The sequence below is a fragment of the Chelonia mydas genome, chromosome 4 (assembly GCF_015237465.2).
Source record: "Chelonia mydas isolate rCheMyd1 chromosome 4, rCheMyd1.pri.v2, whole genome shotgun sequence".
NCBI lineage: Eukaryota > Metazoa > Chordata > Testudines > Cheloniidae > Chelonia > Chelonia mydas.
Genome location: NC_057852.1, coordinates 93,502,479 through 93,646,657, shown reverse-complemented (window position 1 = coordinate 93,646,657; position 144,179 = coordinate 93,502,479). Strand labels below are relative to the sequence as shown.

The 144,179-nt window shown below is 41.6% G+C and overlaps 1 protein-coding gene across 3 annotated transcripts; it reads right to left on the bottom strand.

The window, feature by feature from the left end:
- Positions 1–68,107: 68,107 nt before the first annotated feature.
- Positions 68,108–143,383, bottom strand: GABRG1 (gamma-aminobutyric acid type A receptor subunit gamma1). 3 transcript variants are annotated; one of them, XM_043544409.1, is made up of 9 exons: positions 142,699–143,383; positions 118,474–118,622; positions 110,348–110,415; positions 95,133–95,353; positions 92,175–92,257; positions 85,345–85,482; positions 84,877–85,029; positions 81,727–81,839; positions 68,108–73,103 (listed from the first exon to the last, which is right to left on the bottom strand). In XM_043544409.1, the coding sequence occupies exons 1-9, from the start codon at positions 142,797–142,799 to the stop codon at positions 72,825–72,827; spliced, it is 1,305 nt and encodes a 434-aa protein (XP_043400344.1). In that variant the 5' UTR covers positions 142,800–143,383; the 3' UTR covers positions 68,108–72,824. The 3 variants fall into 3 exon arrangements, with proteins under 3 accessions (XP_043400344.1, XP_007069405.1, XP_043400343.1); XM_007069343.3 differs by having other exon boundaries at positions 68,115–73,103; positions 81,727–81,938; XM_043544408.1 differs by lacking the exon at positions 84,877–85,029 and having other exon boundaries at positions 68,115–73,103; positions 81,727–81,938.
- Between the last annotated feature and the right edge of the window lie 796 nt (positions 143,384–144,179).

The following is a 144,179-nucleotide window of genomic DNA, read 5'->3' as shown; positions in this document are numbered from 1 at the left end:
GACATCCCATAAAAAGCCGCTTAGACATTATTAATGTGCCACAAAGGAATCGACTCTTTAACTGGAGGGTGGGGACAAGCAAAGCAGGTATGCTACCTGGTATGCTGCCGGTGTGGAATCAGTCAGTGCTGGTGCCAATGTAATTGGTACTACACCTAACGGACACCCCATGTCTGGAACCAGAGTCAATGATACAGGCTCTCACTGATCTTGGCATGGTACCAGGGAGCATTTGGATGGACCTGTTCCATTCCATGTGCTGGAGGGAGTATAGTACCAGTCAGCACTCCTCTTAGAAGATGAGAAAGAGTTGCCTTGAACCCTGGAATGGCCCCAATTCATTTTATGGGACCTCTTCCTAACTGTACCAGAGGAGGATGAATAACCCCTCTTCCTCCTGGGGGAAACTCCAGACCCCAAACATGGAGTGGATTCCCTTGCTGGATCTAAAGGCAACCACCATCAACAGGCTTCATGGCCTGCTCTAAGTAGGTGCTGTTTCAGCTACATGTCTCTTGCCACCTGAGTCCTCTTTGTGAACGACTTGCAGATGGAGCACTGCTCTTTAATGAGTCCTTCACTGAGACTCAGTAACCACCTTGTGTGGGGATCACTCTTGGGAATGCCTATCCCACACGACAGACAATGCTTGAACCCTGGTGAGGACATTACACAGGGTGGCCAACTACGAGAACAAGTTCTCAGCAACAGAGAATGAAAATGTGAGGTGAAAACACCAAACGGAGCTCTGGCTGTAGCCAGGGCGGGGAAGATGGGTGGGGAAGAAGGAACTGAGGGTGTTGGGAGCTGCTGCTCTTACATTGCCAGGGAAGGGGCTAAAATTATGGATACTGCTAGGCAAAGTTCTCTGGCTCCAGTGCACTGGACATGCACACACCTAAGTTGAATATACAGCTGAATCTACTCAAAGAAGAACTTTCCATCTGGTCAATAAAACTGATACTTTTCCTCTCTTCTGGTCACCTCCCTCCACATACAAATGTTGAATGTTATATGCAGCATTTTCACCATCAATTCCAACAAAACATTGATATGTATGTGTGACGGTGCCCCCCATAAGGCTTTATGGAAATATACTTATTAATGTATATATGACATAACTAGAATGTGTTTTATGCTACATATGCTATGTAACATAGCTCTGTAAAGGTTGTGATCTACTGAATCGATTAATCATATTTGTATGCATGTATCATTTTTTTATTTGAAGTTATGAATATTGGCTGCATACTTGTTTGATTCTGAGTAGGTTTTAGTGAAGCAGTTGGTCAGCTTCCCGAGAAGAGACTATTCTCAGTAGGTGTCCAGTCAAGAAGCCCTTAAGCCAACAGTGAACTTGGAGATGCCAATCCACCTCTGCGCTTTCCCAGGAATGTGGCTTGGCTGGTAAGGAACTCAGTCATGTATGTCAGTCCAACACTCAATTTTGTAGCTGGCCTTTGCATAGGAGAGAGGAGGGGGTCTCCACCCCCAAGAGAAAGTCTATTTAACCCCCTGGGAGACCCCCTCCATTTTGTCTTCAGCTGGCTAAAGAGAGAGCCTCTCCACCCCCAAAGATACCTGGAAGAAACTGGAACAAAGGACAGTAACTACAGGGGGTGTGAGTGATTGTTGGACCCAGACTAGAAGGGGACTAGTCTGTAAAAGAAAGCTTACTGGGTGAGGATTTTATCTGTATTCAGTTTTATTACTGTACTAGACTTAGACTTGCATGTTTTATTTTATTTTGCTCGGTAATTCACTTTGTTCTGTCTGTTACTACTTGGAACCACTGAAATCCTACTTTCTGTATTTAATAAAATCACTTTTTACTTATTAATTAACCCAGAGTATGTATTAATACCTGGGACGAGGGGACGATGACAAACAGTTGTGCATATCTCTCTGTCAGTGTTATAGAGGGTGAACAATTTATGAGTTTACCCTGTATAAGCTTTATACAGGGTAAAATGAATTTATTTGGGGTTTGGACCCCATTGGGAGTTGGGCATCTGCGTGTCAAGGACAGGAACACTTCCTCAGTTGCTTTCAATTAAGCCTACAGCTATTAGGGGATGTGGTTCAGACCTGGGTCTGGGTTTTCAGCAGTCTAGCGGGACTGGCTCAAACCAGGCAGGGCACTGCAGTCCTAAGCTGACAGAACAGGAAAGCAGAAGTAGTCTTGGCACATCAGGTGGCAGTCCCAAGGAGGTTTCTGTGATCCAACCCATCACAGTATGTTTTTAGGTAAATCAGTAATAGACATTATCTACTACCTTTCATGCCAATAAAGCTTAGGTAATATTTTTTTTAAATGAACGTTATGTTTATTCAGTTTATAGTCCTAGGGTTACACTACACTACACAAGAAATTAATGCAAGCCTTACTTTGTCAGATTTGAGAGTTTTACATGGTTCGAGTAGCTGCAGCTGAATACTCATATCTGATTCAGGTTCCTGAAAGGCCCCAAAGTTGTAAATAAGTAAATAGCAAGATGGGGAAGTGTTCAACAGAGCATTTTTTAATCTTATGCCCTATCAAATATTAGATAAACATTTTAATAGGTTAAAGTATTTTACACTGGAGTAATAAACCAAAGGGTATCACAGCTAAAAACCTAAATGGCTACTTTGCACGCAAAGTTTGCAAAGTGAGCTAGATTCCCAGTTGTTGACTGCTGCGTGGATACACACTGCACATAGGTGGCTTTATGCTACCTTTCCAGTGGCTAGCTGTTTCCAAGAAGTCCCTGTGCTGCCCAGAATATCACTGTAGCGCACTGCACCCTGATTTTTCCCTGACATACCCCCAGCTCACCCTGGAACACCCCTATGCTGTGAGGGAGCAGATGTAGCCCTTTATAAAAAGAATCCTCAGCTATTGCCTTAAGACAACTTTAAATCCCCTCGTGCCGCTGTAGTGCTGCAAAGGGGACTTAAGAAAGGCCAAGCACCTGCCCATTGACTTTAAAAATATGAAAATAAAAAAGGAGAGGCAGCTTCCATTCCTGCCAGAAATAGCTATCCCATTCTGAAGCGCCCTGTAACTAACCTATAATGGATAGCTTTCTACTACTGCAGAAGTCTTCAGAGCATGTACAGTACCAATCCAGACTTCTGAAGGATCAATCTTTCTGCTATAAACAAGGAAAAGGAAGTGCTGATCTGCAGTAAATCTTTTTGATTTGTCACTAGCTTTAAAAACTATCAAAAAGTCTCAGTCTGAAATTCATAAATTGGGATAGTACCCATGGATAATTATTGTGTTGCTTATTATAAGACAACCAGATGTCAAACTGAAAAGGGTCACAACATCAGGCATATGGCATCTACAAATGCAAGACACCAGCAGGGAGGAGTGGTGAACTGTAGCGGCAAGGGTGCAACTCATCATTAAGCAGCAAGGTGCTGCCTAATTGAAATTTTTGAGGCATAAAATGAGTCATGCTTCATGTCTTGGAATTCTGTGAAATCTTCAAAGGAAGAATCCTCTTTCAGAATGGGCATGCGAGCTAGCAGGCCATCTCTGAGTCAGAGAGCATTCAGTATGCAATGACCTCAATATGTGAAGGATGTCAAGAAGCAGAGTTCTCTCTTAAGCTCCCCACAGCTGCAACTGGAAAAAAGGCAACACGAGTTTGACTGAAACAAGGGACTTAGTTTATTTTTGCACCATCTAGACAGCTCATCTTTTTTAAACACTATTAAGTGTTATGACTATACCCAGCCTATGCAAGGGTATTCCAATGTGCTGACAGAGCAACCAAACTCCTCCTAATTTGTCCGTAGAACTTTCTCATGAGGATACTACTTCTCAACCTACACTGCTGTGTGGCATTGGTGCATGCTGGCAGGTAGATGGTGATTTCCACCCAAGTGGTTAATGGCTACACTTCAGTGACAAGTCATGTTTTTCTGAATATAAAGGCCCTGATCTGACAAACACTTATGTTTAAATTTATTCACTTGGCTATAATATAACTACTTACATTGGAGTAAAATTACACAAGTGGGCATATGAATAATTGTAGGAACAGAGGTCCAGTTCATTTGTAGAGGGCTTTGGGATTCTTACAGGTGTAAGGGACTTTAAAACAATTTTATTTCTATACTAGCAATAAAATAGACAGTTTTGTCATCCAGTTTCTTTCTAATGTTGTTCCTAAACATACACAGTGTGGAGGACAGTATTGTACTTTGAGGAATGACAAAACCTTGCCTTAAACATTTGGCTGTAACATCAGGATCCTGGACACATGGGAGGATGTAGTTTAATCAGTTTGCAACATTATTACTTAACTCATCTGGGAATTATCTGGCAATAACTCCTACAATCCATGTCACAATTCCTTTCTCATTCATTTCCATCTATTTGGGAGAACTGCTGCTAGCCCGCCACCCCTCCAAACCTCATCCCAGCCCATTGCTGGAACCTCACCACGCTCCCCACATCTAAGGGCTAAAGGGCTGGGGGGAAAGGGGCAGGGGGTGTCTCTTTATTGTACCAGATGTTAGGAGCTTCAATCCCATTCCCCAGCTTCTTTAGGGGATGCCTTCCCATAAGTCCGCTTCCAACTCTGTTTTATCAGGCAATCAGATTCCCTATGTAATGAGTATCTACAATGGACAACTGTCAACAGGAGATGCCAGCATTTACCTGGGCAGCCTCCCCCTCCCCCCCCATCCAGGTTCCCAGATAATTAACAATGGTTTACATTAGCCCCTCGGGCCAGCCCCAGCTCAGGTGATGGCACCTCTCTCAACATGAAGGAGGGAAGGACCCCTTAAAGGAGCCACAACCCCTTTATTCCTGCTTGATCAAAATCCTTCCCACCCCCTGACTTTGAGGTCATGAGTTTTGCAGAACCACCACCAGCAGAGGGCAGATTGCCAGAAATGACATGAAACTGGAGATCAGAGGCCAATCCTCCAATTTATATGGAGAAGCAAATATTTTAGTACTAGCTCCCCATTCGTAAGAAGAAGTTTAAAACAGCTGCTATATTAGCTATTATAACTGGAAGATGTAGTCTTGTATATCCTCATTGTGCAATAACTGAAAACAAGTACAAACTTCTCTATCAGTAGCCAATGAAATGTAAAATGGCTAATATCCTTCCTCACATTCTTTTTTTATTATTTTAATGTATATCGAGTGCAGTTCCCTTAGGTCCCAGTTATTCAGAATGCTTTCTACTCCTCTGCTTTCCAAAGAGTTCTTCAATCTCATGATGTTTCCCTCTCCCCTCCCCCCAAAACACAGCAGTTATTACTGAGATGTTTTAAGCTTGCAGACCTTTCCCTTGATGGTGAACTATGAAATCTGTGAAATCTGTTTCAGCATACGAAATCTGTTTCCATATTGCAGAGACACTACTAGAATAAACCCCCCTCTTGCCTGGCCAACATAAAATTGTGTTGACTTTGTTTCTTCAGAAGGTGTGTACAAGCTTTGTGGTGGATAGTTGTCACTTCTGCAGAGGGATCATCTTCCCCATGGGTCTATAAAATACCATGGGGCAACTATGTCATGGCACTGAAATCAATGGCAGCATACCACAGATAAAGCTGGCCCCTTTAGCTACTAACTTGAAACAAGACAAAAAGCAAAACAAACTAAAACAAGTTGTATTTAAAAAGGCACCTGCCTATTTCTTCAGAGAAAACTGAAACTTCTGGTCAGAAACTGAAAGCTTCGGGGTTATTTCAGCCTTATTTCATTTTTTACAGAGTCCATGGCCTCTGATTATCAGCTGTTTTTTTCTGCTTAATTTAATGTGTTCTTATCACCTAGCCAGTCATGTTGGCCTAAAAATTTTAAGTTCTGAAATTACATGGTCCTAAGAGTTAACTATTCACTTACCATAATTACAATTCACTGTATTAAAATTTAAAAAGTGACAATATTTAGATTTTTTACATTCCTGCCTGAAATATTAAACCACCAGTAGCCAAGCTCAAGTACTGTCCCATTAACCCACATTGCCTCACCATCATTCCTAACAGTATTCCCTGTACATGACAGTGAAAGAATTGCTGAGGCTGGTGACATCACCAAAGGGGGGGTGGAGCCTCTGTCGGGCAGGTCAATAAAGGAGACAGTTGGAGAATGGATCTTGAGAGACGGAGCTCGGGGAATGGTGGCAGGGTAGTCACAGGGAACAGCGAGCTGGAGGAGCAGACAGAAAGTCTGGCTAGATTTGCTTGGAGACGAGGGCTAACTGAAGGAGAGTTAGTGGAGCTCCGAGGAGGGGACCTGAAGAGAACTTAACATGGTGTGCCGAGCCCCAGAAGCTTCTCACAAGGGTTGATCCTGGTGAGCTTTGGAGGCGAGAGATTCCTCAGAGAAAGTGAGGGCCTCTCAAAGCCATCCCAGTCACCCAGCAGCAAGGATTAGTGCTAAGAAGTGACATGGAACACAGACAGGTCACAGCACACTAGGTGTGTATATTTGCACATAATTAAGAAGTTCAAGATTGACTGACATGGACAGGGTAAGAAGAGGGTTTTCTGTGTATAAAACTATTTCTTTACTGCTTCTGGTTCCTTGTTAGATTATACTTGTTCTTGATATAAGAAGATTGTTTTCAGTAACCTAAAACCAAGTAAGCCTGATATGTGCACTGTTATTTAGACACCTCACTGCTGCATCTCAAAGTGATGCTACATTATAATTACCACAAAAGTATATCTCTGGGTTTTCCAGTTCCTGGTGAGAAAGGATTTTAACCCTTTAAGGCTAAAAGAGACAAGGAGTGAATACTGGGTGAAGGCAGCAATGGTACCATACACAGAGTCACCCAGCAAAAGAGAGAGAGAGTACACATATATGTGTCAGCTGTTCATCAGAAGGGGAGCAGGTCATCTCAATGACTCATCAAGTTCCCCACATCAACCATCAGGCAACTGACATGTATAGATTGTATGCTCTGGCAGGGACTGCCATTTTGTTTGTACAGCACTGTGCACAATGGGATCCTGGTCCATGACTGGGGTTCCTAGGCAGTACACTAAAACAAGTAATGCAGAAGTGGAGCCTAAGGCCACCACCATAAATGAAGCTCCACAATTATTTGAGCAAGCTAGCCACTTGGATTAAGTTGCAGCATTCTGGGGCCTGTAGACTCACGGTCTACTTTTCTGTATTAAGCAGGGGATGGCTCTAACATGTTCAATTTATTGCAAATTAAGTCTCCTTAAAAGGACACAGCATAGCCCTTACATGGGCAAGTTTAGCATCTTTTTGTTGCTTTTAATGGGGTTATATTTTGAAAAGTGACTCTCTTAAAATAGTATTGTAGGGCTCCAGATTTATTGTTTCATAATGACTTCTGGATCACATTTTCTCAATAGGAACACATTTTCCCCCTTACTGGCAACCATATAAATTCACCCTAAAGAAATAGGTCACTGCATCACAGGGGACATGGGAAGGTCCCCAGGGGGACATCAAGAAGATGCTGGAGTGGATAGATTGCTGGTATGGTAATTCTTGTGTTCCCATTTCCCCATCATCTGGATGAGGAAACTGAGACAGAAATAAAGTGAATTACAGACCAACACTACACTGGAAGTTGTGGACAGTCACAGCAACAGCACTCAGATCTCCTGTCGCACAGTCTTGTTCCATTAGACACAAAATCATCATTCCGCCCTTGTGACAAAGTCACCTCATGTGCTATGCATGTGTGGCTCCAATTTCCTTTTTAACAATGTTTAGAAATACTCAGCTGAAAATAATTGTAGGCTTATTATCGATAATTAACCTGCAAAGACAGTTTTTCTATGAAAGAAGGTGTCAAATATAAAGGGAAGGGTAACTACCTTTCTGTATACAGTGCCATAAAATCCCTCCTGGCCAGAGGTAAAATCCTTTTAAAATCCTGCTGTGCTTCTGGTTCAAAATGATCTCAGAATGATCCCACCGCTCTGCCACCATGTCAAGGTTCCTTCCCCACTCTGAACTCTAGGGTACAGATGTGGGGACCTGCATGAAAGACCCCCTAAGTTTATTCTTATCAGCTTAGGTTAAAAACTTCCCCAAGGTACAAACTTGTCCTTGAACCGTATGCTGCCACCACCAAGCGTTTTAAACAAAGAACAGGGAAAGAGCCCACTTGGAGACATCTTCCCCCAAAATATGCCCCCCAAGCCCTACACCCCCTTTCCTGGGGAAGGCTTGATAATAATCCACACCAATTAGTACAGGTGAACACAAACCCAAACCCTTGGATATTAAGAACAATGAAAAAGCGATCAGGTTCTTAAAAGAAGAATTTTAATTAAAGAAAAGGTAAAAAGAATCACCTCTGTAAAATCAGCATGGTAAATACCTTACAGGGTAATCAGATTCAAAACATATAAAATCCCTCAAGGCAAAACCTTAAATTACAAAAAGACACAAAAACAGGAATATACATTCCATCCAGCACAGCTTATTTTACCAGCCATTAAACAAAACAAAATCCAATGCATTTTCTAGCTAGATTACTTACTAACTTTACCGGAGTTGTAAGGCTGCATTCCTGATCTGTTCCTGGCAAAAGCATCACACAGACAGACAGAACCCTTTGTTCCCCTCCCCCTCCAGATCTGAAAGAATCGTGTCCCCTCATTGGCCATTTTGGGTCAGGTGCCATCGTGGTTACCTTAGCTTCTTAACCCTTTACAGGTGAAAGGATTTTGCCTCTGGCCAGGAGGGATTTTATAGCACTGTATACAGAAAAGTGGTTACCCTTCCCTTTATATTTATGACAGAAGGGTTGTTCCATTGTCTTACAAGTACTCTGAAAATTTTCTCAAATAAGAAACAATGCCTGGATACTGTGGTGATGGGTACATGAAAAATGTGATAGCTCAGAAGTCATGTCAAGATTAATTTAATTTATTATGAACATTAAATGTTTATTCTGTTTGAGCAACGACTCACATGATATCATATGTAGAACCAGAATATGGGTAAGGAAGACATTTTGAATACAATTAATGCCTGCTGGTCTTTTGGAAATGCCTCTTTAGAAAACCCCAGTCCATACAATGGTGACTTAATACATAAATGATGTATTTCAGCCTAAGATTTTGGTTGAGGTCAGAGACAATTAGAATCCCACAGAATAAAAGAGATAAGTAATACTGTAACTCATGGCAATAAGTTTCCATTAGACTAAATAAATGGAAGACTCATCTCGACAAAGTGCTCACTCTTATGCCATTAGCACTCAAATACAGTATAAAACCATGCAGCATAATGGTTGCAGAGCAGTCTCTGGCTACACATCACTACATGGCAGGAACTGGTTAAACTTTTTAATTAAAAAAATTTTTAGATAAGAAAATGGTGATTTTTTTAAAATCAAGGCTAAAAAAATTGTCGTGGAAAATATCTGTTTTTTACAATTTTTTAAACAACCTACAGCTTTCGATTTTTGGCTGGAAAACTAGAAAAATGCTGTGAAAAGCTGAATAAAATGTTTTGTTCCTTTTGAAATTTTAGGAACACACCATTTTCTCCATTGTATTCTCCTTCGTTTTAATCTATGCAAACCACTTGTTGATAGCTCAAGCCATAGTATGAAAAGTCAAATACAGTTTATGGTTCTGGATCCTTGCTTGCAGAATTTCTGAACAATTTTGGATAACTTTGGCCCAGATCCACAAGAGAACTTGGATTAGGATGACCAGATGTCCCAATTTTATAGGATCAGTCCCAATATTTTGGGCTTTTTCTTATATAGGAGCCTATTAGCTCAGACCACCATCCTGATTTTTCACACTTGCTATCTGGACACCCTAACTGAGATCCTCAAAACCCCACGCAGCTGTGACTTAACTCTGGAGGTGCCTAAAATCCCTCAGCGCCTAAATTTGTTGTAAAGGTCCCCTAGATGCCCAAGTTTCTGCCTTTAGACACGTGCAGTGCTGTATCCGGCCAGCAGCTACTGGACACATATTTCAACCTAAGCCTCAGTCTGATCGACAAGCCAGGTGAAGATTGGGCAGGGGTTGGGGAGGGAAAGTCTTTCTTGCAAGGCCCACTCCAGCAGCCTCCCTTACAGTCCATAGTCCAGTGGTTAAGGTACTCACCCATTCTCACTTAGTTTCTGACCCAATAAACATTTAATTTTTTTATACAAAGTAGAACTGTTTCAAGCAGAGAGAATGAAAGAGACCCAAACCAGAGTATCTCGTAGCCCAGTAGTTACCTCAGAATTAGTTTATTTAGTGGTTGGGTAGGAGTTCACTCAGCTCTATTGCTGTCCTCTGAAGCACTCTCTCTCCAGCCAAAGAGCTACCTCTGCATCATTTCCCATTGCAAACTCCTCCCAGTAATGAAAGATCCTCTGTGGAAGGGAACCAGTAGAAGACAAGATGCTTGCACAGGCTCCTTACCCCTGGGGGCACACTTCTTGCCAAAAGGTACAAGCTCTTTTCCCCTTCTCTCAAAACTCAGTTCCATTACCCACCATAACTAGACTAAAACTTAGAAGTGGTTGGCTCCCAATATAAAACTGGAAAAATTCTGGGTAAATCGCTTATGCAGATGAAGCAGCTCTGTGGTCATTCTTCCCTCTGTTCACCAACAATGAGCTCTTTATTTTCTAGAGCTTCAGCCCGCTGCTTATGTTGTATAAACTTTTAGGACAGCAGTCTAGTGTATTTATAGCATTAAATGAGATTTAGGATCACACTTAGTGGAAGTGAAAGAGGTTGTGGAGGTGACAGCAATTCAAGAGGTTCAGGTTCTTCCTGGTTGCTGAGTGCAAACAGTGTGCAGCATACAATATTCCTAAATGTGAACTTGGAAACTAAGCAGCTCTTTCAGTGCTTTGAAATTCGCTTTGTATGATAAGGATAACCAATCTACAGTATGCATGAACTTGTCTGTATTTCCAACAGGATGAGAAAGAGCAGCAGATCCCATAAGAGGAATGGGCCTATCAAATGGCCCTGAAACAAATTAGTAAAGGAGGAAAGTTGACTGACTCTAGAAGAAGCAGAGAGGGAATAGAAGCTCAGCTGCCAGCCCTTGAAGGTGAAGGAGGGAGGTTGTTGGGCTCCACTCATCTCCTCTTCAGTCTTCCACTCAACTCAGGAAAAGGTGCAAAGAGGGAAATACCTGGGTCTGTTGGGGAGTGAGTCACAACCCACAGGGCCTGTTGAGAGGAGGGTGAAAGTCAAGGATGATGAAAGGCAAATAATTTTCTTCTGGCATTATATATCCCCTGGATTCATATATCAGAGATTGCATCATGTGTCTTATATAGGACTTTCAACTCAGTTGACAAACAATGAACCTTCAAATTGAATGGTATGTCCACCAAAGAGTAAAATGTGACATTTTATGTTCTGTGCTAAAAGACACGTGCATTTTGCAAAAAGGGCGCGAAGTGACCCTCCTAAAATGTCTGAGATGTCGAGAGAGACTATCCAGTTTCTCCAAGGTTGAATTAATTCTGAGTGGTCCTGCAGTTCAAACAAACAGCAAAGATGTACTGTAGCAGAGGTTAATCTGACTAATGTGCTTCTTTCCTGGACATTGCTCAGCCTTGGGGAGAAATGATAAGGTCAAAGTACATGTTTTAAAATACTTTCCCCCCTTCCCCCCGGCCAAGAAGCCAGAATAGTTCATCTTAATTAAGGATAATAAAAAAAGTCACTTCCCCCCCCCGCAATTGTTAACATGCTTTGGGAATATGTGATAAAATATTAATTACAGAAAGATAACGAGAAAAGCCTTATGCAACAGTATCAGATGCATCCCTCTTAGGTAAGCAAAAGTCAAGAACTTTAACAGTTCTAATAAATAGTGGCTTTGCCCAGCTGCAGATTGTCAATAAGGCTGGCAATAATTATACTCTCCCCCTTAGAAATACACTACTGCTGCCTTGCCAGAAACCTGTAAATTAATGAAGCCCAGGGCTTGGAACATCCACCAAAGTTAATGACAGTGATAGTTGTCCTGTGATACCCTCAAAAGAATTAGGCCTGCACCCTGCAAACAGTCCCCCAAAAGTAGAGCTTTGCACCTCGGTGGAACCCTGTTGACTTCAATGGGACTTTGTGAGAGTGAAAACAGTTGCAGGAGTGTAGCCATAAATTGGAAAAGCCCCCTGTGAGAAGGTGGTAGATAAGTTATCTGCCCTCACAATCCTGATCTGTTATGAGTTACAGCTGATTATTTAATGCTCGTGAATTGATATAGTTGCAAGAGCATCTAGAGTTTAATTAACTGGTTCTCTGTTTAAAGAAAGCATCAATTGTCTTTTGTTTGTGCATTTGAATTAATCTCTCAATAAGAACCATTTTTCTAATTTGCCTCAGCTTTTTTAGCTTTCCCCCCAAATACAACAAAAAGTGACCTTCAATACATTCTTTTTAAAAAATCATTAATTCTCTTGTCAGATTTCTTGGAAAATAGTTTCATGAAATCACAAATTATGGGCCCTATCCTGTATGCATTGTGTGCAAATTCCCAGCATTGAATGAGCAAAGAGGAAAGCAAAACTGTGCCCAAACTAATTAAGGAACGCAACATGACCGAAATACACTAGAAAACAAACTAGATTTTATGGCTTGCCCTGTGAAGGGGAGTAGCCCGTTTTACCCAGAAAAGAAAAACCATTAAGAGTAATCTATTTCCCAGGGTCAATACCTGACATTACTCCTGGATTTTTTTAAACACATAAAGAGGTCCCATAAACTCACAACAATAAGCACCAAGTCTTATTATCTACGTAAGAAAGAGCATAAAACACACACACACACATCAGTGCAGTGCTTTATTTCAATTCAATATTCAGCACTTCAATTTGTTGGTTCAGCAAATCTTGCTTGTATAGTCTCAGAAACAATATTTATATGTAGTGAACCCTTAGCCTACAGACCACTTTTCAATTCCAATATCATGGGACTGTGTAAATCACACCTCTCTGTATCAGCAATGGCCATTAGATTCCAGGAAGAGGATTTCCCCTCTCAGTCTTTGGAGAAGACAGACAGCATTTGTACTGACACCTTACTCCATGGATTCCCCCAAGGGAAGGTGTTACAATAGAAGAAGTATCAGAGAAGGCTGAACTGGGAATAGTGAGAGGTTGGGGAGCTGTTTTGTTTTTACCGTCATTATTGATATTTCTTTTGGAGATCATAGCAGACAGAAATCTTAGAGGATTTGAATGATGGATCGTGGCATGCCAGATGAACATTGGGAGGGAATTCAAGTCTAAGAAGTTGATATGGGATAAATGGAGGGAAAAGGATACAAATGGGACACGAAAGCTTGTATCACTGCTGATGCAGAGAGGAGAGATGGGGGAGGTGACCCTCAGATATTTGTTCACATTATTAGTTCCATTGACTTAAATTAGACTGCTCACAACAGTAATGGCTGAAGGATCAGATCCTTCATCTAATTTCACTTCAACCAGGGGGACAAGAGGGTGCACGGGGTGGAAAAATTACGAATGTTCATCCTTAATAGTTCTTCTATTCTAAGTATATATATTTGAGGCATGCATGCAAACTCTTCTGTTCTGCTGTATTCCAAAACTTTAATTTGATCATATATGAACCTTACCAAAATTTGAAGGTGTTTTAGAACTACATATCTAATTGAATTGATTTTGGTGGTGGTGGTGGGGAGTGGCATTTATTCTGCGCTACTTTCTATTGGTCAAGACTAAAATAATCCAGTGTCTAAAAATATATCTTAACTATCCACCTTCAAGTAGTACAGAAACCAACAAACAATTTGGGAATAAACTCTTTTCCTCTTGGCTGAAAACGCCTATTGTCAGTAAAATGAGATTTTGTTCTACTGATGCTCCCTTTTCTTTCCACAAGAGTTGAAATTTGACAAACCTTTTGTAAAATTATTTTGGAAGAGTAAAAAGCTAATTACATTGAAATGCCCAGAAATAGATTTATTGCTAGATTTAACACCACCAGGATTTAGGTGTGCAAAATAATATTTTTGATAAAACACCCTGTAAAGTTACAGTATGAAATGAACCAAGGTCAAGCAATGTGACACTTAATATTGAGACGGCACCCTTCATACCACTGTTAGAACCCTAGGTGGCACAAAAGATTTAATACTGCTGCAGTAGGAATTGGCAGATACACAGATAAAATCTGATGTACATCTTAAATGAATACTTCATTCATTTAAGGACAATATATTCTCCCAGCGAAAAAGTAAGTTTGTTCATAGAGAAGGTAGATCTGGCAGTACCAAAGAAGAGGGGCGGGGGAAGACCCCTACAACAGAGGATCTGATGCAGAAACATATAGGTATGCTTTTTAGAAGTATCATTTCATTTTCTGAGCATGCAATGCAATTGATGCAAAAGTACTGTACATAGTACAGTAACATGTTGACCATAAAGGGATTTGAATGTACAGATAAGTAAACAGACACCATCTCAGGTTCCATCAGATATTTGAGATTCCACTGACAAGATTATAAACTCTATTGCATCATATGCATGCAAAGAATATGCAACCCTTGACCAGTCATATGGAATCTCCCATGTAGACTTTGTTCAGAAACAAATCAGCCTTACACAAAAGTATTTTCAGAGGATGTATGTATAACAATTTCCTCAGACTGGATTGTTCAAAAGGCACTTAACATTAAACTCAGGAAAAAAGACAAGCATTGATTGTGCCTCATAACGTCAAGTAAATTCATTATTCTGAATTGCAAGGGAATAGGTTTCCTTCTTACAATCAGTGTTTGAGTTAATGGTATGAATGCTGTATTATGAAAAGTAGCTTTAAAGTCACACAAATAGCTAAGTGTCATTTTATACACCATAAACTACTATTCCAAAAACTGCCAAGATACTCACCAGAGTACTACTAAATTGGCTAGATGGTGAAACTACTACCATTCAACAGGCACACCATACTGTACCTCACAGGGGAGCTCTCGCCTATTTTTAGGATTCAGAGAAAGAATTGTGTTTTTTGTGCATGGAGGTCTTACTTTGCCTCAGGCAAAGAAGTGTATAGAAAGCAAAATTTCTGAACTAAATTAAGTGTGCACATATCTGAAGGCAGCTTCCATTGACTTCACATACACCTGAAGGCAGAAGTTAAGCATACTAACATTAGTGAGGTAAGTGTTTGGTTGTATGTCCCTCACTGCAAATTATAGGACTGTATTACTATTTCATTTGAGTTATGCAGATTTTTATAAATTTTAAATAAAAGTTCCAAGTTTTAAACATGGTTGTCTAAAGCTAGCACCTAAGTCTACATTTTAGGTAATTAAATGCAGGTTTTTAAATTTAAAATTGGCATATGGATGTGTTAATATGGATTTAGGGGACTGACTTTAGACACTCAAGTTTGGAGATTAGATTTACAGGGTTTCTTAAATTAATTGACTTTTCACTTCAGGTGTATAAACACATTGTGCCAGATCTTTATCTAGTGCAAACAGCCCCAGCTCCCCTGAGGTTAATGGAGCCAGGCCATTCAGACCAGCTACAGGTCTGGCCTGTTACAGTATTCTTGAAGTGAACCATACAAGGAACTGATTGAGTGACATTCACTTCTGTGCTAAAACCTCAGTTTGTATAGGTGGCAAGGATGGAATTCGCTGCCAGATCATCTGCTGGCTGGGGGTGGGGCTCAAGGGATGACACAACTCAGCCCTTCCCTCCACATCCACTGCTACAGAATATGGGCTAACATAGCCTCTGCTGTCCCTCTGCATCTTTTCCATAGAGGAGGCTAATGCTGATTATGCAAAAATAAAGTTTGCACTCAGACAGACATAGAAGCTAGTACGTCAAATATTAACAGGTTTATGTGTACTGTCTTCATTGTTGTCCATAACAGGGAGGATTAAAAATAGTTGTTGATTTAATGCCTGAGATAATTATACTCTGATAGGGTTTTTTCTCCCCCGTTACTGGTGACTAAGGGGAAGGCTGGTCATGATGAAACTTCTAACTGTTTTCACAAATTTCTTCAAATATTGAATTTCAATGAAAGAAAGGGGAAACAAAAAACCCTATAAAAATTATTCAATTCCTTTCCCCCATTTTTCTGCCAGCAGGACTTAAATCACTAGACAGTAAAATATAATTTATTGCACTAAGCAGTGAATGAGGAAATGGCAGATGCTATTAGTGTGGCTGTTACACATATAACTTAAAGAACTATAAAGAAACTATACGTACAACTTAAAGAACCAGAACAAAAAAACAAGGACGTGTTAGGAGTACAGCATGCTCTGATTTTTTCCACAGATCAGTGAGTAACAGATGAGCAAGTTATGTCTGTTTTGTTCCTCAAAAGCAACAATCCGTGGAGAGTGGGTTCTTGAACGTTGTAATCTTGTAAATGGTGTCAGTCTTCCAGATGTGAAGAGGATAGGCTCACTCTTCACTGCTCTGATGGATTTCTGCCTCCTTACTCTTGCTAATCTCACTGGTGTCAGTGGATTCCACAGCTGATGGCATTTGAAGAGTGTCATAAAACACCTGCAAGATGGCCCTCACAACATCACTCAGCTCTAGGCTCTGGATTGTGGGTTCATTTTGGATGTTGTAAGTTGTTACAGTGCAGCTGTCATTCAGCTGTTTACAGTTGAAAATTAAGCTTTCCTCTTCTAAATTGATGTCTTCTTGGGCATCAGACTTCACTTGGATATTGGCCTTGGCATTCCAAGTGTTGTCATTGGGATCCACTTTCACCAAGATGCCAGTCCAAGTCTTGTTTTTCACAGAGATCTGCATGTTCTTTGTTAAAAAAAAAAAAAGCACTTGAGTTAAGAACCATGGCTCCAAATGCCAGAATATTGATTGCAGTGGTCTGGGAGAAGACCATGTACACTAGTTGTTGAAAAGTCAGTATTTACTTACACTTTGCAGGAGTATCAGATACTACAGCTCTTTTCTATTCTAAGCAAAAAGTAAAAAGTATTGATTCTATGAATCCCAGATTCTATTGTGTAGTAACTATGGGTAATGATAGTTATAGCAACTATTCTTCAATGCAATTAATCCCATAAAAAAGTATCAGAATAGTCAACATCTTATTTTTCTTCTGTTTATTATTACCAGGCACCCCATTCAGGATCAGGACTCCCTTGTACTAGGTATGGTGCAAACAAATAAATGCCAGAAAGGGTTGCATAGACAGTCTAACCTAAGACAAAACATGCTAAACAAACTTTGTAGACTTGTGCCTACTTCTCTGTGCTACATGATGTCATCTTCTTTCCATTCTACCCTAGGGGTCTACATTTAGTGACTGGTTTTAGATGGTTTTAGTCCTGTTAGCCTATAAAATATAAATCACCTACCAATTCAGAACTATTCCTTGTTTTCCTAATGTATTGTGTAGTTTTAAATGTCTCAGGAACAAGGGCTTCCACTACTTCCTTAGGAGACATATTTCACAGGTTAATAGTTCTCATTATGAAGATTTTTTCTCTCTGATATTTATCCCAATTGCTCCCTTCTAAAATAAATTATATGAATTGTTGATACATGTAAGAAATACCAATTGAGCCCAACATATTATAAGGCTTTGGGATATAGTACATGTTTTTGTTGTGTGTGTTCATTATATATAGATATAGATCTTAGCACAAAGGGGCCCTGATTCCCAAATGTGGGGTCTAGAAGGGACCACAATACAAATAAGAAACAATAATAAATACAGCTAAATTATAAAACACAACTACAATTAAATTACATGCCACAGAGGAAGGTGAAACCCTCCCTAAAATCAGTATCAATTGGACCTCAAGGAAAATTCCTTCTTAACCCAACATATGGTAGTTAGACCCTGAGCATGTGAGCAAGAATCACCCAACCAATCACTGAGACAAAATGCTCAGTGACACCTCTGAACCCTGGCTCACCCTGCACATCTCCTGCCCTGGCCATCTCTGTTGCTTTAGAGGAAGGAGATAAAAACAAACAATGAAAAGACACCACACAATACACTGAGGGGGCACAAATCCCTTCCTCACACCTGTGGGTGGCCAGCTGAAACAGCGATGCATGAGCTCTGAGGAACATAAAACAAACTTGAAGTGAGCCCAGGGCTACTGACCTCTCTCCCGCAATCACAAGCAACCCAATCATACAATCACTCAGAGTTTGTCCAGGTCGCTCTTAAAACTAATTAAGTTGTTTGCCCTCCACAACTTCTTTTGGGGGGTTGTTACAAAACCTTATCCCTTTGATAGTTAGAAACAGTCTTCTACTTTCCAGCCTGAATTTGTACATGGCCAGTTTATATCCATTTGTTCTTGTGCCAGCATTGTCCTTTCACTTAAACAGCTTTTCATCCTCCCTGATATTTAGCCTTTGGTGTATTTATAGAGAGCAACCATATAAGCCAAGCTCTTCCCATCTCCTCTTGCACGATTGGCCCTCCATTCCCCTGATCATCCTGCTCCAATTTGAATTTGTCTTTCTTGAACATGGGTGACAAAAATTGTCTTCCAAGTGAGGTCTTACCAATGCCTTGTACAACGGCACTAATACTTTTCTCTCCCTCTACTGAAATGCCCATTTGCCTTGTTCACAGTCACATCACATTGCTGGCTCAGTCATCCTGAGATTGACCCACACATCCAGGTAGAACTATTAATGAACTATTTCCTCACGGGACCAAGACAGCATGGAAGACACCATTTTGTAGAGCAAAATTGACATCAGTGGAGCTATGCCAGCCACTTTACACAACTTGTGCAATCACTGGGTCTATTTGTTTATTAAAAACTTAGAAAAATATAGAGGACCAGAGTCTCAGCTTATTATTTAATGTAAATATTAAGATAGAGGATCACTAGTACAAAAGGAAAGAGAATATGGTCAAGATGTGTAAATAAAATTAACTATTTAAAAGTAGGTAAATACAGGAGGTCAGACTAGATGATCACAATGGTCCCTTCTGGCCTTGAATTCTATGAATGAATGAGGCTGAAATAAAGCCATTACAAAGAATACATGACATGGGATTAGTATATAGCAAGTTGACTAGCAAACAAAAAACTCAAAAAGGCCCACAACAATATCATTTTAAGTATGTGAACTAGCTCCACAGGGTCAGAGCCTCCTCCTTATTCAGAGACATCGTAATACCAAAGTGAACTGAATCACCTTCCAGCTGAGGCACCCAATTCTATGAGGTTGCCTCTTACAAGGTCTGGGCACCCTCATCTTCCACTGACTACAAAAGGAGTGGGTGAGGCTCAGTAGCACCTCAGTGTCAGACCACAGACGAAGCAGCATCAGCCTGTTTTCATTTCTTCTTTCAGAAATGTCACCTTGAAAAGATGTATTAACATAGGAATTCGGCCTTCAGTGTGTTTAGCCAATTCGCAGTTCTACTCTTATGAAATAGCTCTGCATAATACAGAGGATCTCCTATTTCTTTGTGATTAGAGGTAGTGGATTAGAGTCTCATTTACACTAAAGATGCTTTACACCACTCTGGCAGTGCAAAAAGGCCGTAAGGTGGAGTAATTTGTATCGTCATTCCATTTATTCCTACTTTAACCCCCTTTGCCCTGTCTGAGTGGCATGAAGTGGCCTTAGTATAGTAGTGTAGCAGGCCTACTACTGCTCTATTGAGGTACATTAACTGTTTGAATTCTCTGCCTTCTTTACAGATTTGTTCACTGTTTGTTACTTGATCGATACATAAAATTCTAAACTACTCCATCTTCTTCCAGAGCTTAGTTCATAATCACTAAAGGCTAGACTCTGCCACCGTCTCTGACATTAAGTAACATCTTACTTCTCAAAAAGTCCCATTGATTTCAATAGAGCTTCTCACGAAATATGGTATTGTGGAACATGAGTAAGAGTGGCAGAATCTTGCCCTGTAGTAATAGCATCCTCTATGTTAATACAAGTAATAGATTCTTTCAGCATTATTCTTTTCTCTAATAAAACTGAAGGGAACTCTAAAGCATCAGTTAAATTGTTCCTACCCACCACCTCCTTAACACACTCCAAACAGAGATGGCTGTAATATTAACTAAGTTCTCCTAAAATGACTTTAGCCTCAAATTGCCTTGATCTCTGCATTCATAAAGTTAGGAATAACCCCTTTTCCCACCCTCATAGCTGGTAAGGTTTAAGGTGATTCTTACTGCAGTCCAGTCCATCAATGGTATATTTTAAACAAGCAGTAGCAGAAGAGAAAATGGAGCCTGGAGTCATAAAGTAGTAGTATTTCTAAACTAACACGGTCACCCATTCACACATTAACTCATTCTGCCAGACAGAACAGACAAACTGAGAAGTCTCACACTCTAAGTTGTGCCTGGAATAAGAAAATGCCAATACCCACCACACTGTAGTTGGGAGCGATCTCCTTGGCTAGTTTGGCAAGTAGCTCAGCTTTGTCAAATTCGATTACTAGGTGGGTTGCTTCTGGTTTGCTGACTGGACTAGGTTTGACAAATTCAGTCACCACTGCTGCTTTTTCAAATATGGTGACCATCTTAGTTTCACCAAATGTAACAGTTAGCCTTGTGCTGAAAAGCAGGATGCAAAACATTACAATCAAGCCAAAAACTAGGATCAGCCCAGCCAAAATGCCAAACAGCAGAGACAGGAGAGTATTTATGATGTTCATGATTGTCGAGTGTTCTGATGTAGTGAAAATAGCTGTATGCCCTTCAAAGAACACTGGAATCGAATGCCATCATTGCAGTGACCTCTCTAAGTTGTAGCCAGATCCATCTGTGCTCAGACTAGGCCTGGTCTAGTATCAGCGAAATTCTGCTACATCACAATGGATAACATGTGAGCAGCTGCAATACACAAAGGGTCCTTCAGCAGCATTGCCACCTCCCTGAAGAGTCTTTGCATTTGAAACTGCATTTTTAGGTCCTTCCTCTTTTTAACGTAAAGGAGCCATTAAAGCCTTCTCACAAATCCCTCTTAAGGCTGCAAAATATTGAATAACTCCATCATAGAATCATAGAATAACAGATTTGGAAGGGACCTCTGGAGGCCATCTAGTCCAACCCCCTGCCCAGAGCAGGACCAATCCCAACTAAATCATCCCAGCCAGGGCTTTGTCAAGCCTGACCTTAAAAACTTCTAAGGAAGGGGATTCCACCGCCTCCCTAGGTAACGCATTCCAGTGTTTCACCACCCTCCTAGTGAAAAAGTTTTTCCTAATATCCAACCTATACCTCCCCCCACTGCAACTTGAGACCATTACTCCTTGTCCTGTCATCTGCTATCACTGAAAATAGTCTAGATCCATCCTCTTTGGATCCACCTTTTAGGTAGTTGAAAGCAGCTATCAAACCCCCCCTCATTCTTCTCTTCCGCAGACTAAACAATCCCAGTTTCCTCAGCCTCTCCTCATAACTCATGTGTTCCAGTCCCCTAATAATTTTTGTTGCCCTTCGCTGGACTCTCTCCAATTTTTCCACATCCTTCTTGTAGTGTGGGGCCCAAAACTGGACACACTACTCCAGATGAGGCCTCACCAATGTCGAATAGAGGGGAACGATCACATCCCTCGATCTGCTGGCAATGCCCCTACTTATAACCCCAAAATGCCATTGGCCTTCTTGGCAACAAGGGCACACTGTTGACTCATATCCAGCTTCTCGTCCACTGTCACCCCTAGGTCCTTCTCTGCAGAACTGCTGCCTAGCCATTCGGTCCCTAGTCTGTAGCGGTGCATTAGATTCTTCCGTCCTAAGTGCAGGACTCTGCACTTGCCCTTGTTGAACCTCATCAGATTTCTTTTGGCCCAATCCTCCAATTTGTCTAGGTCCCTCTGTATCCTAGCCCTACCCTCCAGCGTATCTACCACTCCTCCCAGTTTAGTGTCATCCGCAAACTTGCTGAGGGTGCAATCCACACCATCCTCCAGATAATTAATGAAGATATTGAACAAAACCGGCCCCAGGACCGACCCTTGGGGCACTCCGCTAGATACCGGCTGCCAACTAGACATGGAGCCATTGATCACTACCTGTTGAGCCCGACAATCTAGCCAACTTTCTACCCACCTTGTAGTGCATCCATCCAGCCCATACTTCTTTAACTTGCTGACAAGAATACTGTGGGAGACCGTGTCAAAAACTTCGCTAAAGTTGAGGAATAACACGTCCACTGCTTTCCCCTTCATCCACAGAACCAGTTACCTCATCATAGAAGGCAATTAGATTAGTCAGGCATGACTTTCCCTTGGTGAATCCATGCTGACTGTTCCTGATCACTTTCCTCTCGTCTAAGTGCTTCAGAATTGATTCCTTGAGGACATGCTCCATGATTTTTCTGGGGACTGAGGTGAGGCTGACCAGCCTGTAGTTCCCAGGATCATCCTTCTTCCCTTTTTTAAAGATGGGCACTACATTAGCCTTTTTCCAATCTTCTGGGACTTCCCCCGATTGCCATGAGTTTTCAAAGATAATGGCCAATGGCTCTGCAATCACATCCGCCAATTCCTTTAGCACTCTCGGATGCAACGCATCCGGCCCCATGGACTTGTGTACGTCCACTTTTTCTAAATAGTCCTGAACCACTTCTTCCTTCACAGAGGGCTGGCCACCTCCTCCCCATGCTGTGCTGCCCAGTGCAGTAGTCTGGGAGCTGACCTTGTTCGTGAAGACAGAGGCAAAAAAAGCATTGAGTACATTAGCTTTTTCCACATCCTCTGTCACTAGGTTGCCTCTCTCATTTAGTAAGGGGCCCACACTTTCCTTGGCTTTCTTCTTATTGCCAACATACCTGAAGAAACCCTTCTTGTTACTCTTAACATCCCTCACTAGCTGCAACTCCAGGTGTGATTTAGCCTTCCTGATTCCATTCCTACATGCCCGAGCAATATTTATATACTTATCCCTGGTCATTTGTCCAATCTTCCATTTCTTGTAAGCCTCTTTTTTGTGTTTAAGATCAGCAAGGATTTCACTGTTAAGCCAAGCTGGTCGCCTGCCATATTTACTATTCTTTCTACACATCGGGATGGTTTGTCCCTGTAACCTCAATAAGGATTCTTTAAAATACAGCCAGCTCTCCTGGACTCCTTTCCCCCTCATGCTAGCTGACTTCCTGATAACAGAGTTCTTCACTGTAGACACCTATTAAACAGCTAGTTCAGTTGGCCAAAACATTAGAGGCAAAAATAGGCATGCACCCTTCTTTTGCTTCTTGACAATGCTTTTTAAAAAAAACCAAATAGTTTTAAAAACTGGTTAAAGTTACTCAGGTACGTACCTATCCCATCATATACAAAGCCAGGCATTTAAAAATCAGGGAAACGAAAAGATAAGGACACCATATATCTTACACTTCCCAAATAATAAACAAACACAGTGAGCCAAATGTAAATCAGAGTAGCGCCACTGCCGATTTGCACCAGCTAAGGATCTGGCCTGTTATTCTTATAAGGAAATACCTATTTCATTAACAACAACTTCTAAGTCTTCAGCTTTTACTGTTATTGTTGTCTTGATTTCGGTAACCAATTTTCTTTTAAGGGGCACCCTTAAATGGGATATATTTTTAAATATTCTTATCATTTGTATTACAGTACTGTCTAGAGATCCCAATCAAGATCAAAGCAAGTTGCTGATAGAATGTGTTAGTACTTATTTGCTGTTTCTTGAGAATAATGTTGTATTTATAGTCTAACATCATTGCTTTATGATAAAATTATGTACATCTGTGGACTTGCCTTCAAAGCTGATTAATACAGGTAATCAATGTGAACTTCAGAGAGTATTGGTAGCTGGTAGAGAGTTAGATTAAAGTTAACTTCCCATTGTTCTTATGAAGAGAGAGTTTGAGTTTATATGGCACTTTTCATATCCAGGTACCACAATGTGCCATATATTGTATTTTTTCATTTCATTTAGAATTGTGGATTGACTTTTGCAGGTATAAAAGAGCTGTGCCTTCAAAGGCACCAAAGTAAATGAGACGGGTGTTAGCTCAAACAAAATTGAGTCCCAGGACTATTTGAAGTTTATGTACCAAGGCAAGTTTTTTGAGAGATGCCCTTCCAAAAGAGAGATCTCTCAAAGTGAAAAATGGCTCCCTTGTTCCAAGTCCCATATCTTAAAACCAACTTGTCTTATTCGCCTTAGACTTTCCCAAAAAAAAACCAGAAAAACACTTTTCATTTGTCTGGAGACTAGACACGAAAAATTCAAGCAGAAAGGAAGTTTTTGAGGGTTGAATCAAAATCTGGTTTTAAAAGGAAGCGAGTCACAACTTTAACTCTACAATATCTACCATGACTCTATAGTACTTTGTGAGTCTGAAGCATAGGCATATATTTGAAAACAACATTTTTCCTAAATTCCTAGGGAAGGAAAAGGTCATATTCACGGAGGGAGATTTCAGTGACAGGCTAGATCACATCACCTATATTTGCAAATAGAGGGGACTCTGGGCATGGATCTCCCACTTTTGTATAGACAGGAACTTGGCCACTTCCACAGCCCGATCTGCCCTTGCCCCCAACTCCAGGCCATGCACAGACCTCTGGAGTCTAGTGAAGTATTCTGCTAATGAGGGCACCGTGGCCAACACCAGGGGCATTTCTTGCAGCTGCAGCCACAACCTCCTGGGTGGTGATTCGGGGGGGGCAGGAAGCAGAGGCTCCTCCCTCGGGGCCACCAGCAAAGGTTGGTCATTGCCCCCTTCTGGAGCCACAAACACTGTAGGAGCCAGTGACCAGTGTGAGTCCCCCACCTTCCCAGGGTGGTGGGGCTTGGACTTTAGGCTTCAGCCCTGGGGCGGTGGGCATCAGGCTCTGGCCATGAGATGGTGGGCTTCATCCCCCAGCCACAGGGCTTCAGGCTCTGGCCCCAGGCTCATTCCCCTCAAGTCACCTCTGCCCCTGCTGCCTCCTTCAGTCCCCAGTCTTGCAGCAGGACCCCAGGATGTAACCCTGGACTCCCCCACCTCCCCATCGCCCTGACCTCCCACTACCTCTTCCTGCCCCCCATCCAGTCCCCCATCACCCAAGGCCCTCCTTACCCACCTCCCCATCCAGGGTTTAGTTTGTCCCCCCAGCTTGCCGGGGATGAGTAAGTCTGCTGTGAAAAGTGATATTAACAAATATACAAATATCACTTTTCACAGTAGCAGACTTACAAGCTAGCAAATTTAAAAAAAAAAAATCAACCAAAAAGAGCAAAACACACAAAGCACCTTATTTGTATTTCTATTCTGTTTAAGCCCAGTAAAGATTAGAGACAACTGTACATTATTTATTATTGAGTCTGCAAAAAACCCTACATAAATAAATTACAATATTTGGACATGTATGTGTGCATACTTATTTGTTTTTCTTAAAGTATTTTAGGAAAAATTGTCAGAGCGGCCACCAGCAAGAGTTGGTGCCGTAGTCTGAGGCCACCAAAAAATGTATTGTGAGAACCCCCATGTGGGAGGGAAACTAGGCAGGTCATGGGAGGAAGAATGCATTTCCCCTGCCCTCTAGTTCCACAGAAATTCGATGCAGAAACCTAACATTTCACCAGGGAGCCAGGGTTGCTACAGAGGCATAAAGACTTAGAGTGGATGACTCTGGTCTCCCACTGATTCCTGGGACCTGCTAGGTTTGGGAATGGGCCATATGGTCATTTCGACGAGGAGAAAATAGCCCACCCCTCCAAAAGAATGGTGTGCATGGAGGTGGAGAGGGAACTCTGGAGATTCCCACCCAGAGCCCACTCCCATAGGAATTTCCCCACAACAAGAGACAATATGGCTATATGTGTTTAGCCCCAAAAGTCCTAGTTCTCTCTTCCTCCTAAAATAAACAATTGGAAAGAAATAGTTCTCAGCTGTCTGGACTGGAGGCATTTAAATACAAAAGTGAAGCTTGCCTTATCACCTACCAAAATCCAGGCATATAACTAGAGTGAGTGGAATAGTAAAAAAAAAATCCTGATTTATGGATGTGTGAATTAAAACACCAGTTTGGTTCACTATGGTACATGAGCTCATAATACTTGTTATTCATGGCTATTTATGCAGTCACTAGGCATTTTATGAAAAAAAGTGTTCACCAAGCCAGAAAATGCCATGTATTTTAGAACAATGTGCATTTGTCTCAGAATTCACACTGGAAGTGCCCTGCATTTTATGGTGTTCTCCTGTTTAAAATGTTTCATTGACGTCAGTGGGTTTTGGATCAGGCCCCATGTCCTGAGCTATGGATTTTTGGAGGGGAAGGCCTCTCCACTTACTGCTGGTCTGTACTTAGCTGTTCCCACTATCTAGTAGGCGTATTAAACATGTTTGCTGAGCAAAGACTGACCTGAACCACAATACTGCTGGCTTATTTATATGAATGCACAGATGTATTTGTAATAAGTAGAGCTGGTCAGAAAATGACATTTCCCACCCCCACCAAAACTTTTGATTTTTTCATTGAAAAGCTGAAGCCCCCAAATGAAAATATACTGATGTGGAACTACCACTAGTGCCTCATAGGAGTTGTGCTTTGCATGCCTCATGCTCCTTTTCTCTGCTATAGGCCAGGCCTTCTAGTTGGAGTGTGCCTCTCATAAAACACCATGTCTCTTTTTGGAAAGAGGAGACCATGCACCAAAGGAGTCTCTGGCTGTAGTGCATCATAAGAATGGGAAAATGAACAACTGAACTACAATCCACAAGGCATTGTAACAGCATCCAAATCCAAATATTTTAGTTTTTCAGTCACATGTTCAGTTTCAGTTTCTCCATGAAAAATTGAAGTTGTGTGTGGAATGCAGACACTTTCTGAGAAATTACATTCTGTCAAAAAACCCAATTTTCCTTTGAAGAAAACTGTTTACATGGAAAATTTTTAGTCATCCCTAGCAAGGAACGATAACTTCAATAAAATAATTTTTAAAAATCCTTGTGGAGGCATTACAATCAAACAGGTCACATGCAAGGGCTGAATCTACAAGATTTGCCATGTTCTTCCAGCAAGTTACTTTTCACTTTGCAAAAACTTCTCCAAAACAAATCATTTAAAAGGGAAACTATGTCATTGAAGCTTTTAGATTTAGGAGGTTTGATGCATGGAAAGCAGTGAGGAGGGGCTATTAGAATCGGTGAATAACCAATTTTTGGTTCATTGGCAATTCTAAGTTATTTCTGGTCAGATAAAAATGAAAAAAGAAAACAAAAAAAACTTGGGTGAATTGAAACAAAGTTAAAAAAATCAGGTTGATCAAATTGCTGGTTTGTTTTTTACCATTTTAAAATATTTAGGGCTTTAAAAATAAAATTAAGGGAACTTAGAAGTAAAAAAAGGCACCTCAAGCCAAAAATTGAAACATTTGACATTTAAAAAAAATAAGATTTCAGTTTCAGAATTATTTTTTCCAATTGAACAATTTTTCCACAATTATGAATTCTCAACTATGTCAGCATCACTAAATCTACTTTTTTTTTTAACCAAAAAAAGCTTGGGTGAAAAATTTCTCACCCAATTCTAGTGGCTACTACCTAGGATTTCCTCCCTCCCACCACCCACCAGTAAATGTAATAATTCTATTGGGGGGCAGGGGGAACCATCCTCACAAAAGTCTTTGTTAATTCAGAAATCTGATGGAAAAGGCCACATTTAATCTGTAGAATTTTTTTTGTTGGGGGGGGGGGAAGAAGAGCATGAAAAAAAAAAGAGAAAATTTCAAACTTTCAATTTAAAAAAAAACCTAAAAATCGCATTTTAAATTTTCATCCAAGTTTCAAATATGAAAAAAAAAAAATGACCATCTCTGCTAATTTAGTTAGATCTTCCAGGACTGGAAATATATTTTGTCTGTTCTAGATTTATAGGGTGAAATCCTGGTTCCATTCAAGTCAATTGCACAACTCCCTGTGTCTTTAGTAGGGCCAGGATTTCACCCAGAAATCCTGCGCAAATCAGAGAGTTTTGCATGTTGTTGTGCACCTTACTACTATAACAGTCGCCATGATCCGGTGGTAATCAGATCCATACAAATCAACCCTTGGTGCTTTGCATGGATACTCTGGTCTGCACATGTGGATCTGATTGCAGGATTGGACCCGAAACAACTCAGCCTCAATAACTTCAATATGCATCTTGATTTTTGTAAATTTAGTTTTGATCTTGAGCTATGTCTGCACTACCACGGTAAGTTGACCTACGCTATGCAACTCCAGCTACATGAATAACATATCTGGAGTCGATGTACCTTAGGTCGAGTTACCGCGGGGTCTCCACTATGGGGGCAGGGGGGTCGATGGGAGAAAATCTCCCGTCAGCTTACCTTACTCTTCTCCCTCAGGGGTAGAGTACAGGGGTCGACGAGAGCGATCTGCTGTCGATTTTGTGGGTCTTTACTAGACCTGCTAAATCGCTCTCTGGTGGCTCGATCTCAGAATGTCAATCCTGGCTGTAGTGTAGGCCTGCCTTGAGAATCATTCCTTTTGAAACAGTTCATTTCCTTAGCTCATTTTACATATTTGTCTGCCACTTACCAGCATCACCTCTGTTGCTGTTGCTTTTCAGACTATCAGGTATATTGCACCCTCTCTCATATTTTGTTGGATTTTCTTTGTCTTTTCTATATAGTTCTCAGTAGCTCATAAAGGATTATTTGCTTCTTTCGTTCACTTTTAGCTCCCCTGCCCCCTGTCTTTCAGGGCATCAATAAGCTGATCTGGCCAGTCAATTTTGCAGAGCTGAACAAGTTATGACATACAGTAAATGAATCTCCTCTGTATATACTCTTTCAGCTTAGGTAGAGATCTTTTATTCTTGTCTTTCAGTTGGACCTTGGCAAGCTCTGCTTGATATTCAGACCTAATGCAGATACTAAGGGACTTGTCAAATTCTAGTAATGTTGTGCTTAATTTTAACTCCTGCAGATAAGAACCTTAGTAACTGGCTGCCAAAGGCTGTGTTGCTCCATAGATCAGTTATTCATTTGATGGATAATTGCAAACTGAAGTTGTAGAAAGCAGTAGGTAAGGTTTTGGTTTTGCTTTTTGTTTGGAAAAATTCCTACACTGTAGTCCTTATTGTAGTAAAGGCACCACTCATTTGCTGTTTAAATTTAAAGAAAAAATACCACCACATACAGTGGCAGTGAACAAGTGGATTTGGATGAAGTTAACTCACAGAACCTTCACCTGGAACACAAGCCAAGCATGAATCAAACCTTTTCTGAGATTAAAAGATTAATATTTGTAAACATTATTTTCATTTCTGCTTCTGACTGAAAAATGGAAGTTCCAGGTTTCCACATGGTTCAGAGAAGTATCTGACCTTTTAGAGGTTTAGTGAAACAGATGGGAAGATTACCTTTCACTAAATCAGTTGTGATTGTCATTAATTGCACAGAGTGGTATAGTGCCAGTTTTTGTATCATTCTGCACAGTATATAAAATGCACAAGAGCTTTTCAGAGATTCAAGTCACTGGACCCACAATCCCAATGCCAGCTACTGGATTGATGGAACTGATTATAGGGTACCACCATGGGTTCTGTGCCAATCTTCACTGGCTGTCCAGAGTTCCTTGGAAAAAGGCTAAAGTTTAAGTTGCATACTTGTGAACTTGAGGTGGTCTTATTAATTAACACAAGCACTGGCTTCTGCTATGGCAGCTCTTAGGATAACTATATAGATGCTCACATGTACTGTACTGAGCTGATGTGACCATCACTAACACAGTTCTCAGTTATTGGTTGGCAAAACTAACAGGTTAAAAAAATGAAATTGTTTTCTTCCCAGTATAGCTGGCCTTCCGCCTGTGTGAGAGGTATAATTTAATTGGGCAATCCTTCTCTTCACCCCTTATGTCATTTTGAATTCTCAGCCCAATTAATTACACCTGCTGGGAGTACAGTGTAAAGAAGCTGTAAAGTTAACGACAGACAAATTGAAGTAACTCCTACTCAGAATGTGCTACCAGAAGTGCAAGGGACGTACACAGCAGACTCTGTCACTGACAGAAGGCTTTGAGGTGACAGAGAATGGGACCTGCTACAGGTGTGAGTAGCTGACTGATCAAGCACAGGAATCACTGGTAGCCAATCAAACGTATTACAGCGGGTACTAACATAAAGCCACAAAAATGGTCTTTGCACAACACAAGCCGTGCAGAAAACAAGTACAAAGTATGGGGAAGATGTGATATGTTGTAACTGGTTATACAGTAGGGATAGCAACTCATCTTGCTGCCTCTTTCTTTTATGAAATAGCAGGTGCATTACCAATCTACCCCATAACAGCCTAATGGTTTCATTTCAAGTCAGGGTGTCTATCAACTGGCGTTGTTTGTAGCTGTTCTCACATATTCATGGAAGATGGCCATTAAAATGGCCTAGCTGATGTGTGTTGTGCTCTTGATATTAGACTTGAACACATTTTCCAACCCACCCCACCATCCACTGGGATAGTACTGATGGCAGAATAGTGTGCCAGGAGCTTTGATGCTCCCACTTTGCCCCTTTACAGAAATGTGTATTTAGAATCACACTGGGGAGAAAACACACCTAGGTCTGGCAGGGCTGTATTGAATGAGGTCAGGATTTCACCCCAAGTGAAAGTGTAAAACAAGCCACAAATGCAGATATCCAAGAGAGCACTACTATTCTCTCCCACAGAGTACAGAGACTGTGGAAGTCTACTTCTGTGTCATTTTTAAAATGTTAAATTCCTTTAGCTTTGTTTGTACCAGATTCTTTTACTCCTGGGGGAATTCTGCACCACTGTGCAGAATTCATGTCCCTCACAGATTTATTTGCTTCCCTGCAGAAAAATGACTTTCTGACAGGCAAGCAAAGGGAAGCTGCAAGAGCAGTCATGCACCACTCCCTAGTAGTGCAGGTACATCATTTCAGGCACCCAGAGCAGCTGTTGGAGAGGTAAATCACCACAGGACTGGAGACACCCGAGCCAGTGGCTCCTACCTTGAGCCAGGGTCAGCTGCTAGTCCTGGTTGGGCTGGAGGCAGAAGAGGAGGGGACTTCCTCGTCCCCTGAAAGGAGAGGGTGGGGCTGTGTCAGACCCACCACCAGAAACTTCCCCCCCACTGCAGGAAGCTCAGCATCCTCCCCTGCTTCCTCCCACCATTGCTCTTCAGTTATGGGCGGAGGAGTCACTGTACAGGGACCTGCTCCCCCATCCACCCAATCCCTGCATCTGGTCCTCCCATACCCAGACACCCCTGCCAAGCCTCACCTGGTACATCCAGAACCCCCTTAGTTCTCCATACCCAAACCCCACACCACTGAACCTCAACCCCTGCCTCCAGACCCTCACCCCTGCACCCAGATCACCCCCCACTGAGTTCCCTGCACTCAAACCCCCACCATGATGCCCTACCCCCTGCACCAACTTGAGCCCCCACATCCAGATCCCCACACCACTGACCTCCAACTAGCTGCACCTATACCCCACTCTCCCAGCACCCAGACCCCTCCACTGTGCCCCAACCATCTTCACCTGGAAGTCCCTGCAGAGTTCCATTTCCCCTGCACCTGGAACCCCACCCACAATGAGCCTCTGTGTATCCAGAACCCCCCCTCATCTAGACCTCCCAGTGAGCTGCCTGCACCCAGATTGTCCCACATAGAATCCTCTCACCCCACACCTGGATCTCTCCACACTGAGCCCCTCCATACTTGGATCCTGCCTGGTTGAGCCTGCCTGCCCCACACCTGGTGCACCTGACACAGAGAGGGGAGGCCCAGGTCTTGTGCTGTGTCAGGGTCGGGTACAGCCTCCCCACTGAATCTGTGTTCTGGGGGTGGAGGGGCTTCAGGGTGATCTCCCACCTTCCTGCAGCAGTGGCCTAAGCTCCCCACTGCCACGCTGGAGCCTCTGCATTTATTTATTGACAAATAAAACTTGCAGAATTTTAAAATACCGTGTGCATAATTTTTAATTTTTTGGTGCAGAATGCCCTCAGGAGTATTCTTTTCCCTCTCTCATTGTAAATTCCTTCTGAAAATAGTCACAGAACTATCAAGTGTTTTTACATACATTGAGTAGTTCCTTTTTTTTTTTTTGTAAAATATTTCAGTTTCCTTCACTTCTGGACTTTCAGTTTCAAAACCAGGTAAAGACTGACGAGCTTGGAGGCCTAATCATCTCCGGTCCAGACATGCAACTGTCTGGAGAGGACAACTGTAGTCTGCTTCATGCCATGCTTTCTGTTCATCTTATCCAGCATACTATCTTACCACCCTCCAGCATAGACTACAGAACAAGGAGTTGAAATGTCATCTCTAGGTCTGCTGAGGGCTGTGAAGTTATTTGTGAAATATAGTGAAAGTTTTAGGAAACCCCATACTACTGGCTGCCACCAGATTAGTCTTTTTAATTCCTTGTTAGAGAATAATTGCCACCACCCACAAGTATGCCTAGGAGTAAGGAGATGCTGCCTGGATCTATTGATTATGTATTCATTATATTTATTACTTACAAATTCCCACTTAACACTGAGGTTTGGTAGGTTCTTGTTCCAAGATCAGGCTCAATACTATTAGAATTCCTGTTTAACTGGGAACCTCTTCATGCATGGTTCCAACACTCACACTTAGGAAAAACGTTCTGTATTGGTGATAGTTTTATTAACACAGTTAGCAAAGTTACAAACACTCCAACCCAGCAAGGTAGGTAGAGATCATACAGAATGAGCTGAGCAGCCATATACTCTCCCCATGTCTTGCAGAACAACTTGAAGTGTTAGTTATCCTCTTCCTCATCTTCCCTTTCACTATCACTGGTCATCATCCTGGCATCTCCTAAGGCACACAGGCTGGGACACAGCTTGTGTGTGTGTTATACTGATGCCACCATGCCTAATGCATATTCAGTATGGGTTTCAGCCCCTTTGCCTTAGTTGTAGCTCCTCACCCTACTAATGTTGGGGTGTCCTTCTCTCCTAGGTCATTAATCCTAAAGAGTGCACAGGGGGTCTGCAAAATATTACAGGGAAAAAACCAAACAAAAACCCCACACCTCACCACATCCACATTGCCTAACAATTAAAACCAACAAATCTACTATTTCTGTTTACACAACGTTCCATGGTGCATGAACACCATAATACTCACATTGCACAAGCATCAATGTGTAAAAAAAAAATCTCACTGCTGATTTGCTGTTGCAAAGAAGTGACATCCATTTTTTTGATGACTGAGAGGTCTTTGGCGGGTGGAAGTGAAATATATTTTTGCAGTGAGAGAGCAAATTAGATTGAAAATGGATAAGTTTTTAAAAATGTCCTCATACTAGTACTGCAAGCTGTGCTGAAGCCATAGGCAATGCAAGTAGTAAGAAACTAATGAAGAACAGAGTTTGACAAAAATTAGATTGATTTTGGTTTTATGGAATTTAGTGATGGATGACTGCAATGCATTGTATGCTTATAAATCCTATCAAACAAAGCAATTAAACTTGCCAAGTTGAAACAACACCTCACAACAAGGTACCTGGAGCAGAAGAGATAAATCCAGAGACTTTTTTAAAAGAAAGAAAAAAGAATACAGTTGACAGAAAACTCAAATGACAAACATATAAGTTCCAGAAAAGGCTCCAAAAGCATCTTTAACAGCACTTCAGACTGCAAAGAGCAGAAAATCCCATACCATTGGAGAAGAACAGATTCTTCCACCTGCTATAGGTTAGTGATGATACAGTGAAGAAACTTAAGTCCATACCACTTTCTAATGCCACAGTTAGTAGGAGAATTGAAGAGCTTCCAAATGATGTAAAATGCCAACTAACTGAAAGGCTACATACATGTAAACAGTTTGCAATTCAGCTTGATCCCATAAATTCAGATGACACAAAAATTGATGGAGTGGTAAACAAAGGGGACAAGTCACTGAACAAATTGGTAAGCTGGCCACAAGCAAACAATATGCATTTTAATATGGTTAAATGTAAACATACATCTAGGAACAAAGAATGTAGGCCGTACTTACAGCACGGGAGGACGCTATACTAAGAAGCAATGTCACAAAGATTTGCGGGGTCATGGTAGATCCTTAGCTGAACATGAGTTCCCAGGGGAACATTCTGGCTAAAAAACCTATTCCGAACCTTGGATGCATAAACAGCGGAATCTTGACAAATAGACAGGTTATTTACCCCTGTATCTGGCACTGGTCCAACTTCTGCTGGAATACTGTGTCCAGTTCTGGTGTCCACAATTCAAGAGGATGTTGATAAAGTACAGAGAAGAGCTATGAGAACAATTAAAGGCATAGAAGGCATGCCTTATAGTGTACACTCAAGGAGCTTACTCTATTTAGCTTAACAAAGAGAAAGTTAAGGGGCGACTTAACTGCACTGTATAAGTACCTACAAGGAGAACAAATATTTAATAATGGGCTGTTCAATCTAGCGGAGAAAGTATAACATGATCCAATGGCTGGAAGCTGAAGCTAGACAAAGTCAGAGTGGAAAGAAGGCATACATTTTTAACAGAGGGAGGAATTCACCATTGTGACAAAGCTCTGTCCTTGCCTCCGTGGGCGCCGCCTTTCCTGGTGGATTTCGCTAGCCTCAGAGGCTCACTGTGACCCTCCACGTAACCCTTCTCTCTCTAGAGACAAGGGTCACGGTCTACTGAGCCATTTTCATCATAAGCCAGCGAGGGAGGTGAGGAGAAGTTATCCTTCCTTGCACAGTCTCTGTTGTCTCCCAGTCTCAGTGATTAATCAGGGGGCAAAGGTGGGGGGGAGCCCGGGCCCACCCTCTACTCCGGGTTCCAGCCAAGGGACCCTAATAGTATCAGCTATGGTAGCTGACCTTTTAGAAACATGACATTTACAATTCCCTGGGCCACTTTCCCCACAGCAGCCCTCATTCCTCAAGCTCCACTTCACCCTTACCTCAGGGCCTCCTTCCTTGTGCCTGATATGGTGTGTACTACTCAGTCTCTCCAACAGCGCAACTTCCTCCCACAGCTCCTGACATACACACCCACCTGACTAACTGGGAGGCTTTTAACTAGTTTCAGCCAGCGCCTGATTGACTTCAGGTGTCCCAATCAACCTAGCGTTCTCCCTGCCTTCTGGAAAGTTCTTAATTGGCCCCAGGTGTCTTAATTGACATGGAGCCCCTTCCATTTCACTTATCCTGGTACCAGGGATCTGTTTAGCCTGGAGCGAATATATCTATCTCCCACTACTTTTCTATAGCCATCTGGCCTTGCCCAGTCACACCATGGAACAATTTACTGAGGGTCATGGCAGAGTTTCCATTACTGGCAATTTTTAAATCACGATTGAATGTTTTTCCCTCAAAGATCTGCTCTAGGAATTTAGGGGATGTTCTATGGATTATGTATAGACAGGAAGTAAGACTAGATGATCACAATGGTCCCTTCTGGCCTGGTAATCTATGAATCTGCCCCTCCTGCTATGTGATTGCACACATCAGATTTTAGGGGTACTCAGAGCATGCCTATGGGATCGGGCCCCACTGGAAAGATAGGCATCCCCCCCACCTACTTTGAGAATCCAGCTTTGGTTTATGCTGGGGCTCAGAGTAGCTCTTTAGCAGTAGGGAGGCATCAACATTTAGATGGGTTTGTGGACGTTGCCTGGTGGACAGTCTTATAGTGCCTAAGTTAAGTGCTTACAGGATTAGAAAGCAGCACAGTGGTTGTTTAGAAAATGCCAGTAGTTTCCTGAATGGTAGACTTAGGCATCCAAGTACATTTAAAGATCTGGTCCAGAAAGATAAAGTGATTTACCAAGGCCACACATGAAGTGGCAGATCAGGGAAGTGAAACCAGGTCTTCATGTCGCAGGCTAATGCCCTAACCACTGGACATCCTTTCCCTGTAAAACACTCTGACATACAGAATAAGATGGCTTTCAAATAAATTAACCTTTATTGTAATAAAGTGCCAGCAGCTTTTATATAAGGCAGGATATTATAACGGAGGTTCTGAGCAAGTATACAATTGAATGTATAAGCTATAGAAATAAAGGAGTGTAAATCAAATACACAGAGCAAGAGAAACATTAAAAATACAGGGGTTTCAACAAATGTTTTAAATTCATACTAAATCCTATATTTTAAGTATTCCAGACTTCGGTTTCTTCCTCTCTGAATTCCTGATGGGCTGGTTTAATACAAACTGAATCAGAGGTGAATGTTTCAGTTTCCCATGGCCTTTATCTAGAAGCTGGCACACCTCTAGGGTGAGCTGTAAGGAAGCAGAAGTCTGGCTAACATTTCTAAATAAAACTAATTTGACATTTCATGCTGTCAAGGTTCCTTCCCCACTCTGAACTCTAGGGTACAGATGTGGGGACCTGCACGAAAGACCCCCTAAGCTTTTTCTTACCAGCTTAGGTTAAAACTTCCCCAAGGCACAGATTTCTTTCTTGCCTTGGGAACCAGCTTAGGTAAAAAACCTGGTATGTTGCCACCACCAAGCGATTTAATAAAGAATCTGGGAAGAGCCCACTTGGAGACGTCTTCCCCCAAAATATCCCCCTCAAACCCTTACACCCCCTTTCCTGGGGAGGCTTGAGAATAAACAAGATGAGCACAAACCAGCTTGGGTTTCTTAGGACCCTAAAAATCCAATCGGATTCTTAAAAATCAGAACTTTATTAGAAGAACAAAAAAAAAAAGATAAGAGAACAACTCTGTAAGATCAGAATGGAAGATAATCTCACAGGCAGGCAGGCAGATCCAAAACAGAGAATCCCTCTAGGAAAAACCTTAAGTTACAGAAAGACACAAAAACAGGAATACACATTTCCTCCAGCACAGCAAATTTACAAGCCAAAACAAAGAAAACCTAAAGCATTTTCTAGCTAGATTACTTACTAACTTTACAGGAGTTGAAGGGCTTGCATCCTTGATCTGTTTCCGGCAAAGGTATCACACACACAGACAGACAAAAGCCTTTTTCCCCCCTCCCGCTTTGAAAGTATCTTGTCCCCTCATTGGTCATTCTGGGTCAGGTGCCAGCAAGGTTACCTTAGCTTCTTAACCCTTTACAGGTGAAAGGATTTTGCCTCTGGCCAGGAGGGATTTTATAGCACTGTATACAGAAAGGTGGTTACCCTTCCTTTTATATTTTGACACATGCAATGGAGAGCATGCAACTGGCATGAATATATCTCTCACTAAGGAGCCTCTTCCCTGTTTAATGATACATAAGCAGTGCCGTATTGCTGAGGGTTCTAATGGTTTCAAGGTTTGACTGAACAGATTATGGAGACACTGTTCCCTTAATTAGCTGGAGCTGTCAAGACAGTGGTGGAAGGGCTTGCATAGCAGAATTATAATCCTACCATTTTAGGTTAATCTGTCTGTGCCCATTAACTAAGAGGTAATATTACGCAGCTGATTTTTAACAATGCATTCACAAATTATGCAAACAATATGCACACATCTAATTGGCATTTCACAATTACCCAGTTTTCTGTCAAATCACAGCTGTGCCTGTACATACCAATCAGATCTCCACCACTGTCATGAAGAAAAGCGGTGTTCATTTCAGCTTTCCAACTGGCTATATATTCATGTTATCACCTGAGAGTCAACCAATTAGGTACCAAGTGCTTTTCCTCAGTCTGTGGGGGGAGGAGATGTTTTTCACACTGTATAATTATGAAGAGCAGGGTAGAGTTGTAATCGGCTGATTTGATAAAGAGGACTAAATGTACAGCTTTGCCTTTGGCAAGTTGACATTTTATTTTTCCACAAAGTACATTGCTATAGACTACAGCATGACTGAAATGTGCAAGGGCTTCTGAATAACGGGGTACCCATTCTAGTGGTAAAAGGTAACAGTCAAATGCATCTCTAAGATTTAAAGACTCTTTGGGACTGTGACTAATAAATACCCTCTGACCAGGAGAGAGGGTCATTCTGGGTGCAATTCAATATAAGAAGAATGAAAAGTTCTCTCAAAGGTTGTATGAGGTTTACTTGGGAAAATGAGATGAAACAAGAAGAGGCCATGAGTTATTGAGCTACGTGAGTTTTAAAGAGAGAGACAGACTAATAAAATGGGACTGCAGCTGCACACAGCTTGTGCTAGATTCATTTGCAATGATTCCTGGAGGGGAAAAAAATGAATATGTGCCCTTTCTACTTGTGTAGATCTGAGCCACCGTCGGTAAAACTGATCTGCCAGGCTAAGAATTTCTTCTATGATTTTATTTAAAAAATAGATTAGTATATTTAATACTATTTTAACTCTAGGTCCTGACAAGCCAATTTCAATCAGCTGGTTTTGGGCTAAGAAATCCCTTCTTCCTTCTACAAAGGTTCATTTTTATTTAAATCTCTTTTTGGGAAATACATTAATGGGAAAGATCATTTCATAGCAGAAATCTGGATCCTTAGAGCTGTACAATATATTCACAACAAAGAACCACAACCCATTGCCAGACAAGTTTCACTTGGGTTTTGTTTTGAACCCAAAACACAACCTGGGTTCTAAGCTCTGGGGTTTTGTACTCCCTCCAACCCCACAATTGCCCTTTCAGCTCACTGACCCTGGACTTAAAGGGCCAGTAACAGTGCATTCCTTTGCTCTTCTCTTCTGTTGCTCTGAGAAGAGTATCCAAATTTTTGAATTTGTTAGACATGCTCTAGTGTGGCGGCCTGGAACAAGTTACTGAATACCTGCTATCCCTTTCCATGTGTAAGGCTTTAGAGACCCTGCCCTGATGAATTAAGCTGGTTAGAGATGCATGGTCAAGTCCCAAGACTGCTGAAACAAACCACACCACTGGATGCAAGTAATCAGCATTGACCATGAGTTCAGCTGGTTTATTTTCAGGTGGGGTGAGTAAAAGTCAGTGTGGGGGGGGGGGAGAAGCATACATTCTCTCTCTCTGATATCACCTTGTGGTGAGGGGGCACCTTTTGTCTTGGACCTCCTTCTCTCAGTGATATGACTCATCTAAGTTCTAGACTTGGTTGTAGTCCTCCAGCTCTACTTCTTAGGGACTATGCCCCCGTTCTGGGGTGTGGGATTTAAAGTAGTCCAAAAGAAAATACAAAAACAACTCCACAGCCCATGAAAAGGGCCAGGCTTTTGCAGTCGCACACCAGGTAAAGGCCAATTGTTAGAGCCCCCCCCCTTTTTTTTTTTCAAAATAGCATGAAATAAAATGAATAAGAAAGCATAAGACAAGAGGGGGCAGGCAGGCCAAACTTTCATGAGTTGCACCTAGCACACGAGGTCACAACAACATCCCAAATTTGGCCTGCCTATTTCTACACTAGGACCAGGGTGAGAGAGAGGGTGGCCAAGCCAAACCTGAATGGTTCTGTGACCCCATGTGCCAGGTCACAATGCTCAGAGAGGGGAGCCAGGCCTAGCCCTGTGGGACAGGAGCTACCACTGCATGGGGAGTGCAGGGTGGGCTCAGTCCCCAGCCCTCCCACCAACCTCAGGCCATCCCTCCTCACGGGAAATTTTGTTTTATTTCCTACATATAGATACCCCAGGGACACCCCACCCCCTCCAGGGAAATAAAATCAAATTCCCCCACATAAAATATTATATAAAAATATAAAGATTTTACTGGGCTCTACCACTAGCCCTTGGGAGGAAGATCAGGGCTGCTTATCCCTTGGGTGTCCAAACCACCACGGCTGAGTCTCAGGGCTCTGAAAAGAAAAGCGAAGAAGAGCTGGTCCCTCTGTTTTCTCAAAGCACTCAGGCAGCTGATGCTCTGATGCAGTTTGCCAAGCCTCCATTCCCTGGAGCCCAGGAGCTCTGGGCACTACTTCTGTTTGCTCCTGAAGGCCATCCAGCATGAGATGGAGTCATCCCTTTGAAAGAGCTGCCATTCTCCAGGACTGACCAGAGGTACAGGTCAGCGGGATGGGGCTGATTGAACATAGGAGCTCGTTTACCCCTTCTTGACTGGGCCAGGGAGGTGCCCTGCCACAGGGGAAATTTGTGAAAAAACATAACCTCCAATTTTGTCAAAGTTTTGAAAAAATTCTACCACCTCTAATTATGAGTACGTTCACAGGCAAATGAGACATTGTACAGTGGCCACTAGCATTTTGGAAAGAGCAAAATATCATATCCCAAGGATCCATCCCACTTTACTTCTAAACTCTGACTAGGACCACTCTACTCAGCTGGCAAGCCCTCCCCATTGCTCACAGGCTCTTCAGGTGGCACTGGGCAGCCACAGCACCCCATTTGATTTGTATCTTTAGAGGACAGTGATTTTGTCATCACTTCTGATGAAGGTCTCCTCAGTTGGGAAGATGGCATCAGGCTGTTTGAGCCCCACAGAGCAGCAGCAGGGCAGGGAACCAAGTATTACGTTTGGAATAGTTTTGGGGATTTCAATGGATTTTCTGTGTAATAGATACAGATTTAAATGCATCCTAACCAGTAGCATTTCTGAGGAGAGTGGATTCCCTTTAGATTTCTCATTGTTACTCAACTATTCAATAGGTATTTATTGTTATTGAGGAGCCTAATAGTCTAGTGGAGTGCGTGAATCTCAAGTAAGAATATGTAGGAAAGTAGGAGTCTGGTTTTATTTCACATCATATGTCCCACAACATAATAGCTGGCACATACTGTGTGTATTTGATCATTTATTGTTGATACTGCTATATTTCTTCAGTAGCATATTCAAAAGCTTACCTAGCACTGTAAGCTTTACCAGATTTTCTTAGTGCAGGATGTTAAATCAATTGTGAATTATTAGCTCCCATTACTATGTTTTTCACATGCTCTTCGCAAATGTCAGAGAAAGAAATTAAGATACTGTACTTAGGTACACTTCCAGACAGATTCTACCATAGTAGAATGCAAAGTCCATCTCTGATCAGAGCATATACATATTATATGCAATATATTTTAAATAGAAGTGCGTTGAGTTTGTACACTACAGTAGCCAGGCAAAAACGATGAGCTTATCTGCCCTTATTTTTATTTCTTAAAGTCATTCTGCAAATAAAAATATAGGCACATAATTTCAGGAACATTTCTTTGCACTTGCATCTTTTAGATGCCTTACTACTTGGGGTGAAAGTACTCTGACAGACAGACTTCTAAAGAAATACTAGCGGAGGAGCATTTAAAAAAAAAATCTTACTCTAAACAGAAAATTCTATGCATTGCTGATGAAGATGCTCCAAATGTAACTGCCAATGTTCACCTTGAATAGTGATAAATCATGGCATTCACTGAGCCATGGACTCAATTGGCCAAATCCAGTTTAACTTACAATACAAACAGGCCCAACAGTATTGGAACACAATATTTACATCCCACATCAATAAAATTGGATATTCACCTCATCAGGAGTCAGTATTGACTTCTTGCCTGTTTCTTTAAGATTCCATAATGCTAGCCTGTATGGTACAAAAGTAAACTTTCTTCAGATGGCCAGTCCACTCAAAGAATGAATTTCTTTCTAGAAAATGGTAGTCGATTTCAAAATATTTAATTCATTATTTTCTTTACTCTGATTTTTTTCTACTTTTGCAGCCCAGGATTTAAAGTTCTCTGTTATTTCCAATGAACTGCCAGCAATATTTTTGTGAGATTATCTGTGTTCAAGATTTGATTGTGTGCCTCTGTCTCTCATCTTAATGATGATTAGCTTTCCTTCTGTCTTTTCATATACCAAAAGAAATTTGCTTTTTCTCTTAGAGTCCGATACTCATTTCTTTGAGCTGGCCAAGTCCAACAGAGATTATTTTGCTCATTTGCTGTTGCTGAATTTCCTTCCCTTCAATATTTCCAGAGTCCGATATTAATTTTGATACCAATCAGAACACTAGGAGTCTTATTTAGAAGTCTAACTGCCATTCCATCAGTTATCTGTATAATAAAGCCCTCTGAAAGAGAGAGAGAGTGCAGTTAGAAAGCCCATGATAGTGCTGGTGTTCCTACTGGGTACCTCTGCTGTCGCTTCACAGGCTGACACTCCCAATGGGTACCTCATTGATGCCAAAATGCATACTGGCCATCAGCATCAGGGCTGTGGAGGCCACAGCAGGGAATGAGCTGTGTGGACCTCATGGCAACAGGTTAGAGAACATGTCCTTATAGGAAGAAAATAAAACCCTGATAGAGAGGAAGGAATGTTTGGCATGAAGGACCCTTTACCACATTATTTTTCTGTTTGGGTTGTTTACTTACAGCTTTTAAGAGCAATTAGGTGAGGGCTATTTAGTCCAAATGTAAATTTGGTACAAAAATACCAAAATGTTTAAATGCAAAATTTGGATCCATCTTTGGTTCAGATTTCAAATAACCCCAACGTTTGAAGGGAAGGGGTTGATGTAGGATGCCTCAGATCTGATGCTGTGGTTCAGACCCAACTTCAGTACATGCACCAGCTGTGCTAATGTCATCATCAGTAATGCTGGTGAGCAAACAAGGCTTCTGCTAACTTTGTACTCCTTGGTTACTAGGGCGGGGATAATGGTTAATAAAAAAAGGACAAAATATGAGGGGAAGAAAAAGTGTTTTCAGCATCTACTAGGATATTAGAAATAATGGAAACCAAAACTTTAAGAAATCTTGGCAGTGTCCCTTTGACTTTACTCTTTAAAACTTCAGTTCATGTTACTGACTGGAAAGCAGGTAGTGAACCTTCAGAATGGTCCTGGTTATTTTAAGATGCTTTTTCACCATTCTAGCCACTGATTTTATTAAGTGACCATTTTGAATGCAGGCAAATCACTTTCAGGTGGATTTAATCAGCCTGAGCACCTCAGGAACATGCTTTGGGCCCTGACTGAGTTGAAGAGGCCACTGCTCTTTCTGAAGTAGCGTGTTTGAGCCTTTACAGTCTGAGTTTCCTTCATCCCTCCTGCAGCAGCTGTACTAGACCTCAAAAGTCCTTTTGCAAAGCACATCCCTGACTAGGAGCTCCTATTTTAAGTTGTCTACCCTTCTTATATACAACACACACACACACACACCTTTGTATTCCTCCAGGTCATATACAGCCTAATGTAATGCACGTCAAGTTGTATCACTGCTTTAAACAAGTGGCACTTTGCGGAGCAGCCTAGTAAGTAGAAATGGTAAACAAATATTCCGCAGTCAACATGTCGCTGCAATCAGGTTGATCTACAATCTGTCCTTTCCTTTCCAATGTTTTCTAAACTGCAGCAATTCTGCTCTTCATGTTTTAGTAATACTAACAAACCTGATCCAGGATGGCTGTGACTTTGAAATGGTAAATAATCAGTCTCATGAAAAAAGGCATCCTGGATTCAAAAGATGACAACTGAACAGGTTCTTGCAATGACAAGTGGAAACAATGCCATCTGAAAGAATACCAAAACAGCATAGATATTTTTTCCTTGCCAAGGGCAAATGGAAGTGGTAATTGGGTTGTATTACAACAATTAACTAACAATGGGTCTGCTTTCCTTAACATTGCTATATTGCTCCCAGCTCAGGGCGTTGTACACAGTAGTAGTATGAATCAGCAAAGTACGCTGCATCAGGAGTTGCCTCTAGAATCTGAGAGTTTGACTAGTAGTATCTACAATTTGTTGCTGATTGAGATATCAGATTGAGGCCCATGAAGATGAAATATACAGTAATCAAGGGGATTGTGGGCTCAAATGAGATAAGTCTGCAGAACAGAACCTTTGGACTGCGAGTCTTGCTCGTGAAGAAAGAACCTGGTTATTGTAGTACTTTTAAATTAGACATTTATTCTCTAAGGAGATTTGTATATATATTTTATTAAAAGGTTTTGTAAGATTGCCTTCAAAGTGAAAAGGGCCAATTGTAGTATACAAGTTCTCTCCTGACCAGTATGCTCTTAATGAACTAGTGCCCACCTGCCCCCACCACCCAAAGTTTGAATGTTCAAAGACGTTTAAAGTTTGAATATTTACCCAAAGCTTAATTGTAACCACATTGTTCTGCAAGCCTTATGTGAGCAGGATTTCTTGGGAGATTTCCCATACTCCTCGGTTACAGCTGCGGAGGAAGTATTATAGGAATAGTTTAGAAAAAAAACCCACCTTTGGTACTTCCACTTTTGTTCTTAACCCAGGAACTGCACATTCAGACAAAGGTTAGAAGAAAGATTTGGAACCCCCAAATGGATACTCATCAGTTCAACTTCTGGGCAAAGATTTGGAGCAGTTTATTGAATATGAACCAGGTTTTCCCAACCCCAGTACTACCTGGCTTTCACCCAAGTCAGTGGACTATCCTAATTTACACCAGTTGAGGATCTGGCACATATCCTGCCCAATGCGTCTATGCTAAGGCTAAATTGGTGCCTGTAGGCCCAGCCCTGAGCAGGGGTAGTTGCAGCACCACAGTGCCCCAGGGATTGCTCAGTAAGGTCTTTCATAAAAGCTAGAGACACACTGGTTATTAATACCATTGTGAAATGTATGTGCAAATACCATGGAAGTGTGAATCAAGGCATACATAAGAACCTAAGTATGGCCATACTGGGTTAGACCAAAGGTCAATTTAGCCCAGTATCCTATCTTCTGACAGTAGCCAATGCCAGGTGCCCCAGAGGGAATGAACAGACCAAGTAATCATCAATTCATCCATGCCCTGTCACCCATTCCCAGCTTCTAGCAAATAGAGGCTAGGGACACCATCCCTGCCCATCCTGGCTAATAGCCATTGATTGACCCATCCTCCATGAACTGTTATTGGGTTGATTAAAACAGATTTTCGCCAGATAAAGGATGTATAGTGAACTGAGGCAAGCAGGTAACATGTAATTTTATCATTGTAAGCCAACACAATGGAAGCCCCATGTATGTATGAAGTTAGCATACTGCAGTATAAGCTTTGGTGGGAAAGAGCGTGCATCCTGACTCTGGAGATGAACAATGAACTTTGTGGGATCCAAGGAAAAGGCAAAAAGCCACCCCTCATTCCTGCATCTGAGGAAATAGATAGCAGGTTTACATTCATGAAAGTGGGATCCCAACCAGGCTTGGTTGGAAGTGCTACAAAGGACATTTGGGTGAGATAAGACTGCTTCAGTCAGATTGTTAGCCTGTTAAAGTTAAGTTTAATTTCTACAATGCCTATTATAATTGTTTATATATGATATATTTCTGTTTTCCTTAATGATCACAAACTCTTGATCTGTGGTAATAGGCTTAGGATTGTTTTTGCTATACCACAACACTGAGTTATATTTATTGTACAAGGAGCTGAACCTAAGCTGAATCAGTCCAGCTGGTGCATATGCTGTTCCCTTGGGGACAGCAAACCTGGTATTTCTGTGAATAGCCAGTGACAGGGGCTGGAAATCACACGGGAATGCTTCAAAGGGACTCAGAAACTGAGGTTCACCTATTGTTAGCATACAAGGCAAAGAAAGACTATCTCCTTTGGGCTAACAGGCTGATGGCATCAGAGATGACAGCAAGTATCTCCGTCACTGGAGACAGGCAGTTTGCAAAGTGACTCAGCCTGGGTACCCAAAGAAAGTGTCACAGGAGTGATGCCAAAAACAGATCCCCAGGACAAAAATTAAATAAAATTTCCTGTGGCGATGCATTCATTGTGCGGCTAAACAAGTATGGCTGCTGCATTTTGTATCAGGGCTTTTTCCAGATGTGTGGCTTCATTCCTATGTAGAATGGCTTACAATAATAAGTTCTCCTGAAACACCTATGCTGCATTCCTCAATGTAGCCTAGAACCATAGAATATCAGGGTTGGAAGGGACCTCAGGAGGTCATCTAGTCCAACCCCCTGCTCAAAGCAAGACCAATCCCCAATTTTTGCCCCAGATCCCTAAATGGCCCCCTCAAGGATTGAACTCACAAACCTGGGTTTAGCAGGCCAATGCTCAAACCACTGAGCCTGTCTGGGTACCAACAGCTTCTTCAGAAAACATAGCATGGGGAAAATAGGGTTTACCCTCTGAAACTTCAGTTATTCAGGTAATTTCATACTAATCATTTCTCTTTCTGAACCAAGAATCATACCCCTCAGCCTGCCAACCCAACTCAGAAACAGGATGAGAGAGAAAGGCCCCAGGTGAGGGACACAAGTTATTTGTGCAGAAACAGCAAATGCTGTCTAATTTTTTTAGGGTAGGGCATTCAAAAGCACCTAAAGTAATTGGAAACCAAACTTTAGTGGGTGCTGGGAATGCAACTCCCTTAGCAGAGTTAGAAAATCCCACTTGTTCTGTAAGTAGCTATATCTGTTTATCTCCCAGCATAGACGTGTTGAACACATTCCAACAGATAACCGTTTCAGTACCAGAAACCCTTACAAGACTGCTCTAAAAAATAAAAGGGGCAGGAGCTCCCATGCTCCTTCGCCAATCACTAAACATGGAGGGAGCTGAGAGGGAGCAGACAGGATGAACATTTCTGTATTAACACCAGTTTCACAGCAGGTTGGAACACAATGTACAGTGAAACTGTTGAGCATGACTAATAACTACAACCATTCTTCTCGTGTCTCCAGGCCTTCAAGCAGAGAAACCCTCTGCTCTTGGACAGAGACATGACTCAAGCAAGTCTCCTCCTCCTCCCCGCTGCTTTCTTTTGGTTTTAAATCAACTGTTGTCATATACGACATTTGAGTTACACATTCATTCCATCAGACTTCATTGGGGCTATTTAAGTATTACAGAACTAGATCCTAGGTATTTTTTTCTGGAGACTGATGAATTCCAAATCTACTATTCATGCCAATAATATCTTTCAGAGTAACAGCTGTGTTAGTCTGTATTCGCAAAAAGAAAAGGAGGACTTGTGGCACCTTAGAGACTAACCAATTTATTTGAGCATGAGCTTTCGTGAGCTACAGCTCACTTCATCGGTTGCATCCGATGAAGTGAGCTGTAGCTCACGAAAGCTCATGCTCAAATAAATTGGTTAGTCTCTAATAATATCTTTGTGTGCTTTATCCTAAGCTATTAATCTAATATCCAAAAAACATGGAGTAAGTTCACATTTGGCCCTTTAAGTTAGCCTGTATGGGGCATACATTAAAGTTGTTTAGCTGTAGGCTTCTATGTTTTCCTTCTCTGCCCCACTCTCACCAGCATTATTTTGGGGCTAGATTGTGACTAGGAGGGCTATGTACCCGCCCCCCCTTACTCGCCTAATGCCCCTGCATAGGCTACCCAGAGAATGGGTCCAGGCATGATGGATAGCAAGCAGTTCCTGCACCCACTCACTGCCCATCTGCTCCAGTGGGAAAAGCAGAGTCTTGGCTTTGTCCCCTCTACTCATGAGGCCAAATTAGATGTCCAGGCATGAGGAAGTAAAATGCACCCTTTTAAAGGCTGCAGTAACTCACTTCCTCATGGAGCAAGAGAGGGTCAGGAGATGAATTTTACCTCAGAGGAGCATGTCCATGATACAATTCCTCCCGGGCCACTCCTGAGGTGGTGCAGTTTATACTGTGACTTTAGGCACAACCCAAAGTAATCGAGTCCTTAATTTGATTGCTCTTTTTTATTTTTAATTTGAGGTGTCATTTAACTATTCTGAAGAAAACATTTTAATCTAAAAGTGCCTTGCGGCTTTTATGGTGCACATCTACAAAATCCTTAAAATGAACATTTTAATTGATTAAAGTGTGCATGTTTTAGTAGAGAATAAGTTATCATATTTTAGAAAATGTAGTCAACTTTCTCAGGCAGTGTATCTGATTGGCATAACACTGTCGTGTTCATTCATATTCATGTGGAATATTTGTATTTCTTTAAATTCAGAATCAAAAGTGGCCACATGAAAGACTCACACTCACATTGCTTCCCTGATAAGGGCTCAATAGCAACATTACTCATCATACAACATAGCCAACTGTGAAACCACTGTTATGCAAGCCATTTTTTACAACAATTGGCAGAATGATCATCCCTTCCCCCACTTCTTCCACCATTGAAGTTATTACAGAACTACCTTTTGTTCTTGTATATAAAGTATTGAGTCATTTTCTCAGACCAAAGTGGTTTTCAGTTTAAAGATTCATAGTGAAGTTTATAGCAGTTTAGGTCTAAAATTTCAGAAATGGAACAAACAAGTGTGAAACCTGTTTTGAGAGCAGATGAAATGCCACGGTTTCATGAGAGACTCTTAAATATAGCTAATTTTCTTCAATATTAGAAAATTTAGTATTATAATGAGGCCCTTACCTCTCTGGCATGGAGATGCAACTATGCTTTTGTTTCCCTCTTTGGTGGGTAGTTAGCCCTCTTGGCCAAACCAAGAATTTAAAACGATTCTATCAGGTAGTCTTCATCCGCCTCTCTCCCTCTATGGGCCACACCCTCTTTGATGAAGGCTGTATCAACCTTCCCACTACTACCACCACCACACACAGGGTTATAAATCCAGTTTGAAAGACCTTCCTCTCATGCTGGAATGCAACAGGGGCTTCCACCTGCCCCCATCTAGTATTGGAGGACCACTACCTTCCCTCAAAGGTCTATCAAGGTTCTCCTTTCTTTCAGTGTCTGACAGCACCCCTTGGTATTTCCTTTGGGGCACAGGAGAGCTCATGCTTTTCCTCTTCTGTGAGCTCAACCCACGAGGCCCTGAATGAAGTAGAAGCCATCCATTCTTCTCCCATTTTACTTCCAATATGACTTCCTATGCTCTTCTCCCTCCTTGGGATAATCCTAGCCTCCTTTACACCCTTGGGTCTCTACTTCTCCTTTCCAGGCTCTCTTGTGATGTTTCCCCACTGCCCTGGCACAATCTAGGGTCTTTTAGTAGAGAAAGCAGGAACCAGTCTCTGTGCTCTGTTGAACGGGCTGCTTCCTATATTCCTGGCATTCCTTGCTGTGTCTTTAACAGTCATTACTGTGGGAATGTTAGCCAATATTATATATTTTTAGAAGACTTGTACTTTATACACTTATGCTAACCATGAACCAGGCTCCCAGTATGCTTTGTTACTCATGCCATGTAGGTGAACTGTACGTAACCCATCTGTGTATGCAGAACCTTTCAGAAGTAAGGCCAAATATAACCAACATGATTTGTTTATCATCTAGGGATAATTGGTGCAGGCACTAGAAATAATTGGGGTAGGTATCTCTGTACCCTGAAAAAACAGGAGGTACAAACTAGGTAAAAGAAGAAAGGTCTGTATTAACTGTGAACTTTCCATCTGCTGTAATCAAGTGTGATACAAAAGAAGGGTAGGATTAAGATCATACTTTGAAAACAAACTAACAGCTGCATGCTGTTTCCCAGATTGGTATAGTGTATGTATTTGCCTGACTAGTGCTGATTTATCTTAGTTCTCTTGGCATCTATTAGTCAAAGCTACCTGACATCTGATCAACTATCTAACTCAAACCGTAACAGGACCCACAAGTTCCAGAATGCCCCTGTGCTTGGATGAACTGGGAACAGGACCATGCCAGTCCTGTAGACTGTTTTAGAGGGCCATATGACCTGCCCCTTCCTGAACATACACACCCTATTCAACACTTGTGTTTCTGGGTCACTAGTACCACCCTTTTAATCCCTCTTTTCTTTTCGGGACACTTGCCTGTAAATATCAGGCAATCTTGGCTGCTTTTCTTAACTCCATTTTAAGGGCCCTGCAGAACTCTGCAAACCCCACTGATTGACTACACCTCCAATATCGGGGTTTGACAAAAACCACTGAAGTTTTCCTTAACCCAACAGCAGTGTTCAATAATCTTTCTACTTCTAGGGACAGCCTGTTTTGTTCAGGCTCACATACAAAGAAGTTAGATAAACATGAAATACACTTGCTGGAAGAAAAGGAGTACTTGTGGCACCTTAGAGACTAACCAATTTATTTGAGCATAAGCTTTCGTGAGCTACAGCTCACTTCATCGGATGCATCCACTGAGTGCATCTGATGAAGTGAGCTGAAGCTCACAAACGCTTATGCTCAAATAAATTGGTTAGTCTCTAAGGTGCCACAAGTACTCCTTTTCTTTTTGCAAATACAGACTAACTAACTAACTGAAACTTGCTGGAAGGCTGACATAACCCTACCTTATATCTTAAAATTCAGAATGATAACACACAAGAACAAACCAGAAACACACACAGCAGGCTTCTTCCTAAATAGAATGGCACAACTCATCCCAACTTTCTCTAGGCTGGCTCTGATCCCATACTTTCCTCCAGGGCCATCTAGCCTGTAAGCAACCTAAATTAAGTTTAAGTGTTAGCTTGTAATCTTAACACTGTTTTCAATACTCTAAATAGCCTAATCTAATAAGAGACCAGCAGTACTTCCCCTCAGGGACACATTCTAGCTTTGGTCCTGCTCCTCACAGGAGCCAATCGATGATTCCTCTCCTCAGAGGCCAGTAGACAATCCTTCAAATTAGTCTCGCAAAGTTCCAAATGAGCAGGAGTCCAAAGCCTGAGCACCCAGGGGCTTGCTTTTTGTTTCTGGGTGGGGGAAGAGAAGTGTCTATATCTCGCTTCATTCACTTTTTTGCTCAACACTTATCCTATGACAGCATCCCATAGGAAACATTTTCCCAATCTACATAGTTCCTTCTCCACAGGCCAGCTTGCCCTGTTACACATATATTGGGAATGGAGCTAGCCAAAACCTTAGAATTTCCATCCCACAGGAAATTTAAGATTTCAAAGTCTGTCCCTATTCAGGCTTAAACCAGAGTCAAAAACCTTGGAACTTTTTATAAAATTAAACATTTGATCTTCTCAAAGTGTTTCCTTTCAGTAAAGTCAGAACCTTTCATACCAATAGGGTAATTTAGCAGTGGTGGTGGAACCGTATAAACCCCAACCTCATGTACACATGTTGGATTAACTGATGAGGAATCCAACTTCTCAGTTTTACTCAATTTGGGTCTAAAATGTGTCTGTAGCTGCATTGTTCTGGGAGAGCATTAGGAGGCACAGTGTCTGTTGACACAACCTGGATTTGTGCTGAGGGGAAGGAGAAAATTTGCCACAACCCTGCCCTTTAAAGCTCCCTCACTGCTTAGCACCATGGATCCTCCTGCTTTGCACACTCACCTTATCCAGTGAATTGCTCCCATGGGGAGCAACCATACAGGGGCTATTCTTGGCAGCCTCTATGTGGCCAGCACAAAAGCACAAGGAGAGTGATGGACTGGACCCTGCTTCTGGAGTGCCACCTGATGTACTGGGATTTCACTGAGCCTCTCCTGCTCTACTGGTGTGGGTTCCCACTCCCTGTTTTGCTGAATTAGGCTCTGGCCTCTTGCAGCACACACACATGCGGCCACACCCAGCTGCAGCCACAGACTGAAGTTAGCTCTATGTGAGAGGACTTCTCCAGCACTGATGTGCACACCCCTTTTGGGAGTTAAGCCCAAAATAATACTGTCTTGCACTGTATAGAAAAATCTGCACAGTGCAAGCTCATAAAAATCTGCCCTCTTCCTCAATATGAAGAGAGATGTGCATGACTTCTTGCCCCCCCACCCCAGTTAGAAATTACATAAACTTTGTTTAATAAACAAAATGTTTATTAACTACAAAAGGTAGATTTTAAGTGGTTAAAGGGATAGCAAACAGAACAAAGCAGATTACTATAGTAAATAAACAAAAGCCGCAAACTGAGTTTAACACACTAGATAGGTAGGATACAAATTAACAAATTCTCACCCTGAGTGATAAACAGGCTGGAAGATTCTTAAGGTAAGAGTTGCCTGGGCTTTCCCAGATTCTCTTACACAGGCTAAAAATCCTTCCAGCCTGGGACCATCACTTCCCAGAGTTCAGTCTTTTTTCCTCAGGTGTTTTCAGTTGTGTTGTAGTAGGAAGAGTGAGGATCCCACCATGTTGTAATTGTCCCTCTTTTATATCTCGTCCCCATCCCCCCTCCCTTGCTGGAAAGCTTTTTTGTTGTGACCTGGGTCAAAAGTTCCCAATGTATAGAGCTATCTGACCTGGGTCAAACAGTTCCCATCGTGCAGAGCTATCTTTGTGATGTTTCTATTGCACACAGTTCCTGGGCTAATCTTTATGCTTGTGTGCATTTCTTCAATATGCCATTAACATTGTTTGGCCTCATCCAGTGTAGAACATTTGAAATACAGAGACATGGTCAATATTCCCAGCTTCAGATAAAAAAAAAAAAGATACATGCATACAAATTGGATAAACATTCAGTAAATCATAACCTTTCCAATGATACCTTACATGAGCCATCTTCCATAAAGTACATCTCAGTTATATCATATCCATATCATAAGCATATTTCCATAAAGAATATGGAGTGTAATATCAGAGAGGAAGGCTCGTTCCTCCCTGTTCATCTCTCCTTTAACCCCCGCCCCCCAAACAACCCCACACTGAGTAGCCATAGAAGGGCCAGCCCCAATTTGGACTTTTACAACTAGGTAATGGCTATTACAGCTCATTGTCTGTATGTATGTTAAAAAATGCAAAAAACCACTATCATTTCTCTGCTGTGCCGTAAGCCAAAAAAAGGTTATTTTGACCTAAAGCAGTTTATTGTTATAGTAGCTTATTCTGACAATAATCCCTTTAGTGAATGTGAGCCCTCACAGCTAATATTTTCAATTGGGAGCACAGGGAGCTCAGACAGTGTAAAACAGAAGTTAAATTACACCAAGCCCAGATTCTCTTCCCCTGAGCAGTCCAGAGGAGTACATGCCAGGGAAAACCCTGAAAAAGAGATATTCACTTGAGTTTGTGCTATGATCCATTTAAGAGGTGGATTTAAAAACCTGACTGATTTATACTAACAGAGAAAACAAAAGACAGGTCAAATGTCCATTAAAGTTGCTAGCAAAATTGAGGTAAAGTCATCTTCAGGTACTAGTTCATAAGAGAACCTTGTATGGGGGGAGCAGGGAGTACAGAAAAACACAGGTGAGAAGTTGTCAGATAATAAACTTTAGTTTAGCTGCTGGTGCTGAGAGTCGGGAGCCATGAGTCTATTTAAAAAAACAACCACCAATAACAACCATACCCACCCACCAACACACACACACACACACACACACACACACACACCCTAATTTTAAACTTCCTTGAAGTGAACTGTAGGGATGTTGGCCCATTTTACCAATCAAGGAAGAATTAAACACACATTCAGATCTTTCTCGCTCTTCTCTCAGGAGAGTTTTATTTTATTTTGTTTATTAACAGAAAAACCACCACACTATTTCCCCCTAACAAACCCAAGCTGAATGGGTCCAGAGGTCTTTCACTCTGTCTCCCCCTTTCTGCTCCAGGGTGACTCACAGGAACAAGGCTCCCTCCTACAGTTTTCCTCCACCTGAACTCTCTCCACTTTTATAGAGACCACTTGACCCCTTCCCAACTGGAACAGATAATCAGACAAGGCTGGCTAGCCCCAGGCTCCCTGGACCTTAAAGAAGATGACCACTCCTATACATGAACATGGATGTTGATTTACAAAGTGAAAGGGTTTCTGTATGGCCTAAGAGATTCATTTTCAGTTCCCCTTCAAAGTGTTGGTCCATCTTGCTCTGAAAAGTGCTAATATGGCTATTTATAAAGTTGCTTTTTGTGGGGAGGCAGTGGAGGAAAGGGGAATGTATAGCATCCCTCTCCTTCCAAACTCCCTGCAGCTAGTCAGTGAGAGCAGAAGACACCTCTTGAAGGCAAGAGGCTGGGATGGGGCCAAGCAATCACAGCCTGTTGGTCTCTCAGATCTGTACTTCATGCTTCCACTATGCAGAGCAGAGAAGCTGAGATGAGCTGCCAGGAGCAAGGGGTCAGAGCCTCTTTCACTTTCACTGCAACTGCCCTTTGGTTGTCCTGGTCACTGTATTAATACTATACTTGCTGTTGTGTCAAGGGAGGAGTGTCTCTCCTCAGATGTTGCAGCATTCCTAGTTTGGGCTGGGTGCTCCTGGGAGCCCTAAGCCACTGTTCCTCCTCCTACGCCCCCCCCCACCCCTCAACATTCATTTTAACACCCTCCCCTTTTTTTGGCCAAGTAAGCATTAGGGAAAAATCTAATATATCTACCCTTTGCAGCAGATAACACCATCAGAACTATTTTCATTTTACTTCAGGGAAGACATGCTGCAATAGGTCATAACCTCTCAGTCTGTATCTACAAGCTTTCATTTTGTACTTGTAATATTAGAATAGTTACACTGCCTTGCTACCGTTAGTGGATAACTCAAACACTCTGTGCAAGCACCACAGTGAAGTTTTAGAATGGTTGATCTTTAAAAAAAAAAAAAAAAGGAATTGAAGAGACTGGGTAGGAGAAGTGTCTTTAACGGAGGTGAGAGATAGATAAACAAAGTCATCAGATGTCAGGCCTTCCCAGCATAGGAAAAGAAGGAATTTAGAGGTGTCTGAGGGAAAAGCATTTGCCAGGTTAGAATATGATATATTGGAAATACTCCCAAAACAAGAGGAAACATGCTAGAGATGCAATTCCATGCTCATGGGGACATTTTCTAAATCAGTAAACTTACACCAGTTTTTAAGCACATTAGAACTGTAGAATGGCTAGAAATGGTTTAAGGTGGCTGTACCTTTGATGGTCTTGAAATTGGTTTGCAAAATAAAAAGCCAAAAGAGGACAACCCAGGCTGGGTCTACACCCTGGTTCTAATAGGTTTTAGAATAGCTTTAGCTCAGGGTTCCCAAACTTGGTTTGCGGCTTGTTCAGGATAAGCCCCTGGCGGGCCACGAGACACTTTGTTTACTTGAGCGTCTGAAGGTACGGCCGCTTGCAGCTCCCAGTGGCTGCGGTTTGCTATTCCCGGCCAATGGGAGCTGCAGGAAGCAGCACGGGCCGGGCCACCACTTCCTGCAGCTCCCATTGGCCAAGAATGGCGAACCGGGGCCACTGGGAGCAGTGAGCGACCGTACCTGCAGATGCTCAAGCATCTCGCGGCCCACCAGGGGCTTATCCTGAACAAGCTGCAAACCAAGTTTGGGAACCCCTGCTTTAGCTGAACCAGTTTTAAAACCAGCTTCTCCACTGCAAACAGGCCTCAACCAAATAGCCATACAACACTGCCAGTCCTCTCTAGTAACTTAAGTTCCGTTAAGTATATTTTATTTCCATTCCAGCTTTGTTTATAACTAGTCCACTTTGTTTAGCTCAAACAAGGCTGCTGAATAAAATCTGGTTTTAGAATACTGTGCCATCTTGGAAAGCACAGTGGCTATTCTCTTTTTCTAGAGGAAGGTAAAAAATTTCAGTGACAGTGTGGTCACTGATCTTGTGCTAGGGAAGGCACTGATGACTCTGCTCCTAAGAGGCCACTGAGGATCTTGAGGACGCAATGTACAAAATAACCATGGAGTTACAATGCTATCACACAGAGACCTTAATTATTTCCACTGATTAAATGTAGTAGATGGTAGAAATATGTAGAAGTACTTCTACATAGTGTTTACTTCTACTGAACTTAGTAGCCACTTCAAAACTTTTTGCAAACATCTGATATTTTCCCCACACTCCATGTAACATCGAGCACATTGTTAATGGCTGTCTGCCCATATCGAAAAATTACTATCTCAAGTGGCTTCAAGGACCATGTGGCTTCGATGTATAACTTCATTTAGTGTCATTTTAGAATGGTGCCAGGGCATCACATTCAATTGTGGCTGCTGGGAAGTGTGAAGGTTGTTTGTATTGCAATTTTCCCATTTAGCCAAGTCATCATTTAGAATTTTAAGGCACTGTGTCACCTAAAGGCATCCACAAATCTGTAAGTTAACATCACATGTTACTTGGACTGAAGAGAACTATAGCAAATTGCAATGCAGTTTTCGTGTAATTCAATCCTTACATTATTCACATACATCTACCTATAATTCAAAGACAAAACCAACCTGCTTTGTAACTGGAGATCTAGAAAAGCAATTCATGTTTAGTGGGAAGGGAGACCCCACAGACCATGCCCCACCCATGCCCTAAAAAACCTCACCATTCTGAAGTATAGATTCCTTGCCACGTTTCTTTTTGGTTTGGGGCCCATCTTTAGTGAGAGAGTCAAGCCACCTCCTCTCCAAACTTTGGTGGGGGAACATCTGACCAAGATCCTAAACTTTATTTGAATCTCTGGGAAAGATGGATTTGGAACACCATCCCCAATCTGTCCTAATTTTGAAGAAGATTGAATATAAACTGTCAGGGTTCCCTCCCTACTCTGCATTCTAGGATACAGATGTGGGGACCCACAAGAAAGACCCCCTAAGCTTATTTCTATCCGCTTAGGTTAAAAGCTTCCCCAAGGCACAAATCTCTGTTTGTCCTTGGACTAAGGTATGCTGCCACCACCAAGTGATTTAGACAAAGAATCAGGGAAAGGACAACTTGGAGTTCCTATTCCCACAGAATATCCCCCTCCAAGCCTACACCCCCTTTCCTGGGGAGGCTTGAAAAATAAACAAGGTGAGCACAAACCAGACCCTTGGGTTTGTAGGACACTAAAAACCCAATCAGATTCTTAAAAAACTGAACTTTAAAATAAAGGAAAAAAAGGTAAAAAAAGCACCTCTGTAAAATCAGGGTGGAAGGTAATTTTAAAGGACAATCAGATTCAAAACAGAGGATTTCCCTCTGGGCAAAAACTTCAAAGTTACAAAAAGAAAACCAGGAATACACCTTCCTCTCAGCACAGAGAAAAATCACAAGCCAAATCAAAAATAAGCTAATGCATTCCCTTGCTAGTACTTACTGATTCTAATGGAGTTGGATTGCTTGCTTCCTTGATCTGTGTCCAGCAAGCACTCAGAACAGAGAACCAAAACCTTCCCCCCCCCCTCCCTGATTTGAAAATATCTTGTCCCCGTATTGGTCCAGTGCCAGCCAGTTTACCCGAGCTTCTTAACCCTTTACAGGTAAAAGGATTTTGTGCCTCTGGCCAGGAGGGATTTTATAGTACTGTATACGGGAAGGTTGTTGCCCTTCCCTTTATATTTATGACAAACATTATGACTGAGATTTAACTCCAGTTGCATCTTTGATTCTTTTATCACTAGTCCAAACAGACCACTTAGCTAGGTTTAGGTCAGTGGCAGCAACATTAATGAATATCAGCTGCACTCTGTGTCTTAGACAGGATGTTTTAGCACTTAAAAAAAAAAAAAAAGGCCAATCTTGCACATTGCCAAGTGAATGTGAAATGCTACTAGGTCTGTATTCTCCAGTCATGCCAGTGATAACATTTTACACCAGGTCAACATCCTGGCACAGGGGCATTCCAGGGTGTGTCAGAAATGGTAGGGGGAGTGGCCAGGGCATATTTTGCTCCTATAATAAGCTGCCTCCCTTTGGTCCCTATGCCAGACCTAGAGTCTGTGTAAGGAAGAATCTGAGCCTATAAATTCAGCACGAGAGATGAATTTTGGTCAGGACAACAGAACAAAGCAAAGCTTTTTCTGTATCTGTTTTTCCGTACAATAAATTAAAGATCAACCCCATCTCTCGAGCAACACCTTCCTTACAGAAATACTCATTAAATGACACAAATTGGAACATGCACATGCTCACTGACAAGATCAGAACTGCAAGTATATTGGCAGTACAAACAGTCACCATGTGACCTCCAAGTTGGTTTCCCATCATAAGTGCCAACTCTGTGGGTGCTTGGGGGCTGCAGCTCCCATGCGAAAAAATGGTGGGGGTAGAGCACCCACCAGCAGTCCCTCACCAGCTCCCCACCAGCACTTCCCACACTGATCAACTCCTCCCTGTCCCACCCAACACCTCCCACCTGCCAGCGGGCCCCAGTGATCAGCACTTCCTCCTCTGTCCCCATGCCTCCTGGCCACTGCAATCAGTTGTTTTGCTGCATGCAGGAGGCGCTGGGTGAGGAAGGAGGAGCGAGGGCTGGGTGTCATCGGGGCAGGAGGCTGAATGAGCCGGGGGCAGGACGTAGGGCAGAGTCAGGGGTTGAGCTCTTCCTAGCACATTGGAAAGTCGGTGCCTGTGTTTCCCATTCACTGAAGCCAAAAAGGCAGTTCTTAGCTACACTAAAACAGCCCTGGAATTTAATGCAAAAAACTACTGACTACTCTATCAAGTTTCTAGTCCATGGCTCTTGATTTTCTTTTCATTCCATAGGTCATATCATTTGATGCTGTAAATCAGTGTATCTCCATTGGCTCCAATCTAGGCTAATCAGTTGGGGCCCAGCTCCACACCACTGAATTAGATTTTTGTCACTGACTTCATTTAGACTACAAGTGGGACCTTGTATCCTCACAGAACTTCTTTAGCTTGGTGCATTGTTGTAATAACTGGGTCTACAAGTTCACTCTAATTGTAAGCTCAACTGTGGGAAAGTGCATCAACTTTTATAAAGTGTTGCAATAACCTAGAACAGTGATTCTCAATCAGGGGTCTGGGGCCCCTTGGGGGGCCACAAGCAGGTTTCAGGGGGCCACCAAGCAGAGCTGGTGTTAGATTTCCTGGGGCCCAGGGCAGAAATCTGAAGCCCCACCACATGGAGCTGAAGTCTAGTGCCCTGACCCCCACCACCTGGGGCTGAAGCTGAAGCCTGAGCAATGTAGCTTTGTGGGGGGCCCTGTGGTATGGGGGCCCAGGCAATTTCTCTGCTTGCTGCAGCCTAACACCAGCCCTGGCTTTTATATGTAGAAAACCAGTTATTTTGGCACAGGCGGACCGTGGACCTTTTAATAGCATGTTGGGGGTAGGTGGGGAGAGGGAGAGGCTCAGAAAGGAAAAGGTTGAGAACCGCTGACCTAGAACAATAAAGGTTGATGAGGAAAGGTGCAAAATGAAGACACAAACTAAGTAAGTCTAAACAACAAGGCCTACTGATATAACTCAAGGACTGTTAAGAGCATACCAGGTAAACAAAAGAAGTCGGGGAAATCAAATTTGGTGTATCTGAAGTTAGGCCTAATTGGTGAACAAAATAATCAAGGGGATGGGCTAGTCCACCCATCACTCCCTTTTGGGATCCTTAAAAAATGCTGGCTGACTGGAAGACGGGAAAATAGAAAGGAGTGAGCTTCACCATCATGGGTGCCACCTCCACATCTCTTGGACCCACCTTCACACCACTGTGTGAAAGATGGCCTGACCAGATTGTGCTAGAGAGAGGACCCAGATGACACTGCCATCTCCACTAGCTCTGACTAAATCCCAAATGCCGTTAGGATACAAGACTTGAGTCTCCCTGCCCCTCACCTTGTTTCTTCTCTTTCCTATCCCTCTTCTTTTGTCTTCTGTTTTATAAAAGCCTGGCTTAGTCAGACAAGATGGCATATTTTGCAACACTGCTGTAAGTTTGTGACTAGAGAGCCAGCTAAAAGCAATGCCCTAAACAGCCTAATGGTGGTACAAGTTTGTCAGGTTTCAGAGTGGCTAATAAGACCATGTGCCAAGCCCTTGTTTTTCCAGTAGTGAGGTTGAAATTGAGTCAACACCAGAGATATAGAAAATGCATTTTCTATATTTGCGGTTCTCTTCTCTTTTGAGAGAGTTTGTCTTGTTTTATAGTCTAAAAATTGGATCAGATTTTAACAGCAGCAGCCTGAGCCCATAACCAATTTCCTCTCTTTTCCCTAAGACAGTTATTACCATATTTACTACCATTTAAAAGGCTGTCAAATAAGATTTTTTTTCCCTTCTAACAGTTCTCTCCAGCTAAAGGAAAAGGGACCAAGGAATTGTGATGGGTAGATTAGGAGTGAAGAGAAGGGTAGATGATAGCTATACGTAAGGAGAGAAAGAAAAGTCTGAAGCAATGTTGCTTGAAGGAGAGAATGAGTGGGAAGAGGACAGAGAGCCAGGCTGCAGTTAATTGTGGACTATATGGCTCAGGGGATATGTAATGGGCTATAGAGCCTGTAATTTCTCAGTTACCAATTCAAATCTAGCTCAGGCTGGTAGTTACTAAAAGTCATTACCAAATGACTGCTGTTCTGGCCTGTGTGAAATGAGTTTGATGGTTGCAGCCCAGTTCCCAATAGACAGGTGATCACAAAAAATCGCCATTGCAAATGGCAACTCAGCTAGCACTCCGAGAGAAGCCAAGGACTGAATGCACCTGTACATTTAACAACTGTCTCATAACTAGCAATGGTTCTTTTACGTCAGGGTTGAGACACATTGCCAGAGTAGCGTGAAATACCTTGTGACACTGATGTACTTGCTGTGTGGCTAGAGGGTGTCTGTCTCCAGATATTTCACTTCAGGAATTGAGCATAAATTCTAAGTTCACACACTTGATTTTAAAAGGTAAATTAAAAAAAGAAAAAAAAAAAAGACATCAATTCTGACTCTAGACATTAAAAGAAAACCTCAATTCAGCTCTGGGATCACACCTCCATTTGTACTTAGATGATGCTCTAGGCATCTGAACTGCTTTGCTTGTCTAAATTAGATGTATATGGGAAGGACTGTATGTTCCTGTGTGTTAGTGCACACTGCATCCAGTGCACTAATGTTTAATAAATAACTTTTATTATTAGTCAGAGCATATCAGTCCAGGGAATGATCTCGATCTGCTCTCTCCTTCCAAGTTTCAGCACCCTGAGTTTGCAGAAAGGAATATTATACATAGAATCATAGAAGATTAGGGCTGGAAAAGACCTCAGGAGATCATCTAGTCCAACTCCCTCCTCAAGCAGGACCAGCCCCATTGTTCTTTGGGCTGCTCCAAGGATTTGAATGCATTTCAATCTCTACCAGGCACCTGTTGCTGAAAACCCATTCTAAAAAATATAGGTGACAGAATTTGCTTTTGAGGCCTGTACATAAAGATTGCCCATATTACCCCATCCATCAACTACTTCAAAAGAACCAAACTGTAGAAGCTAGTTTGGGAAGTAAAAGGCTATTTAAACAACACTGTGCTCTCAGGGACATGGTATTGTGTAGCAGCAGTACATTACTGAAATGTACATCTAAGAGAGCACATTGGCAATCTTGGGAAGGTAAAATTGAGCCCTAGCATTACTAGATACTTCAAGGAAAACAAAAGGAATACACAGATTCTGTCCCCCAAACCAGCACCTCTACACACTCTAGCTCCCTGCAAGCCTGGGGTAGTGGGACGCATACCAGTGGGAGCTACAGCCCAGGAGGCTACAGGGGATTTTGGGATGCTCTGGATTGAGAAGCAGCCCATAGGCAACCCTCAGGAGGTTAATATAATTTGTGCCAGAGCCTGAACAAGTCCCCCGAGCAGCCCAGAATCCAAGCAGCCCAGATAGCAACAGTTGCTGCCGCCCCTCGCCCATTGCTCGGGGCTGTGCCTCTCTCTTGGCACAGGTTTCTGTAGAGGTGGGAGTCCTCAGATACTAAACATGGGGGGAGAACACAGGTATGTTCTACCCTCAGGGCCTTGTGTGGCAGGGCAGGTCCCTCTAATAAAGATGGGCTGTATTTCCACCCTGAGCCAACTAACATTATTCCTGTAAGTCAGTCCAAGAGGACCGATGGAGAATTATATCAGGTATTCCCACCCACCTGGATTGAAAGCCTCCAAATTACTTCCTTTACCAACCAGGGGAAACAGGGCTAAGCATGAGATCAGCACCCCCACACTGAAGCCCAGTGCAGTCAGATAGGCAGGATGGCCTTTTTAAGAAGTGTTTAAAAAATAACTAAAACTTGTCTGAATTGTTGGTTTTAAGATCTCACTATGTACTGAAGCACTGCTTGCTATAACTAAAGTAGTAAAACAGTTTGCATCATCACACCTTGTTTTCACAACTTTTGGAACCATTCATTTTTAAGCTAAATATTTTTAGTGTTCTGGGCTTTACCTCTGCTTGAAGGAGATTTAACATTTTGAGATATGTCATCCATTTGACTAAAAAAAATTCTGCATTGTTCAAATAAAACTACACACTTTTTTAGCAGTGTTACAGCAAAAACTTCTAAAATTCCATACTGGCATAGATCTCATCCTCACCAATGACTGGAATCTGTTCTGTTTGGGGAAAAATAAAATAAAACATTGAAAAATATCTGATTATGCCTAGTGGGCACCTGCTGAGATAGAGGCTAATGTTGCTCCATCCAATACTAAACCATGTTCTCTTTCTAGGGGCTGCTGTTTTCCCCCCGAGACACACAAGCAGCAGCAGCCTGCTGCTTTCAGGTAATTGGTGGTCCAATATGCATGAGGGATACTGTGTCAGTAAGAGAGAACAAAACCCTCCTTCCTCCTCTGTCCCGTTTCTCAGACAAAAGAATATGATAGGCATGAAAACAACAACAAAAATTTTAAAGCTAGGGTTTCTGGGTTTTAAGCTTTGTTGGCAGCTTCTGCTGTATTCTGAAGTAATCTGGTCTTTCCATTTATTTTAAAAAAAGAGGACTAAATTTTTCAGAACTGACCAATTATTTTGCCTCCATTTTTGGGTGCCCAACTTGAGAAAGCTTAACGGACCTGGCTTTCAGCAAGTGCTGAATACCCCACTCTCTGAAAACCAGGCCCCTTTAAAGTATATTAGATTGGACACCAAACAATATAGGTAGCTAAAAAAAAAAAGAAAAGAAAAAATCAGTAATCATGCTTGAAAATTTAGGCTTAAATATCAAACTTTTCCCACTGTGGACAGAGCTATCCCTGTGTAAAGCAGTGTGCACTTTTGCTCTGGAAGCACAAGCTTGCAAAAAGACATCTGTCTTCATCCACATAACAGCTGCACTAAGGGTGGGAATTCACCAGTCGTACCCCTCACTGAGATCTGAATTTCAAAGATGATCTGAAGCCAAGATGATCTGCTAACCTTCAAACAGGCACTTTCTTTTATAATAAAAAAAGAAAATTAAATGAAATGTTCTTCCCCCCCCCCCCCCACCAAAAAAACAACCTTAACCCCCCCTCCCCGCAACTGTAAGCCATTATGCGCCATCTATAGTTTACTGTGCAGCCCTACATGTTGCATTAACACCTGTCATAAATATAAATGGAAGGGTAACCATCTTTCTGTATACAGTGCTATAAAATCCCTCCTGGCCAGAGGAAAAACCCTTTCACCTGTAAAGGGTTAAGAAGCTAAGGTAACCATGCTGGCACCTGACCCAAAATGATCAATGAGGGAACAAGATTCTTTCAAAACTGGAGTGGGGGGGGGAACAAAAGGTTTTGTCTGTCTCTGTGATGCTTTTGCTGGGAACAGATCAGGAATGCAGCCTTACAACTCCAGTAAAGTCAGTAAGTAATCTAGCTAGAAATGCGTTAGATTTCCTTTTGTTTAAAGGCTGGTAAAATAAGCTGTGCTGGATGGAATGTATATTCCTGTTTGTGTCTTTTTGTAATTTAAGGTTTTGTCTAGAGGGATTCTCTATGTTTTGAATCTGATTACCCTGTAAGGTATTTACCATCCTGATTTTACAGAGGTGATTCTTGTACTTTTTCTTTAATTAAAATTCTTCTTTTAAGAACCTGATTGCTTTTTCATTGTTCTTAAGATCCAAGGGTTTGGGTCTATGTTCACCTGTACAAATTGGTGAGGATTCTTATCAAGCCTTCCCCAGGAAAGGGGGTGTAGGGCTTGGAGGGATATTTTGGGGGAAGACGTCTCCAAGTGGGCTCTTTCCATGTTCTTTGTTTAAAACACTTGGTGGTGGCAGCATACGGTTCAAGGACAAGGCAAAGTTTGTACCTTGGGGAAGTTTTTAACATAAGCTGGTAAGAATAAGCTTAGGGTGTCTTTCATGCAGGTCCCCACATCTGTACCCTAGAGTTCAGAGTGGGGAAGGAACCTTGACAACACCTTTTGTTGTATTTCCTAGAGTCTTCTTACTTGAACTGCCACATAAGTAGAGTGGATCTTCCTCCCAAAAGTTATTTCAGTGCACAGTAGTATAAGAAAATATGCCCCCAAAACATATCAGAATGTTAGTTCAGAGATTGATCTATATGTAAAAGTTGTAAACTCTCCCATCCATCCTAAAGAAAAGTGTCTCTCAGTTTCTCATTTTCCTTTATACTATAGTCACTATGGTTCAAATAGGCCTGGTTTAGCCACAATTTTATTTTGTTTACTGGCTCTGAATTCCAATAGCTTAGTCACTACCTTTAATAATGTTGTCAAATATTAAAAGAGAGTGACGCTTGGACAGGATTCTTACTTGGCAAAAATACTTTATCACAACGGAGAATCACATAACATTCCATTTAATACTTGCAAGTGGTTTAGTTTTGGCACTGAGAGACCATGATCTTTTAAGAGAGATGAAACAAGTCATGGCCTAATCATATTAAAAGCTTGCTGAGATACTCTGAAGCTTTGTGTAGCTGAATATAATAGTGGCTGAATGAACACCAAAGTTATTGTTGGAATTGTACCCAACAACCCAACAGAAATGGACGTATTAGTACAATCATAGGGAGACCAGCAAAACTGAAGCAATAGTAGGGCTGTTGGAATAGATTTTGGTATGAGTACAGGTTTACATTTACAATAGAATTGTGTGTCTATACATAGACACACACACATACAGTACACAGGACCAGATCCTCAGCAGGTGTAAATAGACATCTCTCCATATTAGAGAGGTAACCATGTAAATTCTTGTAATTAGCAGTAAGTTACATTGTCGTTTGTTCCAACATTAAGTGCTCTACAAGAACTACCCACTTATTGTTCTACAGGAAAATCTGATGGGCAGTAATGTCCAGCTGTACATCTATATATATGTTCAATAGGTACCACCAAGATATATGGGGGTAGAAAAAACCCAGCGTAAATCAACACCCTGAGTCAGACTGCATCAATATTTGTTGAGACTCCCTTTAGTTTGCTAGCTCCTGCAACACTGAACTGAGCCTCTAGGGGGCCTACCCTCTGGGACTACAGCAACAATGGCTCCAGAGCCTCTGGATAGCAGTTTCCAGCTGGCCAGGGGTCTGGGATGGGCACAGAATAGAGCAGAAACTCCTACAAAAGCATATAACCAATGACAGGCTAAGATCGCTCAGTCCCTCATGGGAGGGGGCAGGCTGCCACAGAGACAAAAGGAATGGGGGATTCATTGGTTTCACTTTGGGGCTGTTTGAGTTTGGAGCTGGGAGAGGAGCAGTGCAACTTGGGAAGTCTATTCAATTCCCACTTCCCCCCAAAAAGGGGAACTTAACTATTGTGGGATTTAACCTGCTATCTGGGAGCACCACGCCCTACTGAGACTAGCAAGCAAGGAGGTAGAGAATAAACCCAGTGCCAGCTAAAACCTCCACAGGGCTCCAGACCAGGAAGCCAGGAGAACACCTCACCCTACCCAGGACAAAAGACACTATAAAAGAGAGCCCTTTCTTTTTGTGTAAGCTGGCAAATATTCACAGCGCTGCAGCACTCATTGCAGGACTTATCCTCAGCGTCCCATCTACCTGGAATAATGCTAGGGAGGGAGCTGGGGTCTGTGTACAGTTGCAAATGTAGGGAGGTGAGGAATGTGTTATATGGTTGATGTTTTAGTTAGTACTGATCCTTTGTTTTCAGCCCCAATGCAGTTCTCTCTGTTATATTGTTCTGAGTGTGGCATTTCATTGGTTGGGGCTGGTATTAGTGTACTGTGTTGGTCATGTACTGGGTTATATTCCTTGTGAAGAGAGTCACAGTATTAATTATTTTCCACAGGGACAGCGCTCGCTGTGTCTCAGGCACAGAAAGGAGTTACCCCATGAGCGGAGACAGGCACTGAAAAAGAATCCAAGGCCCCCAACCCATGGGAGGAGAAAAGAGAAGCCATTCCAATTTGCAAACACCAGGAAGGAGGCCTATGCAATGCTTTGGGGAGGGAATAGTTGTTGTTTTTTTAAAAAAAAAAGAAAACCGAATGAAAGAAAGGACTTGTCAATTTGAAAATTAAATTGAAGTGCAGCCAGGGCACCAATGAAATACTACTTACATTATAGCTCTGGGCAGGGTCCTCATATGCATGTGTGCACATGCTAGCATAGTGCAGTCTCATTTCCTGATTGGGGCTTTTCGGAGTCTCCCACCCCCAAATAAAATAATGACAATGCTGAGTATTGTCATTGCTAGGCTGCTACGGAGGTGGTTTCTTTTGTTTGGTTATTTTTTAAAATAAGTCTAAAATCAACTTAAAATTGATTAGCACAACTTCAGGGACAGGGAAAACAAAGACTTCAAAGGTCAGCCTTATGAAAAAATTAAGACCTAAGAATTGGAAGATCAGTAAACACTGTAAATTTTTCAGGGCAGGAATCCTGATTTCCATTAGGCCTGATTCTGAAGCCCTTCCTCGCACTGAATAGTTTTGTTGATTCTAAAGGGACTATTTGTGGATTCAACACAAACAAGAGTATCCCAATCTAGCCCTTTATGCACAAAAGGTCTTAGCACACAATGAGCAATGTTGCAAAAAAACCTTAAAGACTAATGTGAGACGATAAAGCCCAATTTTCAAAGTTAGGCATATGCAGACAATTGTGATTGACTTATGTATGTGAATGCCCAATATGTGAGCACAGATCAGGTATTTGCCTCTTCACAGGGCCAGTACAAGTTTCTGCACATACCTGACTTTGAAGATCAGGGCCATAACAGGACAGCCCCTATACCTCTGTTGCCATCACATGATGGACAGAAAAAACACATCTTTACCTTCTTAGGTTCAAAGAGATCATGGCCCACTGTCTACAGGAGATTTGGTCTCACAACAAGGATCCCCTAATCAGTCTTCTCAAGGCAAGGGGAAGGTGGCGATGGCAGCAGCAGCAAGCATCATATTTCTGAACAGATATAAAGACTCATTCTACCATTTCCCATGCCTGAACCAACCACAAACATGAGTTTTGTATATTTTAGCATAAAAATGACTAGTACTTCCACTGGTCAACATTGCAACAATCAGTTTTTCCAGCCATAATACATAAAGCACTCTGCAACCCAAAGTGCTATCCTGACTCCTCACAACTGGAAGAATCCAAGAGTCACCTCCCAGATGTGCTGTAGAATGGCAAATCACCACACACAAGCCCTGGCCAATCAGCCTCAAGGAAAAACATTCTTCCTTGACCCCATATATGGCTGTCAACAAAAATCCAGCCCACTGACCAAGATCAGTCTGTGAAGCCAGGAAACACGTAAAAAAAAAAGTAGACTTACCACTGACACCACTCAGATTTTGGGTCCCACCTGAGTTCTCCCTCTCAGGCATATCTTCATCAATTCCTCCTTCAGCAGCTCCCTCATCTATTCTAGGCTTCCTCTCTTTATAGTACCCAGTTCTCCCCAGCTGGGCTTCATCCTTAATTAGGCCTGGCCCACCCTCCAGGTTCAAACAGGTGGGTAACTTGGCCTCTCCAGCCCACATTAACCATTTTATTATCCTTGTAGTGTAGACATACAACACAACACAATACAATGATCTCCACTCCCAATCATCTCTGAGTTTTGGCTAAACACTAATAGAAAACAATTAAGAGGTGAATGGGAGAGCAACTACTACAGATATTGTATGAGAGGGAAACCTTACTACTGTAAGCTGACTCCTCTCCGTCTTGAGGAGAGAGTGAATAGACCTATGGATTGGTGGAAACTGTAACCCTAGTCACAGAGCAAAATTTTCCTTTTTTGCTCTGGCCACCAGATTGAAATTTCTGCCTCTCCTATTTGGCCACAGAAGAACTTGGTTTCCAAATGCTATGTTAGTTGTCCCCCTAAACAATTCTGAGATCAGAGGGTTCTGGAGCGATGCTACTTTTAGATAATGGATAGAGAGCAACCCTTCTCCTCAATGTCCCTTCATCTACTGACAAGCATACCATTAGATCTAGCCAGCTAGCAGGCCTGCTACTACCCCACCTTCTCTCTCTAGTGGTTCACGTCTGGAGTGCTTTGCAGAGAGTCAGCATGGCTCACTCTCATATAGTCCAAGTTTTGTCAATCCAGCGTTACCAGACATTTGGAGATGGAACCCTAATCTGCCTCTGCAGTGGGCACTCCAAAAGCTTAGGGATTCTGTTAGTCATTTTTCCTTAAAAATGCCATGAGACTTTAAACACAGTTCACCTGGATTTTGTTATGAAACAAGTTGCTATCGATTTTATTAATAAAACCTCTCTGTGAAAACAAGGCCTAGAGCCATTTATCCATTTTATTTTTATCTACACTTTTGCTTTGATTTGACACCTAATAGTCTCTCTATAACTCTATTACACAGTGAACTGATTTTCTCTAGTGAGTCATTGAAAAATTGCATGGGCAATTTCCATGTGGTAAATTATACACTATTTTCAAAAATACATGTAACAATTTATTTACTTAGTCTGATTTTTTGTGCAGATACAGTGAATATTTTTTATGAGACAATGAGATGTGATTCATGCAATCTTCTTGGCTTAATGTAGATGGCATTAATTCTCAAGAAAGGCCCTGTAAAAACCAATTGAAACAATCAGCCATAAAACAAAAATGTTTTCCACCTTAGTTTAAAATCATAATAACAATAGTATCCCTATAACAGGATATTTCACAGAAATTCACGACCAGTGGGGTTAATGCCGTTAACTCCTTCCAGCCAGTCATTAATCTCTAGAAAAAACCCTGGGTGTTGTTTAATTATTTCTTATTTTAAATCTGGTTGGTTACAATTTTTTTTCTGATGCTATTTTAAAAACAGACAGTCAATTAACCTGCAGGGAGACTAATAGTGTCACACGGAGCACCTCTGAAAGATACTCTAAAGCTAAAAGAAGCCAAGATGATACAGTGGCCAGGATGTTAGGGTGAAGTTTTTCAAAAGTGACCTAATTCTGTCCCATTGAAGTCAGTGGTACAGTTCCCACTGACCTCACTAAGAACAAAATTAGTCCAATGCTGAATGCTTTTGAAAATCTCAAGTTTATTAAAAGCCAGGACAGAGACCTTCCATAGCTTACAGTGCATGTACTCTGCCATGTTGATGCTTTACGTGTGCAGACCTGCCAATGTGGAACTTCTACACCTCGGTGAATTGCTTCCTTGCCATGTTTATCAAGGTGTGTTGGAGATTTAAGCTTCTATAGAAATGAAAACAAAGTAATACTGTCAAGTTCTGTTCTTGTATTTTAGTAACTTGTTTAATTAGCTCATGGACAATGATTTTGCTTTCCATTGGCTGTATGCATAATCATTAGAAGCTGCATTTTTAGATGGATACCATAAAAACAGATAAAAGATTATTTTGAAAATATGACTATGCAAAGAAGAATTACAACAGTGTGCAATTTAACTTTAAACACCGATAAGGATTTTAAAAAAAACACAAATTAGGCTTATTTGCAGTAAATCTGAAAATATGAATTGTGATGGTGCAGGATACAAACAAAATATCTGGTTTTATACAAATATTTAAAAAATAAATATAATCTTTTTCTGTGAGCTTTTGATACGAAAGACAGGCTAAGGGTTCACATGATGATCAAATTACAAAGATCTTTCAAATATCAAACAAACCGTACATTAACATAACAAGTAAGCAACAGGTAATTACAGTGGCAAAACAACATTGTCGGAAGTGATTTTTTTCTTTAAAATGTTGCAACATTCCATGTCATCAGACAAGGGACTAGGCCTGTGAAGCATATTGAAAGAAATTGTGTGAAGCACAGTAATCAGAGTTCACTTTTTTTTGCTTGGTCCTGTCACTACATAAAATAAAACATTCAAACACTGAGGGTAATGAGTGAAATACAATCAAATACACAAAACCTTGCTGCAAAATAACACATTTAGCTGCATTAACTACACAATGGAGAGATGATCACTTGACTATAAAAGTATCACTTAAGATCTTTCACAAGAAACATTTCAGAAATTTCCCAAGCCTATGAAGCACAGTTTCATGCAGTTTTCTCTATTTCCATTTTCCCACCCGTCTTCATTTATATGGCAGCTGCTCCAAAGCCCTTTGCAATCAATGAGAAAACCTCCCATCAACTTAAATATGCTTTGGATCATGTTGTTAGGGCTCAGTCATTTAAGTGCTGCCTATTGAAATCACATGTTTAAGGCCTCATTTTAGGAAAACATCTCTATTCTTGAGACCACTTAAACACATGCATAAGTGCTTTCCTGAATCCAGGCCAAGTATTGTTCTGAACAGGGATGGACTTAAGCATGCACTTAAGTGCTATGCTGAATTGGGGCCAGAGTGCACTACTCCAAACCTCCAGATCTCACAATGGCATACTTCACCAAATAAGCCACTCTCCATTTTATAGCTATGTGTATTTGAAAGATGATCACATCTAATCTCTGTCATTTTTCATTAAGTTCAGTTAGATGTCTTGGTATCTAGGGAGTGTTTCCATGCAGACTAGAAAGGAAACATGTAGGGCTAAATCAACACATTTATTCCATGCCAAGTTATAGTTCACTGCATTCTCATTTCTGTTTGCACACACAGTACTATGAAGACCTGAAATGATTTCACCAGAAACAAATGAGGTACACACAAAAGTTGGTTAACAGACAGAAGCAAGTGTATTTATAAACCAAACAGCCCTAACATTCAATAGCTTTAATACTCCATTACATTGTTTCATACAAATTAGAGATGACAGACTTCTTGTCAATCCCCTGCCAATTCAGGATGTTCTCTCTTTGCTAATTCATTCACTGGAGCTGATTGGCAACTGACAACTAAATGAAATAGAAATAACTAACCGGATGTGCCAAGACAGAGTTCCCTCTGCAACAGTGAAGTACTGATTTCCTCCTGCAAAAGGCTGAGCTCCCTAAGCTCCGAAAAGGCCTGAGCTCTGAAAAGGTCACCCAGTAAAAGAAATCTGACAATGTCAGTGGCAGTCTTTCAGATTCTCCTGATCATTTCTACATTCTATCAGCTAAATATTGAAATAAAGTTTGCATTAAACTGTGTCCATCAATACATTTCCCCCCCCAGAAACCCCCCAGGGTTTGGTTTTTTTTTTGGCCTTTGATTCTTCATTGAACTCAGAGGTCAAATGCAGTTTTCAAATTTCACATGAGTAGTTCCTCTAGCCCAGATCCTCAAAAGACGTTAAGGCTCCTAAATCCCATTGATTTCAATGGGAGTTAGGCACCTACATATTTTTGAGGATCTGGACCTCTGAATTCAGTGTCGAATTTATATCAAGCCATATTGTTTCTTGTATCAGCGACTATAAGGATACAGCATGTTTCTGAGACACATCCAGAGAAGGTATGCTATTCAATAGAACTCTCGGGTCTTCCCCTTTAAAATGATAAATCTTTGTCTACTTCAAGCTATCAGTTATTTTCTTTATGCTTTGTGGAGGTATCCTCTGGCACAGTGAAGTCTTCACTAAGCCCCATCTATAGTAGACAACTCCTTGTCCCATAAATCCCCTTTAAAGTATCCTTGTTTGACTTTTAGTTAAGGAATTCTTCAATTACACAGCTGACTTTTGTGGGTTAGCTTGAGACCAGTTTCATTGTCTATGAAAGGTCAGAAAGCAGAAAGGATTGTACTTTTCTGCAGTGAAGGCAAAATTATTGATGATGTAAAAGTGCTAATTAATTTAGCCAGCAAACAAGCAGTGAGCTCAGTCTGGAAAGTCCACCACTTGCACAATATCCACTAATGTCAATGGGACATCTGAGTGAGGAGGGGGTGTATGACAGGGTCCTATGCTTTTTAGGGATGTGTTTTGCTCCATGGAGAATTACCTGAAATGCATAATTATTTTTCTTTCTCAACACCACACATTTCCAATTAAATATACAATTGTTACAATAGCTATTATGAAACAATTCATATTACAAGTGTACTAAAACTGCTGCTTTTGAGTGTTGGCTCCGAAGGAGACACACAGAGACAAACAGAATCAATAGAAGCACTGCCATTTTGGATTAACCAGTAAACAATATGGGTTTCTGATGAAATGAAGGCGGCCATGCCCTTTGCTCTGAGGGCTGGAGTTGGAAAGTAATGCCTCTGAATGTCATGTGGCAGTGGCAGAATTTGGGAGAACAATAGCTGGCCCCAAGTCTTACAAACTCTACTGAGCACAATGCTTTTTACAACTACGGGTAGTCCATTTAAATGAATGAGACTAGTTGGGGGAAGGGAGCAGGAGAGAGGAAGGAGAAGCACCATGTTCAGGGCCAAATCCTGATCTGGTTTAAAGTGGAATAGTTCTGGTGAAATCAGTAGAGCTGCACCAATTTACACTAGTTAAGAATCTCTGCAGGATTTTGCCCTTTTTTCGGAACCCTAGGAAACTACCAATAGCTAAGTAATGATGGGAAAAGTACAAGCATAAACTTAAGCACAAAACTTATGTGATGGTCAGGATCACACCAGTTCAGAATTACTATTGCCTTCGTATAACCTGTCAGTTTCATGCTGCTTTCATTAAGTGCTAATTAAGTGCATTCAGGTTTACACATACTTGTAACCAGTATTATGCAGAGGACAAATGGTTAAATGGACCAGAGGAATATTCCATGCCAACCTCTTTAAAACAGGAATTTATAAAAGTTCAGGTGTTTTTTATTTTTAAAAGTCACTCTGTGGTAGAAAAGGTAGATATGAGAATGATTCAGTAACAGTGGCGCTAAACCTGTTTTATTAAGGCTTTGTTAACTTTGGTGTAAGAGATGCTACAATGTTTAGCTGTTATTCCATTTAAAAACAAAACTTAAAAGTTATGAAGAGGTGCCTGATTCAGCCATTTAACCACTGGTTTCTCTGCATTTTTGTTAGAGCTGGAAAAAAGGAAGAATTTCAGAAAAAGTATTTTGAAAGTTTCGCCCCTAATTTCAAAAGTTAAAAATTATCTATATAATTGATTAATTAGAGATGGAAAAGTATGAAAATGTCATTCTATTTCCTTTCTTTTTTTCAAGAATTTCAATTTTCATGCGAATTTCAGAAATTTTGAGCAGCTCTAATTCTATATTGTTCACTGAGGTACATTAAACAGTATCGGTGTTAACTTATCCCTTTTCTGAGTTTGTCAAACCTCTGGAATTTATAGGTAAAGGTAGCCAATCCAGTAAACGAGATTGAACAAGGCAAAGGCTGTTGGAAAGAAGATTCGAGAATAGGAGTCGATTTTGGCAACACGGATGTGTATTCTTCCTTCTCTCCAGGAACCTGTGCGGCAGTCTTCAAAACAACAAAAAAAGCTGGTGCAGTCTTTGCCTTCGAGGCACTCATATCCATAATCCTGGTCACGCTGCTGGAGGTGATTAATGTTGTTAATTGCTATTAATGTTGATCCAGGACGGACAGCAATTGCAGACGATTTCTAAAAGAGAACAATATGTTGGTTATAGTCAGAGAAAAAAATAACCCTTATGTTTCCCTGGGTGATGTCCAACTACAAATATTTTACAGTACAATACACAGAATTTCATGTTTGAAGAAATCAATTTTGGAAACTTTTCCAGTTATGAAACATTTTATATAATTAACTGATGAGGCCGAAGGATCATGAATATTTTCCACATGGTGCAATGCACAGTGGATTGTTCTGTGAGGCAGCAATAAATAGGTTACACAGACAGAGTTAGGTGACCCATCTATAAAGCGCAAAGAACATTTTGGAACACAGTTGCAGCCTGAAACTTGGGTCACAAACTTGTTCACAAGCAGGATAAGAACACTACTACCATAGAAAATAGTGGATTCTCCATCTATTAATGTCTTCAGATCAAGCCTGGATGCCTTTCCGGAAGATATACTTTAGCCAAATAAGTTATTAGGCTCAATACAGTGGTAACTGTATGAAAGTTTAATGGCCTTTATACACAGGAGGTCAAACTAAATGATCTAATGGTCTCTTCTGGAATTAAAGTTGGTGAATGGTAGACCCAGGCAGTTAGGAACCAAGAGCCAAATTCTTCCCCATCAGAACTCTATTCAAGTCAGTGAAATTGAACCAGTGATTAATATGGCACCATGTGTTAACTGTGTTGAATGGACATGTGCCGCACAGAAAGGCAACCTTGCTACAACCTGGTAAAATATGTTATGTAGATAATCTCATCAGGTAAGTGATGGAAGCCCTATCACCTGATATTATATAATAATAAAGTAAATAATAAATAATAAATAATGCACTATACAAAGGATGTTCTGTTCTACTGTCCTGAATTTTCTTCTTCTTACTCACACTATTTACTTACTCTTTCCTCCTTCTACTAGTCTCCTTTTTTTCATGTTATTTCTCACCTTCAGTCCCCTGGTTCCTTTCCCCATCATTCCTCTATCACGTGTTTTCCCACTCTTCTTCATTCCCTAGTCTGTCCTCTTTCCAACCTCAACCCCACACTCCTCATTTGTCCTCTTGTTCACTCTCCTTGTTTCTTCCAACCTCAGATTTGGTGTCTCCTTCCGCATTTTTAGGCAGAAAAAAAATGGTGATCCTTCATATTATCCCTATATAATGCTCATATGTGTTCCCTTTCCTCTTCCAGCACTTTGATTTAGCACCTTGGTATACTGAACAGGAATGAGGCAGAAAGCAATGGAAAGAAATACATTTAGAAGATAGACCAAGAGAGCACAAATTTGCAATGAAAGCATTTATATCCCTAGTACCTGAAAATATGGAAGGGAACCTCTCTGAAAGATTTGTGGGTGCACGTGGTGGGGGCAAGCAAACAAACATACAAGATGGCCAATAACAGACATGGGAAGCAAAGTCATTTGGGACCTTGCACTTTTGGGGTGCTGTTTCACCACTTACAAGGCTCTACCTTGAACATTGTGTAGGTCTCCGATTCCTTGCTAAGAGAGTGATTTGTGCCAGTGCATCCTTGCAGCCAGTAATCTCCTAGAGTTGGTACTGAAGTGGTACAATGGCCAGCAGTCACTGGCACTGTCCAAAGCCTCCAGAAACATTATTTAAATAATGTATTTTAATATTTTATATCAACTTTATCATAAGCACGGCCATTTTGCAGAGACTGCTATTTCTCATTTTTGGACAGGAGCTAATTATTATCCTGAAGGAATTAATTGTCTCCAATTTTGTGAAAATACAAATCTAACTATATTAGCAATCAACATTTAGAGGTTTCTCCCCGCATTTCAATTATACAAATAAGGTTTGTTTTTAAATGAGAAATAAAAGCTGCAGTTCAACTTTAATGTTTATTACTACTGTGATACAAGAGGACCAGGGAGCAGTGGGAGAGTGCTAGAGGGGAAATATATAAGCTCAAGGCTAATTAAGGCGTGGTTCCCTGTAGACTACGGAAGGTGGCTGCAGGTTAATTGGAGCACCTGCAGTCAATTAAGGTCCTGTTAGGAACCTAATAAAACCCCCTGCTTCAGGCAGACAGGGGAGGAGGAAGGTGAGAGGACTGGAGCTTGCAGGTGTGCTGTGAGACTTGGAAAATCAGAGAACTGAAGTAAAGGGGACCCTGCCCCAGTAGGGGAGGGAGACTCCCTTCCCCAGCATCTAAGGACTGTAGGTACCCCACCCAAGGGGGAAGAGGGTAAGAACGCACAGGAGTTGAGAGGGGGCTGGGGCTCAGAATAAGGAGCAAACCCAGACCCCTCCCCTGCTTCCCTCCTTTACCACCTTCCTGGGCCACTAGTGGGGCTATTGATGCCCCAAGAACAGGGGAAAGGGGTGGCATCTTAGCTCCCTGCCAAGAAAAGTGCAGGACCCACCAGACTAACATCGGCCATCTTATCACACTATTTTAAACCAATAAGTAGAAAGATACAGGGCCTGATTCATTATAGGGCTACCCTGGTTTTGCACCAACCTGACTCCATTGGTTTCAGTGGTGTAAAATTTGAGGAACAGTGGTGAGGGCTGCATAAAGGGTGCAGTGGGGGGTGAGGTCTCTAAACTTTGTCATGAGGAAAATAACCAAAACCACTCCTTTCAGCTTTTACTTCTATGGAATGTACAGAAATAAAATGCTTTTTTCTTTTAACTGACTACTCATTCTTGCCAGCAAATTAAAGATGTATGGGCTGGATGAATGGACTATAAGGTGACTAGAAAGCTGGCTAGATTGTCGGGCTCAATGGGTAATGATCAATGGCTCCATGTCTAGTTGGCAGCTGGTATAAAGCAGAGTGCCCCAAGGGTCAGTCCTGGGGCTGGTTTTGTTCAATATCTTTATTAATAATCTGGAGGATGGTGTGGATTGCACCCTTAGCAAGTTTACAGATGACACTAAACTGGGAGTGGTAGATATACTGGAGGGTAGGGATAGGATAAAGAGGGACCCAGACAAATTAGAGGATTGGGCCAAAAGAAATCTGAGGTTCAACAAGGCCAAGTGCAGAGTCCTGCACTTAAGAAGGAAGAATCCCATGCACTGCTACAGACTAGGGACCGAGTGGCTAGGCAGCAGTTCTGCAGAAAAGGACCTAGGGGTTACAGCGGACGAGAAGCTGGATATGAGTCAACAGTGTGCCCTTGTTGCCAAGAAGGCCAATGGCATTTTGGGATGTATAAGTAGGAGCATTGCCAGCAGATCGAGGGACGAGATCGTTCCCCTCTATTTGGCATTGGTGAGGCCTCATCTGGAGTACTGTGTCCCGTTTTGGACCCCACACTACAAGAAGGATGTGGAAAAATTGGAAAGAGTCCAGCGGAGGGCAACAAAAATGATTAGGGGTCTGGAGCACATGATTTATGAGGAGAAGCTGAAGGAACTGGGATTATTTTGTCTGCAGAAGAGAAGAATGAGGGGGGATTTGATAGCTGCTTTCAACTACCTGAAAGGGGGTTCCAAAGAGTATGGATCTAGACTGTTCTCACTGGTACCAGATGACAGAATGATGAGTAATGGTCTCAAGTTGCAGTGGGGAAGGTTTAAGTTGGATATTAGGAAAAACTTTTTCATTAGGAGGGTGGTGAAGCACTGGAATGGGTTACCTAGGGAGGTGGTGGAATCTCCTTCCTTAGAGGTTTTTAAGGTCAGGCTTGACAAAGCCCTGACTGGGATGGTTTAGTTGGGGATTAGGTCCTGCTTTGAGCAGGGGGTTGGACTAGATGACCTCCTGAGGTCCCTTCCAACCCTGATATTCTATGAAATAATTCAAAAATGTATTAAAGTGTTAAGCAGCAGAAGCACAAAACTGTCAGAACAGTAGAACTAAAATTCATTTGCAAATTTAACACCATTAATTTGGGCTTGAATAGAGACCAGGAGTTGCTGGCTCATTACAGAAGCAGCTTTGCCTCTCCTGGAATTGACACCTCATTTATTCTTGGGAGTGGGCTACATCCACCCTGATCGAACTGGCCCTGTCAGCACTGGTTCTCCACTTGTGAGGTAACTTCCTTCTCTTCATGTGTCAGTATATTTATGTCTGCATCTGTAACTTTCACTCATGCATCTCAAGAAGAAAGGTTTTTACCCACGAAAGCTTATGCTCAAACAAATCTGTTAGTCTTTAAAGTGCCACCGGACTCCTTGTTTTGTGGTCAGAACAGTGTATACCTTTCCACATTCAATAATCTCGTTAATTAATTATGGCCTCACAGCACCTCTGTAAGACAGTTAAGTATTATTATACCTGCATTATAAAAGGGAAAATTTAGGCCCAGAGCTGTCAAGTCATTTATCCAAGATGGCACAGCTATTCAGTGCCAGAGGTGTCCTGACTATTTGTGTAAAAAGATACCCAAGAATCTTGAAACTACCCAAAGCAAAGGTTTCAGATGCTCTGTTGAGCAGTTCTAATTCTATCCAGTAAAGGAACACACACATAACTTACCCAAACAGTTACAATATGTAATGGCTTGATACTTTTATTTTTAGGCAAGAATAAAAGGGTATCTGAAGCATGTCTAGGTCCCTTGCTCTGAGATTTTCTTGCTCATAAAGTTCAAATTTTGTAGGAGAAGAGGTTATGGTTTAAGCATGTCAGTAAGTGAAAGATGGAACAGTAGAAGAAGAAGAAGCAAATGGATTTAAGAGAGTGGAAGAGGTATGTCCCACCTTTAGGAGCAAGATACAGTTTAATCTGTGTCTAGCCTGGAAGATATAAAGGCAGCACATGTCCACCAGGGTAAGTGCCATTTACAAAAAATAGTGTGCACAATCTAAAATGCTCCTTTTGCTCCAATATATGACTGAGACAGCCACAGCAAAGAACACAACATGTGGAAGAATCAGGCTGTACAACCACTACTGGTCTTTCTCTCCTTAGGCCAGCAAAGCGTTGAGAACGCTGGAGATGCGATGTCCTCAAACTCATTCAGGAGATGGAGAAGGAATGAGAGACCTGAGTCACACAACTGTGATCAGTCTAGTCATGAGAATGTTCCACCAATGGACTCAAAGAAGTGAATGAAAATAATTGGAATGTTCCATAGCACAGAGTTTCAAAGGAGGGAGAATCACTGGGGACAACAACAAAAAAGAAAACATAGCATAAGGGAAAAAAGAAATAGCTTGAGAATGAGAAAGGGGAGAGAAAAGAGCAGAAAAGCTCAGAATAAAAGAAAACCGTAAAAAGAAAAAAGTAAACATTAAAATCTAGAGCTAAGGAAAGGCCAGATCCTTAGCTGGTGTAAATCAGCACGTACGTTTCCCAGACCTGAAGAAGAACTCAGTGTAAGCTGGAAAGCTTGTCTCTCTCATCAGCAGAAATTAGTCTAATAAAAGATATTCTCACCACCTTGTCTCACTAATCCTGGGACTGATACGGTAAGAACAACACTGCATACACCTTGCTGCTTGAAATTTCCCTACTGTGTCTTTTGTGTAATATGCATCCATCTGACACATAACAAGGAACTTTTTAAATATGGAACTTTGTTACTCAGCCTATTTCCCACATCCTGGGAAATTTTTAACTTCATGAATATTATACTTTCAGAGAGCCATTTACCAATTCAGTGTTGCTAAGACAATAACTCTTCATTCAAACTCCTTTATTCATGGAAATATGTTTTCAGCTCCATATATTGTAGTAATCTTGCTGTTGTGAGAATATACAGACAAGATGTATCCTTTTGCTTATTTATATGCCATGGTTATATATTTATATATTGCATAATGATATCCTGCATATTAATATTTTATTATGTTTACCCTTTTGGGATTATTAAATGTGTATTATGTTCACTGAAGGGAAAAAGTAACCTCTTTTATAATGACTCAGATAACTTTTCTCTGGGCATGAAAATTAACTTAGCCCTACAACCGTCACTGAAAGGGCTATGTGAATACTAACCAATGAAGTAAAATGCTGTTGATGGACCCACTTCCTGCCCCTGCATGTTAGTAAGTATTCTGTAGAATAAACACAGTTCTAATCAGCTGCAAAATCTTGACCTCTGATAAAATGCTATATTATCAGCATCTTCTTGGAGTAAACTCCAGGAGTAGTAATCTCTTACTAAATACCCACCTGGAAATAGACTCCTATAAGCCATCTTTCCAGAACAAGTATGAATGAAAACTTTTCATAAAGAATTAAACTGATTTTTTTTAATTAAATTGGTTTTAAAATAGTACACCCATAATCAGAAGGAAAAAAAGGAATTAATAGAGAACTTGAAGAAAGGCAGTTGAAGAAACATCAGGGTTTGTAACTGTATGGCTTCTCTGTAATTAAATAGATTGCTAGTTTAATTGTTCTATTTGGAATTAGAAAACTCACTGCATTTAAACAATGTCACTGAGCAAAAACTATATTTTTCATTAGATTGGTATTTTATAACTAATACATGAAATTAAAAAAATTATTCCTCTATTTTCAGATTAATCACTTAGCAAATATGAGCTCTCAGATATTTTTAGTTTGCTATAAACACGTTTGAAGAAATCTGGATGAACAGATGTATGCATTTCTCAGACCATAAGAAACAAAGCACATTTATAAAGGAAAACACATAACTAAATAGTGTTCTAGATATTGTATCATTGGTTCTCATCTTAGATAAATCTCTAGCTACACATTCAATAATTGATTCTATGTATGCCTCACCAATACTGTATATTTTATATTGCTTTAGGTGCTGTAAGTCTTGTATCATTTGGCAGAATATCACACAAATGCTTAGTTTATGAAAGCAAATTCAGTAAAGTCTGGGTAAAGTAAAGGGAATTCTATATCAATGCACCTCCGTTACTTTAATGGATATTGGTCAGCTGCTATTTCAAAAGAGATGTTTAGATATTTTGACTCTGATATTAGAAGACATTTAATACTAATAAAAGGTTGTTATGGAAAAAATATATAAAATTAACCAACTCTTTTTCCCATAGGCTGGGAAAGAAGAGATTCTTATTACTTCTATTATTAAAATACATGGGATGCATTCAGCCCCACTGGTGACGGATGCAGATTAGCTAGGTTAAAGTGAAGGGCAGTTTCTCTTCCTTGGGTAGGCAGCATTCCCCCAGAGCTCCCTTTCCTCCTTGGTACGTTGAGAGCTTCCCTTCCTGTTTCAGTCTACTGTGACCAGTAGACACATATTGCAGTGACCGCCCTGGAGTCATGCCCTAAAAGTGAAGCTCAGACACACCATCACCTGCAGCCTCTATCTTTGTCACCCCCCATCAATTAAGCTTAGGCTCCCCTTCCATCTGTGACTGCATGTCCTCCTACCAGTTCGGTCGAAGAGATCCCAAGCCTTCCTTTCCCCTGCTGCTCCCATGGCTCCCTGATTGGGCTGGACTGCCCTAGAATCATGGGGCTGCAAAGGTGACTTAAAATTACATTCCCCCTCACTCCATCCTAGACCTATCCCAAACACAGTTCAGCCACATTAGAGAACCTGATCTTAACAGCAATGTTCACCTTCAATATCTAGAAACTTTTTCTTTGATCTGGTCACGAAAGGATGCTCTATCTGTCATTCTCTGATTGCCTCAAGCTGGAGGAAAAAAGCAGGAGGTGTCAGTCACCTGTGCAGTGGTATTGCCACCCAGCTGTACCTTCTTCTAATTCAATGATTTGGAAGGGGGCTTTGCAGCAAGGTAGCTTTGGGGCATTTTCCTGCCTCTTCCTTGTCATCCTTGTCCTCCTGCCAGGTTTCCCAAAGAAAGTGGTGACCAAGCTTCAATTATTATGAAATAAGGCTATTTCAGTTTGTGTTTCAATGCACAAGATATTCAATGCCTTTATCTCAATGTTTTGTAAATGTAAAGTTTAGTTTGAAGTATTTTTCCTCTTTGCTAGTATTAGATTCTTTGAAAAGTATACTGAACAGGTTTTATATATTAGAACACGCGCTTCATTAATATTTGTTCCTGTACTTCTGCTGTGTGGAGCTTCACACTCAACAAATCTCAGACTTTAATACCAGGGTGTTGATTCAATTAAAAAAAATCCTTGAATGAGGCTATGGAATTTGCTTTTCACGAAAGCAAGGAATAAAGAATTCTGGCTGAAGTTGAATATAATGTTTTCTATGCAAGTGTCCTCATAACCTCAATCCATCTACAACACCTCTGCTTCTGCAGTATTGTGCCCTGATCCTGGGACTAGATGTGTTAGCATGGACCCTGCACACATGCTGAATCTTCAGTGGATCCTGATGAAGCACTGGGTTTCTCCATTGAAGCCATGAAAAATTACGTTCAACTGCTTTTTGGCTTAACTTATATCCACTAGAGAGTAGGATGAGCCTACATTCATGTTCATTTGTGCCATTATCAGGAAATGAATCCAAGGGTGAAAGGCTGTCATGTTAACTACCTTTGACTGTTAGCCTCGCAGTTTGCCAGCTAGCCTGTTAAACGTTCCCTTTAGATTGCAAGCTTCTTGGGGCAGGGACTATCTTTTTGTTCAGTGTTTATACAGCACCTAGCACAATGGGTTCCTGGTCCATGACTAGACTCCCAGGTGTTATGATAATACAAATAAAAAATAACTTTTTGTAAAAAATAAAATACAGACATTACAACTGAGCAGGCTTTTCCCAAATTGCTTAAACTTACAGCTGGCTTGTGTTTTGATGACTTCTCTTTCTCTTTGTTCCCTTTTTTGTTGCTGGTGAAGTAATGCAAGGTGCCATATTCCATCAAGGCAGCAAACACAAAAATGAAGCAAACTGAAACAAAAAGGTCCATTGCTGTCACATATGAAACCTTGGGGAGAGATTTCCTAGCAATTGTACTTAGTGTTGTCATAGTCAGTACTGTAGTAATACCTGTTCAAAAACAGAAACAAAGGGAGGTATTTCAATAAGTGATCCTACAGACAGATTTAGTTGTGAAGCATTTAATTTATTCCCTTGAGTAACAAAGCAATCAAACTGGCCCAGTGTTCCCCAACATAACAATCGGATCTGAGCAAACTGACTCTTCCACCTACACACAGCCTACTGACTTTCATAAGGCTCCACATGAGAACAAATATATGTGCCAGCACAAGAGTCCATCCCCATGGATCCAATGGCAAGACCGGGGCTATAGAGAGCGAGATGATTTTAGCCTCGGTTCAAATCCTCTCTGTTCTCCCACACACTGCAGAGTTAAATAAATTGTAAAGGACTGTGAAATTTTCAACATTTTATACAGCGTAATGTTATTCAGATTTTAAATATTTTTAAATGTGAATAAGGAACAAATGTTAATATCTAGGGAAAAGGTGCACTACTCAAGCATCGATTCTTCAGAAGAAAGGGTTAACTGGGTGAAATGTAATGGCCCTTGATATACAGGAGGTCAGACTGGATGATCTAATGATCCTTTCTGGCCTTCATCTCTATGAAAGTTCTAATTCCTAGAAGAGCCATTCCACTTAAGACTCGCTGCTCAGCCTTTGACATATGAACCAATCACACAGAAGAGCTGGCTTTAGTAACTATATATTCAAAATCCGCACCAAATCACACTTCATTAATGTAATACAACAATTTTGTATTATATTTTCTGCCTCATGATTAACTTTAGAATGCAAGGGCTACTCCAATTTCACATTGGCACACATGACAATGCAGATAAGTATCTAGTGGGATTTTCAAAAATGCCAACCTCCCATAGGTGTTTTTTAAAAAACCCATTAGGCGCCTATGTGCATCTTTAGGTGCCTTCAAAAATCTGAACCACTGTGCTTTGGAAAGGCACAATTTCTGCCAAGGTTCTGCCATACATGTGGGTGGGGTGAGCAGTCAGCTCCATCCATTAGCAAGTCCCCCTCTTCAGTGCACCATTCCTACTGCAACAGCTAGTGGGTAAAGGATGGGCATGGTCTTGTACCCTCCCACTGTTCTAGTTTCAGAGTCCTGTTCCATAGGGGAAGACGGAACAGTAGCAAACGTTCCCAGTGTTCCTCACAATGAAAGCAGTAGAGACGTAGCTATTGTGAAGCTATGGAATGGCCGCTCACAAGTGGCGATGGGGTCGGGACAAGAGGTGTCTGGATTGCTCCTCTGTCCCCATGGATGCAACACAGTTTCCTCATAGTTCAGCCCTTTAATGATCGAAATAAACTTTAGCACAGGAGCTTTGTTTGTCAAATAGAGTTAAAGTGTGGTTATACTCAGAAGAGTAACTCTAAAAAAACAGCATGATGGGGTATTCTGGTTTGTGTCTCTCCCCCGCCCCAATGATTTCATATCAAATTAGCTCCATTTACAAGTAAAATCTTTGACCACCACCACCACACCACTCCATCTGCCAGTCAGTAAAATCATCCTGGGATCTGACAGTCAACCAGGGTTCTTTACTGCTTACACATCAGTCAACAGTAACTAACCCAACTGGCATGAGTTATAGTGCAGTACTATAAACCTCTATGACATACCTGAAATACATTTTAGTTGGAACAGCATTACTGTTGCTGATATGAGAGCTGGAAAAATACTAGCTTGATTGTCATATCCTAGGGTAAGTTTTCAGGGCTGGCAGTTTAGAAGAAACACCTTGTAAAGTGAACAAATTGAATATGCAGTTGGCAAGAGACAATGAATCGGGAACATAGGATGCCATATTTACATTCTCTTTTCAGACTGTGCCCACGCTGAGGTTTAAATACTATACTTTAGAGGTAATTTATATAGATTCTAAATATCATGAGACATGTCAAATCATTAGGTTTTAAACTCTATTCACTAACATTTTATGGAACTTTTTGTTAATTAAATAGCATAGAACTAAGTGAAAAAATTCATCACTTTTTAAAAAAATCTAGATCTTCCTGTGTTCTTCCTGTACATTAATGCTGTCAGTAAACTCCTGTTACTCATACTCCAGTAGGTAAATAGTAGTATATTGAATAATGATATTTCTTTGTAACCAAATTTGCAAGTGTTCTCCTACAGAGTGAAAGTATTTATTCTGATAAACCAGTACTTCTGAAGAGAGCATAAATAACTGCAACATGTTAACAAGAGTAAATATGGTTTCTTTAATACCACTAAAATTAGAAACTGTTTTGACTACTACTATTCTTAAACTGATTTAATTAAATGAGCTCGGATGAGTGCCTTAACCAAATGTTAAAACAGAGCCAATATTGAAAGGCTATAATATATTTAGACTGATAGTCTCAAATCTGCTCCGTGACATGGAGCACAGCAAAACCATGGAAATAACAGAAATGGGGCTTAATTCTGCTCTCACACAAGTTTAACTCCGTCATTAATTTCAGTTGAGTTACTCCCAATTTGTCCAGGTGTGAGAGGAGAATCAGGCATATGTAGACAGGAACAACTGTTATGTTTAAAGGTCCTTCCCCTTCTGCATACAGAAAAGGGTGACTTGCTCTCTGAGAAAGAAGCCAGAGAACAGAAAACTTGTGGTCCCAGGCCAATAAAGACACAGATAGGTTAAAAACTGGTATTAGTTAATCTTCCTGGATTAACTGCCCCTGTGTTCTGCAACTCTCACTGCAGCAAAATCATGCCTCAGCCTAATCATTGATCACGCTGCCCTCATGCTGGATGATAAGAAGAGAATATATAGAAAACTCCTCTATGTGCACAGCTACAGATCCAGGGGGGTTGGATCAAGATTCCCTGAGGATTTTCAGTCTCTGCTGTGGTGTCCCCTGGGGCAAGCCCAGAATCATAATTTTAAAGCCATGGATATTTTTGATTAGTTTATTTCTCTCTGAAGATTTTTATGCATGGGGAACATACATACCTAATGATGTCCTTGCAGGCACAGCGTCTTTATTAATCCAAAATGAGACCCATGAAAGAACAACTGTTAGTATACAAGGAATGTATGTCTGAATAGTAAAGTATCCCATACGTCTGCTCAGATCAAAGAAGATTGTCATGATAATATAGTCCCCTACGAGGAAAAAGCCCACAATTCTAATTAGACATTGCAAGTGGTTTTCTATCCCATAATTTTTGGTATTCTTGTTCCAAATACATACCATGTTGTAAAATTTACAATGGGAAACATAATGTACTTTCCTTTTAAACAAAGCTGCCAAAGGACTTTTATCCATTAAAACAGGTCAGCTGCAATTCTGTTTTGCCCTAGACATTAGTAGCGCACACAACAACTAAATGGTTCCTTGCACAATTTAGGCAAAGAATGAAAGTGCGTAGGCTGCTAATCCTCTAAATGCATGCAAGAAAACATCAGATTTTTCCATACCAGACAGAGTATGAGAAATTTCAGTTGTATTTCGTAACCCTACAAATGCAAACTGGTACAATCTCCAGTATTTGGGATCTGCGACTGCAACAGAGGTTTTCTTCCATTTGTATTCAATTTCATTTCTGGGGTATCCATCTAGAACAAAGTAGACCAAACCAAGTATTCATTCACAGTATACAGCAAAGAATGCTTTCACTTGTGATCTCTGAAATTAGATACAACCCAAATAACTGGGTCAGAAAACAACTGCTCCATAACATACCTGATGTACTATTAAGCTTTAGCCTGCAAATGTCTCAGTTTTAAGTGTGGCTAAATGTACTACCGACCAAAATGATAGAGAATACAGACATTTAAGGAAAATGTATGTCTCAAATTAATAATGCAATATTCAAATATGAAAATGTTTAGCTTGTACTGATTCTGTTTCTTTAGAATGATAGTTTAATGTAATACAACAGAGGGGCATAATTTGAGAAGCGTATTTAAAGCTTAAATGTGGTAGCTACTTTTATTTATTTCATATTTAATTTGCTTTAAAAGGTATAAATGCTTTTGGAAACTTATTTGCCTTTCCATGCTGAATATTTGGGACCTGATTCAGAACTGCGTTAATCCAGTTTTAGGTGCACTAGGCCAATTCAATCTTTCAGAAGACAGAGGTTATGTCTACACTACAAATGCTACCGTGGCACAGCGGCAGCTGCGTAGATATTTGCTACAACAACAGAAGGGTTTTTCCACTGCTATAATAAATCTACCCATCCTCCCTCAAGTGACAGTAGCTAGGTCCATGGAAGTTTAGGTCACCTTAACTACATCTCTCAGCGGTGTGACTTTTTCACACCCCCGTGCAGCATAGCTAGGTCAACCTAAGTTTTAGATGTAGAACAGGCCTGAGCTGTGAAAGCATGTTTAGTTGAAGTACTGAAGAAGCAAACATTAAGCAATAGTATTCATTTAAGAAGTTTCATTGTAGTTATATTCATCTCCTATTACACCGTACATTAAGGAATAAATTCTTTAGATGTGTTCAGTGTTTTATTTTACCAATGGTAGCACAATGTCCTTGGGAACAAATTAATTTTATATGCTTAACAGAGTTTATACTAAAGGGGATAATCCTGTAAGTTAGTAATTCTTACTCATAAAAACTAGTCCCACTGAAAGCAATATGCAAACGTATAAAAGATACCATTCCTCTGGAATCAGAGGCCTGCAGCTGGCTGGCTGATTTGCTCCACCTGCTGCACCTAATAAAGTACTGGAACTTAATTCTCTGATCCTTATAAAAGAAGGCAGCAGGAAATGGAGAGGTGGGACTGCAGCACCCACCAGAAAGCTGAGGGGCTGGGGCGGTGCTCCCAATGGACTGCTACTGGAGCTACTGTGGAGAGAAATTGCTCCAAATGGACAGAAGGGAGGGTCTGAGGTAAGAGCAAGGAAACTTTAGTTACTGAAGTTACTGGCAGGAAGGACTGGCATGAAAGGACTCCTCAGCCTGCACAGACTTTTGAGGGAAGAGTCTGCAAGGTTTTGCTTTTGTTTTCTAAGAAGGCTTAGATAAAATGACTAACTGTACTAGAAACTGCTTCCCAGGATTCCCTGAGAGAGCTCAGACAGAATTAACCCAGGGAGTGAGTGAGTGACTCAGCAAGAACAATGCTGGTAGGAGGAGGGTGCTTTAAGACAGGCCCCAATTTGTTTACAAGTAGAGCCCAAACAGGGGCCTGACCTGAACCCCTTCCATCAAGAAGGGCTATGGAGAAGATACTCCAAATAATGGTGAATCAACAGCATACAGAGAATGAAAGGAAGTTCCAGATGGCACTTCTGGCCACCCAGTGATGCCTGCAGGAAGCCCAGCTGGCAGAGCATGAGTGGAACAGACTTATCAAAATCCAGAGGCTTATCAAAAGAAATTTCAGCCAGAGCCATTTCTTAAAGGAGCATGTCCCCAGGCAAGTAGCTCCACAGCTTTAGGACTCTGCTACCTGATGGCTAACCCCAGAGACAAAGACTGTGGCGGAGCTTATGGACAATACTGTCCTACAAAAATACCTGAACATTCTCCCTATAGTGTTCAAAGCTGGGTTTGACAGTTTTACCCGACATCCATTCAGAAGTCACTAGAGACAACTGAAAGGTTTTTGGAGGCCAAATTGCCTAGGAGTAGGAAATCCAGTCCCCCTGAGGGCTGGCCACTCTTTAGAACAGTTTCAAGGGACAATAACCTGCCAAACCACCGAGGGTCATAGTACTAGTCTGTCCTGAGTGAATGAAACTTTATGCTCATCACAGGCACACCAGGAATAGGGGCTCCAAAGTCCCAGACTTTCAAGGGACCACCACAACCGTCCCATGAAGGGCCTGATATGTTATCATTCTGGGCAACCTAGGCAGAGCCAACGGGAATTCCCTGTGATGGAATATGACTTTTTAGGATGCCTCTTTGGCCAAGCAGGTGAGACTCCAAACCAACCATTAGGACTGACCCCAAGGCTTTTCATGGTCCCTATAAAAATAGGGACAAACAGGGTGGAGGGATTTATAGACTTGTGGTGTGGACAAACTCTACTTCAAAGGGACTTAGTCTCACCCAAAGCCCTGGATCCAGAGTGATCCATCTGAATTTCCTGCATTCATGGAGAAATCTGTACATACCCAATGGCCTCATTTGTTTTGCAGTTAGCAGATCAGTCAGGGCACTTCCAGGTAGAGTGGTGATTACCTACCCTGGATAGTGATCCTGGGATGTGACTGGAAATGTCTTCTGACTCTCCTGGAAGGAGAATCAGTTCCCTCCAACCCAGACCCCCTACCTCAAGAAAAGACCCCTTCTGAGGATGCTAGGATCTATTGCCCATTGCTCAATCCAATCTTTTTGAAGTCTCGTGAAGGGCCCAGAGCTCACAAAGATATTCAGGGAAGACTCAGGATCAAGCACAAGCCTAAGCCTGTCCTGGAGCTGACTCCATGGAGCCTGGAGAAGGACCTTCCCAAAGGGTAAACTCTGTGAAGGGAACATCCCAACAGTCTGTATGTTATCACTTACCCATGGACACTGCAGATACCCTTCCCATCTTTGACTACAGTGTCTTGAGTGACACCTTTAATATTGTGGCAGCTCAGGATGATGACCAAACACTTCAGGAAGGTTTCAGCCAAGTCACTGCTGCCAACAGGACAGTTACTTTTGAACACACATCTCACCAGTTTCCCTGCTTTGAATTATGGGATGAAATTCTGAACTGGGTAGAGAGACACCTATAAACTAAAGAACCCAGAGATCCACTCCTAGTCCCCAAATCTGCCAAGCAGGAGTTCCTATGACTAGTCCATACTCTTCCCATGGCTGGACATCTGGGTAAGGTGAAAACCCAAGAAAGATTGTTAGCTCAATTCTGTTAACTGGAGATATGTAGAGAGGCAGCTGATTTCTGCTTGCCATGCCCTGCTTACCAAAAGGAGCCCCAAAGGGTCAGGGCCAGGCCACTCTCATACCCCTACCCTCATCACAACCCACTGTGAGCAGGTAGGGATTGATATAATAGGCCCTCTGTAAAAGAGTGATTGACGTCACAAGTTCATTTGGGTTCTTGTGGACTATCACCCAACATTCAGAGGCAATTCCCTTATGAAACACCTTTGCCTCCATCCTGGAGCGAGAGCTACACCAACTGGTTTCCTAAGCTGGCCTTCCATTGGAAGTAGTCACTGATCAAGTGACAAGTTTGGGCACTGTTGAAAGTGTGACTACTCCAGCAGTTTATCTTCCTCAGGCTGATGGTCAGGTGGAGAGGTTCAGTAAGGTCCTCAAGAACACGTTAAACAAGCCTGTGGGAACCGAGGCCAAACACTGGCACTAGCTGCTCCCCCTAATATTTGTTGTTTGCGATACAAGAAGTACCACAAGCCTCCATGGGCTTCTTTCCTTTTGAGCTTCTTTAAGGGAGACAGCCTCAAGGAATGTTGAACTTAGTTAGGGAGTCTTAGGAAGCTCAACCTACCAGTGTCCTCCAATATGTCAGTTAAATGAGGGAAAGATAAGAACTCTTGTGCCTCTTTGCCCAAACTAACCTCTCTTAGGCCCAACAGACCCAGATGCAGCAATATCATAAAGGGGCTAGAGCTAAGGAATTCCAACCGGGAGACCAAGTGCCCCTGCTCCTTGCCAGCTGGGAATACGAGCTCTTGGCCAAAAGGCAGGACCCATATGAAGTACTCCATCAGGTGAGACCCGCAGATTATGAAATTTACAGCCCAGACCAGAAAAAACAAGGCATATTTATCATGTAAACCTGTTAAAACCCTGGAAGGTACAGGAAAGCCTTGTATCCACCTGGAGGAGGGAGAAGAGGATCTGGTGCCTCAGCCAAAATTGGGATAAAGGAGGTATCACTTGGGAAGGGACTGTCTAATGGGCAGAGAAGGCAAATAAACAACCCCCTAAGATCTTAAAAGGAGGTGTTCTCCCTATTACTGGAACAAACCTCCATGGTGCCTCACTACATCCACATAGGGCTAGGGGCCAAGCCCATTCAGTAATCATATCAAATCCCAGAAGGTGAAAAACCCATTCATTCAGAAAGTACAGGAAATGTTAAGATTGGGAGTCATTAAGGATTCCTGTATCTCCTGGTATACTTTGGTAGTTCTAGTACTAAAGCTGAATGGGACCATTCAATTTGATATAGATTTCTATCAGAAAAATGCCATTTCTGAATTTGATACCTAGCCGATGCCCCGAGTCAATGATCTGCTAGATTGTCTCAGTGAAGCTTGTTTTATAACAACATTAGATCTAACAAAAGGGCTATTGGCACATTCCCCTTGCTCTCGATTCCCAAGGAAAACAACAAACAACCTTTTCTACGCCAGTGGGCCTATTCCAATTTGTTACCATGCCCTTTAGGTTGCATGAGGCTCCATCTACTTGTCATAAGCTAATGGATCAGGTTTTATGGTCCCATCATCACTATGCCATGGCCTGCCTAGATGAGATGATGGTATACAGTTGGGACTGGCCCACCCACCTCCAGAGCCTAGCAGCTGTCTTTCAAGCCCTACAGGAAGCCCATTTAACAGCAAACCCAAAGAACTGCAAAGTGGGGAAAGGAAAAAAATATTTTTTTCCATCTAGTAGGGAACAAGAAGGTACGATGCCTAGTTGACAAAGTTGAGGCCCTAACAAACACCCCCAAACAAAGAATCAAAAAGCAGGTCTGGGCCTTCCTAGACCTAACAGAGTATTATAGAAGATTTGTGCCCAACTTTGCCCTATTAACTGCATCGCTTACCAACCTGGTTTTAAAAAAGTCAGCCCCTGGACAAGTCACAGGGTCCCCCCAGCGTGATCAAGCATTTCGGAAAATTCTCGGCAGATTCTCTGCAACAAGCCAGTGTTCCATAGCCCCGATTTCACTTGAGAATGCATCCTACAAACAGACGTCTTGCATTACACTGTAGGTGCAGTGCTACCCCAAAGTTTCCATGCAGAAGAGCACCCTGCCCTTTACATAAGTAGAAAACTCTTAGCCCAGGAAACCCAGTACTCTGTCCTTTGAGAAGGAATGCCTGGCCATACACTAGGCTGTAAAGGCACTGAGATATTATCTGTTTGTAACACCCTTTCCATGTGGCATTAAGATGGCTCCAAATCATAAAGGACTCAAATGCCCATGTGACAAGTTGGTACTTAGACTTTCAACTCTTTCAATTTAGAATAGAGTATTGGCCTAGGAAGGACCATTGGAATACAGGCTTGCTTTCAAGAACTGAAGAACACAGTAGGCCCTGTGGTAAGTGCCATGACAGGCCCACTCAAGGCAGGTGGTTATGTGAAGGTATCAGGGATAGTATTCCTCTGGGGGCAGAGGCCTGCAGCTGGATGATTAGCCCCACTCTCTGCATCTGAGAAAGGTCTGGAACTTAGTTAGCTGACCCTTATAAAAGAGGGCAGCAGGAAATGGAGGCAGGGATTGCAATACCCTCCAGAAAGCTGAGACCAGGGACAGTGCTTCCAGTGGACTGCTACTGGAGCTACTGCAGATATGATTTGCTCCAAATGGGCAGAAGGGATACTATGTGGAATCATTTATGGCTGAGGCTCTGAGCTTAGAGCAAGGAAACTTTGGTCACTGGAGTTACCGGTGCAAAGAACAGACTTGGGGAAGGGATGACTCAGCCTGCACAGACATTTGAGGGAAGAGTCTGCAAGGTTTTGTTTTTGTTTGTTAAGAAAGCTTAGATCAAACAACTAACCCTGCTGGAAACTGCTTCCATGAATTCCTTGAGAGTTTAGTTAGAATTAACCCAGGAAGTGAGTGACTCAGCAAGAGCCAAACTAGGTCTGGTAGGAGGAGGGCACTGTAAAACAGGCCTTAATCCTTTTATACAGTGGGCCTAGTTGTGGTGATTAAGTGTTACTTTGTTGTGACCTGATCCTGTAATTTTATACTGTCAAATATACTACATGTAGTCACTTAAACGCTGATAAATTTTGCAGATTATATATATTTCTTCCTCTCCTAAGATCTGATCCAAAGCCCCAAGAAGTCAATGAGCAGATGGCTGTTGACTCCAGTGGGCTTTGTATCAGGCCCCTAAGTGGTAGGATTATTTTTAACCTTTTAAAGTTGCAGTGAAATGAAGTGTAACATTCATTCAATTCAAGGGAAGACTAAGCAAACTATAAACAGCTAATTGTTTTCTGTTCTGCAAGAATTTAATGTGCAATCACGGACCTGCTGCTTTTCAGCCTATCAATCAACAGTGTCTGAATTTAAATAATAGAAAATAAAATTATGAAGTATTTTACCACCTACAGCTTGAAAACTCCAGAGGACAGGAATGCTCATCCATAGGAAAGTTATGAAGCTGAAGATAACATTCAGCATTAATTGTCAACCTAATTAGAAGAAAAAGTTTTATGAGTGAGGTTATGTTCAAGCACCTAGACCCTTTGTACTACATATTAGAGTACATGCAAGTTGTTTTGGCCAGTGAATGTGTATTAGGGATAGGCAACTGACCATGTACAAAAAGTATTCAATATCATTTCTAAAGAATGGTATCCATCACCAAATACTACTTGAAGACCCGTGTGTCTGGTCATGCTAGTTTGCATGACCAGTTATGCTACACACAAGGTATATCGAGTATGCCATTCTATTTTTGTGTCCTTTCAGCTCTTCACTAGTATGAGCTGATTAAAATAGGAGGAGCAGTTCTCCCCTCACTAACCAAAGAGGAGGGGGAGTTGTAGAAAAGTGCCACTTACCCAAGACTGGGAGAGCTCTCCACCAGCATAGCAGAGGAGCTGGAGCTGTGCTCCCTCCACAGCACGCTCTGGAAGTCTTAAACCACATGTTCTTTATGTGAAAGCCATTGATAGATGGTTATATATTAGACCACCTAATAACCTACTCTAATGGCTTCTCTTAAGGTGGGATTCAGAATCATTATGCCTGATGTCTAGATGTGCAATAGTGGAATTGTGTACATAGGGCCCCATCCTGCAGATCTTACTCATGTAGGTAGTTCCAATGAAACTAGTGGTACTAGAATATCAGGGTTGGAAGGGACCTCAGGAGGTCATCTAGTCCAGCCCCCTGCTCAAAGCAGGACCAATCCCCAATTTTTGCCCTGATCCCTAAATGGCCCCCTCAAGGATTGAACTCACAACCCTGGGTTTAGCAGGCCAATGCTCAAACCACTGAGCTATCCCTCCCCCCCAACAGAAGTAGAAAGATCAGACTCTTAAAGAGAAGATGCCCAGGAGTAATATTGTCAAGAAGATAAGTGCCCTAAATAACTCCAGAAAATAAGAGTTAGGCTGCTGAGTCATTTAGGGGCTTTTGAAAATTATACCTTACATCTATGCAGAAAACTTTCAAAGGCACAAGTTAGGCACGCAGCTCCCATTAACTTCCACTGGGAATTAGGCACCTAACTGCTATTTGTGCAATTAAATCTCCCCTTCTTTTTGATAGGAGTCAGGTAAACTGATTTCTGAGAGTAATACCATGCTTAAATATCCCTGTGTTTTTGGAGGGGTGCTGGGGGAGAAGCTGGCAAGCAAAATAGGACTGTGAAGTAAGTTGCTATTTTATATACACACTTCTTTGGGGCCTTTCTGGAAATCTGACCTGACCAGTTGAGACAGATGGTTAGACTTCAGGATGCAAGAAGGAAAGGACTTCTACCATGCTGCAGAAAACATACTATATTTCAATTTGAAAGTTTTGTATCCACCAGGTGATGGGGTTTTTTTTTGTTTGTTTGCTTTTTTTTAAGTAGCCAACTACAGTACATGCATTTATTCCCTGTGTTTTCTTTTCTGTTATTTGTTCTTTTTGGATAGTTAACCAATAAAACCAGCTTTTATTTAAGACAACCCAAATTAGGTTTGGGATCACAGATGGGTGTCTTGAAGAGATCAGCTGACCAATTTCAGGGGAGGCAGAAAATCAGCCTGCCTATGAAGTTGAGGGTGAAGAAGTACCAATCCTGCTCCATAAAGTGCCAAAAGGGAAGTGGTGAAGGCCAATAGGGGTATTGTAGCCAAATGGCGTGATGTGTTGTCAGATCCTGTTGTTGCTCCATCATTCGCTATCATATGAACTTTGCTTTTCTCCATTTACTTCCACTTTAGGCCAAATTCAGGCCATCTTTTTCCCTGATACAAATGTGTACATTGGACAGCACTGGGTTTTGCTGAAGGTTGATTATAGTTCCTGTCTCATACTCTAGCTTGGTGACATCACTCTCATCCACTGCTCGTGGACAGCTTACATGAGTGCTCTTCCCTAGGCCTTCTAAAAGAATATTAACCAGAAACAGCAGCAGCAAACCTGGAACTGCAATTGGACAGGCAGCAAGCTGGCTGGAAGACAGTAGAAGACATGGATCTGAGCAGGTTTGGTGGTGGTGCTCAAAAAAGCTAACAAACATTTTAAACATTAGCAGATGAACATAAAACTCTATACAGGAAATTCTGCAAAAGAGGATATACTCTTTAAAGAGGGCTCCATCAGAAGGCTCTATCAGAAAACTGCACTCTTCAAAATAAGACATTTTAAAAAATCAAGTTAACAGTGTCCTTTTAAATCATGTTAGATTATTTTTCCTTCTAAAGGGTTATTACAGGATACTTTCCTATACTGGCAAACAACTGTTTCCCATAATGGGCACTCCTACCCCATATATATAAATAAAGTATTTTTGACTAATATTTTAACTGAGTGCTTTCTTTTATTCAAATATAATTTTGTGCAAAATAGCTATAGGGGACAGTTAAGAGTTCAATTCAGTCCAGTAAGTCTGCTGTCCAGTGTACAGCTGGAATTGTGACACTTGAAGAGTTAAACACAAATTACGGTATTGGCTTGTCGCATTACATTAATCTTATTTATCTTTACTGTCTTCTTGTACCTAAATAAAACAAATCTGCCCCCTGCTCCTATTTAATTTCTTGTTGAGCAGTACATTACAACAGCATATATTTTATGTTCCACTTGACTAAGCCACAACTTATTCATCTCCACGTCTGTTTCTGAGCCTCTGAACTTTGAAACCAAAAGCGACCTGGAAGTTACTTCTTACTATAATTCTTTCAAAGTCCCATTCACAATATTAGTAATGATAATTCATTTATTTCTGCCAGTTGCAATTGTTATTAAAGTTGTAAAATCAATAGGTTTAATTGTAATGGATTGCAGAATATAACAATGAGTGAAAATATTAATGAAGAGCTCCTTTGCATCCAGTTCATGAGCCCTTACCTCAGAGTATACAATACTCGTCCATCACTCCAGATTCGAAGCAAACGATTTGGAGTTGTGATCCAATGAGCATCAGATTTTCTTGAGTTACGGAAGAAAGTGTCTGGAATCCAAATTTTTCCAACCATATTGCTATTAAGCATAAGCACTTTCATTGAGCTGTTAAACTTTAGGCGACTATCATACCAAGTCTGGGCAAAAATTATATCTATGGTGTATTCCTAGAAAAAGAGAAACCATATTTTTTTTTTATATTTACACACACACACACAAACAACCAAAGCCAATATGCCAAATATACTTTTTTAAAAGTTAAACTTAAGGTGAGCTCCTTCATTCTGCTATGGACTCCTTTGCACTGCTTGAGGAGTGTACAGCACTTCTAGCCTCTGATATAAAAGGAGTAACCGAGGAATGGGGGACATGACTGGAGCATCCCTAAATCAGTTGCCAGAACAGCCACTTGGGACCATAGGTACCTAAATGTGAGATAGAGCAGCCCCAAGGTTCACAATGCAGATAGAACTACTCTTTCACCAAGCATAACTTGGTTAGACCAGAGTTTGTAGGCCTGGTTGTTGTTGTTTTTTAAATTATCTTGACCATTTTGTGAAAAGTTTTCCCATGGGTAAAATGTGGTCATTTTTCAACATTTCCATGAATGTCTCATGACAAAAAATATGGAATTTGTCTACCAGTCAAGTTAAACACATTTTGAAAAATTCATGAACATGCAGCAAAGGAAACCTCACCATTTGCCATGTAAATTTTTATCATGAACTGCATAAGGAGTCGGGAGGAACAACTCCAGAAGTCCACAGTAGGAAGGAAATGTTGTTAAAGAAAACCACATATCCATTTTAGGCTGAAGGTAACATCTTATCTTGATGGAAAGCTAATTTCCCTAGTAGATATTTTATGTCCAGAACAGAAGAATGGTAATAAGAAACTAGGATTCTCATTAGACAATTCAGTCTGCATCTATATATGACAGTAATAACTGTACAGCATGGGAGGGGAGAAATTTTATGGCTGTGTTAGACTTGTTCTTCAGAAATCCCTCAGGGCTGCTCTGCACTTAAGACAAAGGAGCAACTTGACACCATCTCCTCTGAAGAGAGTTCTGTTACTGACACAGGACCATATTAGGCCCTTGAGACCCACGGGGAAGGGACCATCCATGCATGGAAGTGTCTGCAACAATGTTTCTTTCCCCATAGAGACCTTGCACAGGCTTTCAGTGTATTCAGGGTCTGCTCTGGGGAACAAGATGACTTGGAAGGCCAGGGTAGAGGTGTACCTTTCCACACAGCTCTCTATCCTTGTCCCAGGGACAGCTGTAGCCACGGGGAGTGTGACCGGAAGGGCTTTGGTCTCTTGTAGAGGTGCTAGTTTTGACATGGAGGGGAACAACACACCATTTCCTGGGGTGGGGGAATCACCACAGCTTTAACTTGGAGGGGCAATCTGCCCTATTATATAATATAAATTGTCTTGCATAGAATTCAATGCCATGAAAAAGGAAGGTATTATCAATTACAGTGGACTCCACTTATGTGTAGCGCTCAATTATTTGACCTGGGTCACTCAAATACTGCCTCTAAATGTTGGTCTCTTCAGAAAACAAGATACAATGTCAGTCATATAAAAGTAAAACTGACTGCAGAGGTACTAATGTCTTTGTTTTCTAAGAAATTAATATACCCAAAATATGTTCAGTTCAATGTGTTTCCAGCAACATAAAAATCAGCCAGATTTTACAAAAAAGAAAGAAAGGAAAGAAGGAAGAAGGAAACAATACTTGTTAAATAAAAACCTTGGGCCAGATCTTCAGTGGGTGTAAACTAGCCATAGTTTCACTGAAGTCAATAGAGCCATTGCCAATTGACACCAGCTAGAGATCTGCCCCCTCCTGTATCTAATAACATAAAACAAAAGATCAATAAGAGATGCTGCTGATTCACTGCCTCAGGAAAGTCACTGTCTTAGTTTTAGTTTCCCCCTCTGCAAAATGGGGATACTAATACTTGTTTCCCGGAAGGTTGTTAAGATTAAATTTAATGTTTGTGAAACACTCAGAGACAAAAGCAATGAGTGCCATAGAAAAGACTACAAGGAAATGAATGATTCAGTATTCAGTGCAGGTTTTGGATGGGGTACAGTAAATACGGCAGGGATCACTAATTGAATGATGATGATAAAAATATGGAGCAGCTGTCTCATTCCCTGAGCACTGTCCATCCTGTGCATTGAATGAAGCAGGGGGACAGGTGGAAAAATAGTATGTGATCATATAATTAAAGATTGTATCAGAATGCATGCAGGGAACAGAATTAACGTTGCATAGGCAGTCTTAATTCTGGCACTTCCTAATTTTCAAACGTTGCTTTTGCAACCTAGGGTGGAGGAAAAAGGCATATGATTGAATCATGACGTTTGGCACATATTGCTAATCCTACTCTTCAACTGCTGGCTGTTTTCTTTGTTTAGCTGCCTATATAAAAAAGAAAAAGGTCACACTTCATTGACGGGAGAACTAGGGTTTGAAGGTCGTTTTGATTAAGTATGTTGTGGCAGATATGGCAATTTTCTAAAAAAACCCTTACTGAGTTAAATTTAAGTATCTTTGGAGTCCATTGTACCATATGCAAAGGTTATGTATGCCTGTGGACTGGGATTGTATGTAACCTCTCTGGGGTGAAGATGCTATGCAAACAGTTGGAAGTGATATGAACTTCAAAAGACTGTGTTTAATAATGGCGCAATGGCTTTCTGAGCTAAGGCTGTTGTAATCACAGAAAAACTCCTTTGTGGAGTTTGCAGGACTGACTGTGACCAGAGCCCTTGTTGGAGTCTGGATGTGATCTTTGGTAAGTTCAGTTGCATGTGTGTAGGTTCTTTTATTGTTTTTAATAGGATTTCTGTACAATGCTTTCACCTTAAGAATAAATTTGCTTGCTTATAAAGGACTTTGGGGCAACTTATAACTGCTGGCAATTATGCTGTTCATAGCCTTGAAGAGAAAGCAAAGTGCAGATGCTGGCTTGCTGTGGACATCACAACACAGTCAGGGAACTGTGCAGCCTGGAAAAAACCTTGTTGAGGAGGGAATGAAATGTGGGTCACTGCCCAAGAGAGGTGACTGCTGAGGAACCAGGAGCCTAGAGTCAGTGCTCTTGAGGGACCATGGAGGGGAATACAAGTGCAGTTGCCCTGAACTTTGATATATGTTTTCAGAAGTGCCTTGTTGGGGGAGAGATGACAAGGCAGGCAAACCAAGGAGAAGATTCCAGGGTGAGTGAGATGAATGGAAGAAAACACAGAAAAGAGAGGTAGGAAAAGAGCCCAGGGGGAAAACAAATATCAGCTGAATAATTGTAATATAACACACTTGGAACAAGTTAGGTCTATAACAGTTTAAAGATGTTATGTAACTGATACAGGGCAAGATAGTGACTTGCCCTTTTATGTCATGAATGGGAAAAAGGGAATAGAAGGACAGACCCACTCCCTCACCCTGTGAAGGGTTCTATGGGTCTACATGTGTGGAGAATGCCCTGCCCCTACTCTCTTCCCTCCATCTTGCCCCATAAGCCAACCTGCACAGCTGAGCTAGCATGAGGATGGCATAGCGGTAAAACTTACTGACCTTCTGAATCAAGATGGGGGAGACCAGGGAAGGAATTATTATCATCTGTATCACTGTTCTTTTCCTGGGTTGCTCCTGAGTGGAGTAGCTATATGGCCCCTTACATGGGGTGAAACAAGTCTCAGTCATATCCACAATCTTGTCAGAAATTGCAAAGACTTTAAACACAATTACAATTTGAAGTGTCTCTGTTTTCTGAAAAATCACTCTGTCAATAAGGCACTGTGGGGCTTTGCTTATTGTCCTTGAGTGATTTCCAGTTCAAAAATCATCAGTGTATAAGGAAAAAGGTGGGAGGGAGGAGACTGGGGGGCCTGTAACTGCTAATCATGCAGACTGACCTGGGATCATCTGGATCTAAGAGTCTAATTTATTTCCTGACAGCTATCATCACCAGCAGTTGTGGTTCCACAGGTCAAATTAGGCCATCGGTTATATTTGTGCAACCCGTTTGTCTTTAAATGTTGCCTTCAAAACAAAGCCTGACTCTCCATTTGCCTGTGCTTTGTGTAGTCAGCTACAGCAATTCAAAGTGGATGCAAAATGCTACCAAGTCAGAATGACAGGCAGCCTTTGGCACTCACTCTGCACTTGTGTAAATGATCACACAAAACACAGTGCAATGGAGAACTTCCCCACTGCCCTCAAGTGACTTCAATGGGCTGCACAAGTTTAATTGAAACTGAGTAAGTAATTCTTTTGAAGACACATAAGAAAAGAACAGGCACCAGCTCCCTCTCCTAGAGCTACCTCTGCAGCATTAACAGGAGTAAAAAGTTGTCACTAGGTGAGTGAAGTCAACAGATGATGTTTTCAATATACAACAGGAGCAGATCAGGAGAGTGAGAAGGTGGCATTTTAAATATTCACTTTTCACAGTAGAACTGCAAACAAGAAATATATCAAAGTAACATTACTGTCAAACCCACCAGAGCAGGAAAATTTCACACAGCCACAGAACACTTACCACCCCAATAAATTTAGGTTAAAAAGGAAGAAAAACTACTAGAAGATTTTGAAGGAAAACAGGGTTTCCAGCAAGGGAACCAAGCCAGCTACTTATATTATCTTACATTTTAGCTCTGAATACGAGTTCTAGACATAGTCGTATATTTGCTAACACCTTGCATGCAGCATTTATCACCGTTCAAATACAACTTAATGCATAAAATATAATACAACAAAATTAATAATCTGTTGCTGAATAGTTCACTGCTGTGCAACATTGGACCCAATTCTATGGATCCGTGAGAAAAGATGTCAGAGAGGGGGCCCTCCACATGCAACTCACTCCCTTTCTCTGCCACCTCCAAAGCATTCTTATCTTTCCTCATCTGCACGGAAAGACTGCTATTCGTGAGGATCCATAATACATTCTCTGGCTGCATTACTTTCCGACAGAGCCCCTCTGCACAGCTGACTGACACTTTCAAGAGGGTTTTGGGTTCAACAGCCAGTACTGAAGGCTGTGCTAAAGAGAGGTAGGAAGAGAAAGACCAGAGAAAGATCCTGCCTCTGGTGTTGGCTTTATATCTGCACTGATCTTAGTGGATTCATGAATTCTAGAAGATGAAACCGCTACCGATTTCATTCCCTGTTTCCTGAAGGACCTGTAATTTCTCTACAAGAGGGAGAAGTGTGGCTCCTAAAATTTGATGAATAAGTGTGGCAGTTCCTACGATCTAAATCAGACCCAACATCCTTCTAGCCCAGTATCCTGTCTGCAGTGCTGGCCACAACCAGATGATTGAAGGTCATAGTGTGTGTAGAAACTAATAGTTTACTTCTATACCACCCAGCAGAACAGTATTTTAGATTTATAATACAGTATACTCCTGTACTGCAGCATCTCTCTCCAGATGATTATTTAATCTCTCTTGTTTTGGTACAGAAAGTTAAATGTAACAATTCTATCACTTCTTCCATTAGTCTTTTATCAAACCTTTCAGTGCCACAATGTTAAAATAAAAATGGTTTACTGCTTTCTCTTTGAAATGAAACGAGTGATAAAATAGCCATGCACACTAAAACTGATTTAATCTATGGCCACAGCAAAATGTTTGTTCATTCACACTTAGCCTCAAATTATACCTAGAGTTCAATGACCATGACATATGTTAGCCATTTGATTAGACACTGAACTCTTTAGAACTCTGCTCTCCCATAACTTGAATAAAGAGCTAGCCTGCCTAATTATTTAAAGCTTACCTCAATTTTTCTCCATCTCTTTTCAGCTGTGGCACAAATATTATTCTCCAGCACTGTGACATAATTCAAAACGGAGAGAATAATGAATAGTGATGGATGACCATCAGACAGCCAGATTGTGAATGGTTGAGCAATTACTCAGCTGAGTAGTACCAATGAAAAAAATCAATCAATAATAAAAAGTAACTGCACTAAGAAAATCAGGAACAGTCACTACATGCTATTTAAATAAGACAACTCCTGAGATCTGTCACAATTTCAAACAGCAAATGAAAAAACATGCATAGTCAGCATTCAAGTACAGCTAGACACTTGACTTTTTGTTGGAAGGCCCTGAGAAAAGGAAACAGACCATGCTCTCTGATGTTCTACGTGGATGTAACTAATTCTGCAAAAGTTATCGCACAGGTTGTAAACCAGCTGTTGCATCTGGAACAACAACATCAATTCTAAGGCCTAACTACAATCATTGTGATGGAAACCATGTGTCATTCCAGCATGCTGAGGAGTACAGTGACTTCAAAGAGTAAGTAAAATCCAACAAAAAAGGAAACTGTTTGTTTCTTAATGTTTTTCTAGTAGTCTCATAACTGATTTTCTATTCCACAATACAAGGGTGTATTAAAGAGTAATGTGCAGCAAAGTGCGTCTGACATGCTAGTGGGGATCATAGAATCATAGAATCATAGAATATCAGGGTTGGAAGGGACCCCAGAAGGTCATCTAGTCCAACCCCCTGCTCAAAGCAGGACCAAGTCCCAGTTAAATCATCCCAGCCAGGGCTTTGTCAAGCCTGACCTTAAAAACCTGTAAGGAAGGAGATTCTACCACCTCCCTAGGTAACGCATTCCAGTGTTTCACCACCCTCTTAGTGAAAAAGTTTTTCCTAATATCCAATCTAAACCTCCCCCATTGCAACTTGAGACCATTACTCCTCGTTCTGTCATCTGCTACCATTGAGAACAGTCTAGAGCCATCCTCTTTGGAACCCCCTTTCAGGTAGTTGAAAGCAGCTATCAAATCCCCCCTCATTCTTCTCTTCTGCAGACTAAACAATCCCAGCTCCCTCAGCCTCTCCTCATAAGTCATGTGCTCTAGACCCCTAATCATTTTTGTTGCCCTTCGCTGGACTCTTTCCAATTTATCCACATCCTTCTTGTAGTGTGGGGCCCAAAACTGGACACAGTACTCCAGATGAGGCCTCACCAGTGTCGAATAGAGGGGAACGATCACGTCCCTCAATCTGCTCGCTATGCCCCTACTTATACATCCCAAAATGCCATTGGCCTTCTTGGCAACAAGGGCATACTGCTGACTCATATCCAGCTTCTCGTCTACTGTCACCCCTAGGTCCTTTTCCGCAGAACTGCTGCCTAGCCATTCGGTCCCTAGTCTGTAGCGGTGCATTGGATTCTTCCATCCTAAGTGCAGGACCCTGCACTTATCCTTATTGAACCTCATCAGATTTCTTTTGGCCCAAACCTCCAATTTGTCTAGGTCCTTCTGTATCCTATCCCTCCCCTCCAGCGTATCTACCACTCCTCCCAGTTTAGTATCATCCGCAAATTTGCTGAGAGTGCAATCCACACCATCCTCCAGATCATTTATGAAGATATTGAACAAAACCGGCCCCAGGACCGACCCCTGGGGCACTCCACTTGACACCGGCTGCCAACTAGACATGGAGCCATTGATCACTACCCGTTGAGCCCGACAATCTAGCCAGCTTTCTACCCACCTTATAGTGCATTCATCCAGCCCATACTTCCTTAACTTGCTGACAAGAATGCTGTGGGAGACCGTGTCAAAAGCTTTGCTAAAGTCAAGAAACAATACATCCACTGCTTTCCCTTCATCCACAGAACCAGTAATCTCATCATAAAAGGCGATTAGATTAGTCAGGCATGACCTTCCCTTGGTGAATCCATGCTGACTGTTCCTGATCACTTTCCTCTCCTCTAAGTGCTTCAGGATTGATTCTTTGAGGACCTGCTCCATGATTTTTCCAGGGACTGAGGTGAGGCTGACTGGCCTGTAGTTCCCAGGATCCTCCTTCTTCCCTTTTTTAAAGATGGGCACTACATTAGCCTTTTTCCAGTCATCCGGGACTTCCCCCGTTCGCCACGAGTTTTCAAAGATAATGGGATGTGCTAACTGGAGCGTATTTTATATGGAAAACAGGAAATTAAGAGTAAAAATGCCCTGATTCTTTATGGGACAAATACAAATGCAACCATATTTCCCTAAACCAAAAGTCCAAGAAATAGCATAAGACTTGCTTCAGCCAAAGTCTGAGATGAAGATTCAGCAAGGTCTGCAGTGCAGCTTGCTTCAAACAAGTTGCAGAGATGAAGAAGAAAACCCATTTGATTCATATCAGCTCAGTTCTGTCTAGAGGTCATTGCCCTCTTGGGTTGATTCTGGCTGAAGACTTAAACAGAAAGAAAGCGTTTTCAGCAAGAGATTTCCAGAAAAATAGAGGATTTTTTTTTTATTCTTCTTCAGGACAGTTAAAGAAAATATACTGGCATTCTGTCCTTATCAATAAGGAGAGATATTACTAAATTCCACAGACACAGTTTGGTGTGGGGATAAAAGGGTTAGGCAATCAAGGCAGTCAAATACAAAATAGTGAAAATATGTTCTAAGAGGCAGGAATGCATGGAATAAAGCTGTCAGCATTAGCTGTTTTATCACCAGCATACTGCCCCTGAGCACTTATTTTCTCTCTCTCTCTCTCTCTCACACACACACCCCCCTCTACCTGTATGTCAAACAAGGGCTTTTAAGCAAGATCGCCAGTATTAAAATATTTAGCAGACTTTCATTTATAGCTACTCTAACAAAAGTTCTAAAATGTGGCTGCTCTCTTTGGTGGGTTATTTTAAAGCCCCCTGTTTTTAAAACTATGGGAACTGTTTCAGGCTCAGCAATGGATTCATCAACAGCAGATACCCATGCCTGGGACTGAAGCTGAAATTAAATTATTTGTTTCAGCAAACACTTTTGGTTATTTCCTTAGGACCCGAAGGGCACATCTGGGAAGCCCAATGAGTTGCAATAGATTTTGACCTATAAATCTGACATTTTTGATATTGTGTTGATGGGGAGGAGAGGCAGCCGGGGCTTATAGGAACTTTATTGAACAGAACACAGTTTCATCAATGGCTGGAAACTTTAAACCAATCGGATCATTCCCATTAACAGATCTTACTATAGGCTGTCATGTGAACATATGCCAGGCTAATGGAAATAATACTGCAATGACATGTTTACAAGAGGTGTATAGGAAAAAGTCTGTGTGACTCCCTAAACTGTAATAATACAGCAGATAAATTCATATTCTTTGTTGTTACATCTGGTGTACATACTAATCTGGGTTATTACGAATGTGAAAAACAGACAAGTGGTTGTATAAATAAATAATAAGAGTTATTTTGATTCTTCTGTATAATTAGAGACTACTAATAAATATCATGCCAGTTAATTATTTGTCTACCTGAAATATTTATTAGGGTACTTACTGCAGTTATGGCACGTGAGAATTTGGATTTTATTTATTTGTTTTAAAACACACAGGAGTTCCCTTGCTGAACCTCTGACTTCTTGAGTTACACCCACTATAATGTAACTAGAGAGACTCAAGCAGCCCAATCATCCATAATTGAGCAGAAGGCACAAAGATGTGGGTGCAAATTTTAAGGGAACAAATTGCACAAATTCAATTATGCTGTAAAATCTCAAAAATGCTTCAAAATTCATTCTGAACTAACCTCTATTAAAATGAGATTTGATCTATGATGTACAGAGATATTTATTGATACTTCAAAAAAATGAAACCTCAATAAATTATTTTATGCCAAACCAACAAAAAAGCAAAAAAACCAAAACTGTTTGAACTAAAATGTCACTGATGCACTTTCCACAGCACCTAAAACAAAACATGGTAATAAGAACGTATAAGACTCAACCAAAAGTAATAAGCAAAGAAAAAGAAATCAAAATATAGTGTACTCACTGTAAGCATCTATGGTGAACAAATGCAACTGCAATGAGAAATCACTACTTCTTGACCAGTGTAGTATGTGTACATGATGGCATAAACACAGGCTTTCTTCTAAGGATCTCAAAGTGTATGTTAAATGTTAGTTAGGCAAGATGAACTGTAAAGTAACTATTGCATGATAGTGTGAAAACTTAATAGAGAGAAATTAAGTTTGGTACAATGATTCTCACAGTTGGAACACAACATCACAAGGCAATATTTGCACAGGAAGGCTAGGGAGTAGTCATAATGCACAGGGGTATTTTTGATATATTTCTGTCTAATTGACAATGTAGGGGATAGCTCAGAAAGTATTACAAATGGTACAAGAAATTAAAAATAGTGAATCTGTCCTACAGATCACCAGAGAGAGGGGCTGATCTGAAATCACAAAAAATTACCACAGTGCAGCCAAGTAGCCTGTCTGTGTGGGGAGCAAGTTGGATAGAAGAAGGAGAGAGGAGTGAAGGCTATGAAGAGGGCCATATGGTATTGTATAGCATTAGCAGAATTTGATACTTATGCGCAACAGCAGATATTAGAACATGGTTAAGAAAAGGCAGAAGGATGAGAATTGGAAACTCATCGTGTGATCTGGGCCTAAGTTCTATGCTGCTAGAACCTGTGCCTCAGCAGAATTTACTGCTGTAACCAGGGCATTGGTCATTCAAAATGCTCTTAGCCATATCTTGTGTGGCTACTGTATGATGCCAAAGACTAGACAGAATTGTACCAGTACTGTACATGGAAAATATTTACTCAAGCACCTGGTGTCTGTAGATACTCACAGCCCATATGGTGTCTGAAAACACCTTTTAGGTACAAGAGAATGATTATCATGTCCACACCATTTAAAATTTATGTAGAACTTTAGTAAATTAAATCCTGGAAGCCAACATCTACAAAATGGTGCAATCAAAGACAAATTCTACCAAATATCTCACATACACTTAAGCCTCTTTTTTCATGCAAGTATAAGTGTGTTCATCAGGTAGCACTGGGGGACGAAGGCTAAAATCAGAGAGGTAATTGGTTTCCTCTTCATAATTCTTCTTTCAAACTAGTTCAGAAACAGAGGATCATAGAATCATAGAATCATAGAATATCAGGGTTGGAAGGGACCCCAGAAGGTCATCTAGTCCAACCCCCTGCTCAAAGCAGGACCAAGTCCCAGGATCATGTGACATAACACTTCAGTGTTATATTCTGTTACAAAGAAGCTGTTTCTGACTATATTGTGTTGTACGAGCAGACTAAATAATAGAAGGACACCACAAGTTTCTAAAATAAGTTAATTATAAATATTGTCATGAATTATGCCTTCCAATTTTGGTGGTTTTACAATAATGTTTTTAAAATATTACAACCCCGCACCCCTGCCATCCCCCTTTTGCTTTGCAGAGTAGACTAATTGCTTATACAGTGGAAACAATGAAACTGATGATATACAAACTGTTGTCAAAATGTACAGACTAGAAAAGAGACAAAAGTTAGTTTGCTTTAATCTCTTTAGGGTAGTAATATAATGTGTTACATGTAACAATACATGTATATATGGAAGAGGTGCAATTTCGTCATTTGTGTGATCTTTACATCTGTGTACCACTAAGTTACAGAAGGTTTTGAAAAATTGTCCAATTTTATTGAATTCACATATTTTACACCACTGAGCACAACCGGCATGCTACATGCAGTGCAGCTTGGTGTTTCTGGTGGTCAATGATCAGCCCATTTTCCTGGGCGCTAAATACCAAAAGCTCTTTAATAGGCTTTAGAAGATAAGGTACTACCATCCTTTTTCAGCAGCTATAACAACATCTTATCAATTCAAATATGGATTGTACACTTCAAAGCTACAAAGTATTTTTTTTAGAAAGCATCCTCCAAACATCGATCTAACTGCAGCATATTAGCCCCCAAACCTGGAGATTTACTGGCTGAAAAAGCTGTAGAATTTTGGGTGTTTAACTTGAAATAAGTAATTGAAAGAGAAATCTGCCTCCCCGGTAACTCCTTCCTAACAGAAGTGAAGTCTGCCACTCACGGCATAGCAGAGGCTGACAAAAAAAGCCAACAGATGCCCTGAGAGTACAGAGTGGAGCCTTGTCTTCAACCCAGCACCTTAGAGTCTTCCTTCACATTGAAATCAACCTAGCCCAGGAGCAGAGATATCCTCTTTATCTAATCATGGCCTGGTGTATGGAATGACGATGAATGAGATGTTTGAGTAAGGAGATGGAGAATGGAGAAACTAAGAGAGGGAAACTAAGCATTTTATTGGTTTCAGGATAGAAGGAAAGAGAGAAAAGGAGGCATGAAAGAAGAACAGTGGCAGATAAAGAGAGAGAAAAGGTAGTAACAGCTAAAAAAAATCAAGATCGTTATATTTTGTTTTATTTACACCAGATAAAACATTATGGGAGACATTACAGCAACTCAGATAAAGTTGTGTAAATATACTTGCAATGTAATGTCCCTGGGTGGGTCATTGGCAGCGGGGATCAAACCTATGACCTTTGGACCTGAAAAATTGAGCCTCTGTTGTCTGCACTGAAAGAGCCACCTCTCTTAGGTAAAGTTATAGCAGGCTTATCAACCTCAGCCACCAATGGAGAGAGACAAAGCACCACAGAATAGATGTGGGTTACATACTTGTGAAACAGTATTGCCCGCTGTCAGGTTGCTAACACAGTCCTCTGCATTTTCCCAGTTTTATACTTTTTATTATAACAACGTATGTTCCCCCTCCCCCCCCCTTTTTTTTTTTTTACAACTGCACATTTTTAGATGTATATTTCTCTATTTCACTGAGGATGTAAAAGTTTGATTGAATTATATATTTATGTAAAGTTATGCAAGAAACCCAAAAGACAAAGGCTTATGGATGATCAATAAACCAGGCCTCATGAGAGAAAATAAAGCCAGTAATAAACTTCCACACTGTACTTATTTGCTCATATTTGAAGCTCTTAATGTAATTTTCAAAGTAATATATCTTTAGCACCCAATGCTCCACTTATGACTAAGTGATATGCAAAGAAAGCGAAATATTTTATTGAAAAAGATTCTTACCTGTAAAATATCACCAGTTTGGAAAATGAAAGGTTTTGAAATTAAATGACCTTTATTTGGCATAAGTATCTGAATTCTAGCAAAATCACCTTCCCTAATAAATGTGCAACACTTGATAGGAAAGAGAATTCTATGAATATTTCCAGGAACTAATTGAATATGAAACACTGGTGTTAAGAACAGGATGTGGAATTTGATGCCTTACGGATGTCTTTCTAAACTTCTGGTTACAGTTCTTCCATATCTGTGATATTTAGTTCTCTCTTGATTTTAAAATGGGGAACAAAAGGGCTTTGATTTTTTTTGGTGGGGTGAGGGGTGGATTTGTCTGTCTCCAGCATCAGTAGTTTTTCCTTTCATAATAAGCTTTATTTTTTATGAAATGCATGATAACTGACGCAAAGCCATACACCATTAGTATATTTCAGAAACCAAAGAGGATGGTGATTTTAATGTATTTCATATAAATAAGTGAAGCTATAGTTGACATGGGCCAAATTGCAACACTCTCTCCACCTGTCTTTACACTGGTCAGCAGTTACTCACATGAACAGTTGCACTGACTTCAGTGGGAGTACTCTAGTTAGTAACTGCTCAACAGTACGAGTAAGAAGATCACAATCTGGGCCCAAAGTAGAAAAGGTACAACGTTAACACAGGCGATTTCTTCAGGGCCAGACTGTGATACCCTTACTCCACTAACTAGCACCTTACTCCACTAAGTAGCCCTACTGACTGCAGTGGGACTGCTCATGATGTGAAATAGTATTGAACTGGGAGCAAGCATCTATCACAATCTGGCCCAATAAGAGCACTGAAAGATGAACAAATACAGAATGGGGAGGAAGAGATATTAAAGACATGCAGTCTGAGGCTAGAAGGGACACCAGGCCATCTATTCTGACCTCCTGTGTATTACAGGCCACCAACACTACACCCAGCATCTGCACACTAAACCCAACAACTGAAATTAGATTGCTGTCCACTGATGCTGGTGTCTGATGGAAGAGGCTACTATTTGCTACACCCTTGGACAGGTGGCTGCTTAGCCACATATGCCGTTGCCACAGTGAACTGCTTCAGGGACTGCCAAGGGAAACTAGGTGTCAGGAGAGGAGGTGAAAGGAGGCCACAATAGGCAGACAGATGGGGTTGCAGAAGCTTGCTACAGGGAGGGTGGAGATCTGATAGCTTTCCACTAACCCATTGCTCCTCTGCTCTCCCCTCTCAGAGGCTTTTCACTTATTCTTTCCCATATAGCCCAGTCAGAGACAGTGACTCCCTGACAGTATCTGCAGTTCATGCCAGAGGCCTTGGGCTTGTAAGGCTGTTAGGGTAGAATGTATATCCTTGGCCATAGGTCATACCGTCTACTTTAGGTTTTTCTAAGACACCTATTACCTTGGTATGTAAGCAACGCATACATTTCCTGCTTTTTGAGAGCTTGTGTTTAGATAAAAAGAACAGGAGTACTTGTGGCACCTTCGAGACTAACAAATTTATTAGAGCATAAGCTTTCGTGGGCTACAGCCCACATCATCGAATGCATAGAATGGAACATATAGTAAGATATATATATATATATATATATATATATATATATATATACGGATAAGTTGGAAGTTACCATGCAAACCATGAGAGGCTAATTAGTTAAGATGCGCTATTATCAGCAAGAGAAAAAAACTTTTGTAGTGATAATCAAGTTGGCCCATTTAGACAGTTGACAAGAAGGTGTGAGGATACTTAACTTAAGGAGATAGATTCAATATGTGTAATGACCCAGCCACTCCCAGTCTCTATTCAAACCCAAGTTAATGGTATCTAGTTTGCATATTAATTCAAGCTCAGCAGTTTCTCGTTGGAGTCTGTTTTTGAAGCTTTTCTGTTGCAAAATTGCCACCCTTAAATCTTTTACTGAGTAGCCAGAGGAGTTGAAGTGTTCTCCTACTGGTTTTTGAATGTTATGGTTCCTGATGTCAGATTTGTGTCCATTTATTTGCACAGAGACTGTCCATTTTGGCCAATGTACATGGCAATTGCTGGCAAGTACAGAGAATCTTCAGCTTCTGTCATAATGGTATCATAATTCAATTTAAAAACATAATACAAATGTTCTTTAACACTACAGGGGCACACTATAATTGGATGAAAGTTAGAGGAGTTAAAGGCAATAATTTGAATAAAAGTGGTGGTATTTCTTATTTATCCAAACATATTTTTCAGTCAATCAAGACTTACCATATTGATTGGATCAACTGGGCCAATGCTGTTAACATAGACATCTGTTTCAATTACCGTAGTTCTCACTAAACAAAAGAGCAACCATAATAATTACATATGTAATCAACTCTATATACTGTATGCTGTTAATGTAACTTATTTATTAAAATAATAAAAGTGAACCCTTTATCAAATACAGAAGGAGTAGTCACTGCATAAGATTGGCTTTTGATCACTGTGCACAGAATCACATGGAACATAACTCCCTTTTTTCATTGTCATTAAATTACAGTCATCAAAATGAATCTTTGTTTCACACTGGAAAACGTACCTTTGTCTGATACGTTTCGTGACTATATGAAGCAGTGATGGGAAAAGGTCAGGTAGAGGAAGAAATTAAAAAGATTCATCCTCCAAAATAAAATTTGAATCATAAACAGAAAGAAGAAAATGTTTGGAAAAATCATGTGTAATTTGTCAATTCTTATTGAAGATGTGTAGGAAAAATAAACTGGCTTTTAGCCAGGTTTCTTCAACCTATGTAATTATATTCCAACGAAAGCATACCTGAAGATGCATTAATAATCCTGATCAACTAGATCAATATGTCACTTCACAGACAAAATTTAGAACTCTTAAAATATTTAACATTTAAATGACTTTCATTTCTTAATACAAAGAAGACAGTCTAAAGTGTTCAGCAAAAACTAGCTTCTTTCAAGAGATCATCTTCTAACAGAGGAAGGATAGAATTGCATTCAGTTTATTTGGATAGTTTCTTAAAATACCTGGCTATCTTATAAAGGTCTGCTGTTGTATAGGTGTCACAGGATATGCAGTAACTTCCCCCGGCTAATTTACAGGATGGGAATTTGAGAGTGAGAGAGGCCAGGACTCAGCAATAGAAATATTTGTTTTTAAAAACATTGTTACTATGAATTTTTGCTTTTTCCACCACATATTGCAGAGTAGGTGAAGATATACATGAAGGGAAAAGGACATGTCATGCAGCACCTCACAACAGGGCAGTGAGTGTTAAGAATTAAGGTCCTGTGGGCTCATTGTCCCTAGCCAAGAGGACTGGGCAGTATAAAAATGTGGTGGGAGTGGGCTGGAAGATTTTTAAAATGAAGCCCCTTTGTCCCTCTGCTGATTTATGGGGGGAAAGGAGGAAGAGCCACAAGGAAAGTATTTAATATAGAATTCATTTTTCCACTTTCTCATTGATCCAAGAGGAGTTCTATTTTCTCAGTTCCAAAGAACATTTAAGGTCATGTGACATGGCTGTATGGAGGTGATGAAGGGTTGCTGAGATACTGCGGGCACACTTGTGGTCTCTAGAATGGGCCTCTCCTAGTTTGAGAGAGATCCATGAGATCACTAATTGTTCCTCAGCCTCAAGGGCCTCGTGTGAGGTGCCACATGGTTCCATCTGCCTACCTCCTCCAGTTCAACGTGTTCAGGATGCTGTTAAATGGGCCAGGAGACATGAGGTGAAATCCTGGCTCCGCTGAAATAATTGGCAAAGATCCCATTTCAGCGGATCCAGCAAAATAGATAACCTAATCTCAGAATGAGATCAGAGTTTAGATGACATCAGGATGCAGGGTGCCCAATTCAGACAAGACAGAAGTAAAGTTGGCAGGCTAGGGAAAACATCTACAAAGAATCTAAATCATCTAAGAATTAGTGAACACTGTAATAGCTTCTGACTGGGGGAGTATGGCCCCCTTTCATACTGCAGGTTTGCATTTTGAGGGTCCTTGTGAATCTCATGTTGCTCATGCATGGACATTTAGTAGCTGGACCCTGTGTCTACGAGTGTCACTTTTTCTTTTGGATCTAGGCAGTGCCTGTATAGAACAGGTGAAAAATAGGGGTGGAGGGAACAGGGACAGGGGCGGTGGGGATGAAAACAGTGAACATTTTTACTTTTTCTCTTGTATTTCACATTGGAAATTCTGAAAATATCAACCATCTCAATCCATGTTTTTGTCACTTTGAGAACGGACCATACAGGGTGTGATGTTGCACTCCATATGTTTTATGGAAATATGCTTATGGTTGTGAATATGAGGTAACTGCAATTTGCTTTATGCAAAAGGTCTCTTGTAACGTACCATAACAAAGGTTATAACCTACTGAATATATTCCTCCTATTTGTATGCATGTATCATTCTTGTATCTGAAGCTAGAAATACAAAGTATAACACTGAGGTCCTATTGTAATTATGCAACGTGTGGGCCATTAGTGGTGGCTCAGAATCTTGATGGCTCCCATTGACTAGGACAATTCATTGTAAAAGGTTTATTAACCTGCAAACCTTCCTGTGTTCATGTGAGCCAGTCCAGGAAGAATGGAGACTAGGGATCTTACAGTGACATGTGACCATGTCACAAGATACTGGAATCCATCTTAATCCTTGTATTTTTCCATTGATGAGACAGGGTTGGGGACAAGCACAGACAAAAGATTCCCGCCTTGTGCCAAAGCTATAAAAGGAGGTGGAGCAGGACAAAGGGGGCTGCCAGTCATGAGAAAACCCCTGGTTACCAAGGACTGTACCAGGATGAAGGATTGGGCCCAGACTAGGAAGGAGTCTAGTCTGTGAAAAAAGCTTACTAGAACATCTCTGAGGGTGAGATATTACTTGTAATCAGTTTCTTAATGTATTAGGCTTAGACTTGCGTGTTTTGTTTCATTTTGCTTTGTGACTTACTTTGTTCTGGCTGTTATTACTTGAAATCACTTAAATCCTACTTTTTATACTTAATAAAATCACTTTTGTTTATCAATAAACCCAGAGTAAGTGATTAATACCACGGGGAGCAAACAGCTGTGTATCTCTCTCTATCAGTGTTATAAAGGGTGGACAATTTATGAGTTTACCTTGTGTAAGCTTTATACAAAGTAAAATGGATGTATTTGGGGTTTGGATCCCATTGGGAACTAGATGACTTGCTGTGCAGTTTTCAGTTAAGTCTGAAACTTTGGGGGCTTAGACCAGACCCTAGGTCTGTGTTGCAGCAGGCTAGTGTGTCTGGCTCAACAAGACAGGATTCTGGAAGTCCCAAGTTGGCAGGGAAAATGGGCTCAGAGGTAATTCCAGCACATCAGGTGACAGTCACAAGGGGGTCTCTGTGACCAAACCCATCACACATGGGACTAAGGATGGAACAACATGGATCACTGTAAACTCAGGAGGGCCAAATGAACCTAAAAACCGCCTGAAACAAGCAAACAAAAAGCGAGGCAAGGCATTACCGCACTTGCATTTTATTGATTTCCTAATTTATACAGATTAATAATAAAAACCTTCCACAAAGTAATGTCTGTATGTAATTTGGATTTATACAACCTTGTTTCCATCTAGAAGCCAGCAGTATTATGTTAAGAACAAAATATGGTTTTAGAATGGCATCTTTATGCTCTAGGCATTTCAAAGTACAAACAACAAAGTTAGTAATAATGAACGTATAAATAAAGTGGTTATTAAGCAGTCAGCACAGCTCATGAATATTGGAATGAGAGGGACAGAGAAAGACTGGCTACACAATGGTGTTTTCTCTTATTAAATTTCAAAATTATCATAGGATTCTCAACTTTCATCTGGACAGTCACCAGAAATAGGCAGAAAAGGGAATCCAGTGTCTCCTTGAAAGGATTCTGCTTTTAACAGTACAGCACTCCCCCTTGTTCTCAAATGCTGAAATGCTGTGTCAACATCAGGAAGAGACCAAATCCTGCTCTGGTATTTGAACCCCTGAGCTTCAGGCTCAGAGACAAAAATGTTGCTACTATAAATAAGTCAAATTAATTCAACAGCAAACATTCTTCTGTGGGATATTATTACCTTGAAAGTTAAGGATAATCCCAGTCAAGTAACTTTGTTCTGCAAGTCTTGAGACGTTGAAACCAACACCAGATTTTATCAACATAATTGAAGTGGAATATCGGATGAGTGCATTAATGACTGATTTTGTTTCTTTCTCTGTTAAATGTCTACTGCATTTTAATAAGCAGCAGGACAGAAGTTGAAGGTGTAGTCTGTATTTCTTTGTATGGGTCAAATTTTGAGGCCAATGAAGCACGGGGCTACAAGTTTTCCTGGTTCTGGAGAGAAGTAACAGAGGAAACAGTGTGATAACCTATGCTTTATTCAGGGACAAAAGTCTGTGGAGAAAAAAGATTCTCAGAAACAGAAAGGCAATGTGGCTAATGAATAAGGCACACTGGCATGGGAGTCTGGAAACCTAGATTCCAATTCTGGCCCTACTAGTGACCTTGGACAAATCATTTCACCTTTTTGTGCCTCTGTTTTCCTTCTTGGACTTTGTCTCATCTATTTAGACCAGTAGTTTTCAACCTGTGATCCACAGACCTCTGGGGGGGCCGCAGACTATAGCTAAGATTTCCAAAGGGTTCTGCACCCCCCATTTGAAATATTTTAGGGGTCCACAAATGAAAAAAGGTTGAAAACCACTGATTTGGAGTGTAAACTCTTCAGAGCAAGATCACCTCTTTCTGTGTGTTTGTACAAAGTCAGGAACAAAGAAGCCTTGATCCATAAGAACAAAAGAATGGCTATACTGGGTCAGACCAAAGGTCCATCTAGCCCAGTATCCTGTCTTCCAACAGTGGCCAGCGAGATGTGCCCCAGAGGGAATGAACAGAACAGGTAGTCATCAAGTGATCCATCCCCTGTCACCCAGCTTCTGACAAACAGAGGCTAGGGACACAATCCCTGTCCATCCTGGCTAATCGCTATTGATGGACCTATCCTTCATGAATTTACCTAGTTCTTTTGTGAACCCTTTTATAGTCTTGGCCTTCACAACATCCTCTGCTAAAGAGTTCCATAGGCTGCGATGTGCTGCTATTAATTTCATTTGGTGACCCCTAGTTCTTGTGTTACGAGAAGCAGTAAATAACACTTCCCTATTACTTTCTACATTTCTGATTTTATAGACCTCTATCATATCCCCTTTTAGTAATCTCTTTTCCAAGCTGAAAAGTCACAATCTTATTAATCTTTCCTCATACAGAAGCTGTTCCATACCCCTAATCATTTTGTTGTCTTTTTCTGAACCTTTTCCAATCCCAATATCTCTTTTTTTTTGAGATGGGGTGACCATATCTGCATACAGTAGTCAAAATTTATATAGAAGCAATATGATATTTTCTGTATAATTATCTATCCCTTTCTTAATGATTCCCAACATTCTGTTTGCTTTTTTGACTGCGGCTGCAGCGTTGAGTGGATGTTTTCAGAGAACTATCCACAAAGACTCCAAGATCTCCTCCTTGAGTGGCAACAGTTAATTTAGACCCCATCATTTTATATGTATAATTGGGATTATGTTTTCCAATGTGCATTACTTTGCATTTATCAACATTGAATTTCATCTGCCATTTTGTTGCCCAGTCACCCAGTTTTGTGAGATCATTTTGTAGCTCTTCGCAGTCTGCCTGGGACTTAATTATCTAGAGTAGTTTTGTATCATCTGCAAATTTTGCCATCTCACTTTTTCCCCCTTTTTCCAGATCATTTATGAATATGTTGAATAGGACTGGTCCCAGTACAGACGTTTGGGGGACACCACTATTTACCTCTCTCCATTGTGAAAACTGACCATTTATTCCTACCCTTTGTTCCCTGTCTTTTAACCAGTTACCAATCTATGAGAGCACCTTCCCTCTTATCCCATGACAGCTTACTTTGCTTAAGAGACTTTGATGAGGGACCTTGTCAAATACTTTCTGAAAATCTAAGTACACTATATCCATTAGATTCCCCTTGTCCACATGCTTGTTGACCCCCTCAAAGAATTCTAGTAGATTGGTGAGGCATGATTTCCCTTTACAAAAACCACGTTGTCTCTTCCCCAACAAATTATGTTCACCTATGTGTCTGACAATTTTGTTCTTTACTATAGTTTCAACCAGTTTGCCCGATACTGAAGTCAGGCTTACCAACCTGTAATTGCTGGGATCATCTCTGGAGCCCTTTTTAAAAATTGGCATCACATTAGCTATCCTCCAGACATTTGGTACAGAAGCTGATTTAAAAGATGTTTATCCCCCCCGGCTGTTCCTCAGACGTTCTTGTCAGCTGCTGGAAATGGCCCACCTTGATTATCACTACAAAAGGTTCCCCCCCACCCCCGCTCTCCTACTGGTAATAGCTCACCTTACCTGATCACTCTCCTTACAGTGTGTATGGTAACACCCATTGTTTCATGTTATCTGTGTATATAAATCTCCCCACTGTATTTTCCACTGAATGCATCCGATGAAGTGAGCTGTAGCTCACAAAAGCTTATGCTCAAATAAATTTGTTAGTCTCTAAGATGCCATAAGTCCTCCTTTTCTTTTTGCAGACTACAGTTAGTAGTTCTGCAATTTCACATTTGAGTTCCTTCAGAACTCTTGGGTGAATACCATCTGGACCTGATGACTTATTACTGTTTATCAATTGGTTCCCAAACCTCCTCTAATGACACCTCAATCTGAGACAGTTCCTAGATTTGTATTTAAGAAGAATGGCTCACATCCTCATCCATTAAGACTGATGCAAAGAATTCATTTATTTTCTCTGCAATGGCCTTATCGTCCCTGAGTGCTCCTTTAGCATATCGATCATCCAGTGGCCCCACTGGTTGTTTAGCACACTTCCTGCTTCTGATGTACTTTAAAAAAATGTTGTTACTTTTTGAGTCTTTGGGTAGCTGTTCTTCAAATTCTTTTTTGGCCTTTCTAATTATGTTTTTACACTTCACTTCCCAGAGTTTATGCTCCTTTCTATTTTCCTCACTAGGATTTTACTTTCACATTTTAAAAGATGCTTTTTGCCTCTCACTGCTTCTTTTATTTTGTTGTTTAGCCATGGTGGCACTTTTTTGGTTCTCTTACTATGTTTTTTAATTTGGGGTATACATGTAAGTTAAGCCTCTATTAGGTTGTCTTTAAAAAGTTTCCATGCAGCTTGCAAGGATTTCACTTTTGGCACTGTACCCTTTAATTTCTATTTAATTAACTTCCTTATTTTTGTGTAGTTCCCCTTTCTGAAATTAAAGCTACTGTGTTGGACTTCTGTGGTTTTTTTCCCACCACAGGGATATTAAATTTACTTATACTATGGTCACTATTACCAAGATGTCCAGCTATATTCACCTTTTGGACCAGATCCTGTACTCCATTTAGGACTAAATCTAGAATTGCTTCTCCTTTTGTGGGTTCCGGGATTAGCTGCTCCAAGAAGAGTCATTTAAGGTGTCAAGAAACTTTATCTCTGCATCTCATCCATGTACATGAGGTGACATGTACCCAGTCACTATGGGGATAGTTGAAATTCCCCATTGTTATTGAGTTTTTTATTTTTATAGTCTCTCTAATCTCCCTGATCATTTCACAGTCACTATCACCATCCTGGTCAGGTAGTCGGTAGTATATCGCTACTGCTATATTCTTATTATTTGAGCATGAAGTTACTATCCATACAGATTCTATGGTACAGTTTGGTTCATTTAAAATTTTTACTTCATTTGCTTCTACACTTTCTGCCACATATAGTGACACTCCCCAACCAGCATGACCTATTGTGTCCTGATATATTTTGTACCCTGGTATTACTGTGTTCCATGATTAGATACAAATAAGTAGTAACAGTGACTTGAGTTAAACCTGTTCCTGAAACAGATTGCATTGTGTTATCTCCAACAGGACTAAAAATACTGGGTAGAAACATTTGAATAAATATTTGCAGATTTCAGGGTAGATTTTTGACACTCAGTGTGGAATACCTTCTTCTCAAAGGTATCACATTTAAAATAGCAAAATGAAAAAACAAACAAACATGGAATTGCAGTAATTTACCTATTTGATATTGCCTCAAAAGTTAAATACTTTACATAGTACAAAAAACAGATATATATATACAATTTCTATTGTACTTGCTATAAAAAAGTGGAAATTTATTTTCACATGTTCCATTTTATTTACATTCTGTTTGTCTAGCTTGATACATTAATTCATGAACAGTTGACTTTTAAACAGCTACTTGCCACCATTTCATTAAAGCCCATGCAATGTCTGCATTCTCTGGTTCATATTTTCTATTTACTATAATGTGAGATGAACTTACCTCCAATATCTGGCCGAAGTTTACTGTCATAGCCTTGAAGTAACGAGTCCAGTATGTGAGTGACATCTCCACCATGTATCTTTGGTGCAAGTACCCATGTTTTGTTCACTGTTAGATCTTCATCATCCTCATCATCTGCTTTATCAGCACTAAGGGTGGTTCAATGAAACATGAGGGAAGAAAAATAGTGAAACAAAATACACCCTGCAGGAAGAATGAAATGACAAAAAGAGTAAACATGGTAACCTAATTATTATGTAGAATAAAGATTTGAACATATTCTGATGCCAGCACATAGTTACACCTAACTGATATATTTTATTGCTTATTTTTTTCGGCAGCAGAGAGCACCTAGTATCTCATCCACCTGAGAAATGCGTCAAGAAGAGAGTTTGCCATTCAGATACAATAACTCAGATCACAAATAGAGTGAAGTTGAATGAAATCTTGACAGCAATTTTACCTTTATTTTGAGCTTTTTCTTAAGCTTTTCCCAATTCAACAGCTGTATTTAAATCACTATGTTAATGTTTCTAAGGGATGGTGAATCATGAGAGTAGGTGTCCCTCAGAAATCAAAACCATCACCTTAATGTCTCCAACTCTCCTAGTGCCCAGTGACGACATTCCCAAACCAAGATTTCCCATACGGTAATACTTTGTTCTAGCCTCAGAATGTTCTAAAACAGAACACATTTATTTTATTTAATCCAAACAATGAGCAAGGATTCCTAATGTATGCATTCTTTTATGACTAAATGTTCATAGTTAGGAGCTAAAAGTTGTGTGTCATTAGTTTATTTGCATTTAAACAGACAGCAGCAAGAGTGCTATATTATTCCTTTTAGTTCAAATTATTTGTTATCAGGACATTTTATTAAGATGGAAGAAATACACAAGGAAAACAATTACATGCCCATTTATTATCTACCTTTCAATTAGATAAGAAGCCATTTATAATTTATCACTGAGTCAGAAGAAAAATGGTAGTGGCTTAAATGTGTCTATAGATCCACTCAGATGATCTCCAAAACACCAACGAATGCTTGGAAGTAATTTTCTCTCCATTTGAATCAAATGAGTGTGGACTTAAATATTTCTCCATTGCTAATGTTTGCAATCTATGTTACTCATCCCCAAGGAAATTGCTGTGGGCTTCTAATCAAAGTGCATCAAACTGATAGTAGTAACTATGCAGTGTTGTTGTAGCCATGTTGATCCTAAGATATTAGAGAGACAAGGTGGGTGAAGTAATACCTTTTATTGGAAGAGCTCTGTGTAAGCTTGAAAGTTTGTCTCGCTTACCAACAGAAATTGGTCCAATAAAACATATTACCGCACCCACCTTGTCTCAGCAGTAACTATGGGAGTCATACAATGTATCTTGACAAAGAGACAATGGCTAGCATTAATTATAATACAGCATATGGAACCCATAAAAGTCATAGTTTCAATGCTAAGATAAGCAAAGGTATTTAGGCAACAAAAAGGAGTTATATTATTATCCTTGGAAGAAGTTGCACATCAATACTGTTTAAAAAAATTACTGCCTTCCATTGTACTCTGAGGGTAAGATTTTTCAGAAGTGCCTAAGAGTACATCTACATTGCATTTTAAAACCCATGGAAGCAAGTCTCAGAGACCAGGCCTTCAGACATGGGTTCATGGGGTTTTTGTCAACAGGGTTGACCTTACAGTTTGGGCTGGAGCTCAGTCTCTGAAACCCACCATGCTGCCAGAGCTCCAGCCCAAGCCTGAAATCTACACAGCTGTTTTTAATATTGAGGCAGGGGCCTTTACACCCAAGCTCTGAGAGTCATTGCTGCAGGTTTTAAAAGGTAGCGTAGATATATCCTAATGACTAATGATCACAAGTGTCACTGAAAGTCACTTAGGTGATTTGGAAAATCCCATATTTAGTTTTAAAACGTTTTACTTTTCTATAGTGAATTAATGCCATTAAGATGTGTTATTATAAATGATGACCAAGAGATTACAAAAGTCAATGCATATTTTTAATCATTAAAGGGAATTTTCAAAGTTCATAAGTCCTAAATGTCTAAACTAACTTAAAAGTATTCTGCACATATAAATCAAGTCCTCTTGATTATATTCCATCAAAATAAAATCAAAAAGAAAAAGTTCTATGTGGAGAGAACATTAAGCCTATAGAGTCAAATATCCAAACAAGTCAGGAAATGACACTGCAAGAATATGAATGCTCAGACTTAACTCTGCTCCTTTGTATAGATATCCCAAATTAGTCTTTAATCAGACGATCTCCTACCATTTCTCAAAATACATAATTAGGGCTGGTTGAAAAAATTCTATCAAAACTGTTTTTTTCCAATTGAAAATTGGGATTAAAACTAAACTATTTTTTTCACAGAAAGCGTTGGCTTTCGGACGATGATTAATGTTAGCTTGGTTCCGTGTCTCACTTTGGGAGGCGGAAAGACCTTTTTACTCATTTAGTGCCCCTAGAGGGAAGACTGGGCTGCTAGGGCGATGTGCTGGATGTCCAGGTGGTCAGGGGGGAGCCCCGCACTGCTCTCTTCTCCTCCCTCTCCCTGCTACAACTACTGTGGCTGCTCAGTCTGTTCCTGGGGGGTCCCACTGCAGTACATGTTGCTGCTGCGGTTGTGAGGACAAGGCCATAGAATGTTCATGGTGTTTGGCTTGTTGCCAAAATTAAGCAGGCACAAGAGGGAAATTGCTGTTTTCAGTGGTTTAGAATTGAGCCACAGCTGAATGGATTTTCATGGAATGAGCAAAAGGCACCTCTCTGATCTCAAGGCTTGCCTCCTGGGAAAAATCAAAAGGCCTACAGCAAACAACGGAGGTGTTAATAACTATTCAAAAACTTGTAAGAATCTTTTATAATAGAAAGTGTTAGGCAACCTAGATACAGGGGTCACTGCCAGCCCCCCCTGTAATAATGTGGAAATCACTTAAGTGTTATGCAATGCCTTTCAAGTCTAAGGAACTAAACATCTCTATAGTACTGTACAGACATTATACAATATCAGCTATTAATTATTTAAAGATTCCCGTTAGTGGAATTCCATACCGAACACTAAAATGAATAATAACAGAAGTCTCACAACTGTACATTCATCTTTTCAGAACTACCAATTGCTGTTATTTTATGTTTTGTCCCTGTTTTTACCTGCTTGGTTACTCTAATCACTGCTTAAATTTAGTAAACATATAGGGGCTCTGTACTCTCTTTGCTTTTCCCCTTGAGGACAATGAGTAGTTAGACTGAATTTACAACAAATGTACATTGGATGGAGATATCACTGCTGTGGAGCAGGCCTTTTCTTCTTTTTTTATTTAAAGGTTCCAGCCCCGCCAATGTGACTCCGTGCAGACAGAACCTGCACCTACCAATGACTCAAAACCAGCAGGGCTCCATGCAGGTGCAGGGATCTGCTCGAGTGGAGTCACTTTAAGCATCAGGGCTTTTTCATTAAATTCTGAAGGAAGAGATGACGTGAATGGGATCATGTCCCCTTTAAGTGACCTTCCCACACCAATGTTAAGAGCCACCGACTCATAGCTAAAGGAGTTATGTCTTTAGCTCAGGTGGTAAGGGTATAACCAAAAGGTCTGACTGATTCTAGCACTTTCTAAATTATAGTACTTTGATGTACTCTGCCATAGACTCACCTCTTTTATACATTAAACACAGGATAGAATATATTTTTTTTTATTATTTCACTATCCCCCCAACCAATGGGAACATTCCCTCCCCTCAACTTTCAAAACTCTATATTACAAATACAAATATAACTTTTTATAAGCTACTAACATCAACATCCATCAGTAATATGGTACTAGGAAAACAGATGGAAGAATTCCATCCTGGCACCCTTCAGTTTTTTCAAATTCACTTAAATAAGTCCAATGAGTATGATTCTTATTAGATGTCAGGTTTCTTATTTTGATTATTTGTCCAGGGTTTATATTTTAAAAACGCTCAATACTCGCCGTACCCAATGGCAAGGAAGGGATACTTTTGTTCATTTTCTTGGGTGGCTATATTTTTTCTATGGCATAGAGGTGAAACTGTTGAATTAAAGGCTGTAGCTTGAATATTTGGCAAGGGCAGACTTGGGATAGAAACCTCTTTATTACCTTGCCATAATAAAAATAAATTATTGAATACTCATGTATATTAAAGCCACCCTTCACTCCCATCTTCTGCCACAATCCTTACTACTAGAACTCTACCCATTCCTAAACCAATGGAGGGAGGACAATTTTACTTTTTTATGTATATTTATTTTCTTCCAGTTTTAGTCACAGAACATTTCAGTACTTCCACTGCATGACATCTCTTTCCTCCTACGTATTACTGGAAGTGTAAAGTAATGGAAAAGAAATATGATTTGTCTCAACAAGATCCACTCTCTATGAAGCCTTTGGAGAATGTTTGTAGGCACTAAGATTAAGAATGAATTTGATAGACTGTCAAACATTAAAAATGTACTGTTCCATGGCACTACACTAATTATCACCCATTATACTTCAGATGCTGAGTTTGACTTAACTATGAATTCTTTTAAAATAAAAATAAATTTGAAGGAGCATAAATATGTCTTGCCATAAATAAAAAGAAATTTAATTTCTAAACAGAGGTTTTTATTACAGTGGCTATGACGATAAACTCAATAGTAACTACATATATATGGTTAACTGTAATTAGATAAAAAGTGCCCTAATTATGCTTATACCCTCTAACTAATTAGAGACATTACCATGACTAATAAATCCCTGAGCATAAGTGACTAATGACTGAGTAAGTCTTTTCAGCATCAGGCAGCATGTTCATCTTTAGACTTTAATATCATAGGTCTTTGTTCTACTTTTAATATGAGGGGAAATAATCAGATGAGCTTTAAGTTGTAATTAACATTTGTCAGGTTATGCAATGAATTATAAAAAATAGAGCAGTGATATTGCTCCTTCTGCCAGATGCAGCATATGTAAGGTTAGGTACCATACCAGGGATTATATGCACACTATAAATGTAAGTGCCTAAACGCAATCAATGACCATAAAGATTAAACATTTTAGATAAAGTGACCTTAGAGTTTTCATAAATGAATTAAATGATTAATTGTGGTTGATAAGACATTTTATTTCTGGATAATGGGAACTAATAGTGCACAAGCCACAGGGGAGTGTACAGTGTTCCCTGTGACTTTATGAACTTGGAGACTTTGCTTCCTAACACAGAATAATACTTATAATAAAAAGTTATGATGAGATGTCAGTAAGGTGGTCAGAACTGGATCAACATTTCAGGTCAATGCTCTTCTAAAAGAGCTGAAATTTGCACCTACCTTCACTATTGCTTTGAACAGAACTACTAGCATTGCCCTTACCTTTAGTCAAAGCCCATTGGTAACCCCTTCATTACACTGAGTAGAACCTCAGAGTCACGAACACCTTGGGAATGGAGGTTGTTCGTAACTCTGAACAAAATGGTATGGTTGTTCTTTCAAAAGTTTACAACTGAACACTAACTTAATACAGCTTTGAAACCTTACTATGAAGAAGAAAAATGCTGCTTTTAACCATCTTGATTTAAATTAAACAAGCACAGAAACTGATTCCTTATCTTGTCAAAAAAGTTTTTTAAAAAAATTTCCCTTTTTTTGGGTAGTAGTTTACATTTAATACAGTGCTGTACAGTACTTGGGGGGCTTTTTGTTTTGTTTTGTTTTTTTTGCTCTGCTGCCTGATTGGATACTTCTGGTTCCAAATGAGGTGTGTGGTAGACTGGTCAGTTTGTAACTCTGGGGTTCTACTGTACTTCAGTATCTATTAACAGTCTACTGAAGTCACTACGTTGGTATTCATAACACATCCCCCATTCCACCTCCATATACCTGGGACATTTGATACTGGTTAGATATGAATGAACCAAGGAGAATGTTGAAGACAAAAGGAACAGTTTGTGTGATCAGCAGACACCAGAGTACAACTACATTAAGAAGACCCAGTCTTGGTTCTGTTCCTTTGCTCGATAGGCTGGCAGAGGCTGCAGTGCCAGTGCAGTCAGATTGGGCAGATCGGAAAGGGGAAAGCCAGTGCTTCACAATGCATAATCATTTAGAGATAACTAAAGATATGGCCAGAGCCCAAATATATTTAACAGAACCTGGAAGTAAGTAACAGCAAGACCTGCCTCCTGTGTGCTCTATCCTTAAAGGCCTTGTGGTTATAAAGCAGAAAAAGAGTGTGAATGTATCCACTAAATAAAAATCATTACAAAAACAAGATTCACAGGAGTAACAAATTAAATTAACAAAATTAACAGCTCCAGTGTTCAACACACACACACTTTGTTACTCATTTATAGTCCCACTAGGTAAAACCCTTCTTCCATGCTGCACACAAGTGAGCCAATCACATAACACAACACTAGTTATTCCTTTTTGGGCTTCCCCCTGTGTTCTGTCTCAGCCTCCTGTGTAATCTAGACTGTATTAATTAGAATTTTGTCTTCCATTACTTTTTTTCTTTTTAATTAAAAATGTGATTTTGCCTTTTTGCATTGACAAAGTTATGATTTCTTCATCTTTTCATTATGGCAAATAACCATCCTGACTAATGATACAGTTTGGGATATTTTACATATATACAATAAGGCTCTATTGATAAGCCTTGCAGATAAGGCTTCCAGCTGGTCAGACACCTGAACAGCCACTATCCTACTCCAGAGCATTGTAAATGGTCCTATACTATAAAGAAGTTCTTTTTCATGGCCTGGTAATGAGGCTTCAGAAATTGGATGAATTGGCCAAAGGTCACATCATCAACAGGACCTGATCCGAAGCCCATTAAGGGCAAATACGAAACCAAAATGGACCAACTGTACTTTCCAGGGGTTAGAGAAAGGCTGGGAGTCCTGGATATACAAAAATATTACTCATCAGTAAATATGTATTATTTCATTGCAATGAGTACTTAATCCAGAGAACTTCCCACCTCTGTGGCTGCAATTGGAGAACTAACCGTATTGGGGGTGGGGGGGAAGAGAGAGAGGCATTCTTAGAAAGTATGTTAGAGTAGATCAATCAAAGACGATAGTTTGATTCAAAAGATGGAGCATATATATGAGGTAATGTCTATGTTGCTTTTGATGCATTACCTGTATTACCTTCTCTAGTGTTCAAAAGATACGAGGCAGACCTCCATGTTTACTACTCAGAAGGAACTCTATGCACTCTCTCCCATCCCTTGGGATGTGGGGTGGCTCTTCCTGTTCTCTACATTCCCCAACAGCTCTCTTTAGTCAACCCCATGCCCCTACATTCCACTCAATTTGCCTCCAGCTTCCTCTATTCCCTGATCCCCACATTATCCTGCATCCCCCTCATTCTGCTTCCTGTGCACCACATTTCTTTGACTCCTCATAACCTCCTGTCCTATCCCCTAAAACATTCCCTTTTGCCTGCTCCCACAGTCTCATTTTCCAGTGGCAACCTGGCTTTGGAAACAATGGAAGCTGGCAGCCTCACTTTCACCTGCAAAGAATAAAAGGACATGGAGGTCATTTTGCTGAGGGCAAATGCAATCTCCCATTATTGTCAATGTGATGACAACAATTCTGTTTAAAGCCAAAACTTCATGAGCTTGAAGTTAGACATTCATGGAAACCCATTTAAAAGGAACCCCAAATATCACAAGTGTCACAATAAAGTCACAAGAGCTGACAATAATGGCTACATATTTTATGTTATGGAGGAATATAATGAAAAGTTAGGGTTAGATTTAAATACTAATCAGTGTGTCCTTGTATATGAATAAATAAAGACCTTAGAAATACTCTGAATATAACTAGCCTTTTTCTGCTCAAAACATGTAACTTCTAACAATCAGTTCTGCCACCCTTTTTCACATTGCCTCCCCAAGCGGATCCAATAATTTCAAACAAGACTGCTTGCAGATTTGCAGACATTGCTTTACAATGTAAGAATCTGGCCCTAAGGCAGTAGAAAAATTTAAAGGAAGAGGAAGTCTGAATATACTGTTAAAATATATTGTACACAGAAATCAGAAGCACTTTTATTGAGCAGGAGGAATGGTTGAGGTTTTAGAGGATATACTAGATACAAAAAATTGTTTAACATTAAATATTAAAAACTTTGTTTCAAAATCAAAAACACTCAGTTCCCTAATAGAAACCCTTTCAGTTCTCTTTCATTCATTCTGTGTAATGAAATCCTTTGCCAATTTTTTTAAGTGCCCAGGCAATCAAGCTTGCGGTATCTTAATGGGTATGCCAAGGTGATCAAGCCTCTTCTGATTCATCACAGATTAGCAATATATCTCCAAAGGACATTAAAAAAATTCTCCCACAAATAATAAGCTCAGCAATTTAAGTTTTAGTCACAGCAAGATCTTCACTTGAAACAGTTTTCTTATATTTCTGATTAAATGACCTTCAACATCTGTGATGCTTGCATAACAAAGTCTATCTGAACATAGGTAACTGAACTTTCAGTACAACCAAACTTATCTCTGGGTACTTAACAAGGACATTGTCTGTCATCTCTTCGAGTAAATATTCACTGTTCCAGTTTCACTAGTTCTTTCATAAAATCTTGGTTGAATCTGTGAACAAAGTCACGCACGGAAGAATAGATTCCAAAAGATATTCCATTTAAATGATGTTCTGAGGAAGTTATACATTGCTCTCTCCTGCTTTACATATATTTTTAGGTGGATACTATCTGTAATAAATTTTAAATTGACCTCTGATGGTTATTATTGCTATTGGTTTAAGCAGCTTTAAAACTTTAAACTGAAATTATCATTGGACTAAATGTAGCAGAGCCATTCCATAACGACCACTTCTTTTTTACCATGTATGTTCTGATTTCTCTTGAAAAGCTTTGTTCAGGAGCTGAAGTACCCAAATCAATTTAAAAGTGATTTGAAGCCTTAACAATGTTGCCCATTTTACATAACTGTCCAGAAATCAGTTGAGTTTTTCATTTAACTAACTCTATTCAGAACCATGAGAATTTCTTTGTGCTGATTTCAAAACTGCTCAATTTTGTGATCCCAAAACAATTTACCTTGATTGACAGAGGGATTTCAGATAGGCTGCTTTTGCATACAGGGCTTTAAGCAAGCATTTGCAAAACCTTATTTCCAGTATTTTGGATTTACAAAGGACAACATCTAGCTGTTCATGCATCCCCTTCTTTCATAATTTGAGATAAGGAATAAGATTCTTGTGTGACTAAAATAACATATGCTGAAAAGTGAACAAAGAGATAACAGCTGCCTTCTCCTCCTACACACACACACACAAACCTGAACATTGTCTGGCCAATTACGTTATCAGGGTCAGCTTAGGTTACTCTCTCAGAGTCCTAGGAAGACATCCAAAAATGTAAGAAATATCTTCTCATATGGTTTCTGTGGCTTTAAAAAAAAAATCTTCCTGGAAAAAGTTTCATTGGGAAAGACTGTGCAAATGCTATCTTACTGAAGACCACACATATCTTTTGTTCCATCACAGATGACAGCAGCAATGGTTTCTCACTCTATTCCATATTCACATGTCAATTGCCTCCACTGTAATCTTGTTGAAGATATTTCAAGTAGTTTATTTTGGATGTCAAAACTTGTGCAGCTTGATAATTGTGACATCCACTTTTGCTTTCTAGGCACACATCTGCACCCATTGTGAGAAACTCACTGAAGTTGCCTGTCTCATTACCATGGCCCCTTAAAGCAAGTCTTTGTTTAGCAAGGTACTTGAGAGTGCTCATTATTTTCAACAAGGAAGCTCTTCCTTTTTCCTATTCAGATAGTTTTAATACCTGAACATCAGTAGAATTCTTATTCTGACTGTGCCAAAGAACAGCTGGATAGTGTAAATGTGATTGGGATTTTCAATTGCAAAATCCTCTTGTAGTGAAAATCATCTCAACTTTTTCCACAAAGTACCTTCTGAAGTCAGTGTTCAATATATATCATGCAAACAGAAAAAAAATATCTATGCTAGCATGATGAATAAAGTAGTCATCAAAAGTATTTAATTGACAATGAGGAGTGTGCCCACTCAAATCCTGCTTAGGAAAACTTATTTCAAGTGAATATAAGAAAAACAGAGAAATATGGATTGGCAAGTCTTCTAATGCTTTGATATCCTTCTGAAGTTTCTGATATCAACTACACATGAGTCAGGTTGAAAGGTCCTTCTGATTTTTCCAGTAATTAATTTTTCTCTTTTTTGGGCAGATCCTGCAATTAATTGAGTAATTAAATGTAAACAAACTCTACATTCTATATGGAACTACCCACCCAAGCCAAACAGGGATAAATAAGTGGAGAATCATCAGAGGACCCAAGATAAAAGGATAGTCTAAGTAATTACAATTGTGAAGGGGAAAAAGGTATAGAGAAAGGATATAATATTCCATGAATGCTGAAGACATGAAGTTGGAAGTATAGTAAATCCTTGTGTATCTGAAATTTATGTTGTCCAGAACAGGAGCACATCTTCTGGGGGTTTCATATAAGCAAGATAAAAGTACTTGTTAATGGAGAATCTTCATCCAATGAGAGTGGTTCTAGTGAGGACCACTAAGGATCTATTCTTGGCCCAATGCTGTTCAATAGCCTTATCAGTGATTTGAAAAAGAATATAAAATCATTGCTTGTAAAATTTGCATATGACACAAAAATTGGTGGACTGGTAAATAAGGATGGGGCAGATGAGTTATTAGTGATTAGCCCGGATCACTTGGTAAAGTGAGGCCATTTCAGCAACATGCATTTTAATATAGCCAAATGCAACATCATACATCTAAGAACAAAGAATGTAGGGCACACAAGAAAACAACACTGAAAATTACTTAAGGGGTCATGGTAGATAACCACTGGACATGAGCTCCCAAGGCAATGCTGTAGCTAAAAGGGTGAATGAAAGCATTGGATGCATGATCAGAGAAATACCAAGTGAGAACAGGGAGGTGGTTTTACTTCTATGTGTTCAGTTCTAGTGTGCCCACTTCAAGAAGGATGTTGACAAATTGGAAAGGGTCCAGAAAAGAGCTATGAGAATGATTTGGCGTCTGGAAAATATGCCTTATAGTGAGATACTTAAGAAGCTCAGTTTATTTAGTTTATCCAAAAAAAGTAAGGAGTTACGTCATCATAGTTTACAACTACTTATTATTGGAAAAGATTTCAAACAGTACACAGTGTGACAAAGTGGGATGTGTCTGTATCAAATTCTGAACTCTGTTTTGTATTGCAACCTCCATCTTGGTTTGTAACCTTCACTGTGACCTTTATTTTGTAGTGTATCCTTCTATTTTAGATTATAACATCCATTTATGATTTGGGGTGTGACACCTAGTTGAATGTCTATGGCTGAGAAACCATCATAGAGCAATCTAGGACCGCCAACTTTGATGGTCTTTCAAGTACTGGCCCATCATCATGGGAAAATGGACTCTCTACACAGAAACAAGACTGGAAGAAGAGGTTGGAATTTCCCAGATGAAGCACATGGGCAAAAAGGAGCAGACTGTACTTAAGGAGGGGGCTTTTTGAGCAAGAGGGGCCATACATGTCCTTATGCCAGAAGACCTGGCTGTAGAGAGGGAGAAGGCAAGAGGGACAGTTGGCCTGAAATGCTGACCAGACCTCAGACTCTCAGAAGTGATGTGACACTAACGAGGATGTGTTTCAGTATGTTATTTTGCATAAATCTGTAACTCTCTAGTACTTTCTTGAGAATAAAAGTGAAGGTGGTTAAGAAATTCCTTTGCTTAGCCTGTATTCCTTGCTTGCCTGCCATGTTGTTCCTGAAGTAGTTAATTAAGAACTTGGGAGTGCCTGCAGTGAGGTGGATCTGAGAGAGTGTATATGAGCAACTAAGGGCTCAGGTGGGTTGAAACTTTGCCTTTAAGGTTTAAGGCAGATGGGGTCTGGAGCCCCTGACCATACCCCAAGGAAGTGTGTCAGATGTGGAGTCTACACCTGACACTGTGTCTGAGACCCAGAGTTAGAAACAGTGAAAAGTCACTACCCAGAGTCGGGGGAGGGGAAGGTGAGAAGCATGTGGGATCCAGTGGTCAGGTCTACTCAGAACAGACTGGAGACCATCCAGAGATGAGGACTGGGACCGGCTGTAACATATAGTTCTTTAATCTAGAATAAAAAGCATAACAAGATCCAATGGCTGGAAGCTGAAGCTAGACAAGGTCAAACTAGAAATACAGCAAAATAAAGTAATTAACCTTGGAACAACTTACTTAGGGACACAGTAGATTTGCTATACTTTACAGTCTTTAACTGAAGACTGGATATATTTCTGATATGCTACAGCTCAAACAGAAGTCATGGGCTTGATACAGAAACTATTGGGTGAAATTATGTGGCCCATGTTATCCAGGATGTCAAAGTACATGATCATAATGGAGCTTTCTTACTTTAGAAATCTATGAATAAAACATATTTTAAAGAACCTCTTGAATTTTAAAAAATACTTGAATTCATCTCTGCCATTGCACTGATGTGAGGAATCCAAAATACAGTGCTAGATATGCTTCCCCTCTCCTTTTAGATATATTACCTGGCATTTTTGCCATTTAAATTTCATCTTGCTATTTCCTGACAACACTTCTAGTCTCCCAAGGTCCTTTAGTATTATTTCAGCGTCCTCACAGCTACTATCAATTTAGTCCCTGGTCCTTCAAGCACTTACACAAATCTAACTTTGCATGGGCAAGTAGATTAATTGAATTCATTGGAACTACTTACATGCATAAAAGTACTCATGTGCATAAAACTTTGCAGGACCAATACTTTAGTTTTATCTTCTGACTGACGCAATGCATTGTTTACTCCAACCTATGGTCATTAATGTTAAATAAAACTAAGTTTCTGTGTCTCCTCTACACCATCCTACACTGGAAGCTTCCTTTCAGCATTATAAACATCGCTATTTATTATCACCACTCCTCTCTGCCACTGGGAACTGACATGACAACATGGCTATTCTGTTAAGGCATACTCACAACTCAATGGCTTAAGTGCAGTTAGATCATAGAATCATAGAATATTAGGGTTGGAAGAGACCTCAGGCTTTGTCAAGCCGGGCCTTAAACACCTCAAAGGATGGAGATTCCACCACCTTCCTAGGTAACCCATTCCAGTGCTTCACCACCCTCCTAGTGACATAGCATTTCCTAATATCCAACCTAGACCTCTCCCACTGCAACTTGAGATCATTTCTTCTTGTTCTGTCATCTGCCACCAGTGAGAACAGCCAAGCTCCATCCTCTTTGGAACCCCCCTTCAGGTCGTTGAAGGCTGCTATCAATCCCCCCTCACTCTTCTCTTCTGCAGACTAAATAACCCCAGCTCCCTCAGCCTCTCCTTGTAAGTCATGTGTCCCAGCCCCCTAATCATTTTCATTGCCCTCCGCTGGACTCTCCAATTTCTACACATCCCTTTTGTAGTGGAGGGACCAAAAGTGGACATAATACTCCAGGTGTGGCCTCACCAGTGCCGAATAGAGGGAAATAATCACTTCCCTTGATCTTCTGCCCAATGTGCCGTTGGCCTTCTTGGCAACAAGGGCACACTGCTGACTCACATTCAGATTCTCATCCACTATAATCGCCAGGTCCTTTTCTGCAGAACTGCTGATTAGCCAGTCGGTCCCCAGCCTGTAGTGGTGCATGGGATTCTTCCTTCCTAAGTGCAGAACTATGCACTTTTCTTTTGGCCCAATCCTCCAATTTGTCTAGGTCACTCTGGACCCTATCCCTACCCTCCAGCATATCTGCTTCTCTCCCCCAGCTTAGTGTCATCTGCGAACTTGCTGAGGGTGCAATTCATCCCATCATCATTAATAAAGATGTTGAACAAAACCAGCCCCAGGACCGAGCCCCTTGATACTGGCTGCCAACTAGACATCAATCACTACCATTGATCACTACCTGTTGAGCCTGACAATCTAGCCAGCTTTCTTTACACCTTATAGTCCATTCATCCAATCCATGCTTCTTTAACTTGCTGGCAAGAATACTGTGAGAGGCAGTATCAAAAGCTTTGCTAAAGTCAAGATGGTTGTTTATACTTTGTAATTAAAAAAAAACAAACAATGATTTTTGTAGGTGATGCTACAGAAACGGGGAGGAGTTAGATGTGATTTAAGTTCAATTCACATTGCTTTGCCAAGTTTGTGCTGAGATAATACATCTGTACATAATGCTGTTGAGTCCTCGTGACTGGTCACCCAGATGGTAGTGCAGTGTCAAAGTACCCCAACCCTTCAGGTTTGAATAGCATTTCCTATACTTTAGTTTCTTGAATTCACAGAAACCAGATATTCTGTTATACACCAGAAATTATAACTTCATTGTGGGTTCAAGCAGAAACTGGGGTGCCAATTCTGCAAGATACACTGCAGAGATAGACCCCTGTATCCCTATGGAGACTGACTAAAGACAATGGGAGTCTGCCTGGATGGTTCTTTTTGCAGGATTTCTGCTTGAATGGATAGAACCTCTTATTCAAATACAGGTATATGTCACAAGACCCTCATATTAAAAGTGACTAGCAAAGTTTTAATAACCTCTTTCCTCTAGTTTGCCAAAGTTTGAAAGTTTCCTTTTAAGTCACTTGAAAGAAAAGTACGATTATTTTAAGAACAGTTTCTTCTCAGTACTTAACTATGACCTGATACACTGTATATTAAATCAAGAAAATGTTAAAATGAGGTTAAATGTTAATAAAACAACCTTCCACTTAAAAAAAAAAGTTACAGTTGCTAATGGACAACAGTGTCGTTTCTCATCACATCATATACCAAGCACATAAATGGAAATTAACTGTTACGAACATCATAAATATTTTATTGTCAATACAAATACATTATTCTTACAAATTATTAAGAAATGCATATTTTATCATTGTCATATCATCATTTTATCATTATCAGACTGAACACTTTCGTTGGTGGACTGTTGTGAGAAAAAAGGGAAATTGTTGCTATCTGTAATTCAGTATATAAATATTTTCCATAAAGGATACATCAAGATGGAAAAGTTTTATTAGTTAAATATATTGATCTACTAAATTACATTTTTGATAGAGTATAATTGCTATTTCTTGAGAAGAAGGTATATTGGTAGGAGAGTATCATTACTGATTTATGTTGCAGTTGTCTATTTTGATAGACCCAGACCAGTTGGGTACAACAAAGTAGTCCTACTGGGATCCAGGAAGTGCTAAAGGATCGCACCCCAAGCCTAAGAGGGGGATCCACAAGATCTGGAAACCAAATAAATACGGGGGACAACTAATGAAATAACAGGGACAGGAGTGCAGTCAAAGGGTCAAACGAAGGGAACCAGACAGGGTACACCAAGCAGAGAACCCCGGACAGCGCCCACTGCTCCTCAAAGGCGTCAAGGGAGTCAGTGGACACCGCCCAGAGGAACTCTGCCCAGAGGCGTGAACGGACAGAGGATCGGAAATAGGCCCCACAGTCACAGGAGACTCCATCGGCAAACCTCCTCACCCTGGTTTTATAGATGGCCACTTTAGCCAGGGCCAGGAGGAGGTTGACCAGGAGGTCCCGTGACTTAGTGGGGCCACGGACAGGGAGTGCATAGATAAGGAGGTGAGGGGAAAAGTGCAACCAAAATCTTAACAAAATATTCATGAGGAGCCGGAATAGGGGCTGCAGCCTGGCGCACTCCAGGTAGACGTGCGCCAGGGTTTTCCTCACGCCGCAAAAGGGGCAGGTGTCCGAGATTGGGGTGAACCGCACCAAGTACACGCCCGTGCTCACGGCCCCATGAAGGAGCCGCCAACTGATATCCCCGGCGGGCCTTGGGACCAAGGTGGAATAGAGGCTGGCCCACCGGGGCTCCTCACCCTCTAGAGGTGGCAGGAGGTCCCGCCACTTTGTGTCAGGGCGGGACGCGAGGGTGAGGACATGAAGTGTGTGGAGCACGAGCGTGTAGAGATGTTGTTGTGGCGCGGTCTGGAACCGGACCGGCTGCAGCTCATGCAGCCGGCTCACGGTGAAGGGGCGGGGGGGTCGGTCGGTTCCACGGGGCAGGGGCCCGATGAAAAGGTCCGGAGGGCCTGGGGTGGAGGGTGGGCGGGGCGCGCCCTCTCGCAGGACCCGGTCGAGGTAATCCCGAGCAGCGGGCGGCAAAGCGGCCCTCACCTCCTGAAGTACGCGCAGGGCGGTACGAGGTCTGGAGAGCCCCATGCGCTGAGCGAGCGTCAGGGGATCCAGCCAGTCTCCCCGGTCGTAGTCCAGGAGGTCTCCGACTTTGGTGACTTCTGCCAGGACCAACCTCTGGTGCACCGAGGGGGACTCCGCCGCCTGCACACGGAGGTAGGGGTTGTGTAGCAGGGGCTCCGCGAGGAGATCTTCTCCCACGGAGGCCGCCACGGACCTGGTCGCTGCAAACAGTTTCCAGGTCCGGAGGAGGTCCTGGTAGAAGACCGGCAGCCCAGAGAGGTCTCGCGGAAGACCCCTCGGATGGAGATAAAGGAGCTGCCGGTCATATCGGAGCCCTCAGAGGCGGCGCAGGAAGGTGTGCGCCAATATGCTCCACGCCGGACTACCTGCACCATAAAGGAGCCTCTGCAGGGCCTGGAGGCGAAAGACATGGACCTGAGTGCGGAGACACTTCATAGAATATCAGGGTTGGAAGGGACCTCAGGAGGTCATCGAGTCCAACCCCCTGCTCAAAGCAGGACCAATCCCCAAGTAAATCACCCCAGCCAGGGCTTTGTCAAGCCTGACCTTAAAAATATCTAAGGAAGGAGATTCCACCACCTCCCTAGGTAACGCATTCCAGTGTTTCACCAACCTCCTAGTGAAAAAGTTTTTCCTAATATCCAACCTAAAACCTCCCCCACTGCAACTTGAGACCATTACTCCTTGTTCTGTCATCAGCTACCACTGAGAACAGTCTAGATCCATCCTCTTTGGAACCCCCTTTCAGGTAGTTGAAAGCAGCTATCAAATCCCCCCTCATTCTTCTCTTCCGCAGACTAAACAATCCCAGTTCCCTCAGCCTCTCCTCATAACTCATGTGTTCCAGTCCCCTAATCATTTTTGTTGCCCTCCGCTGGACGTTTTCCAATTTTTCCACTTCCTTCTTGTAGTGTGGGGCCCAAAACTGGACACAGTACTCCAGATGAGGCCTCACCAATGTTGAATAGAGGGGAACGATCACGTCCCTCGATCTGCTGGCAATGCCCCTACGTATACATCCCAAAATGCCAATGGCCTTCTTAGCAACAAGGGCACACTGTTGACTTATATCCAGCTTCTCGTCCACTGTAACCCCTAGGTCCTTTTCTGCAGAACTGCCCGGGAAGGAGGTCGGTTGCCCCACGCCCACGAGGGACAGCCCGTGGGGCTCGGGTCCCAGCCGCATGGCACCGGCGGTCGCCTCGGTGGGCTTGGCGGCCAACAGCAGGGTGCCACCCACAGCCGGGCAGATGGAGGAGCCCAGGGAACCCTCGGAGGCAGGAGCAGAAGCAGCGGTTGGGGAGGGAGCATGGAGAAGGCGGGGCCGGGGTGAGGTCGCTCAGATCGAGGCCCGCTGGCAGAGGGTCGTCCTCCCCCTGGGTGACCGGGGTCAGACCTAGGGCCTCGATCTCCTCGTAGATGGAAGGGAGCTCTCCTTCCACCACCCCGGAGGCCTCCCCGCCAGTGCCCGAAGCAACGCTCGCCCCGGGGCTCACGGGGCTCCGGATGCTAACAGGGCAGGAGGGGCTCCATCGGGGGCCTTGGAAGGAAGGGACTCCAATGGAGGGACGGTACTGCCCTCCCGTGCTGCCACGTCTTCCCCAGCCGGTACCGGGGGATGGTACGCACCTGCAGGCAAGGCAGAGGGCTCGGCATTGGTGCCCCCCTTTCTGGTCTTTCGGGGGGCTTCCGCATCGATGGAAAGGAGCAGAGCTCGAGCCTTCCGTTTGCCCTGCGTCCCCTGGACTAGGGCCCAGCCCTCCATGGCATCATCGGGGGGCCGGCTAACAGGGGTCGGGTCGGGGGGCAGGGACAATGGCTCAGGGACCATGGGAGGCAGCGGTGGGGCGGCATGAGGGAGGGAAGATTCCCCCTGGGGCGGGCCCTTTCCCATGCTCAGCGGTATCCTTGCCGCACCCTCCTCTAGGGGCCCCGCCGGAATGCAGGCAGCAAAGGCAGGGCTCTCCCTTGGGCACGAGCGGGAGCAGTGGTGGACTGAGGAGGAGGGGTGGCTTCAGGTGCCGGGCAGCCAGGGGCGCCGGCGATGACAGGGTCGGCGCCCCGCCGGGGCTCGGGGGTCCCGGATGCCCCTCCTTGCCGGGCCAAGGGGCAGTCCCTCCGGATGTGCCCCATCGCCCGGCAGAGGTAGCACCGGGCCTCCCCCATGGAATAGTGCACCCGGTAATGGGCCCCCTGGTAGGGGACCAAGAATGACCCCTCGAGCACCTCTCCGTCACACATTGCCAGCGGCAGTTGAAGCTGCCCCTGCCAGCGGAACAAGAGGACGTGACGGAGGGCGGGGTCTTTGCAGCCCAGTGGGAGAGGGCTGACAACAGAGATGGGTTTCCCCAGGGTAGAGAGGGCAGGTAACAGGGCAACACTGAGAAGAAAGGGAGGGACAGAGGTCAGGACCAGGCAGACGCCCAAATCCTCTAGCGGCTCTAGGCAGACAAACACGCCCCCCACCACCAGGCCCTTCTCCACCGCCTCCTGGGCGGCAGCCTCCGATGCTAAAAAGAAGAAGACCTTTCCGTACATTTTGGAGGCTGCCACAACGGCCGTGGGCCCCATCACCCTCGCCAACGCCTGCATGTAGGTCTCCACGTGGGGCGAGGCGGGCACCAGGAGGCAACGGACACTGTGCTTCCTGGTCAAGGTCGGGAAGGGGCCCCGGCCGCTATTGATGGTAGCGGAGGCGGTGGGTGGGAAAGATGATGTAGCGGCAGGCGGAGGGGGCTGCCGCCACCTGGGCGTACACCCTGGGGGCCGGGGCACGCGCAGAGCTGGTGGAGGGAACAGCGGGGAGGGATGCCGCGGCCAGTGGTGGGGCCACGGCAGTGGGGGCAGCCCTGCCATGGAGGGCTTAGTCTTTTTTGCGGGGCCCTTACCCTTCTTTTTTACCCTGGTCCTTCCTGCCGGCTTGGAGGGCTTCCCCAGGGTCGGAGGATGGACTAGGGGGCAGGCTCCAAGCCATACCCCCTGTGTCCCCACAAACATAGTCAAAACTCCCACCACAAGAGCACAGTTCAAAAGTTACTCGGTCTTAAAAGCCCCCTCCACAGTGGTCTGTAGAGTCCCTGTGCACTCCCCCAGCAGCAGATGGCCTCTTCTTCTCCTACTCGGGGCTCCAGCAGCTCCAAGCAGCAAATGCAGCAGCTCCAGGCCACAGTCCAGTGGACAGGCAGGCAGAAATGACCCCTCATAGGTGGTGGTGGTGGTAGTACTGTCCACAGCAGCAATGGCCAGGCCTGGAGTCCCTCATTCCCCTCCTCTGGGGAGTGGGCCAGCAGCCACCCCCCACCCACCAAGGGGCTGGAGTAGCAGCAACCAAGGGTGAGGGTGGTGGTCCAGCGGCTAGCCAGCAACCAGGTAGCAGAGAAGTGGGGGTGGGGGGGTGGTGTCTGGCCCAGCCAGGGGAGCAGCTGCAGTAGCAGCAAAAGCCCAAGGCCTAGCAGCAGTCTCTCTCCTCCCTCTAGACCAGTTGGGCTCAGTAGAGTAGTCGATTGGGATCCAGGAAGTGGGCGGGCAAAGCCCCCCCCAGCCTAAGGGGGGGAGTCCACAGGACCTGGAAAACCAAATAATTACGGGGGACAACTAATGAAAAACAGGGCCAGGAGTGCGGTCAAAGGGTCAAACGAAGGGAACCAGATGGGGATGGGGTAGTCCTATTGGGATCCAGGAAGTGGGCAGGCAAAGCTCGCCCACCGCTAAAGGATCCCCCCCCCAGCCTAAGGGGGAGATCCACAGGACCTGGAGGCCAAAAAATTACGGGGGACAACTAATGAAAAACAGGGACGGGAGTGTGGTCAAAGGGTCAAACGAAGGGAACCAGATGGGGATGGGGTAGTCAAAGGCAGATATACTGGCCACTGGATGAACAGGTTTCTGTTCCCTGACTGACTAGAGCAGGGGCTGCTCCAGGCTAATGAGAACACCCGACTCCAATTAACCTGCAAAGAGTCAGGTGAGGCTATTAAGGTAATGTGAACACCTGACTATAATTAAGGCCCCTCTGATACTATAAAAGGGCTCACTCCAGTCAGGCTGAGGAGAGCCAGGGTGGCTGAAGGCCTGGTTAATGAAGGCACCCTCAAGCCATCAGTAAGGGAGCCCTAAGGTATGGGTGAAGAAGAGAGAAGCGGGAGAGCTGTGGGGAACTGACCCAGGGAAATGTAGCAACTCTGGCAGTGAATGGTCAGCAACCAACAGCTGCCACCATTAGGGTCCCTGGACCGGAACCTGGGGTAGAGGGTGGGCCTGAGTTCCCCCCAACCTGCCACTTCAGAAACACCTCCTGGGAGGGGAAGACAGGCCCCTGTCAGGACAGGAGTCTAAACTGTTCTGAAATAAGCCCCTAGGGACAACAGAGACTGTGGGACTTTTCTCACCAACCTCCTTGCTGGCTTATGACGAAAAGGGCTCAGTAGACTGTAACCCTGGCCCTAGAGAGAGAAGGGCTATGTGAAGGGTCACAGTGAGCCACTGAGGCTAGCATAAACTGCCTAGAAGTGCGGGACCCATGGGGACAAGGTCAGAGCTCTGCCACACTAACTATGTGCATTGGAGGCTGATCAACATATATTGTTTATGTGTAGTAAAAACTTGTTTCTTTTCCATAAGGGTTTTATATCGTGTGTGTATTTAGAGATTACTAATAAAAGAAAACTAGTTTTATTGGGTTATAGTCAAGGTTTTTGTGTCATGGTGATATGCATTAATTTATAATTACTGTGTTTTTATATTTAGACAGCATAATAATTTTGATCTTATTACAAAACACAAGCATTTAAAAGTAAGTGACTGATAGGTAACTACAGTAGAACCTCAGAGTTACGAACACCTTGGCAGAGGTTGTTCATAACTCTGAAATGTTTGTAACTCTGAAAAAAATGTTATGGCTGTTTCAAAAGTTTACAACTGCACTGACTTAAAACAGTTTTGAAACTTTACTATGCAGAAGAAAAATGCTGATTTCCCTTACTTTTTTAGTAGCTTACATTTACAGTACTGTACTGTATTTCCTTCTTTTTTGGGGGGGTGGGGGCATCTCTGCTGCTTAATTGTGTATTTCTGGTTCCAAATGAGGTGTGTGATTGACTGGTTAGTTCATAACTCTCTGCTTGTAACTCTGAGGTTCTACTGTACATTGTTCCAGCACAACCACCATACAGCATAGAAAAAGCACCACAACCTTATCTTCACCCCCAGTAAAGGTACCAACCATTCAACACCCCTTTCTTCAAACCTGCGCATGTGTAATTTCAGAGAACTGTGCAGAAAGGACAGTAGGGGAGGGAGATCTGGTCTGTTTGGGTATATATATGCTGCAGTTAAACACAGTGGCTGGAGTTGCGTAAGATTTGGGGATCGGATGTTGGAAGGTTGGTATTTGTAGGCAGAATTAAGGTTGTGATACACGTGCATCTCTAGGTGGTTGTCTAGATTAAAAGGTATGTTCTACTGGTACTCAACTTTTCATTTCCTTGCTTTTAGGTTTGAATTAAGTATGTTACTTAGAGCAGCCTTTACTAAGAGCGGGGGTTGTGGGTGTTTACACATAAGAGCATACACATATAACAGAGAATGTCCAATTTAGGTCCTTTGAAGTCTGAGTGGTGTGAGAGGTGGGGACCTTGTATTGGAGTTTGGGGATCTCCCATCCTGAGCAATTTTTGGAAAGTGTCTGCAGTTTGGGGCATTGTGGTCTATTCTGGAGGCAAATGTTGCATTTTAGAATGTTTTTTACTTAAAGGAAAAGCCATTTCTGACAGAGATTAGAACAGAATGCAGAGAAGCAGAAAATTTCCTCTCAACTTCCTTTCAACTGAGTGGCAGAATGTTAAGAAGGGGCTCTGGAAAGTCCCACAGAGCTCCCTGTAGAACATCAGTGAGCTGTAACAAACTACACATCAGAGATTCAGTCTCTGGAAAACATATCCATTTGTGGTCATTTGAAAAAGCTCTCAACAACAAATGTTACCAATTAGTCTCTGAATGAAAAGCAAGCCTGAAAACAGCTGATATCATACATATTTATATTGAAGGTTCCATTTTATCTGGGAAGAGATTGTGCAGTCCAGAATAAAATAATTCATCCAAGTGCATTTCTTCCTCTCATTGGAGGGTTCTTCATGAACTTATTTATAAATCTACTGCTAATTACATAGGATTAAAATCCATACCTAGTCCTCTAAAACAATCATACTTTATTTTTAATAAGTGAAAAATGAAATAACATCTGCAACTATTTTTAAGATAGCTCTTCCTGTCTTTGAAACTTAGTCTTTGAACAGATAAAATGAGCACACGTATTCTTTTCTCTCAAACCACTTGGTAATTTCCTTCATACCTGAGGCGTAACGTGTTCATTAAAAAACATTCTGAAGATGCACAGCTGTGCTGGTATCATTTCCATCAATGCCTTTGAAAAATGTTACCTTAATCTGACAAGAATTTTAAAAGAAACAGACACTAATACATGCCTAAGAAAAGGGTAATCAGTGATGTTTCTAACTGGGATCATACAGCAGTCCTCTGAAGATGAGAGATAAGCTAAAGATCTTCACACAGACTAAACTGTTCAGCGTCGGGGGGTCTAACTTTTAGTGGATTTCTTTAAACATGCTAATGGATTTCTTACCATCCTAGATACTGCACATCTGGTACATCTATGAATGATCATTTGATGCATATAGTTAAAGATAGGCACACAGGGCAATATTCTATGGTACTATTATAGCTACTTAATATTTTTATTAATGCATAAAGTAAGGAATAAAAAATGTTACCTCTGAATTATTAAAGGAGTTGAAAGATAAAAAGAAAACAAAATCATTGTTACATCTTTCATGGACATTTATAAATGGCATATTGACAAGGTAGAAAATAATGTCTTCTTCAGAGCCTGTATGATCAGTCTTGTATAATTCCTGTTTAAAGCTTGCATTTTCAGCTTCATAACTTCAACAGCACCTCAGAACCTACCCAGCTGTTCCACATGTGCACAATGGACCTGATCCTGATCCCATTACAGACAAAGGCAAAACTCCCATTGACTTCAATTGTGCAGGATGAGGACCTATGTCCTAAAGCCACACAGATAGTACCAGAGTTTGGTGGAAAACTAAAATATGATATGCAGTTGACAATTTTTTTGTACAAATATATTGGTTTATTTCTTTTGCAAATAAATGATCAAACTAAGTTATTTGCCAAATTATTTGTATTATTTATTTACATCAGAGTACTTTTCAGGTACAGGAACAGCAACCTGCCACTTGTCAGATGGCAAAGATTTATTTTTTATAAACTAAACCAAATAAAAAAATGCATAAAACTAATTGCCTAAGATGAAACTCTGATAACTTGCAGCCTGCATGGAACAATTTTTATTGTTGAGTATTAAGGTCCTCTTGGGAAACAGATGCTGGCAAATATGTACAAGCTCTGATAAATTCCCAACTGTACTGACTTCCACAGCCCCCATACAGTGAATATCGGGTGGTAAGAAAAATGCATTATTTTAAAGGAAGGGTAAGTTGAAGATCACTTACTGCAGCTAAACTGAAGCAGGGGCTCCACAAACGCTTCTTACTCAAATGACAAACATATCAAGTAAAGTTTTACTTTATCAATGTCAGATTCACTAGAGGTGGTTGCAGAGAGTCATTTGCAAAAGAGCTACAATTTAGGTTAAGGTTTGTAACAACAATAGGGCACTCCCCTTCCTAGAGAACACAGGGCTCTCGGGCAGGTGAAAGTGATGCAAGTCCAAGCAGAAAGTGATCCGACAACAAACGTAAAGGAGGAGTTGGGTGATGGGGGCGGAGGGGAGTTGGACAGACCTACAATGGGCTGCTACTATGCAACGTCCCCAACCCAAAGCGATCAATAAAGGAGGGAGAGAAGCTGCTAAGCAGAGCCACTTCAGGTCCCCCCGTCACTTGTACTTACCAGTTCCCCAACCGCACGGTCAATAGCAGGAGCAGAAGCCTCATCCTGCTGCGGGGACTGCACAGAGGCCACGGGAAGGAGGGACGCCTCCATGAATCCATTGGCTTTAAGTCTCTCTTCTCTTACTAGTCACTCTCTAGTAGTTACTCTGCAATCTCGGCATCCCCCAAGCGCGTAGGAGCGAGAGGCAGACAACCCCCCAGCCAGGTAGGATCCGACTCTAAAAGGACCATGCAACTTGGCCAATAAGCTCCTCAGGTTGCTCCATAAATTATCTTAAAAAGTGCTAGACGAATCAAGTCCTCGCAGAGGTGGAGCTTCCTTACTAGAAGGGAAACATGCTCGGCGGACAGGTTGGCGTCTTTTTAAACGGGAGGCGAAATAAAAAGAAGCCACCCACAGAGGGCCTCGCACGAGGAGAAGGGTCCCTTAGGCGCTGCTTGATTGAGAGCCGCGGGCGGGGGGAGCTAGGAGCTCCTCGCAGAGCTCGGCACCGCTGTAGAGGGAGGAAGTTGCAACTGCTTAATGATGAGGATTTAAAGCAAAACGGGACGGGGGCGGCATGGGGCTGTCCATTGCCGAGGGCAGCGCTCCCGGGGGCAGCGTGCCAGCTCGTGCCCACCCGCGGCGCGGGGGCTGAACGTGCTCCCCCAAAGGCAGAGCGCAAGGAAGCCTGTTGCTTTCAGCGCCCGGCTAGCGCAGCGAGCCGCCTCCGGCTGCGCGCTGTGTGGCTGCCCCTGCGCCCACCTGCCGCCCCTGGTCGCTGCATCCAGCCCCCCGCGCGCGCCCTTTGCAGGCCCCTTGCGGCGACGAGGCTGCTCCCCCCTCCCCCGGCCCGCCGTGCTAGCCCAGGAGCGCGGAGCTCGAGCGCCTGTTGCCCGGGCGGTTGCTATGGGGATGGGGAAAGCCGGGCTGCGGCGGCGGCGGAGCGCGCGGGTTGCCGCCGCTCTGGCTCTGCCCTGCGCGCTCAGTCCCTGCAGCCGGCCGGGGCGGGGGTTGCGCTGCTGGCTGCTACCGCCCCACAACGCGGACACCTGCAGTTCCCCATCCGCCCCGCCTCTGGGGGCGCGACTCAGGGCAGGTCCGGCTGCGTGATGGGGATGTGGCTGGCACGGCACTTCCTGCAGGAGTTTGGAAGATGCAGGACTGTCCGCGCTCAGCCTGCCCCCCCCTCCCACCACCAAGTGAGTGATCCCCCGCCCAGGAGGCTCCATCGCCTTTGATCTCATCTGCAAACGTCTCTCTTCATGGCTCCTGCTGCTGCTATTGATTCGAGCTGTATGATTTAGAGGAAGAAGCCTGGCCAAGTTGCTGAAGAGAGGGGAGTGCTGGCTTCTCGACATCACCCTCTCTTTGCTTCCCTTTCCCCAACACCTCTCCACCCCCTTTAATGAAGGGGGACCATATTATTTACCTGGCTGGAATATTGTGGGCCTTTACAAATATGAATCAGTGAAGAGCTTTTGGGATGGAAAGTATTA

Bases quoted from the DNA above. Each gene is read 5' to 3' on its own strand.
- GABRG1 (XM_007069343.3), bottom strand. From the start codon at position 142,799: ATGGATTCATGGAGGCGTCCCTCCTTCCCGTGGCCTCTGTGCAGTCCC. The intron at 118,623-142,698 runs GTAAGTACAAGT...AACCACCCTTAG, and splicing joins ACCGTGCGGTTGGGGAACTG to TGCTGATAAAGCAGATGATG. The intron at 95,354-110,347 runs GTAAGTCTTGAT...CTCTTTTTCTAG, and splicing joins CAGTTGATCCAATCAATATG to GAATACACCATAGATATAAT.